This window comes from Cryptomeria japonica, chromosome 9 (genome assembly GCF_030272615.1).
Source record: "Cryptomeria japonica chromosome 9, Sugi_1.0, whole genome shotgun sequence".
Taxonomy (NCBI): Eukaryota; Viridiplantae; Streptophyta; class Pinopsida; order Cupressales; family Cupressaceae; genus Cryptomeria; species Cryptomeria japonica.
The window spans coordinates 275,509,861-275,654,039 of record NC_081413.1 but is presented as its reverse complement, the minus strand read 5'-3'; the positions used below and the strand labels follow the sequence as shown (position 1 = coordinate 275,654,039).

At 34.7% G+C, this 144,179-nt stretch overlaps 1 protein-coding gene across 4 annotated transcripts; it reads right to left on the bottom strand.

Moving 5' to 3' along the window:
* Window positions 1–43,888: 43,888 nt before the first annotated feature.
* LOC131032982 (uncharacterized WD repeat-containing protein C17D11.16) lies at window positions 43,889–111,200 on the bottom strand. Of its 4 annotated transcripts, none has more exons than XM_057964082.2 (17): window positions 111,052–111,200; window positions 110,602–110,790; window positions 108,069–108,292; window positions 107,795–107,874; window positions 107,563–107,658; window positions 107,333–107,459; window positions 76,271–76,329; window positions 75,978–76,076; window positions 66,340–66,407; window positions 66,127–66,223; window positions 62,870–62,944; window positions 54,589–54,687; window positions 54,238–54,381; window positions 47,483–47,512; window positions 44,579–44,641; window positions 44,408–44,485; window positions 43,889–44,230 (listed from the first exon to the last, which is right to left on the bottom strand). In XM_057964082.2, the coding sequence occupies exons 2-17, from the start codon at window positions 110,718–110,720 to the stop codon at window positions 44,165–44,167; spliced, it is 1,524 nt and encodes a 507-aa protein (XP_057820065.2). In that variant the 5' UTR covers window positions 110,721–110,790; window positions 111,052–111,200; the 3' UTR covers window positions 43,889–44,164. The 4 variants fall into 4 exon arrangements, with proteins under 4 accessions (XP_057820065.2, XP_057820064.2, XP_059066869.1 ...); XM_057964081.2 differs by having other exon boundaries at window positions 111,039–111,194; XM_059210886.1 differs by having other exon boundaries at window positions 107,795–107,876; window positions 108,074–108,292; window positions 111,039–111,194.
* Window positions 111,201–144,179: the final 32,979 nt, after the last annotated feature.

The window sequence follows — 144,179 nt, the reverse complement described above, 5'->3', positions numbered from 1 at the left end:
TAGAAAGAAGGAATTGATTACAAGGAGACTTTTTCTTTGGTGGCCAGACTTGAAGCTTTAGACTGTTGCCTGCATATGCTGCCTATAAAGATTTCAAGATATATCAGATGGATGTCAAATCTTCCTTTTTGAATGGTGATCTTGAGGAAGAAGTCTACATTGAGCAACCTGATGGATTTTTATTATCAGATGAAGGAGACATGGTATGTAAACTGAAGAAATCTCTTTATGGATTGAAACAAGCCCCTAGGGCCTAATATGCTAGATTGAATAAGTATTTGCTGAAATTAGGATTTAATAAAGGGACTGTTGATAGTAATCTATACTTTAAGATTGAAAATGATAACATCTTAATTGTTTAAGTCTTTATTGATGATATTATCTTTAGAGGTGATGATGACTTGATCATGAAGTTTGTCGGTGATATGCAGAAGAAATTTGAGAAGTCTATGATAGGTGAGATGAAATTTTTTTAGGTTTGCAGATTTCATAGACTGGAAAAGGTATCTTTATATCTCAAACTAAATATGTGAAGGAATTGTTGAAGAAGTTTGGGTTAGATGACAACAAACCGGTTGGAACTCCTATGGTGACTAGTTGAAAAATATCTAAGAATGATGAATCTTTGAAAGCTAATCAAAATTTGTACAGGTCTATGGTTGGTGGACCGCTATATCTTATTCAAACTAGGTCAAAAATTATGCATGTTGTGTGCATGGTTTCTAGATATCAAGATGATCCGAAAGAGAGTCATGTCACTATTGTTAAGAGAATATTTAGATACTTGAAGGGAACTGTGGATTATGGTTTGTGGTATCCGAGGAATGATGATATCATGTTATGTGCTTACACTTATGTTAATTGGGTTGGTGATGTTGATGACCAGAAGAGTACATCCGGTGGTGCTTTTCTTTTTGGGTAAGAAATTGGTTTCATGGGCTATGGTAGTCATGAAAATGACCTAGCTAAAATCTTCATGCCTCGGGCAAAATATTGGTCTTTTCTGGATAAATTTTGTTTTTTGTTATGTGCTTCAGGCTTAGGGTTTCAGGTTTTATGAATTATTGTTTAAGTCTTGGTTAAAACCCCTAAGCTTGTTATAATTTGGCATTACCTTCTTTCCACGTAAATTTGAGGGTTCTAGTATTGTGGGCAGGGCCTTTTTTATGTCCTAGGCATTAATTCATTCAGCGGTTTCTTATGTTTTCTTATGTCTACATTTTATTTCTCCTAGATGGGTCCCCTTTTAATTTTTCATCGACTGCATACATTTTCCTAAGTCCAACCTTAAGCATATTTGTCGATGTCTTTGTGATATCAATCGAGATACTAAATTTTCATATCATCTCCACATGTGTTAATGGACAGAGATCTTTTAATCTTGGTCAAAAAGATGCTCAGTCGTTAAATGGCTAGAGAAGATGGACACCATGGCCAACAGGATAAAGCCCGAATAGATCCGACGACTCTCATTACCCCGCAGTTGAACATGCTCGGAGGTTAATGATCGTGGTATCGTGAGATGATGTCATGTGTCTAGGGCGGGATGAGGTAAGCCAGAAGGTGGGGACCGCTGACTGAGGTAAAGCAGGGAATGAGTTGGAAGTCTTGTGTCATACTTTTTCTGAGCCCGCTTGCCACATGTGATGGTCAACATCAGATTAACCAATGTTGTTCGTGTGATTTGCCATTAGGTAATAAATCAGCAGTGGAGATTCAAACTTTGTTCAAATGCAATTTTGAGTTGTTTCTCCACTCACACGAGCAGTAATGGCGGATGATACGGTGACGCTTTGTTCCAAAACAGTGATTAAATGTATTTTCTCAACTATTTTGAACCACTGAAGCATTCAAAAGAGATTGAAGAGTGATTCCAGAGCCGAGGGAGTTTTCAACAATTTCTTGCAGTGTGGAATTGAGGTTCACCTGGTGCATACAAAGCAGTAAGTTGTTAAATTCCCCTTCTATGTTTTCAAAATTGTTAAAAGTGTGCATTGCATGAGATTGTGGTGAAAGGATTGTGAATTGTAATGGGGTTAAAATATTGGCATAAGAGGGGTGATAATTTTCATTTTTTTGTGTTGAGATTATTTAATCTCATGTTAAGCCCTAGTTTCCCTCCTCTATTTGTTGGTAATTGTTAAAAAGGCCCTAATCAAGTAAGATGGATCCCTTACAAAACCACTTAGGAGAGACAGAGTATCTAAAGAGGAACCTGTTTGGTGATTTTCTTGACCAATTGAAGCCCTCAACAAATGATAAATACCAGGGGCAAAGACTCGTACAAGGTAAAACCCTAGGAGAAGGGTTAACTTATAAGGCTTATAATATTGTGAATGCTAGGGCACCCATGATTGGGGTGGAAATGTTTAAATTATGGTATGGACAGAGGAATTTGCAATCCCTATTTTCAAGTGCCTGACAATATGACTTGGGAAATTTAGTTGTGCCCAATGTATTCATGGATATCGATCTCCTTAAGGCAGTTGCAAATAGATATGACCCTGTTTCAAGAGTAATAAGGGGAAATGAGGGAGAAGTTTTGTTGACAATCTAAAGGGAGGAATTCCAGGAGATTTTTTATTTGTATGAACCTTCTCCCATCCTGGTTTAGGTGGATTTGAATGAATTAAAGGCTGAATACTACAGAATGAAATTTTTCATCAGAGCCAATCTCCTCACATCCCATTTGGTGAAAGCAAGAGACACAACATACCATATTGGCCCAAGTTCAGTGGAGGCTTTTCCTATTGGTGCTTTCACCAAATATTTGTAGGCCACTTTCTTTTCTCTATGCCAGATTTTAGGTTTCAACCCTTTTACATTCATTCCACCGGATTTCATGTATATGGCCATACAAATTCAACATCATGATTTTACAGTGGTTTTTTACTTTGACCCGTATCTTGAAGAAAAGATTCATGAGGGATTGCTAGATATTAAGAACGATGTATTTAGCACTCATTTTTATTCGTATTCATTGTTAATGCATATGTTCTTATATAGAAATGCAGATTATTTTGAAGGTACCATGAATCTTACAAGAACAGTTGATAATATTGAGATATCGGTGCAGCTATGGAGTATTGATATGTCTTGGGACAGGCAGGAAGCTAGTTTTGTGAGGTTTGACAATGGTTTTGCTTCTAGATTAAGCCAGAGATTAACTGTAAATCCACCAAGGATTCCCACGCAGCTGCATGATTTGATGCCACTTATGAAAATTGAGCACAACTGGGGGGATATTATCCCTTATCCTTTTATTATAATTATCAGATTTTATGGTTTCCCTAGTCAACTGCATGTATTACCTTTTAATGTCCCTTTGAGATTAGGTTTTGCTAAAGTAATTTGGCAAATAGGTTGTATACATGATAAGGAGCTAAAGGGTAGACGCAAAGGGACCATTTTCCCAAATTATATTGCCATCCCATATTTTGTCATTATAAAAGGGGGATATGTGCATTTTGATAAGTTTTTTGCACCATATCATTTGGGGGTTAGCACAGGCAGACATAGTGACCCGGAGGGATTTTATGATATTTTTCAAGCAAAGAATAAAAGGAGGCCCATTACCTCATGAGCACAATTTTACTAAAGATATAATTAGAAATAAATTTGATTTCATGACTCAAGATTGGAGGAAGGAGAAACAGGTAGATTTTAGGAAGCTATGGAATATTGTATAGAAGATGGATCCCAGTTATAATCCATTAAGAAACTTCACTCCATTCCATGCCAAAGTTGATTTTGTCATGAACAATTTTGATGAGTTAATTCTTGTATTAAAGGAGAAGAGAGACAGAATTGAAGTTCACGACTATCAAGTTGAAAGAAGAAGAATGCAACAACCTACACCCATCACACCCGAAGAAGCTGTCCTGATTCATCATATGAGAATGAAACAACCAGGCTCACCTCCTCCTCCACCTCATAGGACAAATGGGATAGAAGAAAGTAGACCTAGATATGTGCCCCCTCCAAAGGGTGGTGTTGTAATAAAAAGGGTAAGGGAGGAGGTAAGTAGTGAAGAAGAGAGTGGCATCGGTAGTGACAGTGGAAAGTTGGTGAGAAGGAAAAGAAAGAAAATAATGAAGGTAGAGCCAACCCCAAAGCTGCAAGAAAGACCTTTTAAAGGGGTCAATATCATTGATCTTGAAGATTCAGATAGAATTTCCTCTTCACCAAGTGTGCCTCTTTCACCTCCTAGACAGAATGAAGAACAAAGAGAAGAGCATCACATGGAAGAACAACAAGAGAAGGATGCCATTGAAATTACAAATGCAGAGATGCAGATTGGTATTCCTCCTGTGCCGCCCACTTTGGAATTAGACCTTACTCCTTTGGATATTCAGGGCAGAGCCTTTAGAGATGCTAGGAAGGAGGCATGTGATAATTCTCTTGAATATGAAGGCTTCTTAAGAAGCTCGACCTTCCTACAATTTGTATGGAAAACAAAGATAGAAGAATACAAGAGGAGAAGCACTGAGAAAATGGCCCAAAGGCCAAATAAGTCTGACCAGGAAAATCAGGAAGAGGTCAAGATTGAAATAATGGAGGAATTCAAACGAATCACTACAGCAGAGGGCAGGATGATTGTAAATCAAGCTGGAGTCTTGAATTTTCCAGAATGGGATATAGCTGGTGCAGTAGCTTTTGATACAATCAAGAAATCAAAAGATCAACAATTGAGTACAAAGGAAGAAGCAAGGTTGGCACTGAAAGGGTCAGAATTTGTGGATGATTATGTAACCTTGGCAATATGGGCTCTAGAATAGGGGCCTAGGAGGCCTAATATCAATGATATAAACTCAAACTTGAGGGGAAGCCTCATTATAAAAAGAGCCTTTGATACGTCAAATGTTGAGGCCTCGAAGTTAGTTGTTGATGTAGCCAAATTGGCCCATGAAACTTCAAAGAGGGAGGCTAAATAAAAAGAGGAGTTAATGAAGAAGTTTGAAAAATGTTTCAGTGATTATAATGCAGTTCAACAGAAGTGTGTGGAACTGCAAACTAAGGTTCAACTTCTTGAACAAAGACAAATAGGAGCATCTTCTTCATCTCCTACAATTGCATCAGCCCCATCAACATCTATATCTCTACCTGTCCCACATGTAGATGTTGCAGTTCAATTTGACAATGAGACTAATTTTCCAATTGCACCATTGGTGCCATATGTGGATGAAGAGCCTGAACCTACTAGATCAACTGACCCAACAAGAGCTCAAATTTTGGAGAGAATAAATGAGTTGGAAAATAAGCTAAAGGAGTCAGATGATCGATCTTCCATTAAGAAAAACAAAATAGTTAGCTCAGTGCTAACTCATTTGAATGAAAAGGTGGATAGTAGACTAAATAGCATTAATTCTTTATATTCTTTAAATATTAATGCTATTCAAAGTTTTGACAGATATAAGGAAGTAGAAATCCCTTTGTTTACAAAGTGGTTACAAAAGGGAAATGAACTCAGAGTAATGTCAATGGCTTCCAAATACCATGCTGAGAATCCACCTACACTTCAACCAGCCTATTTGTTGGTGAAGTCAATGCAGGAAGCTTGGATGCTGCCAGAAAATATAGAAATAAAAATAAGAGAGTTGATGAGAAGCTTATGTGAGTTGAATGAAACACTTTTGCCAAGTATTGAAGATGGAAATGGGGCAATCAAGCCTTTACAATTTTGGAAAGAAGAGGCAGAAAGAGTCATCAACGCTCAAGTGGACTTGATTTGTGAGGATCTAGATACTGGCATGCTGGAGGACAACATGGACAAAATAATATATATGAGAACATTCTTTGAATCTTTTGAGAGAGAAGAAAATCAAGTTGAAGTTAAGTACACTCCATACAGAGAAAAAGCTGACAAAATTATGAATTTCAATTGGTCGCCAAATGAGGAATATGGTGAATGGAGTAATACTTACTTAAAAGAAGAGTAAGGACTAAAAACCATTAGTTAGTTAACTTCTTATCGTGGCAATCTAGCAGGCGGTCTTGTTCCTTTACAACAATTACTTTTTGGACGAGAGCAACAGTAGGGTGGGCCCATCACAGATCTTCATCTACAACAACAAAAAGGGAAAGGGTGCATAAAGTGTTATGATGAATCAATTGCAGATATTTTGGTCTTGGTTGTGACATTCCTTAAATGGAATGTTTTGTAACTGAATTATGAGTAACTGGTCACTTTTGAATGGCAAGTGTCTCCTATGGCCCGTAGCCTTTTTGCTCCCTTATTTCTATAAAAGGGAATTCAAGGCCAAGAGACAAGGTTCCAAATTTGATGTATGTATTGAGTCTTGCTAATTCAGAGTCATAAGTCCCATGTAGAAAATTCTAGATGAAAAAGAGAAAGTTGTAAAAACTTTGTAGAGCGAAATAGAATGAGTCTTGTGTCATATTTTATGCAAGTTTTGAATGACTGAATTGTACACTGTTTTATGACAGTTATAGCATTTGCATAAATGAAATAGAATCCAAGTTTATTTCTTTCCAATGTCTGATTCTGCTATCTTTTGAATGAAAGTGAATCAAGGATTTATTTCCTTCAGTACATTGTTGTGATGTATGTGATTTATGTTTATTTTTTGATCCAAGGGATCAATTAAATGCTTGAACAAAATTACAGAGTGGTAGAACTTGTGCAAGGATTTAGATAAGTAGTTTGGGCTTGGGTTGTAGTTCTGATTAATATGAAAGGCAATATAAGGCAATATATGGTTGTAGTTTGGGCTTGGGCTTTAGCTTGGGCTTGGGTTGTAGTTGAGATGCATTGTAAGGCAATATATTCTTACATCAATATGCTATCATATGAATTATGCTATAATTCACTTTATATTTCATGAATTTGACTCCCCAATAGAATAAGGCACTAGTCATAGCTCGTTTCAAATCTTTACTATCAGGTTGTGCTCATTTTGTTTGTATTTGTTACACATTGTTGATTATTAGAATACTTTTCATTTTATGTATGTTATTGTATGTTTTGTCCATCTCATGCTCCATTTAGGTTGAGGATCACTGGAGGATTTGCCATCCTTGAGCATTCTCCCATTTGTTGAGCCTATATATGAGATTATCTGCTTAATTTTGGTGTAATCTATGAGCAGGGTGTAGAGATCACATATTTACCAAGGGATCACACTCTCAAGTCTTGCAGAGCCCAAAGTGTAGAAGGATTAACATAATCCTTGTCATATGTTGGTCCAAGTTCTTGAATATATCGACAATTGGAGTTGGCTTCTCCATAGACAATCTGAAGAATCGACATGGTTTCTGCCTCTTGCAGTGTAAACCCCATTCTAGGGCACCAATAGGCTAGTAAGAAACAAGATTCAGTATCCTTATCTACTGCTGAAGATGAGTACATTGATGTTTCCGATAGTTGCACTCAGGTGGTTTGGATGAAGCAAATGTTGAAGGATATCAGAGTTATCTATGATGAGCCTACTCTCATATGTTGTGATAATTCCAGTGCTATCAACATGTCAAAAAATACGGTGCAACATTGAAAGGCTAAACACGTGTCAATCAAATATCATTACTTGAGGGAGAAAGTCAGCGAAGAAGTGAAGTTGGAGTTTGTGTCTACAAAGGAACAGATTGCTGATATTTTCACTAAGCCTTTGCATGCAGATACATTTGTCTATTTGAGAGACAAATTAGGGGTATCCACTCCTCCTAGTGAGAACTAGATGCATTGAGTTGCATCAATCCAGTGGCCTTCACAATATTATCTCTTTATCCGGATTAATGAGTTGGTGTTGCTCCTTTGGTGGAGTAGTTCAGTTATGTGTTTAAGGGGGAGAGATTCATGATTTGCTTATCTTTGGCATTGTTGTCAAAGGGGGAGAGATGCATGTGAAAAATTGTTTTATCTGCTTGATCTTAGGGGGAGTTTTTTGGAGATATTTATTTCTTTGCATTGATTGTTTTTCACATTCATATGTTGTCATGAATGCCAAAGGGGGAGATTGTTGGGCATTCCTGCTTCTAGGATATGTTGTTGTCATTGATGTCAACATATTCCTGCTTCGGTGATTGCAAATTGGTTCATTGTGATTATGGTTTGGTGTATGGAGTATCTTTAGTATCATTATAATATTTTGTTCTGGTGTTGGTGATTCAGGAAGCTTAACTGATCATATCATATGATCCAGTTTTGCAGTTTGTTTATCTGATCAATGCTTTGCAAAGTTCAGTATTTCTTCCACTATATTTCGGTGTGATCATATCTTGATCTTCATTTTTGGGATATTGTTTAGGATGGTCTTGTGCATCTTCATTTCAGATGGTTTGTGATTTGGTGCTCCGCAAGTTACCTTTTCTTTGTGACAGTTGTTTCTATTTGAGTGTTCTTGAGTTTCCGATGTTGATTGATGAAGATTTGATAAGTGGTGTTGGTGCAGTTGTTACTGATGACTCTAACATTCTTTGTGGTGTTTCCTAATTATGTCATATTTTTCCTAATGATCTGTATTGATCATTGTGTGATTTTTTGGTAATTTTTATGAACCGGTGTTGTTCTTCATGTTATGTGGTTTTCCTGGTGGTGTAGCGTGTTGCGGTTGACCTTGGCATGATTTCTGGTGGTGTTGCATGTTTGGAGATTTGGTTTAGGTCTATGTTATGTCATGTAAATCATTTATTCATTCGGTGGTTGATCTTTGTATCATGTGATGTAATTTTGTAAATGTGAGTTGAGGATTTAGCCAACCTTATTTTCAAGGTTAATGAATTGTATAAATAGGTGATATTGTCATATAATTTGAGTATTGAGGTTGTTTCCACATTATCAAAGAGTGGTGTATGTGTGATAAAGTGATTAATCCTTCAGCATTATGATTGAGAAGAGTTTGGTTTTGCAGAGCAGACACTGTGCTTAACCGAAACTGTCATCAGGCATATGGAGATGCTATTAGTGCAGTTCATTCCTTCTGGATTGTAGTCTGAATCTTGTTGTAAGTTAGTGAGACTTCCCTAAGGGTTGTAGCCTTCTGGGTCATTATCTTTTGAGCAGTGAGCTCTAGGAAGTGTTCCTGAATGCATGTGCATTCCCCATTATAATATTTTCACATACTACTGCAGAGTATCATATTATTGTGGTTAGGTTCCCACCGCGGTTTTTCCCTTAACCAAGTTTTTCACGTCGAATTCTTGGTGTTGTGTGTTGTGTTATCTATTTGCATATCTCTATTATTGTTGCAGTGTATCAAATCTATTTTTGTGGTTAGGTTTGTAGATCAGGTGAAAAATGATTCACCTCCCCTCTCAGTTTTCCTCCTTTGTTGTTGCTAACACCATCATCCCAAAAATTCCTACAATTCCCTTGTGCATTTATTTTGTAAGACAAAGTCAACATATCTTGATTACTATCTCATGTTGATTGATATCCTTTTAACTCCTTCCATGAGGGTAGCAAGGCATGATCTACTTTGGTTGAGGACTAACCGCTAATCCTTAAGTTGTGGGTTAGTTTCTCAAAAGTAATCATATCCACGTTAACATCATTTACATCATATTAACAACATATCAACCATATAAATATACATAACATATTTAGGTAATTGCATGTCATATATATCATTAACTAGGTAAAAGTATGGTTTAGGATGTACTTTAAACATATATAAATATAATAAAAGTAGCAATAAAGTAGGTGAAATATTAGAAATTGTAGGAGTCATTAACCACTCATGGGACTCAACTTGAATGTGATAAATTGGCAACAAAATAACTTCAATCACCTATTAACATGCATTTTCCCACACTAAAACTTCAACCTCTATATAAGGTGGACAACTTTATCAGTTTGGATCATCTTTGGTGAATTAATCAAGAAAACCTAACCCCGGTGCAATAACTTAAGTTCAAATATCATATCTAAGAATAAATTCCCTTAGGTTTTAGAGGATAATGAAAAAATAACTATTAGCTCTCTAGAGTTTTGAGAATAAGAAACATTTAGATTCCCCTAAGTAATTTCATATGGAGGTTGCATTTTGCACTTTTATAAGTTTGGAAGAATTCAATGTTTAGGTATTTTTAGTGTCTATTTTTAATTGTTGTATCTAAGTAAACCTAATCATTTGTAGGAAAAAATTATTTGAATGCAATATTCAATTCCATCCAATATTACATGTGCAAATCTATTATATGATTTCTGTTATAATCTATTGTGAAAATATATCAATGCGTATTTAATATCTAACCATTCAATATGAATATTTGGTCTAAGGGTCATTAAAATGGTAATAGATCTATGATCCTGCTATCTTGTGGGGTAAATAATTGATTAATACCAATAATTTAGTGAATAATGGGAGGATTCTTTAGATCTCTAATAGAATAAAGGAATAAAATTTATTTTATAGATAAAACATTGTAAATAATGAAGAGATAATATGATTGTAACAGCATAATTGAGTTATTGTGTGTAGGGTTGAAAAAATATAAATCTCAAAATAGTAGGACAAAATTATTTCTACCCAAAACATCATAGGAAGAGGAGATTGAAAACATATTTGAGGAGTATCAAAGGTAGTTTGATGCTTTCAAAGAGGCACTACCTTTTGATCAGTACTTGAAGTATTATATAAAGAGGTGTAAGAATAAAAATGCCAATATGACAATAGAAGAAAGAAATAATTGTATCTCAAATTAGCAATTAAAATCAAGGTTCAACTACAATATCATGAAAAGGAGATGAGAAGTTGATCTCTCCAATAATATAGTGCATAGAGTAAAAAGTTTAAGTTGATATATCTTTTAAAGACTTTTTACTTTGAAGTTAAATAAAAATCTTATTAAACCCATGTTTTTGGAGAAAGATATAGAGATTGAAGTTAAATAAAAAGCCTATTAAACCCATGTTCTTGGAGAAAGATCTAGAGATTGACCCCACAATAATGTGTTCCACTTGTGGGACATTTAGTTTGTCTAAAATTAAATAGTTTTTAGAAAAAATAATTATCTGAGCTTAAGTTACAGACTTAAGGAGGTTTTATTGAAAGTGATTAGATGAAAACCCCTTAGATAGAACCCCCAAGTTTAAATAAAACATTAGGTGAAGTCTTTTCCACATTTTATCAAAATGTTGATAAAAAAATTAAATTTTCTTCACTTTTTGGGAGATGAAATGAACCCATTTAGAAATTTCATTTTGCAATTATATAACCTTTAGTATTATATTTCTAGAATTATATACATTAAATATTATTACATTAGTAGGGAAAGGGCCCTAATCCAATAAGTTCAATACAAATATAGCTTAAAACATAACACTAAAAGATAAGAGATAGAAGATAGGTATGTATAGGAACCCAAAAAAAACACAAGAAGACCAAAAAATAGCAAACCAAATAGAAAATAAATCCAAAGAGATAGAAACAACACCAACAAATGAGGTTCTAATATTCTAATAGGGATTCAATGGATTCCTCCAAATAAACTTTCTCCTGATTAAGCACAACCTTCTTTTTGTTGTCACTCGCCACCTAGGTGTCCTTTTACTCCTTTTCTTATTTTGTTGTTCAATTTTGAATGGCGGGAGACAATTCTTATCAAAGTTTTATATATTATTATTTTAGTAAGAAGGATTATTTTTTTAGTTGAGTTTCCATCCTCTTCATTTTCTCTTAGTAGTTGTTAACTTCTATATTTTTCTCCATCTTCCCCATTTTGATCTACAGGTCATTCAAATGAACTTTGATGCTTCCCAAATTTTCCATGTTTTTATCATTTCCATCACCATTCTTAAAGAGATTAATCTTATTAAGGTTATCTCTATCAACAACTCTTTCCTCTTCACCATCTTTACCCAAAGAAAAAGTTAGAAAATCATTAACCTTTTGTCTTAGGTCTTTCTCCTCCTCTTTGTCTTCCTCACCTTCTTCAATATTATCTTCTTTTATTTTCTCCTTCCTCTTGTATTCTTCATGTTTCCCTTCCTCCTCCTCCTCCTCAAAATTCTCTCATCTTTCCCTTGTTCATTCTCATAATCAACCATCTCATTCTCCTTGAAATCCTCCTGGAAGAAGTCCTCTCTAGACACTTCCTCTTCTTATTGAGGTAGAAATGTTTGATCATCAATTTCCTCCTCATTATCAAACACAATTTTCTTACCTTTAATATCTTTTAAATTAACAACAACAAAGCCTTTCACAATCCTTGTTGATCTCATCCCTCACTAACTCCATATATTGTACTTGAACTCAATCCCTTCAATGTCATTGTCCTCCCATTCTACATTCAAAATGTCAATTGTCCCCCTCTCGCCTAAACTTTTAGGGTTTTTTGAGAAAATTTTCCTTTTTTTACTCATAGACTTGGTCTCATCATTGATAATATTAGAAGTCTTCTTATTTTTAGGTGGGATAAAGAGAGAAAATCCTCAGAAGGAGAAGAGTTTTTGTTATTGGTAGAATGCACATGAAAAAAGGCCTTTCCCTTTTTTTAGAGTGCTTTGTACTACAATTAGAGTTTTTATCAATGACACTAAGGATATCTTGAAGTGATTTAGAAAAAATTTTAGGGGTTATATTATTTTCCAATAGTTTTATTTGAACTTTGGTCTACCTATCAATAGGGTTAACCTTAAGAGAAACGATAAGGCTATGCTTATGATGATCCATAATTAATCACTAGTGCAGCACTAGTTGGGCAACATCAAAATATATTTTTCAAGAGAGGAAAGTAGTAAATGATTGATTGATCTTGTTTCCATGTCTAATATGATTTAGAAAATGAAAATGGCACCCATATATTGTTTTACATCTTCCCTTAAGAGTAAAATAGTTCACAACTATATGCAATCTTAGAAGGGCCCATGGTGTAAGAAGATTCTCATGATTGTAATTATTTTGAAATCTCTCCACATTCTCACCTTCCTTAAAAAAAGAATTAATGAGTATCTAGTATTTTCCCTTGTTTTTCCTACTCTTAACCCTTCACAATTTAAAACATTAGCTCTTAGAATTAAATCCTCAATTACTTTGAACTAGATCCTACCAATGGCCACCTCACCTTGTATCCAAGAATTCACAAACTTGGAGGTAAGTTGATCATTGTAGCCCTTCAAATCTAGGAAAAATTGTGCGCATCTCTCCCCAAAAATTTCCCAAAGATCAATATTTTGTCTCAATGCCTCATAGGAAATAGGCTATCTATGAAGTATCAGGCCCCCATATTATCCTTCGTACTATGACCTACACCAATATAATAGAGAAAACCCCTAGAGTAGTGTCACTCTCACCCTAATGCCAATTTTGAATTCTATTGAAAATAGAGATCCTACTCTCATAAAACCTTTTATATAATTACTACCTTTTTGCATATGACAAAATCTATACTTCTAATCATTCTCCAATTGATAGCGCAGAAGTAGACCATACCATCACTTCCATCATTATATAAAACTCCTTTCAACCTCACATAAACAAATTGAATCTTACTATACTATCACTAGTATACATATATTCTAAAGCAATATACATAGAATAATGTCAAGAGATATCACATAATTGTCTTGCATGTTTAGTAGTTGTCAAGAAGGACATGGAACTGAATAATATTGCACTCTTTCACTCTCATTAAAGATGTAAAAATTTTGTATGCTTAGAGACAAGTGGCAATGATTCTATTTTATTCAGAGTAATAAAATAATACTTATAGAGAAACTAAAACATGCATCCATTTACCTACCATCTACATGTCAAATTTATTCAAAATTGTTTTTTTGTTTACGAATATTTGTATGTCATTGTAGATGCCTCTCGGCTTAATAAATTGTTGATAGTTCTGATACTTAATGTTAAGTGCAGATGCCAAGCTAACAAGATGAGAGGGGGGGGTGATTCATACGAACTCAATCTTCCATAAAAACAACAGATTCAACCTCAGTAACATATACTTCAGCAATATAACCAAAACTGCTAAACATGCAAACTCATAAGCATATAAACATCATAACACTCATAACACCAGATTTAACATGGAAACCAAAATAGGGAAAAACCACTGTGGGATTTCAGACCCACTAAGAAATATACTCTTCTAGAGTATGCTCGGTTAAAAGCAAATCCTGTTAAAGATTACAAACACATTGCTAGATGTGACCCAGTTAAGGGATTTCCCTCAGATCTGTTAGGATCTTCACCTTGTTAGAAGTGACCTTGTTAAAGGATTTCAAACACTCAATCAGAATGTCACCTTGCTAGAGGGTTTTACAAATAAGACTGTTAAGTCCACTCGGTTAAGAGATTTTCTGTCACTTTACAAAATAACAGTTATAAAAATCTATCTGCAACTTCACATCTAAAAATGCTAAAGCAGATTCTTATTTGCTCAATACAATCTAGACATAGAACTAATCTTATCCATCTGTTGGGCTCTATACTCTATTATTCAAACAGGTCTTCAAGCTTTTGTGCTCAGTAATCACTATGTAGCATCCATGTGCATACACTTGCCCGCATACATTGTTTATCAACAGTTCCTTATTTATAAACAATTTGCCAACCGCTTAATCTGCTTGATCACATATCCCATGATCAATCATAGCCATCAGATCTTCAAACTTGACCAGGTTCAATGTATCCTTCAATCTGAAAATGTTTTACCCTGCCTTGGAACTTGCATACATTTCTTGGAACTTGTGCTAGGGTATTGCGGTTTAATCTGAGCTATAGATCTTCCTGCCAATTTTCCTTTGCCATAGATTCTTTAACAAACTTCATTCACAACATACCAATCATTTAATCATAACCAGTTCATCAGCTTCCTTCATTAAATAATGCTTTTATTCATTCAATGCATTCTGTTATTACTCAGTTGCAACTTGGTAAATACTGAACTTCACTCGGTAGACATACCGCCTTCATTAACCGATAGCGATAACCTTAGGGTTTACCGACTAGGTTCTTTGCTCGGTAACATAGTATAGTATTAACCTTGCAATCAATAACGTATGTAGGATATGGCAACATCATACTGAATTATTCATCACATTTGCTCATTTGAATAACTTATTCATCACATTATTTCTGTGTCTTTTACCGACATCCTTATACTCACCAATTCATACTTCTCAAGATATGGCAACATCATACTGAATTAGAAAATCAATTTCTTGACATCAATGACAAAATAATAATATTAAGACAGTAAACATCCTTAATCAATTATATCCATAACAACCTTCTCAATATCCTTATTGAAATGCCAACAATCTCCCTTGTCTGTTATAATGACAACAATTTCCCCCTTTGGCATTGATGGCAAAACCAATTGATATGACCTAATTGATTCGGATTGCTGTGAGATTCTGAAATGCTGAAATTCTCTCCTCCTGTCATCAGTCTTCTCTCTCATACATTAGTCTTCTCCCCTTTTCTTCAGTCTTCTCCCCCTTTGACAACAATGCCAAAAAGTAAAGAATTAAAACATAATTTCTTCCTGTATGAAGTGATTTCCTATTGTTATGTGTCAACTTAATCGCGGTTAGAGCATTTTGTCTTCAATTCATGTTCCCTGTATTTGTTTCCTACACACCTTTAGAAAACATCCTAAAGTGTTAATCAGCATCAACTCTTAAAAGATATTCTATAGAGTCATCGAATTGATGCTTTCACCGAACTCGATCAGTGAATGGAAGATAGGGGTAGGACCCCTAACTTACTTCTGAGATACTCAAAAGTGTCCCTTGGTAGTGGCTTGGTGAAGATATCTGCTATTTGTTCCTTTGTGCTAACATACTCCAACACCACTTTCTTCTCTTGAGCTTCTTCTCTAAGATAATGATATTTGATAGAGATGTACTTTGTCTTAGAGTGCATAACAGGATTCTTTGAAATGTTAATGGCACTAGTATTGTCACAGAATATAGTTACTGGCTCGGTAACTTGCTCATTTATACCTTCCAACAGTTGTTTGATCCATTCTATGTTGGTACAATTCAATGCTGCAGCAACCTATTCAGCTTTTGTTGTTGACTGTGAAACACATCCTTGTTTCTTGCTAAGCCAACTCAGTAGTCTTTCTCCTAAAAAGAAAGCTCCTCCACTTGTGCTTTTTCTGTCATCAATGTTGTCTGCCCAATCAGCATCAGTATAAACTTTTAAATCAAAAATATTTCATTTCTAATATACTAAGCCATAATCCTCAGTGCCTTTCAAGTATCTGAAAATTATCTTGATTGTTGTCATGTGTGTTTCCTTAGGATCTGCAGAAAATCTTGCAACTATACCTACTGCATGTGCTATATCTGGCTTGTTGTGAACAACATATTGTAGCTTTCCAAACATGGATCGGTAAAGTGTCTCATCAACAGATGCAGATTCATCATTCTTTGATAGTTTATAGTTAGTAGTCATAGGAGTACTTACTGGTTTTGAATCCTCCATTCCAAATTTCTTCAAGATTTCCTTTATGTACTTGGATTGAGTAGTGAAAATCTCATCTTTCATTTGCAGTATTTGTAAACCTATAAAATACTTTATCTCACCGATTAATGACATCTCAAATTTTTTGCTCATTTCATTTCAAAAGTTCTTGCATAGAGAATCATTTCCACAAAAGATAATATCATCAACAAATATGGCTGAGATCACTATTCCATTTTCATCATTCTTCATGTACATGTTACTGTTTTCACTTGTTCTCATAAAACCAATCTTAATTAAATAAGAGTACAATCTTTCATACCATGCTCTAGGTGCTTGTTTCAGACCATATAAAGCTTTGTTCAATTTACATACCTGATCTTTATTCTTATCTTCAACAAATCCTTCAGGTTGTTCAATAAAAACTTGTTCTTCTAATATACCATTCAGAAATGCAGATTTGACATCCATTTGATATACCTTGAAATTCTTGTAAGCAGCACATGCCAACAATGTTCTTACTCCTTCAAGTCTTGCCACAGGTGCAAAAGTCTTACCATAATCAATTCCTTCTTCTTGGGCATAACCTTTGCACACTAGTCTTGCTTTATTTCGAATGACCTCACCTTTTTCATTCAGCTTGTTTCTGAAAATCCACTTTGTACCGATTACATTTTTGTCCTTTAGTCTTGGGACCAGTGTCCATGTGTCATTCTTCTTGATTTGATCAATCTCTTCTATCATAGCATTTATCCAATCTTCACTATTAAATGCCTCTTTCACTATCATCGGTTCAAATTCACATATCAAACATGTGTTCTATCTCAGTTTGTTCCTTGTCATCACTGGATCATCCTTATCTCCTATAATCTGACTTGATGCATGATGTCTTCTGACATACTTGGCTAATACAAGCTCGGTAGGCTCTGTATGATCTTCTTCATCACTCGATAACTGGATATTCTCTTCATTTTCTTCTGCAGTTTTCTCGATAGGACCTGTTGGTTGAACATAGACAAATTCATCATAATCTTCTGGTTCTTTGGAGTTTCCTTCATCATTTCTTTCTGCAAATTCATCAATTTTCACATTTGCACTTTCTACTATTTTGTTAGATGATTTGATCAGACATTTAAATGCTTTACTTCTAGAAGAATAACCAAGAAATGTAACTTCTTCACTTTTCTGATCAAACTTGCCATTTCTATCATCTTTGTGTACATAGCATCTACTTCCAAAGATTTTGAAGTAACTTACATTAGGTTTCTTGTCATACCAGATCTCATATGGTGTCTGCAAAGTTCCTTTCTTCAGTTGTACTCAGTTCAGGGTGTAAACTGTTGTGCTTATTGCTTCTCTCCAAAATGTTTGTGGCACTTTCTTTTCAATCATCAGGGTTCTAGCACAATCCACAATAGATCTATTTCTTCTCTCAACTATCCCATTTTGTTGTGGAGTTCTTGGTGCAGAGACTTGTCTTTTTATACCATGATCATTGCAGAATAGGTTGAACTCGTCAGATGTGAACTCTCCTCTTCTGTCTAATCTAAGACATTTCAGTTGTCTTCTTGTTTCATTTTCAACTCTTGCCTTGTACCATTTAAACATTTGAAAAGCTTCTGATTTTTCTTTTAAAAACATTACTGACATCATCCTTGAGTAATCATCCACAAATAATATGAAATATTTATCACCATAATAACTTTGAACTGTCATAGGACCACAAAGATCAGTGTGCACAAGATCTAAAATTCCCTTAGAAGTGTAGGACTTACTTGTAAAGCTTGATCTTGTCATTTTACCCATCTGGCATCCTCGGCACATAGCATTCTCAGGTTTTTCAAGACTCGGTAGACCTCTTACTCGATGCTTCTTGCTTATTTTGATCAGATTATCAAAATTTAAATGAGAAAACCTTTTATGCCATAACCAGGTATCATCTATCTTTGCATACAGACACTTGTTCTGAGTTGAGTCAAGGTGAAATGTGTTACCTTTTGTTTGTGTCCCGGTAGCAGCTAACTTTCCATGCTTGTCATGAACTTTGACAATTCCTTTCTGAAATTCTATTCGGTAACCTATATTGTTTAGCTGTGCTACACTCAACAAATTGTATTTCAAACCTTCAACCCAATAAACATCATTGCATCTTGCATTGTCAAGAAGTGTTATAGATCCTTCACCTTTTACTGGACATGGTGCATCATTACCAAATCTTACATAGCCTCCATCATAATCTTCTAATGTAACAAATTTGTGTTTATCACCTGTCATGTGATGTGAGCATCCACTATCTATGATCCAAGAATCATTAGTATTTATGTGAGATATTAGGGCTTTTTCTTCATACCTTTCTTCATCTGATCCATCTTTGATAGCCACAAAAACTACTTCCTCTGTATCAGTTTCATCTGATTTATCATCATTAGATTCCTCATCAGCTATTAGGCATGACTTTCTATCTCTTCTTCTAAAGTCTCAATGTTTTCTGTAATGGTTATCTTTCTGTCTGTCATCTTGGTAATCTCTCTTTTCAGTAGAATTTTTGTCAGGACAGTTAGAAGCCATATGTCCTATCTTATCACAATTGAAACATTTCAAAGGTAGTTTTCCTTTATACTTACCTTTTCCTCTCGGTAACCTTCTGGCTAATAGTGCTTCAAACTCTTCTTGTTTTCTGATTTCCTCATACAGTTTGTGTACTTCTTCTATGTTCTTGTGAAATCTTTCACTTGCTCCACTGTGATCCCCTTTAGTGTACTTACTCATTCTATCATTGTAATCATCAGATTCACCAATATGAAAAGAACTAAATGCAAACTCAACTTTATTTACCGATGACCCACTCTTATCAAAATTACTTAACTCAAATGCATGTAGCTTACCAATAGTAGCATCTAAAGAAACTGGCATATTGGGTATAGACCTCAATTCATTGATTGCAGAGACTCGTATTGCATAAGTTGGTAGAAGGGTTCTTAACAACTTACTTGTTATATCATTTTCTTCAATAGTTCCACCTGCTCCTTTGATTTGATTGACAATCTCCTTTAGTCTTGTACTGTACTGGGTTATGTTCTCACCTTCATTCATCCTCATAGATTCAAGTTGTCCTCTTAGACTATCCACTTTTGCTCTTTGAACATGTTCATCTCCACCATACACAGATATGAGCTTGTCCCACATTGCCTTTGCATCATTGCAACCTTCTAGATCATTAAACTCTGAGTCGGACAATGCAGATGTTATTTCAATCATTGCTTGAATATGTTCTTGCTTTGCCTTTATCTCTTCCATTGTCAATGGATAGGTGCTCGGTGTAATGAAATCATTCTCCAGATAATATACAGCATATTCTCCAACTCCTGATAGGTACAACTTCATCCTTTTCTGCCATGTAGAGAAACTTGACTTGTTCAGCTTCGGTGCATCTCTCTTATACATCTTTGGATCTTTGCCTCAAGTACCTTTAAAATTTTCTTCCGGATTTCGAAAGCTCTGATACTAATTGATAGTTTTGATACTTAATGTTAAGTACAGATGCCAAGCTAACAAGATGAGAGGGGGCGGTGAATCTTCCATAAAAACAACATATTCAACTCGACAACATATACTTCAACAATATAACCAAAACTGCTAAATATGCAAACTCATAAGCATATAAACATCATAACACCATATTTAACGTGGAAACCCAAATAGGGAAAAACCACTATGGGATTTCGGACCCACTAAGAAATATACTCTTCTAGAGTATGCTCGGTTAAAAGCAAATCCTGTTAAAGATTACAAACACATTGCTAGATGTGACCCGGTTAAGGGATTTCCCTCAGATCTATTAGGATCTTCACCTTGTTAGAAGTGACCTTGTTAAAGGATTTCAAACACTCAATCCGAATGTCACCTTGCTAGAGGGTTTTACAAATAAGACTGTTAAGTCCACTCGGTTAAGAGATTTTCTGTCACTTTACAAAATAACAGTAATAAAAATCTATCTGCAACTTCACATCTAAAAATGCTAAAGCAGATTCTTATCTGCTCAATACAATCTAGACATAGAACTAATCTTGTCCATCTGTTGGGCTCTATACTCTGTTATTCAAACAGGTCTTCAAGCCTCTGTGTTCGGTAATCACTATGTAGCATCCCTGTGCATACACTTGTCCGCATACATTGTTTATCAACAATTCCTTATTTATAAACAATTTGCCAACCGCTTAATCTCCTTGATTACATATCCCATGATCAATCATAGCCATCAGATCTTCAAACTTGACCAGGTTCAATGTATCCTTCGATCTGAAAATGTTTTACCCCGCCTTGGAACTTGCATACATTTCTTGGAACTTGTGCTAGGGTATTGCAGTTTAATCTGAGCTGTAGATCTTCCTGCCGATTTTCCTTTGCCATAGATTCTTTAACAAACTTCATTCACGGCATACCAATAATTTAATCATAACCAGCTCATCAGCTTCATTAAATAATGTTTTTATTCATTCAATGCATTCTGTTATTACTCGGTTGCGACTCGGTAAATACTGAACTTCACTCGGTAGACATACTGCCTTCATTAACCGATAGTGATAACCTTAGGGTTTACCGACTAGGTTCTTTGCTCGGTAACATAGTATAGTATTAACCTTACAATCAATAACATATGTAGGATATAAAAACAATCTAAACATCATGATCTCATCATTGTCCAACTTGGTAATAGTTGCTCATTTGAATAACTTATTCCTCCCCTTATTCATCACATTCTTTCTGTGTCTTTTACCGACATCTTTATACTCACCAATTCATACTTCTCAAGATATGGCAACATCATACTAAATTAGAAAATCAATTTCTTAACATCAATGACAAAATAATAATATTAAGACAATAAACATCCTTAATCAGTTATATCCATAACAACCTTCTCAATATCCTTATTGAAATGCCAACAATCTCCCTTGTTTGTTATAATGCCAACAATTGTAATCCTTAAATGTGAGCCCAATTTCTCACTCTCGGCACAAACTTTAGTTTGCACTTCCCTAGATAATTTTATGACCATTTCTAGCCTTGAGTTTACTTCTTATGTCAAGGATATGTGTCTTATTCTATTTTCATTCTTCATTATTTAATAATTTATCTGATCATTGTCAAAAATTGAAATTAGAATTGGATCTAACACAACAAGCCTAAATTCTTGCATCTCCCTTTTAGAGATCCTATTTTGGTGGGACTTGGACGACCAACATACATGTCTCACCAAATTATTTTTAAGTTTCAAATATTTTGAATGTTGATGTTGACATAATAGAATAGGTCTTGATTTCTATTTATGATTGTTTTATGTTAGATTTTTATCGAAAAATAAACCTTGTGACTAATATTAAAGATAGCAGCTTTTCTCCTTCTAACTAATGATTGAAATGATAGCGAATCTCTACCAATTGATCACATGGGTCTACAAAAATTAAGTATAATATGAAACATAAATTTGTGAACATCTTTCACTCACCATTATTGCAAGATAATTGAAGCTTTAAGGAATGCTTGAGGATGATAGGGATTACTGATAGATAATCACATTATACCTCTCCTCAAGGGTTTTGTATGATCTTGTTATTCTCAAATTTTGGAATTTTAATCTTTAAATATAAAATTTATCATTTACTTATTGTCTTTATGCACTCTTGATTTGGTTTATACACCACCTTTGAGTGACTTATCTAGGGCTCTACTCTATCACACTTGGGTAAGGTTTCCTTTTTGTTTATGCATGTCACTATTTATCACAATCTTACACACTTAGGGTTTAGAGCACACACTTTATTTCAATATCCTTTTGGCTACTCATGTATATAGAAATAGTGAAATGGGTGCTTGATTAAGGCAAACTCCTATACAACCACAACCTTTTTTCCTCTATTTATGTTTATGCAAGTACAAATCTAGACCTTTATGATAATATAATTATATATAGGTATAGGAAGACTAATTTCATGAAAATAGAGTTTGTCACTTCAAATTTGAGAGAAAAATATTGGAAAAGGGTTCCCAATGCCCCTACTCCTACCTATTTTGGTTGTATTTTCAAGCGATAATAATTTGAGTCTTCAGATCCTAGATATGGACAATTTATGGAGTTTGTTGAAACTCAAGATAGAGGCACCTAGGACTTTAATCTGACATAGAAATGCTATATTTTCAGTCATAGGTACATCTTTGTACCTTTGTTCCAATTTTGTAGCTCTTTGTGGGTTATTGTGTCTAGAATTTTATTTTATTATTTTATGTTTTCATTTGCACATGCATTAAGACTTAATTATCCAACATCTAAATAATCAATCCATCTTCTTTGCAACAAAGGAATAGAACCTAGGTTGTTTAGCTCTTTTTAAGAAGAGTTAGCTAAACTAAACACCTTTTGTCAATTTGTGTTCCAATATTCTATGGAAGGGAGATTGGTTCTAGCTAGCTTAGTCCACCTTATTTACATATCAAATATTTTATTGAACCCAACAACTTTTACATATCTTCTAATTTGAATGTCCTTGGGTTTTCAACCACATGTAAGATATCTTAAAATTCATAATTACCCTTTATCACTATTTGAAAATCCTTCATGTAATTATTCATTTGAAAAAAAATTGACATGTCCCTATCCCTAATTTTCTAATTCTCATTTCATCATATCTTTTGCACACTTGATTGTATCCTCTATCATTTCCTCAAGTGAATGTCTAATCGAAAAATCACTTTTGGACATGTAATGTCACAATGATATTTTATCTCATATATACATCACATTTGTTAGATAAATTAATTTATTTAAATGTACCTAGAAGACCCAAAGTTTTAATATCTTTATTTATCAATTTAATGCACATTTGGATATCTTAGGCATTTTTAGCTCAAATGCATCATTATTATTTTGTTGATAACTTAATCATTCATGCTAACTAATTATAATTTCTAGATTCATCATTTTTGATACTTCATTAATATGTTTACTTTGTCTACTTTTGATATTGGTGAATATGAATTTTTTTCATGTTGTTCTTTCACCTTATCAACTTGGTTTTCCTTTTGCTAGAGGAGAAGTGTTGATAGTTGTGGATGGTAGGTTCCAGGGAGCAATGATGGTCATGATAGTCATCACCATGGTCATTATACTAAAGTTTTGGCTACCTATCATTGCATTGAGTTATCCTGGGAAAGGATTTGCAAATATTTGTATTGAAGGAGACACCTTAGACATTATCAATTTCCTACAAGGCTATCAAAGGGTGATTTGGACCATGGAGCCCTTCATTAACAATTCTATTCAAATGTACAAATATTTTGAGGTGGTCAAATTTTCCCACATTCTTCTAAAAGGTAATATGGTTGCTAATATGTTTGCAAATATTATGATCTTGAGTGATTGTTTAAATATCTACAAGGATTATACATCCATCCCTTTGCAAGATAAGAGCCTATTTTCCAATTATTACAATTGTTAGAAATGGTTCTTTGGATGAGACCCCATAATGTTGTGAATTACCCTACATTCTTAGTGGGTGGTTTATCTACTTATTAATGGAAGTCTTGGGATAGTTAAATGGTTGATTTAAAATAGATGACATAAATTAGAGAGAGCATCAACAATAATAGAGGTGGCGTCATAGGTAGGTTGTTGGTTATTTATCATTTTGTGATGGGTGGAGACTAGCTCAAGGATGGCAATGAGAATAATTTAGAGCAAGTTAGGATTAGTACTTACACTGGAGGTAGAAAAAATATGTTTGAAGAAGAAAAATAGGAAATATTCAAATTTTCCAACCTTCAGAAGAACTTTTGTCATCAAGGTATTTTTTCCATTAAAGTCGGTAAGACCCCACCTCACATGTGATTGATACAACCCTAGTTTGTTATATGCTTTCCTAAATAGATGGGCAGATAGATTATAGTGATGGAGATGTTATGATGGATTTTATGACAACTATAAGAGCTAAAAGAGGGTGAATCATTTTGGATGTGAAAATAAATTATTATGAAACATGTAATAGGATCCTTACATTTGTTAATAATAGTCTATGATGCATGTAAGACTATATGTTATATTTGGGGGATTCTTATGACAACTTGTAAGAAGGTATAATGTCATGTAAGACACTATGTTTGGCATATAGGGGTCGTATGGATTCCTACCATGGTTTTTCAGAACCCTATTTTGGCCCATGGTAATGTTTTATGATGGTATTTTGAGCCCCAAAGGGTCTATATATTGATGGCTTGATTTGGAGACAAGTATGAGTTTGTCCAAGTCTTGTTTTGCAAGGGTTATTCTATCGAAATGAATATTAAGTAGAGTTTGAGAGTTTTATTGTAATTCCATATTGTTGATAATACAAGTCTTTCATCTTTTCTTAGTGGAGCTTTTTCTTGTAAGCATTTATCCAGATAATTTATGTGTTCTGTGTTGATCTTTTATGGTGTTCTTGTTTTCATTGTTATAGATATATTATTTGCATTTAATAAACACAAATAAATCCTATTTATAGTTTGATTCGAAGCTACACATATTGTTGTTCACCTCTTCTTTTCTAACAATTTGAAACATCTCTCACTCATCTCTCCACAAGTTTTTATTTACAATTCTTCAAATTCAAGTGAGCAAGTAATCAAGCAACATTAGAGCAGTGAAGGAGAGGTCAAAAATTTTAATTTCAAGCATTCAAGATGGTATCCATGATCAAGTTCTTATGAAGACATCCATGAATTCATGACGTCAACCTTTTTATGACTTTAAGACAAAGAAGATTTGTTAATGTATAACATTTCAATCAAGCATTTAGATTTCACATCTAGCCTCTACCCTATAAGGGCATGCTTTCCTTTTCATTTTAATTTATCATAGGGTTAATTCCAAACCCAAGGTTTGACCTAGGGAAACCATTATAATCAAACAATATTTTTCCCTCTTGCATGTGCAAGTGACAGATTCTAGAAACAACGAATATAGATCTAGAAAAAGCACACTGAGACACACAAAACAAGATTTTGAAGAAGCAAAAAGACTAGGTCAAGGTCACTAGCATCAGTAATCAACGCTTTTCTGACAAAATTTCAAGGAGATACTTAGACCAAAATCCTAATTCTGAAACTATTTCTATTATCAGCATCCAACACTTTTGGGTCAAGGTCTCCTAACATCATTGACCCACATTTTCAAGCCCAAATTTCAGCCACAAGTTCCTCTTTGCTTCCCATTTCTAGATATGTACTTGATGTCTGCATATATGTTTTGAAACTATCTATGAATGTTGATTATTGTCAATTTTACTTCATCAACTCTAGTTCTTGCAATCAATTCATATTATTCCAAAATCACTTTCAACTAAAAAAAAGTAAGTGAATTCAAATTTGTGTTAACCCCTTTCCCAATAGGTTTTGAGGTTGAGCATATTGAATCTCATTTGGCTTAATGTGATTGTTGTGAAAAGGGCTTGATTTCCTAGTTTGCATTCCTAGACTAGTTAACCCCCATTTTCCACCAATTACATTTTCTGGTGAACCTAACTTTCCTTATGCTTGCAATAAATTCTCATTTTCAATTTTAGATACAATTTTTATGCATTTTTTTAATTCATTTTTGCAATTTTTTTAAAAATATATCATTTATGCACTTACATTACATACATTTAGAGGTCTAATTCACCAAAACCTAAAAAAAATTGATGAGTTTGACTTGTGCATTGTATAATTTATAATGTATATGCTCATATTTGATTGTTATTGCATATTATTCTTAGATTTAAAAGTGTTCATTGTTTAAATCTATCATTTTTATAGTGTATTATACTTAATTAAATGGTTGATTGATCATTCTATTAGAAAACTGCATTGTTGAATCACTACTTTTGCTTGCACTGTCAATTGTATGAGAGGCATTCTAAGTACAAATCTATTTCATTAGTTTTGCCCTCTATGTGTGAGTTTCATGACCATTCATCCCAAATCCAATATCCCGATGAGAAGAAGTCATAGACTTGTCACTTCTCAAAGTTTAAATACTATGGGTATTGAGCTTGAGTTGCCTAACCCATTCCATAGAAACTTGGGTGAATCCTTTATTCCTACACAAAACATACCTAACATTGTGGAGAATCATTCCCCTCATGGTTCTCATTATCAAAATGACTCTTCAAATTAAGTGACTATTGAACAATTGGGGGAATTTGAAAAGAAATTGAAAATGTTTCAACAATGTATGAGTCAAGACCACTTGGGTGAAGAGGTAGTCCCCTTAATTGAGAGTTTTAGGATAATGATTCAAAGTGATGAACATGGTTGAATGTAATGCATGGAATTGCTCATATTGTAGACAATAATATTATGCCACTAAGAATTTATGTCGAAGTGCCTCATTTCTCAAATCCTATAAATCTAATTGAGCATTTCATTCCTACATCATTTCCTAATGTGCCTACATATATATCTTCCATCAAGGGTACCTTTACACAAAATGTAATGCTACACATGTTAGTCATGGGAGAAATCCTACATACCACCTTCTGTTATCCTTCCATTTGTTTTCCTTGCCTTTTTCCCTCCTAGATTTCCCCTAGGGTTAGGGTTTTTCCAAATTTTTGGTAAGGTTTATCCCTTGGGTTTCTGCAAAAGGGTTTGGCCTTTATTTCTATTTTCTCGTTGAATTGCAATAGTGGGTAGTGGGTTGCCGGTTTTTAAGTTATGTTTCGGAAGGTCTTATTTCGTTTTCTCACAGGCCCCAAGTGTTAAGTGTCTAAAGTTTGTCGATTAAATATTTTATGGGGATCATAATTATTTTTTCCTAATTCCCCTAAAGTCTTTGTTTTCCTAGTCTTAATGCCACTTACGACCCCGTTTACCCTCATTATATGGCCACATGCTAAAAATCAAATTAAGTGAGGGTTTTAGTTCCCCATAAGACCACATTAGACAATATAAAAGTGATACAGGATGGCGGCCCGGTGGGGGCTTAGTTATGTGAGTATTTTGTATCTTCCCCATGACCCCCCAAGGTCCATCTAGCAGTTAAAATAGTGTTACAAGATAGCAGGATATGTGTATCATGCAGTAAAATAGGCTACCCCGGAGCCCCTAAGGGTTCAATCATAAGCGAAAGATATATTGTGGGCTAGTAGGATAGGTTATAATGAAAAGGTAAAGAGGTTACCCCATGCTTCTAAATCAAGGGTAAAGATGTCACCGTGGGATAGCAGGATAAGCCTAGCATAGAAGATGAAAAGGGTCACCCTGCGACCCCTCAAAGAAAAAATCAAAGAGGAAATCATCCCATGGGCTAGCAAGATGACAAAAAATGACCAAGAAAAGACTTATCCCTGCTACCCCGCAAGCCAAACTTAAAGGTATTGGTGATCCCACAAGCTAACGGGATAAAGAGAATAATGAAGCGAAAAGTGGTCCCCGCTACCCACGAGGAAGAAGCAAGGAGAAAAATGATCATGCAGGCTAGCATGATGAGTTGAAGCCAAACAAAGAATAGTCCCACTATCCCATATGCCAAAATTAGAAGGAGAAAAGGTGGTGAGTAATAGCGGGGCTAGACTATAAAGAATGAAAAAAAAAAGGGAGCGGAGACAAAAAAATTAAAGGGCACCACATCAGCAGTCAAAGAAGGTCAAGTATGATCGCGGTCATCCCATTTTAGATCAATAGTGGACTTCAAAGTTCGAAGCTACCAACTTGCAAACTTGCATGAGGGAATTAATGGCGAGTTCATTCCAACCCCCTTGCAAAGAATAAAAGAAAAGTTTGTAGCTTATTTATGTACCCTGCTTTCAAGAGATCAAGTGAATTGCAATCCCAAGCGACTCAAGATGACTTTGAGGAGTTCAATTGTGCCCTAGAGCCTTCAAAACCAAGTAAGTTATTGTAAAACCTGCATCTTTGTGTTTCTGCTAAGAATTTAGGAGGTTGTCGTATGTAGGGTTTGAAAATTCAGTAGAGATATAATTTTGAGCCCTAGGAGATAGTTATGGCACCCAAGAACAAGGATACTACTTCTCCAACCATTGAAAAGACTCCTGAGAAAGGAGAGGCCTCAAAATCAAAGAAAAGGAAAACTGTCACCTCGAAGATCGCTCACGCCGCCCCAATAGCAATAGTTACCCATCTCCGGCAATTTCTAATGAACCAATTACTGAGAAAAACACTCCTGCAGAGACAAAATCCTCTAAGCCCAAGAGGAAAAGGGCTCCCTTTGCCAAGAAACCCACAACCTCACCCAAATTTCAAACCCCACCAGCTGAAAAAAAAAAACCCTCCCCCAACTTAGGAGAAGCTACCAGCACAAAACCCTAATGAATCAGCTTCGGCTGCAACTGTTGAGTTGACCACTGAGCAAATTGAGAAGCAATTGGAAGAAATTTAGAAGAAGAAAAGGGAGGTTAGAGGCCTACACCAAGATTTATTAGAACTTTTTAGAGGTCTACAATACAGGATACTTTCAAGAATGTCTTCACCAATCATAATTCGAAGTGTAGAGATGCCACAACCATTGAAAGAGAGTGGGACTTTTTTTACTATTTTTATGGAAACGGGGTGAGGCATGCACCTGTATCGAACACATGGACACTAGACTTGGAAAAGCTAGTGGTCCCTAATGTTTATGTGGAACCTTCTCTCATTAGAGAATTAGGGAAACAATGTCATTCGGAGAGCATGACTGTGTGGACTACCAAAGCGAAGATCCTGGTGGATGTAGCAAAAGATGCAATTATCACCTATTTTGATCTAAGCAAAAATGTTTTGAAGCAAATTGATCTGAAGAGGCTAGAAACAGAATACAATATGAAGAAAGCAATGTTGAGGGATGAAGAAATACCCCCTTTTAGGAAAATAATGTATCAAATGGGCAAGAATTATATACTGAATATTGAAAAAGAGCCCTTTGACTTGATCGCCTTTGAAAATTATTTTATCAAAACATACTATGCTTTGTGTCAAGTCTTAGGAATTGATTGTGGGAGAAATAAGATGCCAATAGATCTTATGATGATGGCAATAAAATTCCAGCACATACAGTCTAATGAATTGTATGATTTTGCTTCTTACATACAAGAGAAACTACATGAGGGGTTGATAAGTGCAAAGGATGACAAGACCCCAATTGATTTCAAGTTTTATTCTCTTTTGTGTCACCTAATTTTATATCAAAATGGGACATATTGGGATGCAGCACTGAAGATAACCATGTTTGATCGCAATGGAGGTGACAGATGGTTTAGAGCATAAGTGGACCCAAGTTTGGGATAAAGGGTCCTGATATTCAAATTATATTGTAGTTTTTAACCATTTTGTCATAAAGGTATTGGGGTGGTGTGCATTCCAAACCCCCAAGATCCCTAAAGATTTTGTGAAGATATTAAGTATTAGGGATGTAAAGCCACTAAAAGTGCAGTTTCTAGAGGGTGCATTCACCCACAATTTTGGATATTTCTTTCTCTATTCAGATTGGACAATCATCAAGGCGTATGGATGCCACAGGATCCCCACAGGTTACCACTTTTTGTCTCCCCAAGATTAGCATTTATATAATTCATATGGCAACTACTGTGGATGGAGAAGAAGTGGATGACAGCATAGAGAAAAGGAACTCACTTGCCTAGATGCACCTTGTATGGAGATTTTGTTGTTAGGTGTGATGCTCTAGAGGAAGTACGGGATTTTTTGAATGATACATACCATCTCCAAAGTGGTAAGGTTCGGGAGTATGACCCTGAGGGATACCTCAATGATTTGAGGACGTGCAAGATGAAGGTGAGGGGAAATTTTCATGAGCATTATGAATATGAGGACTTGATCCGAAATCCCCTCCCCAAGGATGTCATCCAAAGAAGAAAGAAGTGGGATATACTAAACAGGATGGAGAGGGAAAGGAGACAAAGAGACCTAAGTTACAAAGATTTTGCTCAAAAATTCAAAATGATTATGCAAGAATGTTGTGCAAGCTAAGAAGTTTTGAAGAAATTATCACTCGGGCATAGGGAGAGCAACCAGCTGATCGAGCAGATGTGGAAAGGCACACATATGAACCTCCAAAGGTGACCCTAGCTAATAAGAAGGGGAAACAAATTTTGATACGAGAATCCTCAAGGCCAACTCCCCCTCAACAAGATCCACAAGTTGGCCCAACCCCTTTAGAGAAAATGAGAAAAATAGAAAAGGGGAAGGTAGTTTTGGATGATTTCATTGAGATTGTTGATGATGATGAAGAGGATGCAAATGTTCCTCCACCTTCTCCTCCCCAAGAAGAATTCAAATATCCTGACTTTGTAGAGGAATCAATGGATGTTGACAAGACAATTGTCTCGAGCATTATCCCTAAGAACCGAGTGATGAAAGGGTCCTTGTTGTAGCACAGTTTTTGTAAGATGTTGAATTCATCAAAACTACTAAGTTTAAAAGTTTTTGGCTTTAAAATAAATTGAAGAACATGACGAGCTAGCAAATTTTGATATGGAGAATATAGATTGCACTCTAGAAGAGGTCGAGAAAATGATTAAGGATAGTGGCAAAATGTTGGTCGCAGGATGGGACATGCAAAAAAAATTGTACTTGACCAGGTGATGAGGCAGGAGGACCCTATTTATGCACAAGAATTCGGCTCTCATGGCATTGGATTTAGCTCAAGCATTTTCACAGTGGATGAATGCCCCCAGTACAGGAAAGCCTAGGTTATCATTTGGGGTAGAAGAGAAGGTGGGAGATGCCATTGTCAAAACCCTTAAAGACACTTCAGCATTAGAGGTTGCCACCATTGCATTGCATGCCTCATTTTTTGCTAAGGGCGCTACTGAAGAGGAAGAAAGGAAACATGTGCCCAACTGAAAAAGGAGATAGTAAAACGAGATGCAGTTGCAACAGTAATAACAGAGCAATAGCCACAGAAGCAAGAGTAGGTTGGGGTGGGCAAATTGGAAGGGGTTCCCCATTCTTTAATTCATGATTTTAAGATGTTGACATTTCAAAATAAGGCATTGGCCACCATCATCAAGAGCAAGGACAAAAGGACTCTCCAAATGAAACAAGAAGAGGAGGATAAATGTCTTGCAATTAGGAGAAGCACAATTATGCAGATGACAAATAAGATGTTGAATAAATTGAATGAGGTCCATGCCTCATATTTGCATGTCTCTCGAGTCCACCAACAATTGCAGGACCAAGTCAAATTATTCCATTCGTTAAAGGCTACGTGGCATCCTAGGGCCACCATTTCGAAAGAGATATTATTGGCAACAAAAAACCTGCCTTCGACCCCCGAAGTTATAGGAGCAACTTGGAAAAATTACAGTTTGATGATTAAAGAAATTCCCCGTGTTGAAAACAGAGAATCAACCCTAAAGGAGAGAATGGCTTCCTTCAAGGGTCTACAAAAATGGGATATTTCAACAATTTTGAATGAGGGGGATCAAATTAAGGGTCTAGAAGAGTAGAAGGTTGATTTTAGAGAAGCAATTGCAATTGTACTAGACCAATTAAAATGGGAGGACCTCGCCCAAAAGGATATTTATTATTTAATTGTTGACAGCATTTTGGAAATTGATTCTTTTTATCCAAAATTTGTGTCAGACGCTAAAAATGTGTTGGATACAAGGACCATGAAAGTCGTGAATAAGTTGGAAGAGCTAAGGGATTTTGATTGGCCAACAACTAAGAAAATAGATGACTGGCACAAGCAGTATTGCATGCTTGAAGAAGATCAGCCAGAGGATGACTAGCAGCCACAGCCAGCCTTTTTGTCTATCACATTCTTTTTGCAGGTTCTATTTCAAGTGCACATACCTATGCTGCCATTCAACACATACCAATCATGGACCATTCCACTTTCAGCACCAAACTTTTGAATTTTGACAAGGATAGGAGATGCAGAGTGGAGACACATCAGCCACACTCCTTCAAGGCCAGCAGTGTTAGTCCCAAGAAGTTGTTATTCCAATCGCCTTCTCTCATTCTCCTCCAAGGATGATTTTGTACTATACCTAAAAGATGTCCGTTGGCATATTCTATTGTTATCAATCATTTTTTGACATGTGTCCTATTCGGCCTAAAGCTTGTTTTGCTCCCTTGTGCTATAAAAGGGAAATCAAGGCCGATAGGAAAAGATCCTAAATTTTTTCAGAAGTAGAATGTATTATGAGTTAGTTTGAAGATAATAGAGATAGAACATTTCCTTTCTACATATATCATGAACTACCATTGCAATGTATCAATTTCTTTTTCAGAATTAATGAAAGAAAATCAATTTCAGATTGTTCCTATCTTTTGTGTATATGTTGTATGAATCTTTGTGTTAATGACACATTGACTTGTCTTCTCCAATGGAGAATGTGTTTCCTTGGTGATAGGTCTCTTTTAAAGGAGTTAAATTTTCTTTGAAGATTACTGCAACATGTATATTGTTTTGGATTAAGGCAAAAACAGGTTTTGAAGGGACCCTGAAACCCTTTAAAATAGGTTTCTTAAAGATTTAGAATTAAGAAGCACTTTGCCAAAATAATTGTCGAAAGATAGAAGCATGGAAACAACAGACAACCAGGGACATTGGGTTTTATAAAAAAAGGTTCCCACAACCCAAACAATAACCTGAAACCAAAAATAAATCAGAGAAAACTCCAGCCTAAACTCTTAGAACCCAAAAGCATCAAGATTTACAGTTTGCATTACTCTTATGAGAACATACAAAGTCATATCAAAAGAGGGCTTCGAATGTTTTGCTTTCTTACCCTTAACTGTAATCCATCCCTCTTCCACCAACGCAGCCTTACCTTGCCAAACCACAGGATCACAACCAGCCTGAGAATGGAGGCCAGCAGAGTGACCATCCACCAAAACAGTAGCATCAACACCAATCCCAAAATCAAGCGAAGCAATGACACTGGAGCCACCAGGGTTGGTCATCAAGACATTATCACAAGGAGAGGTCGCCTAAGGAACAATCTGCACACTGGGCACAGCAAGCAAACTAACACCAGTGGCCCCACCATTTGGATCCAAAGCAACCAAGGAAGAAGCCAACCCGTCATTTGGAGCCTCAAACATCCGAAGAGGATACTACAAAACCTTCAACCTGAGAGTCATATTTCTTCACAACTGTATAGTGTTGTTCAGATGCACCTTTCCACCACGAGGTCCTCATTGTCTTTCTCTCTAACCCACATTGAGTTGCAACATGGCCCATTTTAAAGCATCTTCTACATCTAAAGGGAATCCCTTCATAGTCCAAAGTTTGAACCCAGTTGCCCAACGAAGATTTGAGTAAAATCTCAGCAGGCAACCCTTTTGAAACATCTATATCAACTAATATACGAGCATGAGTGGAATGAAAAATATCAGATGATTCCTCATCCACCATCAAAAAATCCCCAAGAGCATCTCTCACTTCCTCTAAAAGAGGTGCAACATGTATATTGTTGAATGTGATATAATTTATTCTAATTTTAGTTAACATAGAATGCAAGGCATGAAATGTTTGAACACTGTAATATGATAATATATTATGGGATTTAATAATTCATATGTGGATAGACTTTGTGCTCCATAGGATAAGCACTAGTCTTATCTTCTTGAATTGTTTCAAGGTCACTTCTTATCAAATATCATTTCCTTTTTGTTTGTAGGAGTAGGTGTAGAGTTGGTTTTTGTTCTCAGTAACTTGCATGGTAAATGGGATTATGCATGTAGTTGAGTCAAATATGAAACACCCATCATTATACACCTAAGAACCATCCACTTTAAAAGAGGTTTGTTGTTAAGTTTGTCAAGAGATCATCATTTTCAAACCTGCAATAAGATTACCCTCTTGAGTTTAGTGGAGCTCAAAGTGCAGGAAGCTTATATAGCCTTGTTCAGTTACGTTTTCTTTTCTTTGGTATGTTGATAATGTTGATTTCATGTTCTAGGCTATCAATCCCATAGTTTGGTATTATGTGTCTCCTTAGAATTGAAGGTAGCAAGAAAAATTTAGAATTGAAGGTAGCAAGAAAAATCGCTAACAACATCAATGACCAAAACTTTTTCGATGAAATTTCAGGGAGATACTCAAAGCAACATCCTGATTCTAAAACTATTTTTGTTATTTGCATTTGACACCTTTGGGTCAAGGTTGCTTAGCATCAATGATTCACATTTCTGAGCCCAAATTTCAATCATGGGTTCTCTATGCTTCCTATTTTTAAATCCATATTGTTGTGATATGGAGCCTAATTAGACTCAAAGGTTAAATTTTCCCTACTTCTATCAGCGCGGTTTCCCCCCATATTTTCTGATGGGGGTTTGGAAGCAGCGCCCACAAGATGGGGTCAAGGGGCATCGCCCCTTGCGAGGTCTAGGAGCAGCACCCTTGGCGTGCTCCCCTATTTTTCTATTAGTTGACATGTTGTAACCCTAATTTTGTAACCGACATAAGTCTTGATAAAAAGGCTAAGGGTTAGGGTTTTCGATAGAGAATTTTGTAACATTTTGCAGCGGTATTGAGTCGCAATGAATTGTTGGTTGTAATCGGTTTGATTTACTGGATAATTATATTGGACTCTCTGTTTGGTGGACGTGGCCTGAGTTTGGGTGAACCATGTTAAAATTGTCTCCTCTCTATTATTATTTTTGTGTTTTTCATTCCTCTGTTTAATCTTTATTTGCATATAATTGATATTTTTTGCATGCAATTTCTAACACATACTTGATGGTTGCATATATGTTTTAAAACTATTTGTACATGCTAATCATTGTCAATTTAACATCATCAACTCTAGTTCTTTCATTCAATTCATATCATTCCAAAATCACTTGCAACTAAAAACGAGTGAATTTCACTTTGTGGTTAGCCCCTTTCCCAATAGGTTTTGAGGTTGACACTATTGAATCCCATTTACCTTAATGTGATTGTAGACACCTAAAATTGTCCTAGCCTAATTAAATAAATATTTTTATTTATTTAATTATTTTATCCTAAGCCTTCTATTAATTAAATATTTTTATTTATTTAATTAATTCACTAAACCTTTTCTATCTTTTTCCCTCCATGACACTTGTCATTTATCTTTTCATTTATCCTAACTACCTCCTATTATTTTATTATTTTCTCCACCTACCCTTTAATCGTAGCCAACCATTTATCCTTTCACCTCTTAATCCTATCCCTTCATTTTCTAAGGTGTTCTCTATATAAGAGGATCCTTTTATCCTTTCACAACCTTAATCATTCGAGCAACTAAGACTTTTATGCATTCAAGCGATCAAGCAACTTCACAACCACAACTCGTTCTTTGTTGAGCTCTTGTGCACACGTAAAATCTAAGAGCAATCATATCAAACAAGATCAATGGAGATATGAAACAATTGGGATCAAACCCTACTAAACATGTGAATGGTATAATCTTTCTATTTTATTGTGATTTGCATGTTTTAGGTTCTTCATTGGTGTATGGTGGATTCTTGATTGTAGAACTAGGATTTATGTGGTTGGATCTTTGTTGGTTATACAATAGTTTTAATCTTCCGAAATTCACCATATACAATGATTGTTGTGAAATGGGCTTGATTTCCTAGTTTACATTTCTAGAGTAGTGAACCCCCATTTTCCACCAATTACAACATTCAACAATATTATTCTCTCATCCTAAGGAATCACACCCCGTGTAAGTATATTTGAATTTTGAAAAGGTTCGAGAGAAACTAGGCAAACATATGAGTTTTCTATATTAAGTTTTCCAATGTTTCTCTACTCTCCTATACCATTTTGCTTCAACATATCATGAGATATATCAAAAAAAAATCTATATTAAGAGGATTGTTCTTCTATATTAGCACTCTTTACATGCCTTTGGATATATAGGGAGGTGAGGTATATCAAACATTTTCGATTGAAAATATACGTATTTAAATGTCAATATTGATAAGGTTGGAACAATCAATGTTCATTTTAAGTGGTAGGAAAATTCTTCAAAATTGTCAACGCTTAAAACTTTTTATCTAGCAAATTTGGTCATCATGTTGCATTAGTCTCTGCATTGATTTAAAGTAAAATGGTCCCTAATTCAAACAAAGTGAAATGTAATTTTATCGCTTTGAAAGAAATGGATGTATTTATCACCTCCAAAAATATTTGTCAAAAGTTACAAGCCGCAATGTGAAGCGTGAAGCCTTGCAAAAAGTGACAATCACATGTCACCAATCAAACCAAATTGACTAAGTTGTGCTAAAATTGACTTTGATAAGAATGATCGGATTAGAAGAGTAAGATCAAGAGACCCAAAGTATAGTGTACTTTACAATAGAAAGAATCAATTGTTCACTATACTTTCTATTACTTCTAATTTATAGATTGTGCTTGTACATTGTATATTGTGATTGATGATTTTCAGTTTCAAACTTCTATGTCTAACTAATTCAAACTAATTCAGTTTCAAACTTCTACTGTGATTGATGATTTTCAGTTTCAAACTTCTATGTTTACACTAATTCATAGTGTAAACTCTTGTTTTCTTTAATCCTATCTCTATGCAATTAAAATGTCTTTCTATGTATAAAACAACAATTTTCAATTGTTTTTCTATTTTTTTAGGGTTTTTGATTTTTTTTCTCAATCAAATAAAATAAAAATCTCATCTTGCAATTCTTTTTTCAAAGAAGCAGAGCACCATTTTCAACCACAACAATTCTTCGAGTGTATCAATAACATTTTATTTGTGTACACAAGAAAAATCATCTTTAGTGACAAATGCACAATCTCTATTGGCTCAAGCTGAATCAGACAATGACCTCTTGCAAGATGGGTATATATGCAAATTGTATTATTTTATGCCTAAAAGTGAATATTGTGTATCTGGTTGCCCTACTAATATGAGATTCGTGAAAGATAATATCATTGTATATTTAGACACTCTCATGGTCACCTATGTGCCTTCATTGACTATGAAAACCAAAAATGTTTACCTTTGTTTATTCGTGAATCACTTTTAACTTCAATAAAGAACACTCAAATTGAAGTCTTCACATATTGATAACTATAGGACGACTAGTTCATACTTATCCTATGCCAAAAGGTGATGTTCAAAGCATTTTTATTAATAATTTGCAAAAAGATATTACAAGTAGGCTTTTGATATTTGATTATGCTTATTTCACACAATTATGCACGAGGCTTCATAATTATTATCTTCAAATAACTCAATTTGAATACTCTGCATCAATGGCTTTGGTTCATAGGAATGAACAATTTTATCACTCCTATCAAAAATTCCATAAACAAAAGAAGAATTTCATCAAGATCAATAATAATTCGTCCAATCATATTGATACACAGGTGGGAACTGCAACATCAGGTGTGGCCCCTATATCATCAATCTTTACACGTCTTAATTTTACTCCTCTTTTTGAATCATTGCATAGTAACATGCGTAAATTGATTAATGCTAATGTGATGAAGCTTCCTCTCATCAAACCCATAGATACCTCTAAGTCATTGCCAACTTCCTTTGATCAAAAATCCCCAATACCGTCATCAAGCTAGCTATGATACTAAAAAGTGTTATAAATTGAAACATGTGATTCAAGATCTTATTGATTCGAACACTATAACCATTAAGGGTCTGAATGATAAAGTAAATAAATTTGTGGCGCCTCCTAATCAAAACATGCAAATCTTTAACAATCCTTTGCCTTCTCATTTTACCAATGTTGGTGAGTCTAAATATTCAAACATTATAGATCTTGATGGCATGTGCCTAGAAACCAACAACTATGTTGTGAACCTTATTGAGCAACCTAAGCCTAAACCTAACCCTCGCATCACCTTTGACTCTGGAGAGATTATCGATGCACCTAATGGATTGTTATGCATTACTGCGTAAAATAAAGGAAACATCTCACGAGGAATGCTCATTGAGCCAATATGTATGGTGAATGTTATTATTGATGAACATCTTTATACACAACAATAGTGTCAAGACACATGATAAATCTAGTGTTATGATTAAGGTGCATGATTGTTTCACTTTTCCTCCTACTATAGGTTTTGTCACCCTTCCCGTAGATGTTGATACTAAGTGCTTAGATCATACCTTTAGCATTATCCCTACCTCTAGCAATTTTGTGTAGAGTTGGGAAACCCTTGGCTCAATTCTATGAAAGCTATCCCTTCTACAATCCATAAATAGTTGAAGTTCCCTCACAATGGGTGTATAATGATCAATCATAGTTTTTATCAGCCGTTAGCAAGAAATGGAAACATCACTCTTGATTGCTTTCGGCCTCAAAAACCCAAAACTTTCCAACCTTGTCAAGATGTCCTTTTCTTATCAAAAACTCAAACATGAAAGGATATCAGTCTAGAGTAAACTTGAGGATTCTTCACCTATGGATATGGATATCCCTTCTCTACATCATATAGCTGGACTTCTTCCTATCCCTCTTATTGCCCCTATATATGTTGCAATCCAACCTCCTCCATTTTATAAAAGTCAAAGAGAAAAGTGCCCAACATCATGTATTTATCAACCTAGTTAGGTTTCTTCATTTCCTCCTCCTACAAAGGAAGAAAAGAAGCCTCTGTTGATTGATTCTTATTCTTTGCAAGTTCTGAGTTGAACCAAGAGAAATCGTAGTGCAAGAGACCACCAACGGAGACATCGTGCCAAGGCTTGTGAGCTTGCTTCCAAACCATTTCCTACCTTGAGCTATTGTGTTAACTTGGTCCCACTTTCCCAACCTTCGCCTAACCCTAGGGAGGAGCTTTATCTTAATAAACCATGTCAAAAATTGAAGTTATCTATGCAAATGAGTGATCTTTTTCATCTCTTGTGTGCATTAAAGATCCTATCGTGATTAATTTGGATGATGATGTTGATACTAATAATGTAGATACTAATTATTTTAATGATTTGTATGATGTTATTGAAATTAATCATGAGCTATCTCCTTAATCCTAGCTCCTAGTGACAAACAAAGTGATTCATCATTGGAGAATGGTCCTTGTGTGGAACTTGCAATAGCTCCATCTATCGTGCTTGTTGTGGCTCCTCTTGCATCTTCTACACCATCCCTAAATGATGTTAAGCAAGAATCAGAGGAGGATGATTGGCTAGATTAGCTTCACTTGTTCAATGGACTCTTTTATGTATTTGTTTGTATGTAATGTGTTTCCCCCATGATGTGATGCTTGATGTGTGACTGTGTATTATGTTAAGCTCTCTTTGGATGACCCTTGTTGCTCCATTGGCACAACATAATTAAGGGACCAAACTTGTTGTGACATTCTTTTATTTGTATCTCAATTCTTCTATATGTCACATTCATGTTATGTAATAAATGTTCTATTGTTGTAAATGTGCTTTCATGTTGTCTGCTTGGGGACAATGCAAGGCATCGAGATCTCTCTCTTTTTGTCTCTTCTATGTTGATCCAAAAAGACTTTTGTTGCTCATCTTACGTGCTCGTAGTTCCACCACCTTTGGGGGATGAAGTCAATTCATTACAATCATACCTTATATACATCATTTATTTGATACACATTAGCCCAATTAATGGATACCTTGTGTGCTCTCTTTGTCTTGTGACCATCGCTTTCGATTTGCCTTTGCTTGGGGGCATTTCACTGTTGTGGCATGCTTGTCTTTTGGATGCATCTATACTACCTTAAGCAATTCCTCCCAATAAGACATACACAATGCCTTTAACATGGGCCCATACACTCCAATCTTTGTTACACTTTGTGCACACACCACAAGGTTTGGTTTGTACACTTTGATCAAACACCATGACATGTTCGGTGCACATTGTAGCACCCATTTTTTAGTCATTTTTTTTCTTTGTACCAACATGACTCGTAGTAAGCAGATCCTTACAAGGCTAGGAAATCATTTTCTTTCTTCTATCTTCTCTTCATGTGTTGCTCCTCTAATTTTGATATTAGACTGATAAGATCCTAAGTCCCTAGAGGCATGGTGTTTCTTGCATCTTTAATATCTTGATGATAATTTATCAATGGTATTTTGTACTTTACCAAGTGTATGCGTATAGGTTCATACTCCCAATAAAGTGTAGGCTAAATGTAACCTCGTAAATTGTATTTGTGTACAATTCCATACTCAATTGGACCTCACTTTGGCATTTCTACCTTTTATGCCTTGATTCTGCTTACACTGGCTCCAAATTTGCAATCCTCATCTTTTGCCCTGCTTCTTAGGCCTACGTTCGGCTTCGATGGATTGATCAAGGGCAACCTAGTCAAGGATGCCTAGCACCCTTGTTCAAACCAAAAGGGGCCCAATTTTTAACCCTCTAATGTTCGAGAAATTTTCGAGAGGAACCTATTTCTTGTGTCAATCTTCTTCATAATTTTCAATACATTTCATGAGGATGCGTATAAAAGCAAGTCTTATCTCCTCATTTGAAACATCTCTCAATCATCTTTCCACAAGTTTCCAATTACATTTCTTCAAATTCAACTGAGCAAGTAATCAAGCAACATTAAAGCAGTGAAAAAGAGGTCAATTATTCATATTTCAAGCATTCAAGATGGCATCCATGATCAACTTCTTATGAAGACATCAATGAGTTCATAACGACAGCATCCTTTTCATGAAGACTTCAAAACAAAGAAGATTCATTAAAGCATAATATTTCGATTTTTCAATTTCAAATCTATCCCTTGCCCTCTCATGGTAGGCTTTCCTTTTCATTTTAAATCATCATAGGGGTAATTCCAAACCTAGGGTTTGACCTACACAAACCCCTATCAATCCAACAACATTTTCCCCTCTTTTGTGTGCAAGTGATAGATTCTGGAAACAACAAATATAGATCCAAAAAGAGCAAACCAAGATGCTAATAACATGATTTTGAAGAATTGAAAAGATTGGGTTGAGGTCTCCTAGCATCAATGACCGATACTTTTTCCGACGAAATTTCAAGGAGATACTCATAGCGACATCTTGTATTTGTAATTGTTTTTGTTATTCGCATTCGATACTTTTGGGTCAAGGTCACCTAGCATCATTCACTCACATTTCTAAGCCCAAATTTCAGCCACAAGTTCCTCTTTGCTTCTTTCTAAAACCGCACTTGATGTCTACATATCTATTCTGAAATTATATGTGCATGCTCATCGTTGTCAATTTAACATCAACTCTAGTTCTTTTATTAAATTCATATCATTCCAAAATCACTTACAATTAAAAACAGGTTAAGTGAATTCCAATCTATGCTCATCCCCTTTCCTAATAGATTTTGAGACTGACTATTCAATCTCATTTACTTTAATGAGAATGTTGTGTAATTGGCTTGATTTCCTAGTTTGCATGCCTAGACTAGTGAACCCCCATTTTCCACCAATTACAACATTCAATATGATTATTCTCTTTCCTAAGGAATCATACCTCACAAGTGTATTTGAATTCTGGAGAGGTTAGAGAGATGAAGATATGCTTGTAAGTCCCATTGCCCATGAAAGTATGCATGTAATAGAATTCTTGATTGCATTATGTGATAAAGAGATTGCAAAAACTTTCTATAATTATGTTCTTCATATACTATTCGCTCTCCTCCCTTTTTTAGTGATATATGGATCAACTATAAATTGAATGAAATAAAATAGTGTCAAACTAGGTGATCATAGCATCATGCTCTAAACTACCTCCTATGAGCAAGTACACAATTAGACAACCCCAAGAGTTTTCTATATTAACTCTTCCAATGTCGCTCTACTCTCATATACCATTCTACTTCAATATATCATGAGATATATCAAAAGTTTTACTATATTGACAGGATTGTTCTTCCATATCACCATTGTTTGCATGCCTTTGGATATATTGGGAGATAGCATATATCAAACATTTGGGGTTGAAAATATTGGTATTTAAATGTCAATATTGATAAGGTTGGAACAATAAGTGTTCATTTTAAGTGGGAGGAAAAAAATATGGTCATCAATTTATATGAGTCTTTCAACGCTTAAAACAATTTCTATCTAACAAATATGGTCATCAATTTATATGAGTCTTTGCATTGATGTATAATACAATGGTCCATAATTCAAACAATGTGAAATATTATTTATCTCTTTGAAAGTAATTGATGCATTTATCACCTCAAAAAGTATGTGACATATTCCAATATTCATAACGTAAACTCTTGTTTTCTTTAATCCTATCTCTATGCAATTAAAATGTTTTTCCATGTATAAAACAACAAATTTTGAGTTTTTTTTCCTTATTTTTTAGGGTTTCTGACTTTTTCTCAATTAATTGAAAATAAATAAATAAAATTCTCACCTTGCAAAATTTTTGCTAGTATAGGACTTTCTAACTACCCCGAAAGCATACAAATATATTTTTTATTATCATTATTTTCAAGCACAACAATTCTTTGAGTGTATCACTATGAGTTTATTTGTTTACACAAGCAAAATCATTTTTAGGCTCAAGCTTAATCAGACAATGATCTCCCTCTAGATCATATCATCTTTATGCAAATTGTAACTTTTTTAAGCCTAAAAATGGATATTGTGCATTTGGGTGCCCTACTAATATGAGATTCCTGAAAGATCATATCATTGTTTATTTAGAGACTCCAATGGTCACCTATGGGCCTTCATTCAGTACAAGAACCAAATTGTTTACCTTTATTTATTCATGAATCACTTTTAACTTCAATAGAGAACACTCAAATTGAAGTTTTCACATGCTGATAATTACAGGACGACTAGTTCATACTTTCACTCAATGGGCTACCGGAACCACATGAGAATGTATGTACAAACAGCATGGTTCAGACCAACGTACATTTTATTGGTTTGAAGACCTATCGCCTACAAATCTCAAATACTTGTTTCTGATTGAATATTCTCATTTCTTTCTTTCCTTGTCTTTAGGAAATGCTTTGGTGTTCCTTTCATGTACTAGATTAAAATATTATCCACTGCAATCCCATTGCCATCCTTGGCCTTCAATGGACATTAATATCTAAATTAAATTAAATTGAAATTGCTTATATTTCTTATTATCTTAAGGTGTTTGAAAACGTGTTGGTGTAGTTTCTCTTTTGTTCTTCAATATGCAGCGAACGATTTTCATGCCTTTTTCTATAATTCTAAAATCCACTAATGATGCAGACCAGAGGCATTTAAAATTTGTTGAGTACCACATTGATTGGCAATGCATTTTAGTATCGTCATAATCTTAGTCATGTTAACAATTAATATCTTGAATCCATCCCAGGAAAGGTAGAAGCCAAACTCAAATGAAGATTGTCTAGTTTATCATTTAAAATAAGCTCACATTTCCAGTCAAACGTTTTTGTAGAAAGCAATTATTTGCAAAATCCTTGTGCACTTTGGTCCATAAGTTTGTCTAGTATTGTTTAAGAATGTACTGCAATATTTTTGTGTTTATTCTACAGTTACAGAAATTTGCAAGCTGGAATATCCTGCTATGGGGACACCAAGGACTATGTTTTTCAATCGGATGCACTGGAGCTTGCAACAAAGAATTATATTGATAAAGGTACCCATTTTTATATCCAAGGAACAACATGCCACAATACTGCTTAGAAACCATTTAACCTAACAAAACTTTGACCGCAAGCAATTTGATGCTTAGGCATATTCCACTAAAGAATAATAGAAACAAAAAAAGGCAAAAAGCAATGGCAAAAACTTTAAGCTTAATGCAAGCCATAATATACAACTATATCTGCAAATTTTGTAAGAAACATTCTAGAAAGAAAATTGGAGAGAAGCGTAAGGATTAATTCTGTGGTCTGAAGTTTCCAAATCTTCTGCTAACTTCAGAATTATCTAGGGTATCCCATACCTACAGTACCAGAAAACAAAACTAGGGTCAACTGCCAAACCAAAGCCCAATTCAAACTTTAAGAAGTTATTGAGTCTAACAGGATTCAGAAAACAATGCTAGAACTGAAGCACACGTTTAACATTCCAAGGACCATTGGGTGTAAATATTGTTCCAAGAAAAAATTAGAGTACTTACATGCAAATTTCCTTTTGAACCTCCAACGCCAAGCAAAAACGGACTATCTTTTGAAAAACAAGCTGAAAACACAGCTCCCTGCATGCATTTGTAGCGAAGTGTGAGACTCAAATAAGTTATGCAAATTGCTCCCAAAGTGTTGTATCAAACTTCAAGTCAACATGTACTCACAACTTTGGGATTGGTTGATGCAATGCATGTAGGCTGATTATTTGTCATATCCCACAATTTTACCTGCATTTCAAGCATTGATGAATCAAGCGTACACAATTCCAGGTGTTAATATAAATCAAACATGCGCTCTGACTTAATTTTGTCGTGTTAAAATTCTATGTTTGTGAGAGTTAAGCCAAACAGTAAAGACCTCACCAATAAAAACTCTTAATTATAAGGACCCAGAATAAAATGGATGCAGGAGCCCAATTAAGTGACAAGAGAAAACACCAAGCATGCAAAAGAAGCTAAAACCAGAAAAATGATAAGCACAAGATAAGGAAACCTAGCATCAGATTACCTTGCTGAGGTGTAAACTTGCACATGAATAAGGGATCTAGGATCATACCGTGTTCTAGTTTTCAAGGTATTCCAAAACTCATGTCACTCATATCTGAGTGCTTGGTGGTTTAGATGAGGTGGAGCTCTACAAAGCTTTTCTGGAGGATGCATGCTCTATTCTTGGAAGTATGCACCTGGTTTGTGTAATTTGTGGGTACATTTTCATGTTGCTTTCAGTTTTTTTATCTTCATGGATAATACTGACGATTTAGGGAAGGCAATGAGACTGGAAAGTCCTCCAGCAGGGAAAACAGTAGAAAGCTTACCACAAACCTGACAGCAGAAAATATTAAATGAGTGATGGAGAGGGGATGTCAAAAAAAAAAGAATGATAGTGATAATTGATGACATTCAAAATTCTTACTTTGAATTGGTATAAGACATCACATTTCATGTGTTACACGGGCACATCCGCACCCCTGAAACCTCCATCCTCGTCCCATGAGGCGTTTTATGAGAAAATCTAGAAACATTACAGAATGCGTCCCCAAAATCGAGGACATTAGGAAAAATGTTGGGGGCGCCTAGGCATCACCAAGGCAATCGGGGACATCTCAGACATCCCCTGACCGTTCCAGAGATGGCTAAGCGTCCCCTACAAAAAAGCAAAATGTTTTGAAAAAATAGTTCATAACAATTCAAAACAGACTGTCAAATTTGTCATGACAGCATTATAAAAGCAATATAACACAACAGCATTTATAACAACAGAAATAAATATCATCATGGCATCATAGCAGCAATTAAATTAAAAAAGACAACAGTGACAGCAATGACTGTTGTATCATAACAATAAATATATCATGAATCAAATTCATAAGATGATGATATAACAGTTAGCACTACCAGCTATAATTTGGATTTCTGATTTCATTGTTAAAAAAGTTGCAAACTTCAAAATCCTTAACATGGTATTGAAGGTCTATATTGTGGTATTGTGTGAGAAATACAAACAAATAATTTCTTTCAGAATGTGGTTGACATAAAAGATTCTGTACACATCATCCAACATCATTTTAAAATTGTTATGTTATATTGCCATTGATTGACTAAGAGAAATTTGACTCTCTCACTATATATATATATATATATTGTCCCCTTGCCATCCCCAAAAAATGGCCCTCGGACTGCTGTCCCCAAAATACATCCCCCTGCCCCCATCCCCGGCCATCCTCCCGTCCTCATCCCCCGTGGAACATAGCTTGACTTCATTGTACTTCATGAGGGTAGGGTTCTGTGGAAGAGAATACATTGCAGCTGAGGATGCCCTGAATTGCCAGGTCAATACTTTGAAACAGGGTTCAAGTGCCAGAACTTGTAAAATGTGTATAAGTACCAACTTATTAAGGCCCATTTGGGAGAGAGGATGGACACTACTACTGTTGCTTCTGCAGTCACTGCAGCGAAGGATCATCTGTGGGACTGTAGGCCGAGATTGAATATCATGAATGTAATCTCTACCAATTAAATTCCTACAATATGTTGCCATACATGAGGACATGATTTCAGATGAAAGGAGAAAACCTGCTGGAGATGGAGCAATTCAGAGCCTAACAGAAAGAAATGGCTGCTCACATCAAGCTACATGAAAAATTGTTGCAGGCCCTATGTGATCATGTTGCCTCCCATCGAAGACCTGAAAGTGGTTCCTAAATTGGGTGATATAATAAAAAATGTATACGAGGCACATGCTGCTGTTCCAGAACCAGTTTCTCCAAAACAGAGTAGGCCATATGTCTGTGTCACAGGCACTTGGCCTAGTGTCACTTGATAAAATTTCTATTTATGCATCTGTTGGGATAGAATCATAGTAAGGCTGGTGTTATGAAGACTCAATTTTAATATAAAAGGCGTCTTTTCTATGACAATTTCTGCTATAGGATTTTCAGAATATCCACAACAGGTGGTATCAAAAACGCCTTGTTTTACACAACTGCCTTCTCATATCAGACCTGATTTGGGCCCAAAACCAACCCATGTAATATCATCTACAGTGCATTGCTGCCCATTTTCTTATTCACCTTATCAAAAAAACAAATTGCATTTCTCTTGACCAATTCTCATTAGTATAAAAGAGTTTATTTATACAGAATCTCATCCCCACAATTATTCCAATCCATTCACACGCAATACCTCAGAGACTACCAGCACAAACTCAGTCTAATTTCTGTATCAATCATTAGAAGAAAGCTCAAGATTCAACACCTCCAAAACAAATTTAGAAACATAAAATGTTGAAACAATAAAAATATATACTTCAGCACAAGCTCTTAAGACAAAAACAGCAATGAAGATCACCCTTCCAACAAGAAACGGTTATTTGAGACTGGTAGAGCAGATTAGAAGGGTAACCTTATTGCAGTCTATTGTTTGCTTCCAACACCAGTAAAACAATAGAATCTCTACTCTTGAATGGATATGTGAAGAAGAGTTTTATGCATACATAGTAATCCAAGTATGAAGAAGAAAAGCATAATTGAAATGACCTGAGAAAGAAATTTGTATACTTAACAGGCTTACCATCTTATCAGTAGATCCTGTTGCAAGTAACTGCAAACGGAAGATCAAACAAGTCAGGCTTTCAATAATATCAAACACCAGCATTGCAACAGATGAATTAGAACTAACCAAAAAAATGCAAATCTCATCCCATCTAGTCTATATAAAAATATGCCACTTTTGTCTTAATATCAATTCAATTGAACACATTTTATGATTTATAATTTTATACTAAGCTATATCCTTTTACTAACAACTATAACAAGCACAAAGCAATTATATGATATCACGCATTGTTGAATGAGCTATTACGGAGTGTATCAGGTACACTCTTATACCATGAGAGGAAATGAAAACCTACAGTAAACACTGAACATCCAGATTGAGTTAAAAAATGTTGCAATGCTATAATAACCTTGCAGAAGGGTTCACATACCAAACATCATCAACATTTGATACCTGAAAATATATTGTATATTTGAGTTCTTGTTAAAAACAATTTATCTTAGAATCTAATTGTAAGAAACAAGGAGCAAGTTTTTTATAGGGTTTTAGAGCTCATTCAGATAACAATTTTTCTATTTAGTTAAAATCCTAGTCTTCTGAACAGTGCAATCTTATTTTAATAAGCAACCACATTTAAACAAATTTATGCTCCTCAGGTTTCCAGTGTGCAAAGATTTTCCTGACATTGGGGTTCTTCCACAAATACATATAAAAATTCAAAATATTAAATTAGAAAGTTTAGACAATACGTTTTTATTTAATAACTAATCATAGGTAGGGATCTTCCAAACAAATCATCCTAATTTTTTGAAGTTTTCTTAAAAATGAGATGTTTTCCAAAGGAAACAGCTCCTTTAGCGTGAAATTTTCTGGAAGATCTTTTATAAGTATCCAATTTTCCTCGCAGAAAAGTAGAGCACGTGTAAGATATTTGGGCATTTTAGGATTTTGGGTGGGGTGCAGGCTATTAAAAAAATAGCAAAACCAACCAGTTATGCTTCTTTATGTTTAGTGGGGATAACATCCAGAAGTACCTCAATGGTTTGGGAGAGTTTAGACATCACCATCCCCCATACAGGACAGTGGCCAAATTTACCTCAAAATTAGTCCCATTGGCTGACTATTCATAGACGTCAATAGCTGTTGAGGTAGCAAACAAGAGGTGCCTATTTGTAGCCTGAGAGATTTCTTGTGGAAAGCATTCTAAATTGCTTAACTTTAGCATACTATAGGAAGAAATAAGTTATAAATGGGAATTATCAATTCAGTAATAGATATAACAGTTAGAGATTATACATAAGCAAGATACATGATTGTAAAATAAATTAATCTGAATGTTTTATACATGACATTCTCTTGAAGGAGATGAATGACAATCTTCTCTAATGTCTTAGTATACTGCATGGTAATAGATACTTTACTTCAATCTTGAAACCACAGATTTGAATCTAATGGGCAAGAGGGTGTACACACCCTATAGTCTAAGAAAAGTCAGGTGTATGGGCAGTCCCACATGCATAATGCTACCCTATAGTCTAGGCACAGGTAGGTGCATGTGATGCAATCCTCCATGAATCTCTAAAATACCTTGCCTACCAATTTCTTTCTTTTTTGTATCCATGCAGATGTACGAAAATGTTACAGAGAGCAAAAGAAGAGTTATAGAATAAGATGAAACAGTGGTTGTCCAACATGTAACCCTTCATCTTCTGTCAGTTACAGATGAGTTGTGTCAACGAGGTACCAGTTGGTCTTGGTCTCTCACACGTTGCTTCATAGTACACAGCAAGGGACAAAGGAAGGGAATAAAGATGACATCAAGGAGATATAGTCCCTGTACCATCAAACACCAATGAAATCGTTGATGCCATACTGATGCAAGACTAAATACACCTTGATACGGCAGAAGATTAGTTTTAGAGTTGACATTGTATACATATAAGAGTGGTTTCTAATGGTTTTGATTGCCAAGTAGTTTGGTTTTGTATTGCACTTCCCAGTCACTGACATAATGTGTAATTCCCCACTCTGAAATAGAATTTAAAAATAAATAATAATAATAAAATTAAAATACAAAAGAATAAAATTAAAATTAAAATTAAAATATAAAAGAATATAACTAAATATAATTAAAAGTTTAATTAACTTAATGAATGGTCAAAGAACATGAAATGAAAGTTGTGTCTCCCCCAAATATGGGGTATAAAAGGGAGAAGAGAACTCATTCGAAGGGGCGATAATTTGGGAATCATAAGTGCAGATCTGATTTAAATAAGGAGGGCAGATCTGATTTTGAAAGGTTGTGCCCTTTTCAAAGGACAGAAATAATGAAGAGTTGCACTCTTCCCAAGGGTGCCAATAGTGAAATGGTGTGTCTCTTGCCAAAGGGCATACATGATGAAGAGGTGTGACCCCTCCCTCACATTGAGAGATATAAAAGAAAGGAATCAAAAGCATCTAGTGGTGTATCACCATCGATCAGATCAGATCAGATCAGAACTGTTATTAAGTTACAGGCAGTAACATCTTTCTTCTTGGTGGTATGCATGGGGATGTGCTTAAATATGTATGCTTAATATATAAAGCCTGATAATGTTCTTTGTCATATCCCCCTCATATTCTGATAGGAGGAATTTTGAATTAATTGATATTCATGTTTAATTATAAACAACCGATACTGATTGCCCCGATAAGCAATAACAGTAAAGGAAGTGCAGCGACCTTTCAAAGGGGTTGCTGCCACTAAAGGTTGCGACTGTTGTTGTGGCCTTCCACCACAGGTGAAGAGGGGTATATAGCCTTCGAGGTCTGAAGAGAAATTAAGTTGGCTGGATCTACATTTGGATCTGAATAAAAGAATAGAATCGAAGGTGGAATACATCAGCAGAACAGAAACAATATAGGGACGGCAAAAGCTGTAAGAACTTTCCATTATCTGCTTTAACAGACATAAGCCAATCTGACACATTTCCTTGTTATGCAGAGCATCTGATCTTTAGAGTAATCAACTATAGTTAGATAATTAATCACCGGATAATAGTTAAGCAGTGCATTGATATTAAAGATCAAAAATACATTTCTGTAATTATTAGAACATGGCTGCCAGTAATTGTAACGAGTAAAGATAGAAGGCTCTCTATAATTTATATATGTATCCAATTATGGTAAGAGAAGGGAGGAATCCTAAATAGGGGGAACGGTGTTGGGGTCACCCCCAAGCATGCCGCCTCATATGTATGGCCAGGTCCACATGGTGCCAAAGGGGGACGAAGATGCTCTGCCTTTGGGCTTAGGTTAGGGCACCCTATTGGGGTAAATCCTTATCCTCTCTACCATGGTGATGGATGAGATCATGTGAGTGGGAGATCATGGCTTGATTGAGGGGGAACGGTTGTAAAGACACCCTATCAAGTTACCCATCCTAGCTTGTTATGATTGGGGTTCCTTTAGTTAGTTAACCTTGTAATCAATTAGTAAGTTATGACCTATGATCTTGATCTCTACATTTACAGTTGTTTATAATTGTAAATTGCCTTATGTTTCATCATAATCAGTCATTCTTTACTTTATGTATCATCATAGTTAGTTGTTTGTAATTATTATTCACATATAATATAATTTGTAGGTTATTTTCTAACTTGTTTGTGGGTTTTCCCTTTTAAGGAGAGGAAGGTACTCCCCCTCTAACGCTCCCTTATTGGCTGAGAGTTGTAATCTAGGGCAAACTAGAGCATTTTCCAAAAGGGGACATTACATATTGGAGGATTGAATAGAATTAATCTCGAATTATTGGATTGGTTATTGCATTGTAAAGTGTAACCTACAGAAACACAGATTGACAATAAAGATTCACAGTTATGAAACTAGGCAGATTGACAATGATATCATTAAGTGTGTAGGAAAGATTAGACATAGAGCATAATATTTTTTTTATGTTTGATGATTAATATGCCAATTTTGACACTTAAAAACCTTACAAGCTTGACACAAAAGTATCACTCCTCAAGATCAAAATAATAAAACCCATGAAAATGGCCTCAGTGTATTCAGCCAACTTAGAGGCCTTCCAAACTTACAAACATGGACTATTAGGTACAATACTATTTGATGAGAACTATGTTATGTGAATCAATTTTTTCAATCATAAGAAGATGAATAAACATAACACACTTTTCAGTCTTTAGGAGGATTCACAAACCAGTATATTTGCAAGAAAATTATTGGAGCAGTCATGGTTCTTGTTATCACAAAAGCTTGCACCCTTGCTGAGCTATCAACTCAGCAACCTTGTGAAACATGGAAACAACCCCGAAGTGTGGGACCTTGCGCAAGGGGGTTGAATCTCCGGAGAAGGCCGGCTTCCTTCTCAATCCAAGTGCAGGTGTTGAACCAACTCAACACTTCAAATCTTACTTCTAAACCTATCCTAACAGCTTGCAGAGGAAAAGAGAAGAGAGAAATGCTAAAAATGAAAGGAGGTGATGCACCAAGATAAGAGATGTTTCTCTCCCCACCCAAAATGGCACAAAGAATCAACTGAAATACCCAGGAGATGCACAAACTTCAGTTGCATGAATGACCTTAACACACGTATGGAGGTTAGGACTTGCTGAATGTCAAGAGGGGAGAAGGTTTCCCACAAGTCACACCCAGAAATAGGTTAACACAGCATATATGTGAAAGAAAGCCACAAACATACACTTACAATGAAGGTAAGAACACATACACAACATACATAAGTTGAAGTAAGGCAAGAATGATGATTTCAATTCATTATAAGGCCAATGGCCAAACTTACAGTTGCAGAAATGCAAGATAAATACAAGTCTTTGAGAGAAGTGAAAAAGCATAGAATAGCTCAAGCCAGCAGGGAATAGCTCAAGCCAGTAGGGAGAGAACCCTTTACAATGAGGCATAACAGCCTTATATAGAAAACTGGTCGCATAGGAGAGACCATTGGTCAAGGGAGAGAAGCCTTGACCCTTGTGTGTGTAGGGAAATGTCAGTCAGGGAATGCAAGGAAGTGCATGCACCTGACATTGTGTACATGCAAGCAACCTGGCCATACCCTGAAAATGCAATCCCAAGAAGAAAGGTACTTCTAGAAGGTGGATTGACTGACATTTCAAAGTCAGAGCATGCAGTCATGACATAAATAACCACAAATAAGCATGGCCCTATACTTCTCTTGATGGAAATCCTACAAAAATCATTAAATGTGCCCCTGTAGCTCCACAAAAGGTATACAAGTCGCAAGAATTGTTGGAGCATTAAGAGCCTTGAGTGTCGATCACACCATCTGGAAGTATTGCAAGCCGGAAGGAAGTTAAGAAGACTTCGGAAACACAGGTTACCGAAATTGGGAAGACTTAGGCTTGGGATTTCGGGATTCTAGGATTCTGAAGTTTGGGGGTTGAGGACTTAGGAACTTGGGAACCTGGGGGTTTTGGAGTTTTGAGGTTGAGGAAGAGAAGACTTAGGAACTTGGGAACTTGGGGGTTCCAGAGTTCTGAGGTTGAGGAAGAGAAGACTTAGGAACTTGGAAACCTGGGGGTTCCGGAGTTCCGGGGTTGAAGAAGAGAAGACTTAGGAACTTGGGAACTTGGGGGTCCTAGAGTTCTGGAGTTCCGGAGTTGAGGACTTAGGAACTTGGGAACATGGGGGTTCCGGGGTTGAGGACTTGGGAACTTGGGGGTTCCGGAATTCTGAGGTTGAGGAAGAAAAGACCTAGGAACTTGGGAAACTAGGGGTTCCGGAGTTCCGGGGTTGAGGAAGAGAAGACTTAGGAACTTGGGAACCTAGGGGTTCCGGAGTTTCGGGGTTGACGAAGAGAAGACTTAGGAACTTGGGAACTTGAGGGTTCCGGAGTTCCGACAAGACAACACTTCATACTTCATGATTCCATTGTTTTCTCTTTGATCAACTGAGGCAGCGCTAGTCCATAGAACATATCTCTTATCGGTTCTCACTGATGGACCAAGGGTGTCATAAAATGACAACAGTTCTAATAACACCATTGCTCCATTTTTAATGAATCCGGCCAGGGCTTTGGCTATACATTCTAGCAAACTATCAGCAAACCTTGAAATTGGCTAACATGCAAGCCCTACTTGCTGCCCTGTTTCTTGGCTACCAATTGACAGCTTTTGGCCTGTCTGGGAGCAGACACCAGAATCAACTACAAATCCCATGCAGAGCAACATAAATGAATCTCCCTCCAGATGCATTCTTATTTCCTCTCTGTTTATCTATTTTTATGCATTTTTGTCAAAAAGATTCTGCAGGAAAGAAAGATCTTAAGTTCTAAAGAATCAAGTTTGCATTATGAATTTGCAGCAACATGTATACGCTGATAAACAGATTAAGGCATAGATCAAGGGTCAAAGAAGCGATTTGTAGGTTATGTCTTTGATTTTCTGTGTTAACTCTCATGGCTGTTTGGTATGGATAAGGGATAAGGCTCTAATAGGTATATTTGAGACACAGATGCTCAAAATATTTAGTAACACAGATATCTGCTGCAGATCCCTCTGAAAGGTGCAAGAATTGTACTGTACAGTTATTTTTCCAAAATTTATAAATAATTGAAAAAAATATAGCACACTCCAGCACCCAATTCATACCAACCATTCAATTCATTTTGCAGAGATGTGCACAAATACTCGCAAGAAAATAAATTGAATGATTAAAACAATTAAACTTGTTGGCAAGCATGATAATCTAAACAGTAAAATTTAAATATTAGCCATATCTGAGAAATTGGAGAGTACATTTGGGGCAGCAGGATTGTAGGTTATTGTGCAGACAGCCTTATCATGTGCATGAAGTGTGAACATTGGTTTGCCTTCAGAATCAACAGCTGATACTGCCACACGAATATCAAAACCCCGTACAGTGCCATCTTCAAGACTAACCTGTATGAAAATTAAATTCCACACAAAATACAAATATTCAGACCATAATTAGGGTCCTGAGAACTAAAGTGTTTATTTACAAAATAGACCCTGATATTTAAATACATTACATTGATTTGTTAAAAAACCCATAACAGATATTCACAAGGAAAAGATGGAAGTAGCCTTGGACTGACAGAAACAAAGCACCACCCCATTCATCCTTACCACAAATGAGTGATCGGTATGTGGATCCCATGCAAGGCTTTCCACATCTGCTGGAACCAGCCACCGTACTCCCGGATGTGTTGGAGCCCTCATGTCCATCTATAATATTTCAGAAAAAATTAGTTAGTGACCATAAATATCATTACTAACAACTATCAAGTAAACATAATTCTCATATGATGCTGCATGATATCATCAACTTACAAGAAAGGCAATATGATAATATATACTGGGAAATAATTTGATTGCCTCAAGTTCTTGAAAGAATTCTGTAAAATTAAAAAAATAAAATGTAGAAGGAAACACTGAAACCATTCTTTCTTCACCATTCAGTGTATTCTGCCCACCTGTCCCTGCTCATCCTCATGGCTTTTCAAGACACATTCACATTCCATGTCCTGATTATGTTTTCCTAAATCATTATAATTAAATAATATGACTGATATTTCATCCTTAAATGCTTCCATTTGAGTGAACATGAGAAAGTGGAACTCGGCACTTAACCCAACTGCACATATATAAAAAATTGGGAAAATCTCCAATAATAATTCTAATTTTACAAACGTACAGGTTTCAGGGATGGCAGAAGGCTGGTGGTTAAAATAATATAAAATACAAGTTACAATTATCTAGCAAACCTTGGAAACTCCTTGAGTCCATGCACGAGGGTAGGAAACTTTTAAAAATTATAAAATTGACTCTTAAAACTTTTTATCATTCCATTGAAGGAGACGAAAAAATAGTGAGTTATCTTGCCAAGGTGAAAAATTTACGAAAAAGAGTGATTACCAAGACATTCAATCAACTTCATGAAATACATGAAAGCATATCCATGGTTACCGAAGAATTATCTAATGTGGATAAGAATGACTAATATAGTAAAGCAAAAAGCAAAAAGCAATCTAAAGTCCAAACAACTTTATTAAAACCTACGCTAAAAGCTTATTGACCATTACAATATAATAATACTTTAATACCCTCCCTTGATGGTCAATCTACTAATTACACCAAAGCTTATCCCAAAAATTCGCAAATTTGTCAAGACTCAAAGACTTGGTAGGCATGTCTCTAGTTTGATTCTCAATTAGACAATAATACAACATAACAAATCCATCTTCAACAAGTTGTTTGATGAAGTGATAATGTAGTTCTGCACTTTAGTACACTCATGGAAGAAGATGCTTAGCAAGTTTGAGCACCTCTTGGTTGTCACAAAACAAGGGTGTAGGCTACAAAATTGTGGCATCTTCATGTCAGATACATCTTTCTAAGCCACGCTACTTGATACCATACTTCAACTGCTGCTCAATATTTTGCTTCAATCTAGAAAAGAGCTACTACATGTAGTCCATGTGATTGCACCCATGCTAAGGGACCAAAAACATGCCCACTAATGGATTTTCTTTCATCTACAAAACCTGCCAATTTGAATCTATAACCCACATAGCCTACATTCTTTGCTTTTGCTGTACAGAATGCCAAAGTCAACTATCCCTTTCACATATTTAAACACCCTCTTCATTGTAGTTCAATATTCCATCTTTGGTGTTGTCATGAATCTAGAAATAAAACTCACAACATAGGTCAAATAAGGTCTAGTGGTTGTAAGATATATTAGGCCCCACTAATTTTGGCTGAAAGCTTTATCCCTTTAGGCATAGAAGAGATTTTGCAGTCTGTCATTCTAAGTTTGTCAAGCAAACTCTTGGCACATTTGGATTGTGGGACAAAAATGCTAACACTTATTTTCCAAACTTCTACACTTAGGCAGTAATGTAGGAGGCCTAGATCAATCATGTCAAAAGCTTTACTTACATCAGATTTAATATGTTTGATAGTACTTGCCTCACTACTTATGATAATGATATCATCTACAAATGACATGTAGCAAGAGATCTTTACCTATGTTTTTGACGTGCAGATTTGAATCCAAAGGACTCCACTGGAATCCTTGTTCAACCAAATACCTATCAATTTTGATGTAGCATCCCCTAGGTGCCTATTTCAAGCCATGTAGAGATTTCCTCATTAAACAAACAAAATGTTCCTTCCCTGTATCCTGAAAACCTTGTAGTTGAAACATGTACACTTCTTTCTCGAAATCTCCGCCAAGGCACTCTTCACATCCATTTGATGGATTGTCTAGCCAAACTAAGCTACCATGACTAGGACTAGTTGGATGGTGCTCATCTTTGCTGTAAGAGCAAAGGTCTTTTCATAGTCAATCCCCTCTCTCTGTCAGATTCCTTTTGCTACCAAGCTTTGTACTTGTCTAGTGTACCATATGCCTTGTACTTGACCTTGCACACACATTTGCAACCAATGGGTTTCTTCCCTAGTGGAAGATTTGAGAGATCCCAAGTCTTTTTCATAGGACTCTCATGTTTGGTTGCCATTGTCTTTTCCCCTTCAACTTTTTCCCTTTTGCCTCATCAAATACATGTGGCTCATAAACTTGGTGAATATTGGTCATTAGAAAAAAGTTAACTATTTTCTTCTTGCTCTTACCTCTTGAGGATTATTCCTAAATCATTTCACTTACCAGAACATTGACAATGGTGCTTTCCCACCACTTTGGTCTCTAATTAATATTCTCTAAATCCAAATCAATTTTGTCACCATGACTTAGGATATTTATACTTGTATCATCTAAATGTTGTTGATCCAAGTTATTATCAATGGAATCTAGTTCCATTACTAGCCTAAGAGACTTTACGCACTCTAAATCCTCCCTTTAGGTGGAGTTACCTAAAGTTGATCTCCTAAAAACTTAGCCACAACAAGCTATTATTCAGCAATCTTAAACTCTAGAGAAGTTTCAAAAATCCTGCTTCTTCATCAATTGCAACATATCTACCAAAACTCAAGCAAACAGTGTCAACATCAATCAATTTGTAAGCCTTTTGATTGTCACTGTACCCTATAAGAATTAGCTTTTTACTCTTGGGATCTAACTTGATTCTCTTTTCATCTAGAATCCAAGCATACGCAATGGAAGCAAAGACCTTAAGATAACTTATTTTAGGTTTAATCCTGGACCATGCTTCCTTTGGGGTTATTTGCTTCAGCGCCTATGTTGGAGATCTGATTAAAAAATATAATATTGTATATACTGCTTCAACCAAAAAACATCCTGAGAACATCCCTATTCTCAATCATACATTGGGCCATATTTGTGATAGAATGTTCTACCTCTCAACTACTCCATTTTATTGTGGCATATGGAGTGTAGTACAATGCCTTTTAGGTCCTATTTAGTAGAAAAGTTATTGAATGCTTCTAAACAAAGTTCTCCTCCATTATCAAATCTAAAGTGATTGTCACAACCTAACTCTTTTTCTACTAATTCTTAAACTTTTAAATTTCATTAAACACGTCTAACTTTAATTTCAAAAAATGCATCCACATTTTTCTACTAAAATCATCAACAAACAAGAGAAAATATCCGGCACCAATGACAAATAACAGGTTAATTGGTTTGCAAATATCTACATGAACTAGCTAGCTATAGAACTCTTTTAGCTCTCTAAGCTTGTTCATCATCAAAAGGAGTTCTATGTTACTTCTCTACCTAGAAAGCTCTGTAAACACCCTATATGTGTTGCTAGATATCAAGAAGTCCATTTATCAAATTATCTTGAGCCAACTAAGAGAGAGATGCAATAATTTGAGGTGCCCATACCATCGATGCCCAAGTGTACTAATATCATATGCACCATTGGCTACCAATGCACGTTCATTGACGTTTCCAATGTCAACCTATCTATATAGTCCATAATCTTCTATACCAAGAGCAATAGTCTTCTTGGTCTCCTTGTCCATTACACAACATTTGTGTTTGCAGAAAATGAAATCTAGATAGGGCTATGTTGCATAATCTGACTTACTAAGAGTAGATTAAACTCCATTCCCAATACATAGCATACATTAAGAAAAAGTATTTTTTCCATCCAAAGGATATTTGCACATTCCCTCTACCAACAACCATGTACTCCACCACCGAAGATGGTTTAATTCGAGCAAGTGGTGTACTTTGTGAGCCAATATTCCCGTTGGTGAAGTGATGTGATCCTCTTACATCCATGTACCATGCAAATGAGTTGGAGTGATTTGTTGGTCTTGTGGCCATGAATGCAAAGAAGGTTGACTCCTCCAAATGTTGCCATGTGGACCTTCTACAAAGGCACTCCCTAGTTGGATTTTTGTTTAGCCAACTATTTTTTGCACTTCATATGATGCACCTAACAAACAATGACATGTGATGTTCTTCAAATTCCTTGATGCATCCACATTATTGCCTTGTGCTTTATTTCGGGACCATTTGCCTTTGTCCTCGTCCTTGGCTACAAATGCTAGTTCCACAACCTTTGTCCACTCCTACCCTTGTCATTGCCTACAAAACCTTTGTCTCACTCCTACTAGCAAACCATCCTTTCAATCTATCCTCTTGTAAGATCTTATTGCACAACTCTTCAAACTTCAGGTCAACATTCATAGAGGTGATAGTAAGTGTCTCAATAAATTGTTCAAATGTACATGATAAGCTTTTCAGCATGAATGACACCATATCCTCCTCTTCCATCTTCCAACCAATACCTAACAATTGGTTTCTAATGTCCTTGCTCTTGAGTAAATGCTCCTGCAAGGGCACTTTCTCATTCATCATAATCAAAAAATAGCATATTCTTCAAGAAGGCGGCGTTGCCCTTGACTACAATTTCATCCAACTCTCACAAATGCTTCCAAATTTCAATTGAAATTGTCCCTCTATAAAAACTACCATATGACATACATGTATTATATCTTAAACCCATTTTAAATTTTGTAATGAAAATGTTTATTTGTGGAATAGTTTATTTGTAGAAGTGCAAGGACAAGGAAAAACTATGATCCTAAATGAATTCAAGAGAGATTGCAATGTCCCATTTTGGGATTTCCTATATTTTGCCTTAGATTTCCCAAAAAGGTATGAAGTATATTTAAGAAATTCAAATTGCCAATCTTTAAATCTTGATTTAGATCCCAGCACTTGAAAATATATAAGCCTGCTGACTATTCTTATTAATTCTGAAACTGATCATTTCTTCCTTGACCATGTTTGATGCATGAGTACTTCTGCTCTTCTTCGATTGCCCGATTCCTTTTACACTTTCATACTATATTGAGGAGACACATCCCTTTGAAAAGAGACACCCATTTTAAGGGTCATATCTCCTTATTGCTTGCCTTATCATTCAAATCAGATCTGCACTTCTGATTATAGATTAAATGCTGCTTCCTCATATTCTCTTCCTCTTTTCTCCCCCTCCCTAATTGATTTTTGACTCCCTCTTATATCATCGAGTGAGGAGTCATGCCTCTTCATCATGTCTGCCCTTTGCAATGGTCACAACCTTCATAATTATCACCTTTTGAAAGAGTCACTATCCTTCATTATTTCTGCCCTTTTGAGATAATCACTTCTTTATTTCCTTCCCATTCCTTCTTCTTCCATTTACCTTTCCTTAATTCCTATGCTCCAGTCATTTTTTTCCTTTCCTCATTGCCCTCTTTCAAATGAGCTTTTCTCCCTTTTATATCTCATGTTTGAGGGAGTCACAACTCTTCATAGCATGCCCCTTGATTTTTCATTAAACTTAATTAACTTGTAATTATAGTATATTTTATTATTTATTTATTTATATTTTAATTTAATTATTATTATTTATTATTGAAACCTATTTCAGAAAAGGGACATTACAAAGATGTTCTATTTGTTCCTCAACTATGGACAAATCCCCTTTCATGCTCTCAACTCACTTAAGAAAATTTCAAAATCATTCTCCTTAAAGACAACTAAATTTTCAAAGATCGAAACAAATCCATACCAGCCCACAAGGAATTCAATTTCAATATAATGGTTTTTAGTTTTTGCATCTTCAATAGGTTTGCAAAAGAAAAAAAAAATCAATCCAATGAAAAGATGAAATCCAATTGTGACATGAAAGACTAATTAATTTCAATATTAGAAGTTTACATGATATGGTTTCTCATGATCTTGTGGTTGGTTTACCTAGAATTGAAATCAAAGTAAAAGCATGTGATGCATGCTTATTAGGTACAAAACACACTTTAACCTTCAATAAAAACTATGTCGATAATTCTTCTCACACTAGAATTGGTCCAGAGTGAAATAATAGAAGCTTTACAAGTCTCCTCTATGTGAATCTCTCATCTGCCCTAACATTTATTGATGATTATACAAGGACAATCTGGGGATACTATATCAAAAACAAAAATGAAGTCCTCTAGATTCAAGGAATTAAAAACCCTAATCAAAAAACAATCCAATCTGAAAATGAAAATCTTAAGGACAAATTAAAGAATTTGAGTAGTTTTGTACCTTATGTGTGATTCGAATAGAGCTCACAACTCCCTATTCCCCTCAAATGAATGGCTGGCAAGAAAGGAAAATGTGAACCATCATAGAAATGTTTAAATCAATGATGTATTTTACCAATGTTACTATTTTTTTAATGGGTGGAGACTAATGAATATAGCTATCCATATTTTAGATAGACGGCATTCAAAAGCGCTAAATCTTTCAACCCCCTTAAAAATGTGGGAGAAAAAGAAACTAAATGTCTTCCACATAAGAATTTTTGGAAGTCTTGTTTCTGTAATCATTCCAAAAATATAAGGAAGAAACTTCACTCAGCTTCCTTTAAATGCATCTTTGTAGGATATGGAGGAAATACAAAAGATCTTAAGCTATATGATCCCTCAAAAAGGGATGTCATATTAAGCTCAAATGTTAGCATTTTTTAAGAACTTCTATCTTCTATTCAACCTACTCCAATCGAGGATATTGTGGAATCATTTATCTTAAATAATGATAGTCAAATTGACAAATTTAAGGGGGATGAATTTAAACCTCAAATCAAAAGACCCAAATGGGGTCAGTCTCTAATTTAAGAAATAAATTTAGAGAATCCTCCCTCTTCCAAAATGACCAGAAGTTAGCACACATATTTTGTATTGATGACCTTCTATTTAAGTGAACCTCAAACCTTTGCAGAGGCTAACAAAGAACAGAAATGAAGAGATGCAATGTAATTAAATGTTTCTTTAGTTAGGAACAAAACTTGGGATCTTGTTCCTGCACCCTCAAATATACATTGTTGACTATCTTTGGTTGCATAACATTAAATATAACTCCAACAATGAAATAGACAAATATAAAGCAGCACTAGTCACATGAGATTTCGCTCAACAACATGATTTAGATTATGGATGGCCTGCCACTATGGAAAAAATAAGCACCATTCGGATGCTCCTTGCCTTAGCAGCCCGAAGTAGCTAAAAGATATAATACATCGATATAAAAATGCATTCCTAAATGTTGATCTATATAAGAAAATATATAACCCAACCAAAAGAGTTTGAACAACCAAACATATTCCCCTATAAACTTGGAAAAAAATTGTATGGTCTTAGATAAGCTCCTAGGGCTTGGTATACAAATATTAATAACTTCTTCCAATCTCTTGTATTCTCTATTTGTTACTCCAATAATGACTCATGAAGATTAGCATGGCTCATGTTTATATATAGATGCCATTTGCACTAGTAGATACAAATGAAGATTGGTTCTTATATTGAGCTTAGCTCAAAAGATTAAGGCAGCATTTGGCCTAACCAAAAAGCTGCCACTTTAAATTGTGGAATTATTTAATTTAGATCTACGTATTCTTCTATTTACATGTTGCCAGTTCCCACAAACTCTTTTGCTTTTCCATGAGCATTACATGAAACCTTTGGCTTCAATAGACGTCTTACCAGGAGTAGCTTTCCAAATATGCACTGCTTAGTTAACTCACTACCCTCAGGCTACCATCATTACTGAATCTGATGCAACTTGAGAAACATAACCTATAAAACATAAGGCATAATAAACAAACTATATTGGCTACCATTGGCTTTGAAGGACTTAAATTCTACAACCTGCTTGTACACTCTACTGAAATCATCTTTAAAGCTGTGAAAGAACCTTTAAAAATTATCAAGAAACAGACAAGGACCCTCCATTAGCATTGTTGTTAGTAAACTTCAACCACAGTCCACAATTTAGCAATTAGCTTAATAACAAGAAATACAATTTGAAGTACCAAACTGACCCAATGTCTGGGCAAATTGTAAATGTTTTGTGATAACTATGGACACTAATAACATCCAAAGTCAAAAAGGATAACTCTGTTTTGTGAACAAACGATAAAAATATAGCTAGGTTAGCATCCCTCACCATCACTATAGAACGATCAAACGATCCACTAAGAAGAACTGTTGCTTGATTGGAATTCCATGCTACAGCTTGAACCTGCAAATTCATTAGAAATTTTAATTTTCAAGAAACACTTGAAGAAGCTTAGCTCCTGAAAATTTAATTATATTTAATCCACCTAACCCTAGTTTACAAATCCCAACATGTATGTTTTCCATTAAAAACCTTAATTTTACAACTCTCTCAAAATTAAAAAGATGTACAAATAAATATTAAGGTTAGTGTTCAGAACTACAATATCAAAAGATTAAACTCGTTTCACACAAATTATAGTGCTTAAATAAACCCTCTAGAGAAGTGCTTCTTCCATAGAATCCAATCTATACATATAAAGAGTAAGATCAAGTGCAGCTCTGTATAAAATCCAAAATTCATACACCTTCCATGACCAAATATAATCAGTTTTATGTAGACTTCTCATTTTAGAGAGCATTAGATTAAGGATTCAACCGGATGCATACATTTGTCTTGATAAAACCAATAATTAGCTAAATTACTCAAGTGATTATGTTACTCATCCAAGCCACCCTATACTGGACAATTAGGGTGGAACCCATTTCTGGACAATCAAGAGTTTAAACCATGAAAGTCAACTCTCAATTATCAGAATACTAAACAATCATTATGTGCTTCTAATTGCACCTTTATAAGGTTATCCATTTGGCATGTCATCTGCTGTAACCTGGGCAGGTTTTATGTGACTAGTTCATCATTCTCGGAAGAGATTAAGCAGCATAATTTCAACCAAATACATAATCAGAAATGTTGTAATTAGAACTGAAGTCAGAACAAGATTTCTCATTCAAATTATCAACAAATATCACCAAACTAGCCTCTTTAAGAAAAGAGTGCAGTAAGCTGGTGTTACTCCTGTATGGAAACTGGAAAGGTAACCCCAGAGTATCTTAAAACTTATAAAACTGAGCAGAGGAAGGAAACCAGCTAAATTAGGAGAGCTGGTGTTGGGTGCTAGTGGTGGAAGTTGAAAGGTCATATGTGGAGATTGGCCACAACAAAACTGAACAATGATATTTTTTTTTAAAAAATTGTTATAGAAATCAGAATACAGTTTACTTGAACATTGCTTATAAAATCAGAAAATGCAGAGAAGATCTGATTCCTAACCTCAAACGCAGACTTGATATATAATATGAAATTGCACAATAAATTCACCATGCTTAGCCAAGATTGCTACCATAACAGAATATATACTTTGATGCCCTTACACAGATTTGAGGAGTCTTGCTCCTTGCAGCAATAATGTCCAATCAGAAATGCCTTCCTTGGAGTAAAAGGCAAACCACAGGAAGAAATCGATAGCCTTGCCTTGTCAATGATAAAGCTTCCTCCCACGTCCCAGTCTAAAATGGACTTTCTGTGTAATATACTATAAATCTGCAACAATTGTTCCAGCAATGGTGCAGACCACTTATATGAACCTCAGACTCAATCTTGCATGGAGTCAACCCAATACTCACACTAGACTCGCATGAGTCAAGCTTCAGCGGTCACCTCTAGACTCACATGACTTGCAATAATGCCCATGATTGTCCAAGACAGCAAAAATATGTATAGTACGTCTTCTCCGGTTGATGTCTAGGGGGAAGGAGTTCCACACATTGCTTAAACTGCTGGAAAATCTCACAGTTTAAAGGCTTTAACCCTTACGCTTTGTTGAGCATTAAAATCTTCAAGTAAATACCATTTCCTTAACACCCAGCATTTCCTTATAGATTGGCAGCCAATATAAAGAGCAGATAAAGTGCTTTAATCAAAATCTTCAATTAAATTGATTCACAAATAAACTGGCAAACATACTCAAGAATGGCATCCATGTTTTCATCACACAAATATTTAGCAATATATATTCAATTCCAGCAAGTTTGTCTCTAAAAGGGACTACACAAATTTGATACTTATCTGTAAAACGATAGTTCCAAGACTCAGACTCAGCAAGGCTGACCCGACTCGGGACTCGGCAAAAAATCGGCAAGACTCAGCAAAAACTCAGCAGGACTCAGCAAAAAACCAGTTTCTAGTGAGTCTTGCCTAGAGCGAGTTCCTGGAGAGTCCCGAGCCCCAGAGACTCGGCTATGGTCACTCGGCTCGGGACTCGCCAGGACTAAGAGAGTCCTGGCAAGTCCTAGAACCATAAAATCCCCTGTGAGATATCTGGATGAAACCTCCAACAACTTGCTAGGGCAAATAGTTACACTACCAAACCAACAATCCCTTAGGGTTTTTGTCCTAGGGTTTCAAGCTCCTCTATAAGCTCTCCAAATCGATGTCAGAAAATAACCAAGCATGCCTCAAATGACCTCTCAAATCTCCTTATATAGCCCTTCTAGAACTTTCTAGAAGATAGATTATAAAAATCACTATAATATTAAACTTCTCATAAGTGATTTTATAATATTTCTTTAATTTCTTTTTCCCCCTAATAAAGTGACTCTCTTGTAATTTTCTATTGATATAAAATAAGTCACTTTATTAAACAACACTAAATTAATTAAATATAAAAATTATCCCAAAAAGCTTAAGGACCATTCAATATTTAATTAAATGATTATTTTTATGACCTTTTTAAATAAATAGAATTAGTTGTCATTAAATTTACTTTATTTACGACAACTTGATTTTAATCATTTAATTATATTCTAAGGTCAAATAAAAGAGAACATTACAAGAGAGCATCAAATTTCTAAAATTTCAACCATCTCAGAGGGACATCAACAAATTTCTTGAAAGTTAAAAGAATTAGGTATGCACAGCCAAGAAGCAGCAATATCGCTTGATTGATATGGTCCTCCATAAGCTGTAAGCATGGCTTTATGTTGCTTTATCTTTTTCTCTGACTGTTCTCTAAGCAACTCCAGCCAAGTAAACTAAATAAAATGAACAAACATAATTGAAAATCAAAATACACATCTACCATATAGCATCTCAATATAAACAGAAAATAAAATGCAATGAGCCAATCAGTACGAAATTTCAAATGGAAATCAATATTCTGCAAATATGCAACTAAATGAGGAGGATTAATGTATGGACTGTTATATAACAAGAACGATATGTAACAATAATGTACTACGTTAGTACTCATTTATTCAACTGATAATGTGAAACAAATTCAATAAAGCAAACCAATGCTCATATATATATATATATATAGGAAAGGTAACTTGAATGTGCATTGAGCATATCTTGGAGGAGATCACCTTATCTGTATGAGGATGCATTGTGTGTTCACATTTCTCAGCAACAATATCCCATATCTTAACAGATTTGTCAGCACTTGCACTGGCCAAGACATTTCTGCAGTATTGATTGCAATGCATAGTAAAGAATTACTTCAACTCATTAAAGAGTCTTCTTAATGGTTTGAGTGAGTAATATAACTGAATCCTACAAAGGTAGAACTCAACACCCACCTGTACTCCGAATTCCATGCCAGACCAAGGACAGCATTTGTATGACTTCCATCTTTATAGGTGGCAGCCTGTAAAATAGGGTTTCCGTGTAAAAAAGTTTAGAATTTTAACTAACACATAAGCAAACGGTGACAATTTTTAAACTATTTAGGAAATGAAATTAAGGTATTTTGTTCTAGATTTCTCATGGCTGTTTTGGGCATATTTAGCGTGCAAGCACAAAAAAATATTAATCAGCAGAGGAAAAACATATCTACAGGTATCAATTAGCATGAAGACGAACATTTAGAAAACCCTTATTTAATAAATATGACGCAATTTGGGAAAAGGATGAAAACAAATATTAGAAGAGAAGCTGAATTATAATGAAACTTCCTATAAGTTACCATTAACATCTGAAAATTTTCAATTTCTTTCCACCCATCACCCATCAACAGTTGACACTGAAACATGAACATCCGTTGGCATTCCAGTTTATGTCTACTGTAATTGTTTACTAGTTATTCCAGTTAATTTTCTACCCATTTTCTTATTATGAAGAAAGTTGTGAGATGTCTTTTTTATATCACATAATATATTATATTTTATACGAATAAATCACAATTAAAGATGTTTTCTGGTCTCTTGCTCTTGTTGCAATCTTGTCCACACCCTATTCTATTTTCAGGTCTTGTACCATCATTTTGTACTTACCTTAGAAAGGCTTGAACACTTCCATGCAAAAATTGTATGTCTAAGTTTCATGAAGTATGGATGTGGAATTTGGTTGGAGATATGATGCTCATTCAGGGGTAGCAATTTTTTTTAAATAGAATTTCAGACGTGTTAAGATTAGACCTTGTTACAATAAATAGACAAAAGATGCATGATGATAGCCCAACTCTAATCCTGAGTATGTCCTAGGCGTTCCACTTTATTAAATGGCTCTGGAAACATTGTCATACTCATTATTATTTGAAACAATTTTCTGTTTGTGGTAGGTCTCTAGACAGTGTGTGTCATGCCTTTAGGTGATTGTATATGTTTGAACTTTGAATGGTTGTGTTAATACCTGTGAAACCAGCAGATGCATCTCCAAGGCATAGGATGTGTCTTGAAGAAGCAGAGACATTTGCAATGTGGACCATTAGTATAAAGATGTCTGCAGGGACATCCAAATTGAAGAAATATCTGATCTAACAGATTTACTTGTTCTGTTCATTGCACCATTTTCTGTAAGTAATTTTTCTTTTCTGTCAAAGAAAGGAATCATCACTGAAGATGCTGGACAATGTCTCCTGGTATTAGCACAAAGATGTCTGCTAATACCAGGAGACATTGTCCAGCATCGTTTGAGAGAACAAATAAAGATTAGTCCAGGAAAATGGTGCAATGAACAGAACAAGTAAATCTGTTAGATCAGATATTTCTTCAATTTGGATGTCCCCCATCACTTACCAAAAAAAAAAATCTCGAGTGCACCAGAGGTTGGCAGGCTTAATTTGATGAGGAAGCTAAAAACTATCCCATGTATTTCAGGAGCAAGAGTTATCATCAGAAAAAAGTTGGGAAATGTTTTATGCTTAGGAGCTACATTCATGACAGAGAATGCCAATAATTGGTCAGAATAGAAAGGTCTTGCCCTTGCATCAAGGATGATATTGGAGAATTCAGAATAGCATAGAAAACTTGGCGGTCAAGGCAGACTTGAAGTTGATCATCCATGGAGCAGCACAAGAAAACAATTTAAATTGTAGATTGCAAAAAATAGTTGACGATATTGAAGCTATCTGAGATCAATTTTATCAACTTTGATCATTGTTTCAGAGAATGCAAAATTGGAGATGCAACAACAATGTAATTTCTTCATCAATGATGGTTCTTATCTCAAGAATGATGTTAAATTTTATGATTATCTAAGACTAATTGTGAATAATAAAGCCTTCATTGGTCTTTCAGCCTATGTTTATCATTAAGTGTTCTTTATATCAAAATGAATTGATTGTTTTTTACCTTCCCTACATCTTCTCTTTTCTGCCTGTTCTATGTCTTCTTCATCTGAGCCTTGTCTCTACTAGACTTTTCCACTATTTTCTTTTCTTTTTCTTACCAGCCTCTAACCTCTTTGTTCATTATCACTTTTATCTTTATTAGAATAATATTAAATTATTAAAAGATAAAGCTTACAGTTGTAAAAAGCCACCTTACTGGTAGGTGTTTTATTTCTATTGTTTTAGTTCACTTATTAGTGAGTCATGTATTGTTTATCCATTTGGGTGGTTTCTTATCCAATCTCTATATAAGGAAATGACACTCTTGTAAATTAGTTGTAATAATAAAATCAGTTATTTAATTGAATATTCAAATATTGTGTTCTATTAATTTTTGCAATATGGTGACAGAGCAGGGAATTACGTGAAAGGATTTCTCATGAGGATTTCAACTGGGAGCTTCGCACCATTTGTTCCAACTAAAAATTGCAGCAGTGAGAAGTGGAAAATTACAGATAAATTTTTATTGTGAAAATCTCGGAAATATTTTTAGATTTCGTAAGTTTTAAGATGATGAAAATCAGAGAATCATGGGTTTAAATCACACCAATAAAATTCATGAGTTGCGACTTTTAGATATCGCCTAAACTTTTTCCCCAAAAATTGTGGAGCTATTCCTAGAAATCATGTTTATTTTTCTTTTGACAAAAAACATGTTTGCCCATGCAAGAGTATCACAGATTTATCAAAAAAATGTGACTAGCGAGGGCTCTTCATAAAAAGCCACAATTGGTAAAAAAAATTGCATCGAGCAAAAAGAAAAGGACGTGCTTTTTTTTTAATTGCAGAAAAATAATCGTGCCTCCCAGATAGAATCATGAGCCACGTAAGCTGTTTAAAGGTTCCTTTTACGGTTGCTACTGCAAGCCGCATTTTTTTAACAGCCTTAGGGCACATGGAATGTTCAACAAGTTTAATGAAAGTCATGATTAGGACATAGAGATCACTCTTTTTTTAAGTGTGAGAATTGCAGCTAGTGCAAGTAAAACCAACACCTGGGGTTTCGAAAGCAGATTTTTATCAATTCATCTTTGCATTTTTCTTAAATCCATGACTAGTTATTTTGTGAGAAGTTTTTCTACAGTTTGCAGCCAGATTGTCCTCAAAAGTGCTAGGGTTTGACAAGGGAATGAAGATATTTCTATTGGATTGGGCCACAATGGACTTGTGTTAAAAGGAGACCAAGATTTTGTTCTTGGGTCTTGACGATGCAGAGAAGACCACTTTTCTGAATATGGGTAAAATGCAGAATCAGTCTACATTGGCATAATGAGGCTAATGAAGTTAATATGAATGAAAAAAGGAGATGCATACATCAAAGGAGTTGTACTTTTGGCAATGAGGGTAGCAGCAGACTCGGAAGGTTAAACAACCTTGCACTTTGCTTGTGAATATCATAAAGTAAAATATGCTGCAATACTTCTTGAAGTTAAAAACAACACACTTTGTCGCCATGTTGAAGATCCTCTAAATGCATTTCCAAGAGAGTCTGGAAAGATTACTATGCCAAATCAATTACACATATTTTAAAAATCCCACACTTCGAAGACGGGAAAGAAGTCAGTATAGACAACTCAAAAAGGATAGCTGCCTAATTATCTTGGGAATTTGTGATCTTGCGAGCCATACCCTTACAAGGTCATGTGACAGCTTGATAGAGCTCAATGAGTGTATAGCTCAGTATGGATTGTTGTCCAATGGTTCAGGAGATCTATAATTTGGGAGTTTGAGGAGGTCGTAACCTGAGAACATGGGAATTCATCTCAGAAGCGACACCTTTACAAAGGTTCAAAGCAGCTTGATGGATCTCTACGAGGTGTATGGTCCATTTTCAAAGAAAACCTTCTAAAGAATGGCATATTCTTGGTTCAGGATGTTTTTAGCTTGTTTTGTTTTTAGTGAAGCCTTGCGTTGGGGGAGAGGGGCGTGTGGGGTATTAGAATAAAATTAAATTATTAAAAGATGAGATTCACAAGTAGTAATAAAGCCACCTTAGTGGCAAGTGTTTTCTTTTTATTTTTTTAATTCGTTTTTTAGTGATTCGCGTGAGGTACTAGAATAATATCAAATTATTAGAAGATAAGGTTCACAGTAGTAATAAAGCCACCTTAGTGGCAAGTGTTTTCTTTCTATTTTTTTAATTCGCTTTTTAGTGATTCGCATAATGTTTATCCGTTTTGGTAGTTTCTTTTCCAATCTCTATACAATGAGATGAAACTCTTTGTTATAATCAATCCAATTATTTAATAGAATATTGGAATGTTAGGTTCTACTAACTTTTGCAATAGTCTCTATTTTATCTTTGGTGTCCCTTGACATTCATTTATTTTTAACTTATTGAGTGCCACCTTTTCTTTTCTTAGTGACCTTTTCCTTTTACTATTATTCCACAACATTTTCATTTTCGAATTTGTATCCTTTCCCAAAGAAACCTTTCTCACTTTTCCTTGTTCCCTTCCAAGGTTTCATTACGCAAATTTAGCTCCTTACGCACTTAGTAGAACTTCAATTTGAAGGTAGCATGCAGAAAAAAGTAGTTCACGCTAATGCAAGTACCTAACATGCCACTGCTCCATTAGAAGCTTTCATCTCAACAAGAGTATATCATTTCTAGTTTGCTAATAATGACACTTTTAGACAAAATGTTTTCTTATATTCAATTATCTGGCTTTAAAAAGAATGGTTCTAAGAAAGCTCAATATTTTTCCTTAAATATGGGCAATGCATCTTCACAAGAAAAAGAAAAAGTGTATGCCGAATCATGGTTATTGTTGGTAGGATATGGGGCTGCGAGGTACCACAAATGTCATTTGGGTCATTTCTAGACCCATATATCCATTATGTACCCCTTAAATAGCCTTAAGCCAGCTCTAATATACATAAATAAGCTATAAAAGAGTAAAATATCATACAATAAACGGCAAATTCGTGGGAATAAGATAATTAAGAGTTATTATGAATGGATATGATGGAAAGGCATCATGACAAGGCATAAAGCGGCTATATAAAGATGGAAAACTGGGAGATAAGTATGTGGAAGAGTGTAAACATGTGTGGAATAATATGTATTAAATATATGTGAGAATAAGAAAGTGTAAAACATATATGTGATATATATATATGTGTGTGTGTGTGTGTGTGTGTGGTTTGTTATAAAATGATTTATACTTATTTAATACATAAGTTCTCCCTTTTTATTGCATCACACCAAAGTTTACTACATATAATAGAATCTTAAACCTTACACTTTGGTCAAGGTTTTCTGTCAATATTGGCTCCGTTGCGGGAACCTTGGTGGTTGTTGCATAAGGACGGAGAGTATAGCAAAAAAGAAATTATTGTTAAAATTTTGATTTGAAAATTTTGTACTTTTTTTAAGTAAATATGAAACAATGGGAAAGATTGAAGATAAAAAATGAGGGTTTAAGGAATGCAAGAGATATTTACGAAGAAGAATTAATGATAGATGACAGGTGTAATTTAAAAATTATAGCAAGGATAAATGAGCTAGAAAAGGAGAAATATGAATTATTATGTGAAAATAATAATATTGATCAAGAATTGAAGTTATATTAGAAAATGAAGAACTACAAGTAAAGTTGAATTTGATTATTGGGTTGGCTTAAAAAATATAAAAGAGGATAAAAGTTTTGAGAAGGATGTTATATTAAAATTGAAAGAAGAACATAATCAGTTGAAACAGTTGCTTACAGCATGTAAAAAGGAAAATCAGTACCTAAGGTCTAAGCCTACACTATGTAATGTCTCATGTGATACAAATGATTTGTGTTATTCATTTGATGAATCATGTGATAAAGGTGATAGAGCTAAAGATACTTCTGATGAAGAGAATAATGGTAAAGATAATGATGATTTTGAATCCACAAGTCTTGATAGTTGTGATGATGATGATGACAAAGGATATTCTCCCAAAAATGTTGGTCTTAAGATGACAGGAAGAATGGGATATATAAGAACAGTTTATAAAAATCCTATTGAACCAAGTGTGAGGAAACTAATGAAGTACCTATAAATGGAAAAGAGGATGATCTTACAATTATGGAAAGTACTAACAAATCACTTCAAGAAATACAATGTTCTCATTGTCATAGGAAAGGACATGGTAAAGAAATGTGTTGAGATCTTCCTCCTTCTAGACTTTGTGGACTAAAGAATCATTCTAAAAATGTATTGGAATAGAGAGTTGAAGAAAGCATCTATGTAAGATTGTATGGAAATGAATTGTGGATGGAATGATGGATATAATTGAAAAATAATCACATATATGTTTAAAGCATAAATATTCATATATAAAAAGTGATAGCAATCAAAAAAGTTTAAATATTTGAGTAGTGATACAATGCACCAAGGGGTGTGTTGTTGAAAAGAAGTAAAGAATAAGGGAAAAGACTACAATGGGAACATGTCACAAAAATAAAGAGGGTTGCTAATAGAAAAAAGAAAGATAATCATGAAGGATAAAAGTGATTTCATTAAGTTGTCTTGAGGACAAGACAATGTTTTAGGCCTGGCGAGAATGTTGGCAAGATATAGGACTGTGAAGCACCACAGATGTTATTTGGGTCATTTCTAGACCCATATATCGAGTATATACCCCTTAAATAGCCTCAAACCACCTCTAATATACATAAATAAGTTTTAAAAGAGTAAAATATTATAGAATAAAAGGCAAATTCTTGGGAATAAGACAATTAAGAGTTATTATAAAAGGATATGATGGAAAGGAACTATGAAAAGGCATAAAGGAATAGAGTGGAAGTGGAATAGTATGTATTAAATATATGTGAGAATAAGGAACTGTGAAGCATATATGTGATATATATATGGATGAATCATGATGAATGGATTATAAGACATCTAAGAAACTAAAGTATCAAGGATGTATATATATGTGAATGAATGTAATTTGTTATAAAATGATTTATACTTATTGCATATAAGTTCTTCCTTTTTATTGCATCACACCAAGGTTTACTACATGTAACAGAATATTAAACATTACACTTTAGTCAAGGTTTTTCTGTCAACAATCATGATTGTGTAGTTGGCAATCATCACCAATAGTATTTCGTACCCACCATTTGAACAGTTACAAACAACTATATTTACTTCATTGATAGCATCGGAATTCCTCGTTATCCCTTCATGGTCATTTTATCATGTAAGCTAATTTGTCAGAATTTTAAGCATAACTAAAACAGTAGAAGCATGAATTTTTTATTTAGCATTAGTTTTTTTATTTCTTAGAATATGATTAAGCAATTGATGTTGAACTTTGAACTGGAGTCTGAGAGGTGAATGGCAATAGAAGATCTGATTGGCAGAAAAGAAGACACAGGCTACCCAGAGATTGACATCAAGAGGAGAACGATAATAATCAGAGATTCACCGAAGTGCCTGCTAATTTCAATGTGAAACCAAACCACAGGGAAACTTCTCAGTTGCATGATCAAATAACAAATAGCAATCTTCAGAACTTATTACATGGTGCAGTTAAAAGATATTATACAGCAGGAAGGTGGCATAGGAGTCCAATTGCACTCCTCACCTCTGCACTGCCTCCCCTCTCCACTGCCTCCCCTCTCCACCCACCCCTGCTTCGATGGTCAGAGGGAAAAGGATAATAAAAAATCAGGAAATTTCATCTATATGATGACAATTATAGTAGCACGCAAACAAGAAGAATTTCCAATTTGAGGCATTAATTAACTTTCCATTCAGAATCCCATCATTGCAAATAAAGATAAAGCAGATCCCCAAGCACCGGAATGGAACAATGATTTCTATCGGAGGAAGCATATGCTATCTAACATTAGCATCCAGTTACCTAGCCAATCAAATAAGCAGAAATCTGCATGTCCTGACAATAAGCAGCCAAATTTAAGTCCATCCAAATAATCATAACTGAGATATCAATAGTAACCCATGCTATGGTTGGATCTCTAATGATAAGTTCACTGGGGATGCATTCCAGTCCAGAATAAATGATGCAGGGAATCCTCAAGACCAAATGATGAATATGTGGCTGTGGAATTCGACCAGACAAAGTATTGCCTCTTTCTGATGACAAAATGATAAGGTAAACCATCAAAAGTGAAATGCTAAGGGCTTGGTTCAGAGATTTTTTGAAAGTAACAATTTTGATATCTAAAGTACAGAAAGGAACATAAAGACGCTTAAAGGAGAAAACAATTCCTGCAATTTATGCCAAGGTATAATGGTGAATCGATTGAGTTTAAACTTAGTAAAGAAAAGTTTCAACTTTTAACCTATTCTTGAATAACAAAGTGTAATTCTTGCAGATTAGACCTGGTTATGATGATGAAATGACTCAATTTCCAGCTAAATAAAAAAAAAGTTATAACCATTCCTTAGATGAAAAAATGCCACAGTATTTTTGAGAACCAAACAACAAAATTCACTACAACAACTTAGATTAAAAATATTCCAAACTTGAGGTCCCTCAGGTATGTTCAAAGTTTTTATGGATAGCACCTAATAAAGTTCCAAATTTTAGCCAGCCAAGCACATAAGTGGTCAGATCACTAAACCCTTGTCACATCATTATTGTCACTTACATGGATATTAAGCACCAATATTTAAACCTAAATGTTTAGCGATAAACTATAGTGAGACATAAACAACAAAACAAAGGTCAGGGATAAACTTAATCATGAAGGCACGATTGAACCAGATTATTTTACATTTCAAACCAAGCAAAAAAAATTCTAATTATCTGTATGTTTGAGAAAACATTAAAGGATATGCAAGTCCAGGAGTTGCAAAGTTAAAGTTTTCAAGGTCTACAGATTTGTCAAATAAAGGTTTACAACATTACTGTATAAAAAAACATTAACAAACTAAAATAAAGAACACATGTCAATAAAATTAATATTTTGAAGCAGAAACCAAGAGATTGACCTCAATGCAATAGCCTTTTTAACCACTTTTCAAGTTTTATTTCTAGGTTTTGATACAAATTATATATTGTTTCATTTATTTCAAATCTTATTTTGTAGTTCTTTCAAACACTTAGATTGGGACATATTATAGAGCACATAATAGAATTCAGCATGTAATTCATCCTGGACCTATTTCTCCAACAGAGTCCACACAAGAATAGGATCATAAGAGGATAAAAATGAAGATTGCGGGAATGTGAACAGTATTTAGAATATATGGAAAAACTGGGAGAATGATCCCTGGTCACAACTACATTCACTTTCACTTGCCAGGTTTGTGAAAACTTATGACAAGATTTGTATATGAGAGTCATTTAATTGCAACATAGAAAGAGGGCTGATGGGTTCACAAACCTTTAAAAGAATAAAAGAAAACTAAAATGTTTAAATTGCAGTTTGGTAGACCTTGATTGGAATATTACCTGTGGAGAAATTTAGAAGATAATTCATACTCATAGATTGTCAGTTTTATAAACACCTATAATAAAAATTGTATACAAGAAGCACTCAAAATGTCATATGCTAAGGAAATTGCATGTTCTTGGACATTTACATAATTAAGAACCAAAGGATATATTTCAGTGCTGCAGCAAACAATTGATTCAGAGGTGAGACAGAAACAAACCTGTTTATTTTTTTTCTTCTTCTTGATTTTGGCTATGTTTCTCGATGTGTCACATTTGACAACACCTCCCAGCATTATACTAGGTTCAACTGCGTCAAGCTAAGGCAAGAAACAAGCGTAAATGGGTGAGACAGCATGGTACTTTAAAGTGAATTACCAGTACATATTACTTGAGAAAGAGAACAAAAGAGGTAATAATATCCACAGATTTTGTATCATTAAAAAAATTTCAGGGATTTTAAGGAAAAGAGACTAGAATATTTTGAATGAAAAGGGTAAATGATATCACATACAACATCAAGGTCCCAAATCTCAATCTCTGGTTGCATTGTTCCAACAGCAACAAAATTTCCTGAATGAATCAAATGCCACAAATGAGAAGTGAAATTCAATCCTACTCCAAAAGGCGGCTGTAAATTAGGTATCCAATATTTTTTTAGCTCGGTACATTAAAAAGCTGAAGAGAGCTATAATATAGATTTATAATATATATAAAAAAAAATCAAAATGTCAAAATGACATTTACCGAAGTTCAAACTATTACACATAGAATCATCATTAAACTCACTCAAAGGATTTACAAAGATGTTTCTAAATATGTAAATCAAATCATAAAATAATCAGGCCACCTGCTATCTCCCTAGCTTGGGGGAGAATTAGCAAGCTCTATGTGGGAACCACACTACAATGTAAAAGAGAGAATGGTGAACATACAGGAAGAGAATATTGCCACAAGTAATGTCACCACAGTTAAAAAATGATAGTTTAATGAAGATAGATAACTCCAGATCAAATGATGGCATCAATATATGGTGCTTATAATCTCCAATACAGTTAAATGAAGAAAGATGTTGCCAGATCAAAAGAAGACACCAAAATATGGGTACTTGGAATCTTCTTCATATGCTTATAAGAAAAAGGCAAAAAAAAGATGAGAACCTGAAACAGGAGAGACTAGCATCATATTCAGCCCAGCTGCATTGAAACAGGTGTTACAATGCAGCATCGTTTCTTTAATGGTCATCTAGTTGTCTAGTTTGCTTAGGTAGTTTCTACCAATGAAGCATTAATCATTTGGGGAATTAATTGGCAAATCAAAAGTATAAGATTTTTTGAAAAACTCATGAAAAAATGGGGAAAAAATCGGATTTACAAAAAGCCATAAAAAATTGAAGAAAAACAATCAAAAATTACTTTTTTTTAATATTTACAGACATTTCCATAGCATAGAGATATTGCAAGCAAACAAAAAATAGACTTCAACCACATGAATTGCAAAGTTGCATGGACAAGGATACGGGCCGATACGATATGGTTATTTTTCGAGACTCTCTAAGATGGATACAGCTGGTATACATACACACACACACACTACCAATGATTAATAGTTAAGAGTTAAAAATATATTTGAATTATATTTGATATTTTTATTTTTATTGTATATTTAGATTTAAATATTGGAATATTTAACAATTATTTATTGTTATTTTTTAATTATATTTAATATACATTCTTAACTATTAATTGTTGTTAAAATATTAAATATAATATTTAATTATATTAAAAATGATTAATATTTAAGAGTTACTTTTATATATATGGTTAATTTTTAATTATATTTAATAAAATTTTATTTTTATTTTATACTCAGATTTAAATATTGAAATATTTAACTATTATTCATTGTTAATAGTTGATTAGATTATATTTTATATATTTTAATTTTTAATTTAGATGCGTAATTTTATTTAACAATCTTAAAAATATTGAAATTTATATTTAATTTAATATTAAAATCACGCTAAATTATAATATATTTTAATAGTTTTATATTCAGATTTAAATATTGAATTATTTAACTATTATTTATTGTTAAGAGTTAATTATATTATATTTTATTTATTTAACTATTTTAAAAATATAAAATTTATATTCATTCTAATATTAAAATTGTTAAAACAATGGGTTCTCACTGTGGAGACCCAAGTTCAATTCCCAATAGGGACATCTAAAAAAATGAATTCTAAGTTGTGACTCTTGGCCTTCCATAAAAATGGGGAAGGTCTAGGGTCAATCTAATCAAACATAATAATAATAATAATAATTCATAATACTGCGGCTTCGGTCTATTACCTACCAAAAAAAAAAAAAATTAAAAATGTGCTAAATAAATTACATATTAATAAAATTAGAAATATTAACCAAAAAATTAAAAGGAAAAATTATAATTCTCATTGAAAATAAATCGAACTAATTCTTTCTCCCACTTTAAAAAAATAAAAATTAATAAATAATATCATATGGAACAATATGAAATATTTAAAAGACATTTTTATTTATCAATTTAAATGCCTATAATATGCAGTTTTATTGAATGAAATTGAAACGCAAAAATATTAAAAAACTGAGTTCAACAAAAATGGTTTTAATCGAATGATCTCAGCAATTTTCCCTTTACTCCCACACATCGCATGATATTGTCCTTCATCGCGCACTATTTTTATTGATTTTTGCAAGTGTTTATGTGTTTTTTTTTGGGCTTTTCGGGTATCTCCTAGGGTTTTGACGAGTTCGCCGATTTCTGGCCGATTATTCGCCGATTTCTAGCCAATTTAAACACGATTTAATCCGAGAAAAAGCATTGAAAATCGTTGACCAATAAATCGCAATTTTTTGGGGGTAAAAATCGGCTGCCTAGCTGATTCGTGATTAATCGCGTATAATCGTGTTTTTCTAAAGATGTTTTGCTTCTTTGGTTTCTATTTCTGGTTTCACTTCACGATTGTTTCTTTTAGAAACATCGTTTGTGTAAATCTATTTAAGAAGACTTTGTCTCCATTGTTTAATACAACATCGAATTATCATTACATGGTATTAGAGCAAGTCGATGGGACGTTTCAGAATTTGACGAATTTTTTACATTAAAATTCGTGGCCTCTTGCTTTTTGGCAATTTTTTTAATAAAAAAATTTGTGGGGTCATGTTTTCTAACATTTGAAGGTTTTTGGGAGTTGTTTTCAACCCGTGTTTTTTTTGTGATTGTTTAAGGTGACGTGTGACTTCTATCCTCGTGTTTTCTATTCGTGAGGGTTTTTCGCGTTGCTATTCGTGGGTGATGCATGTTTTTTGTGCCTTCTTTCTGTTTTTCTAGGTGGCGACGCACTTTACTAGGTGCCACATCGGTTTTTTCAGCAGTAGTGTTTTTCCTGAGTCGCAACCCTGGCTTCTGTGTTTATATTTGTTTTGCATTGGCCTAGCACGTGAAACTTTTTTTTGCGTTGTTTCTCTGTTACCCGAGACTAGGGCATCGTTCGATGCCGGATGTTGCGATTTTCTACTGGCGTCTGTGTTTTTTTTTGTTTGCGTGCGACAGCGAATTTTTGATGTGTTGTGTTTCGCCATTTTCATCCCATGATTTCTCTATGCGAAGGGTGTTTTGCAAATTCGTGGTTATCGTGATAGGGTTTTTTTGAAACACGGCTCTAAACCTACAGATTTTGTATTCTGGTGGCGGCTAGGATTTTTGTTGTTATATACTCACAGCTAGGGTATCATGTTTTCTCTGCAAGGAGAGGTTCAAGCATTTCGATGTTCTGGGTTTTTATACCTGATGGGGCTTTTAAATTTTTGTCCCTTAAAAAAATTAATCAAGGGATTTATATTTTTTATCCTTAAATATCTATGGGTTTTAATAATTTTTATCCTTAAAAAATTCTCTTGGGTTTTATCGTATTTCCTCAAAAACGAAATTTTGTGTATTGATCCATGTCTCTAATTTTGTGTCTTGGGTTTTGATAGATTTTCCTCCTCAAAAACCGTGTTTCATTTGTAATTCGCGATGTTCATGTGGGATTCTGGGTTTTGCATGATTTTGTCCTCAAAATCATGGGTACAAGTGTTCCCGTCTTAGGGTTTTTACCGTTTTTTCCAAAAAACGATGTTCTGTAAACTTCAGTTTTAGGGTTTGACAGTTTTTCCCTCAAAATTTGTGGCTTCTTGCAGTCTGTTTTGGGGCGTCGTGCTCATCTGCAAAAGTTTGTTGAGGTTTGTCGATTTTTCCTCAAAATCGTGGTTTTAGTTTCACCTTCATCTCAGTGTCTCTCTGGCTACAAGGAGTGATACCTTTGTTACCCAACATCAGGTTGGACGATTTGTGATGATTTGTGGTGATATCCAGAAGTTTTGCAAATTCTGGGAGGGTCACTGGCAGGCTCTTGTCGCAAAGTGTTCTCTCAGTTGGTAGAACGATGACCATTAAGGGAGGGTGTTAGAATAATGTATTGTTTCTTAAGTGGTCATCTAGTTGTCTAGTTTGCTTAGGTAGTTTCTATTTCTGGTTTCACTTCACGATTGTTTCTTTTAGAAACATCGTTTGTGTAAATCTATTTAAGGAGACTTCGTCTCCATTGTTTAATACAACATCAAATTATCATTACAACAGGGACTTGATCAAGAATTTCTCTACTCGAACTGGAAAAGTTGTATTATATATCATCTTGAATGTTAATAATAGTATATCTCGTATGTTATATATAGTATATCTCAGAAACAATGTTCAAACATGTACAAAAATTATACTTGAATGATGTAACAAGATGACCACACCCTTGCATCTCCTAGCATTTGCATTGACCTCTTAAGTATTATAGAATGGAGATACCTTTTTGCCGAAGAGATGTCACCTTATACTTATAGAGACGCCAACATGGCATAATTCACTAAACTCTTTCTTGATCTAGAAGTAAAGGACATAATCGTGGATGAATTTGGGCATTTTATCGCTTGGACAAGTCACAACCTTACTGTTCTTCAAGATAAGTACAAGGGCACTCATACGTGGTGGTACATCCATGACTAAAGATTCGTTTACCTACAGCCTTTTTCTATCAAACATATCACCAGTATGCACATTCCATTTTCCAGCTTTCATACTTTTCTTTGGCATAATTTTTACTGTTGTAATGACTATGTCTCAGATCTCAACAGGTTGTGACCAACTCTTCAGCTAAGAACTAGAATGCATGCACCTTTATCCAATTAGTTAAGTGCAAGTGGTTGGCTATGGAAAGGCAAAAGAAATGGTGAATGTGCATTCCAACTTGCAAATACTCTCACACAAGTAATTTGAGAACGAAGGGTCAATGAGACATTGGGGTGTAGCCCCAAAGAATCCTAAATTGATGCTTTTGTTGCACAACTTTCCTGCAAAGCTGCTACACAAGACTTGCATAATGGAGCTTGTGCGAGTGCCACTGAGGCTTCTTATTGTTCTAACCTATCTTAATCAACAGCTGACAATGAAGTTCTCAATTAAGAGCAATATGGTGACGACTGATTTGTATTAATTTTCTATCTGCAATTGCACTAGTATAATCTTTAAACCATTTTGATTTTCATTAATCTTTAACATTAGTAAGCTGACAATCAGAATTGAATTATCAATTATCAGCTGTGTTCTCAATTTAGTATTTAAAGTTGTACATTCTGTGCAACTTACAGTTATTTATATACATTTTTTATGTTTTACACACACACATACATATATTGTATAGCCAACTGCCAAACCTAAACATACTGAACCCAGGTAACAAAACTGACCAATTTCTGAATCCAAACCCACAACTTTTGTTTTAAATTATAGTCCAAAAAGTGTGACCTAGACTTTGAAGAAGGTGACACAACATCAAATATGCAACTTGAAAAAGAACTAGCGGTCACAACAAAACTTTATCTGTATTCTAAACTGACAGGAACATACTGTTACATAAGTCTTCCTATAATTTATTTGTGACAATAGATATATTGTGTATATGCCAGGGCTATGCACAAGATTGTGTGCAGCCAGAACCTTGAAAAAGGATGTCAAGCATATAAAACTTAAATAAGGCATGAGAATATACAATTTCAGACACATAATTTTATAGACAGCAATTAGATGACAGTTCAATTCCTGTGGCTAGTAATGTGTATCATTCCTTGTAATGTTAAGACGGTGTCATGTAGTGTGGTGTGAAGGGTTTCATAAATGAATTTTTGGTCTAGACACTAGGCATATGTTGATAGCATGAAGCATGTTGGATGTAGTAATTAGCAAAGTATTAATGGCAAATAAGGATATCGTTTTGAATGTATAACTACCTATCAGCTTTGTCATCAAAGATTTTTGTGTGAGACTTGCATGTTGTAAAAGCAAGAAATAAGGCCTAAACCTAATCATGCTTTCTCCCCCAGGAAAGCAGTGGAACTCCTTTCCTTCCTTAGCATGAAAAGACCAGTTAAATCTGATAAAGTTATACCACTTAGTCCAATGCAGGTGTGTCCTCCTTTCACAATTTAGAGCACAGGAAACTGAGTCCACCACGTGTCTTTTGACCAAGTCCTAATAATTTTATTTACAAAGATCAATGCCAGTTGATCAAGATACAGATCAATTAGGTGCACTAGCAGATATTAAAGCTTTAGAAGCCCATAATGAACCACAGAATGCATGCCAAGGTAAAGTAGTAAGCTGGGAAAATACAACATCATCTGCTGATTTCATTATAGTTTAAGAGTAATAGCAACTTCTCTCTATCATAAGGACCTCCAAATCTTTCCTTCTGCAAAGGAGACATACATAAGTCTCCAGACTAAAACTGGTGCACGATCCTTCATAGGTAATGACCTGGTTGTACTTTGTTTTGAACTCTGAAAATATATTGAATCTTATTTATCAAACATATATTATATCTTGCCCTTGTTAAAACTTTAGTGCAGCAAACTACAATGGTAACTTTAAAGACTAATATAAGTTGGCACACCCAGTTGGAAACTTAAAAAAGCTAAAAGAAACTACACAAATAGAATAGTGAAATATGCAGTGGTACCACATTTTAGAAAATCCAGTTTGGCCATCAATCTGTGCATGGAAAGTAATGGATCTCCTGATTTGCCATCAAGTATTGACCAATGAGATTTCCATAGATCCATAGATACAAACTTAAGCGTATGCAGACATCGGTAAAGGGCATCTTGGCAACTTCTGTAATAGCAATTGTAATCTAACAAAAAAGATCATTATAGGTTGAGAACTTGTCAAGCAATACATTTGACCATAAAACTACACATGTACCAGAGAAGCCTAAAAAGATAAAAATTTAATCCTTGTGGCCATTTAAAATAACTGATGAACAGACAAAAATAATCATTCGGATTATTATTTAAGAGCTCATGCACAAGGATATACACGTCTGCCTCCCAGTGGTACCAGAAAAGCTGAGTACAACCTTGGTTGCAATGGGGTACCCTGGCAACACTGAAAGTGTTACAAGAGCAAAGCATACTTCAACCTAAAAACAAATGTGGTTGTTAGGACCCTCAATGGTGCATATGATTTGTAAATCATCAAACTCTCTAATTAGAACAAGAGTATTTCACCCACATTGTGATGTCCCTTTCTAATTACAGAATACAGCCATGTTTGGCTGATTGAGGTCATAAGTAAAAACAATCAAAAAATAGATAAAATAACAAGATCCATATTGGCTTAACAGTAAAGAGATTAATTGAAAACAATAAATTCATATTTACTTTATTGCACAGCGGAATTTGACATAGATATTTGTAAGATTCCTTATTATTATACCAGTTACAGTTGCCTGGATTAGAGACCAGAATAAGTAAATCAGAAATAATTCAGAAATAAATAAATCAGATACACAGGTGAAAGATTAGCAGATAATCCATATACAAATTTTATCATAATGGTTTATTTAAGTTTAGTCGGACAGTAAGCTAATTCATTTGTATTGTAAGTTCCAGAAATATTGTACAGTTAGTTTTCTTTAATTAGTTCTTTATTTTCCCTAGAGAGACAGCGGATGGTAGGAGTGGTTCATCATGCCAGACCCAAACCCAGGAGCAGTCACTTGCCCTACTGGCCTACTGGTCCATCCTTACACAGTAGGTGGTATATTTGGGTGGGAAATCGACCCCCCTACAGATCCCCTCTCCCTGTAAAGGCAATTATATCAGTTCATAATTATTAGGTTTATTAGTGTAGTATCATTTAGTCCAGTTCCTTGTTTCAATGTTTGTTCAATTTATTTTTCAAGAATTAAGTATTAATTAGTTGTTCTAATTTATTTGATCTTGAGGGAAATCCTCAACAGTCTGAAACAACTTAATTTGGAACAAGAATAGATTGTAACTTAAGTTTATATAATTCCTCCACTAACCATACACATTCTGTATATCGTGAGGAATAAAAATATAGTTAAGGAATACTCTAACTATGGTATAGTTCACACTTCCAGCAAGTATATCATGTGAATACGATTAGAGACAGAATTTAATAATAACATAGCATATTGACAAATACGGAATATACTTTTAACACTTAGTTTGGAATTCAACGGTTACAGGTTCAATACTTAAAAAGAATCTAATCTCCTTATCGGTCCGAGTATGGATACATACGTCCTGATGTATTGAAGAAATGCTAAATATTATAATGCAGATTATTAACCAATTTATTAACAGAGGACCAATAATCAATACGTAATTTGTGCTGAGGCTGGAGTATTACTTATACCGATTTATACGATAATGATCATAAACCTTCTGAGGTGTTAGGCACTTACCTGGAGCGAATTCCTCCTTTACAAATCCAATGCACTGTAGACGATACTTTTCTTTCCTTCCCTGACTTCCCTTTTTCCTCCCACGTACCTTTAAATATCCATCGATTGGATATACGCCAAAGGTTGTGCTTCTTCCATAGGACGGGTTTCTCCAATAGCCACGTCCTTTACCTTGAGCGCTCCACTTGGATATATTCCTTTGCATTGTTTATTAGTTATAATTTGACTTATGTTTATTCTCACTTTGAGCGGACCCTTCACATTCATTTCATTCGATTAACTTTAATTATAACATGATTTCATCCTGATAAACGTTTAATGTACCCACTACTTCAGTTATTATAAATATCTTCTATGATCATAATCTATAGTTTTGTGAGGCCCCTAAGTCTTCCTAAACTTGACGTAACATCTTATTGTTTGGTGTAGTTTAAAGGGGACCAAATCTGATACTATTCTGACATGCTCTGTTGGTTGTCTGCTGAAGGCAGGGACTTAAGGAATGAAATTACCTTTAATGCTCCATAATATATTTCGTTGGTGAGCAATTACTAACAATCTGAAGCATTGTTTTAAGCTGGTGGGTCCCGGATGCACAGGGGACTGAAATATTAATACTTTATCTCTGATCTGATTATATTTAGTACTCTGTATTTTCTCTCGTGGTTCGATCTACTTCAAACAGACATTTACCTGGGTCGACCATCTAAGGATGTGCACCCCCAGCGCGATTTTGTAAAATTCATATATTGCATTAATATTAAAATACAGTGATATAGATATATCTGATATAATCATCATTGGGTCATGACACACATGTATAGGGAAGTGGAAGTGGTAGGTAGTTCATGAAATGGTAAATTGATATTAAACTAATGAAGCAAAGAAAATACGTATACGCAATTTACAATACGATGTTTCTAAATGAAACAATCGTCAATTGAGAACTAACTTAGAAACTATCTATTAAAACTAAAGATGACTTAATAAAATAAATGACCATTAAAGAACAATTAATTACTCTAATACCCTCCCTTAATGGTCATCCTATCAACTACACCAAGTTACCCCCTAAATTTTACAAACTTGTTCAAGCTCGGAGACTTGGTGAGAATGTCTACAATCTGGTCCACAGTTGGAACATACTGCAAGACCATAGTTCCATCCTCAACAAGCTGACGAATGAAATGACAATGAAGCTCAACATGTTTGGTTCACTCATGGACGACTAGATTCTGGCAAGTTTCAGCACCCCCTAATTATCACAGTACAAGGGTAAAAGCCTTGCTTGAGACATTTTCATGTCAGAAAGCATCCTTCGAAGCCAAACTGCCTCACATGTTGCCTTAACAGTTCCCCGATACTTTGCTTCTGTTGAGGAAAGAGATACTACCTACTACTTCTCACTAGTCCATGTGACTGCACCCTTGCCAAGACTGAAGACACACCCAAAAGTAGGCATCTTGTCATCAACATAACCTACCCAATCTGAGTCTATAAAACCAATCAGTTGAGGATCTTTGCTTCTGCTGTACAAAATGTCAAAGTTAGGTTTCCCTTTCACATATCTCAGTACAAGCTTCACTGCAACCCAATATTTTGCCTTAGGGGCTGTCAAGAAACAAGATATGTAGCTCACACCATAACTTAGATCAGGTCTAGTGGCTATAAGATAGATTAGGCTGCCCACTAGTTGCTTGAAAAATCACTCATTCACCACGGGTCAATCTGATTTGGCTGATAGTTTCAGCCCTTTCTCCATAGGTGTAGATGAAGGCTTGCAATCTTGCATCTTGAACTTAACCAACAAATTCCTGGCATACTTCAACTAAGAGATGAAAATGTTGTCACTTGCCTGCCAAACCTTTACACCAAGACAATAATGCAGAAGTCCCAAATCTTTCATATCAAATGCCTAACACAAGTTTTGTTTGATTTGCTCAAGCAAGTGTTCTCCACTACCAATAATGATGATATTATCAACATAGATGACAAGAAAAATAGTGTCATTATTAGCACACTTCCTAAGGACTTCTCTAAAAGCCCTATTCAACCAAGTACTAATCAATCTTTATGTACCATGCCCTATGGGTTTGTTTTAGGCCATAGAGAGCCTTCAGTAGTATGCATACCTGGTGCTCTTTGCCTACAACCTTGAAACCTTGAGGTTGCATCATGTAAACCTCTTCCTCCAACTCACCATTGAGAAAGGCACCCTTTGTGTCCATTTGATGGACTTTCCAGCCAGACTATGTTGCTATGGCTAGAACTAGTCGGATGGTGCTCATCTTTGTTGTGGGAGCAAAGGTTTCCTCATAATCAGCTCCTTTCTATGAAAAACCTTTAGCTAACAAGAGAGACTTATATTTATCAAGTGTCCCATCAGCTTTGTATTACACTTTGTACACCCATTTGCAGCCAATGGGTTTCATCCCAAGTGGAAGATCTAACAGAAACCAAGTGTTATTCTTCAGAAGACTATGATATTCAGCTTGCATAGCCTTCTCCCATTCAAGGATTACTTTTCTAAATAAGTTAGGGGCTCATAAACACTCTGAATGCTCACCATAAGAGCAAAGTTAACTATGTTCTTCTTCTTGCTCTTGGCTCTTGAAGATCTACCCTCAACAAGCTCACCATCTCACACATCACCAATAAGCTTTTCCCACCACTTGGGTTGGAGAGAAAAACCATCTACTTCCAAATCCAGTGTAGCAACATGACTTGGGCTGCCTGGAATAAAATCATTTTCATGCGGACCCAAGTTTTTCTGAGGGAACTCTGGTGGAACAATATCATGCCTTGGTGATTCCACAACTTCAAGTTCAAAATCATCACAATCCCTCCATTCAAATGAAGCAAATGCAAGCCTAACATCTCTATCTATTTTCTGCAGAGGCTGATCTTTAGGACATTAGATGATAGAAGTGAGCTGAAAGGGCCCACTATCTTCATCGAAAACCACATCTCGACTAAATGTGAGACGGTCAGTGTCCACGTCAATAAGCCGATAGGCCTTATGATTGTCATTGTAGCTTGTAAGCATCAACTTTTGACTCTTGGAATCCAACTATGTTCTCTTTGCATCAGGAATCCAAGTATATGCAGTTGAACCAAAAACCCTGAGGTGGCTGATTTTTGGTCTTCTCCTAGACCAAGTTTCTTCGAGAGTCGCCTTCTTAATGGTCTGTGTGGGAGACCGATTCAGAAGGTTTACAGCAGTATACACTACTTCAGCCCAAAATTTCTTAGGCACATTCTTGTTTTCAATAATACACTGATCCATCTATATTATGTTTCAATTCCTCCACTCAACAACACCATTTTGCTGAGGGTTATAGGGTGTGTTGAACTAACGCTTGATGCAAAGTTTAGCACAAAAGTTTGTGAATTTACTGGAACAGAATTCACCCCCATTATCTGACCTAAGAGTTACAATCTAATGACCTGACTATTTTTCAACTAATGCCTTAAACTTGTGAAATTCATTACAGACATTTGAGTTTGCTTTGAGAAAAAACACCCACATTTTTCTACTAAATTCATCGACAAACAGAAGAAAAAACTTGGCACCAATGACCAATGTCGTATTCATTGGTCCATAAACATCTACATGAACCAATTGCAAGACCTTGGATGTTCTCCAAGCTTGTCCACCTGAGAATGGAGTTTGATGTTGCTTCCTTGCTTGGCAAGCTCCACACACACCATGTGTCTGATGTTGGATCTCAGGTAAGCCTTCTACTAGATTCTCTCAAGCCGACTATGAGAGATGTGATATGTTGAGGTGCCCATACCGTTGATGCCAAAGAGTGCTGGTGGAAGAACTCTTCGCAGCCATTGCAACCTCCTGAGACTCTCCAGTACCAATCAACCTGTACAACCCATGATCTTCAAGGCCAATAGCAATTGTCTTCTTGGACTCCTTATCAATAATGTGGCACTTGTGTACACTAAAGACAACATCCAACTTCAGATAGTGTCGCATCATCTAAGTGACAAAAAGGAGATTCAGCGCCATGCCCAGAACATAGTATACATTGAGGAATATGAAATTCCTCCCACCAGATGTAATTTGAATGTTGTCCTTGCTGACAACCATATACTCTTCAACTCCTCCAAAGATCACTGAATCGGAGCAAGTTGTGTACTCCTTGAACCCAATCTCTTCTGTTTGTGAAATGTCAAGAAGCTCCAGAATCAATGTACTAGGCAGAGGACTTAACCTAGTCTGTTGGTCTTTTGGCCATAAAAGCATAAAAAGCAAACTCCTGCTCATTGTGCTCGACAACATGGGCCTTCCACTGAGACCCTCCCTAATTGGATTGCTCGTTAGCCAACCATTTGCAACACTGCTTCTTCATGTGGCCAAGCTTTCCACAGTAGTGACATGTTATAACCTTTTTGGAGCTTCTCTTCATTTTGATTTGTCCTTTTGGCTGAAAGGACTTGCATTTACTTTTGCCTGTCCTTGGCTTTGGCAATGAAAGCTTGTTCTACAGCCGATGATTCGCTGCTGGTCCCAAATTGTTGTTTCCACCTTTCTTGCTGCAAAAGTTAGTTGCACAGTTCAAGAAACTTGAGATCAACATTCGTGGAGGTAATGTTGAGCGTCTCAATAAAATGTTCATACGAGCGTTGTAAACTCTTGAGAGTGATCACCATCGTGTCTTCTTCCTCCATCTTGCATCCAATAGCTTCGAGTTGATCGCGTATATCTTGATTTCATAAGATGCTCCTACAGAGACATCTTATCGTCAATCATTATTGAAAAAAGCGTGTTCTTCAAAAAGAATGCTTAGCTCTTATCTGACGTTTCATGGAGATCCTTCACAAGCATCCAAATCTCCGAAGCTAACTTGCCACACAGCACTTGTGGAATATGTCATCAATGATTGACAATTTGATGAGCATAATTGCTTCCCAATTGTGCTCACCGTACTTGTCCTAGTCTTTTCCCGCCACCATTGGACGAGGAGTCATACCTAGAACAACTTGGTCTAGAAACTGATATTCAAAAATTGTAAGCATTCATTGTTTCCACATGTAATTTTTGCCATTGAAGCGTTGATTATTTTCCAACATGATGTTGGTCAATGACGCCATCCCTCCCACTTTCCGATGCAAGAAAAATGAGGTAAAAACTACAACAACAACAACAAACAGTTGATTTTTGTGGTCAAAAATCAATCGGAACCCTAGCATGAACTTTGAGGCACAAATTTCAAGGTACTGCTTAGAAAAAAAAGCCCCTGATTTTTATATAAAAATCAACCAAAAAACACTTGTAGAATAATCGCCAAAATATACTTGACAGGTGCTAAAAACCCTAGTTGTAGGTACAAAACACCCAAATTGTGGAAACAGAAAACCCTAGCTCGGAAAAAAACACGAGCTCAAAACCCACGACCAAAAACCCTATGTGAAGCTACTACCCACAAAAAAACTTCAATTCGAGCTAAAACCTTGGAATATAACACATTCTGTCACGAGTAGGAAAATGCTCAGATCACGAAGTAAAAATCACAATTTTTAAAAAAAGACAAACCAGGCTCCCATCTATCTAAAAAATTGTGTGCAAGAAGAACAGTAGCGTGATTTTATTCCGTCGTTTTTTTCTAGAAACCTACATGGATTTTCCATGCGAAGCAAAAAGAAGTCGCAACACGGAGGAAGCATTTAAAGGCATCGTGGAAGAACCAAAAGACATACATAGGAAACCCTTGCATGATTTAGAAGTAGCCAAAAGACCATTTGCACGGGTTGAGAATTGTCAAACAAGAAAAACGCAGCCCGACTACACTTCAAAAATACCTTCACAAACAAAAAAAGAACCCAGCCACACTTTGTGTTAATTTTAGATCAGACTGTAACATATAGATAGCAATAATAGAGAACGAAATCAATGCACACAAAGAACACCAAAAAATACCCTGGGAAAACCTCCCTCTTGGAGGTGAAAAACCCAGCAACTAATCTCAGATCCTTATTAGACAAATCAGTATGAGTCTTTACAACAGTACTTCAACACTTGAAGCACACAGAAGTATATTCACTGTGAATGCTGATCAATAAGACAATTTGCAGATCAAGAAGTATATTCACTGTCTTAGAGAACTTCGCAGCACTTTGATTCAGGTTCGCTGACCCTAGGATGAAGTCGCTTACTTTAGGGATGACTTCGCTGTCCTTAAGAGTACCTTCGCTGTCTTTAGAAGGTAATTCGCTGATGACTGGATGTATTCGCTGAGTGTAGAATGAATTCGCTGAATGTTGCTGAAGGAGATCGCTGTGTGTATTATATTGTCATAAGCATGAATGATGCTTTGTATATATATGTGACATAGCCTCCCAATTTACCTAGGTCGGCTTTCAAGGAGAGCTATTTAATTACAATACTTCAAGTTTGGTGCCCAATATAGGGTCAGCCCCATACGTTACAAGTTACATTATAGGGTTAGACTTATTTACAAGTTACATTAGACATTATAGGGTTAGACATTATAGGGTTAGACTTATTTACAAGTTACATTAGACATTATAGGGTTAGACTCATTTACTAGTTACATCGAATTTTGCCAATCTTGTGGCTAAGGCCGACAGGCCACTTAGCCATCAAACGAGCTAGGTCAACCCTAGAAGGATCCGACCTAGCTACACATCAACACTTCGCAACCCAAAAAACCCATGAAAAAACACACGACGGGATCAAAAACAAAAATTCTTTGATGCAATTTCCAAGTGAAGAAAACCCTTGATTTTCCTTCAGACAAGCTCGCGAATTTTCAAAACGAAACCCACAATTTTTTTGTTCTACAAAAAATTGAAAAAACTAGACCTACAAATTTTTTATTGAGAAAAAAGTTCGCCAAAAAGTTTCGGATCAAACCACAAATTTTATTGCTCAAAATATTTGCCAAAAAACTAACCGGCTCTAATACCATGAAATGGTAAATTTATATTAAACTAATAAAGCAAAGCAAATACATATAGGCAATTTACAATACAATGTTTCCAAATGAACTAACTTAGAACTAACTTAGAAACTATCTAAGAAAACTAAAGACGACTAAATAAAATAAATGACCATTAAATAACAATTAATTACTCTAAAAGTTTAGTGTTGTATAGTGTAGTCAAGAGAATTGTGTGATACATGAAGAGTATTGTATGTGTTTCAATCTCATTTGGAAAAATAGTGTGGAGTGGCCCTTACAATTACGAGAATTGTATGTGCCATGGGGTTGCCCAGCCTCAAGGATTTATTCTATTTCTAAACATAATGGGTTATTCTATTTCTGAGTTAAAATCTTATTTTTAGTATCTTTAAGTATTTCTATTATTTATGCAGGTTCATAACATCTGGTATCAGTGCGCTTCAAACCGGACAAAGTGGGAGGAAATTTGTTGGTGATTGTTAGGATTTTGCAGGTGAGGATCCTAAAGGTGGTGCCAAGAAGTATGTCAATAATCTGACAAGCTGTTTGTTAATGCTCTAGTGTCTAATCACTTTGGAATAGTAAAATGCCAAACAAGGTACTGATGCAGCTCACCCTGTACCACACAGAGGTGTTTGAGAATTGTGATAATATACAAAATAATCCTGCAAATGCTAAGCAATAAGCTACTTAGCCTATTTATTAACTCTGTTCAATAGCATTAAGTCTATGAAAGATTTGAGCAAAATTGTGACAGGTGACCAATCAAATCAATCTGCTACCTTTGTGCGCCCATCTTTCCAATGTTTGATATCCATGTGAAACTGTTGAAGATATGCATCCATGTCATGTACTGTGTATTTTCCAGTTGCTTTACATGTGTAGAAAAGGCAAAGGTTCATGATCTAAATGTATAACTTTTCAACAAAATCACTTGAATTTTTAGAGTAGGCAATGCATGGTCTTCTTCCATCGACATAACCTTTGCATGTAGTATGATGAAATATGAACAACAAAATATTCTGATTAGAGAAGTAATACAACTATATACACAATGTGGTAGGCTACTATTCAGAATAATAAGACAAAGTCATAAGCATAGAACGTTTGGAAAAAGCATTATTCACATTATCAACAACTTTAATGTACGAGTTCTCCATAGTACCCAGACAATACGGTCATTGCCACAATGGATATTGTTTAGCCACAACCATCCACCAAAGTTGCATGGGCACCAATATGGTACCAGATAGAGATATGGCCATTGTTTCAAGACCCCAATATGGATACCGCAAGATACAGCATTCATTAAAAATAAAAAATAAAAAAGAACAAACCCATATATATAACACAATTTGATCAAATATCAATTAAATCAATTTAATTCTAAACATATTTATTCATTTAAATCAACATATCTCTTCTCTATTTGACAATTTATTTACAACTAACTATAAATATTTATGCCATTCACTAACTATTTTACATTATATATTTATTCTTTTAAAAAATAGCCATATATATGATCTTTTTTATGATAGACTATTCTAATTATAGAAATCTATTTATTATTTTATTAAGTTTCTTAAAAAATTAAAATTGATAAATACTTATTAAACCTATATCATGTCTTTATGTCTTTATGGCATACTCCAATTAAAAATAAAGCTTCTAATCACTAAACCTCTTTCCCATACACTACAAACTAAATGAGATGACACCTACTATTATATATGTTATACAATAGTTGGTTGGTTTATAACACAAATCACATGACTCGAATGTACTATGATCAATCCCCTATAGACCTATCTGACCCTTGATCATGAATACAGTCACCCATATATAGATATAGATAGGGGCTTGTGTTGAGCTACCACCCAGCTATCCAACTCCATACATATATAGGGTTGGGATTGCTCTACTTTCACTTCCTTTGCCTGGCAAATGCAAGCACTATCAACCCATATCGCTACCATTCCAATATGCCAGAGCGCACATGAAATAAATGTTCAAGTGTAAGGGAAAACAGCCAGGGAAAAAGCATTAGACAAAAACCTAAAGGAAAATCCTACAAATTTTCAAACTGATAGCAGATTTTTGAAGATTTGGGGCAGTTATTTTAAAGCAACCAAATCCCTACAAATCCGGTGTGCTTGGAAAAACACAATTTCTTTGGAAACATGCAAGTAAGGTACTGTACCATATCTGTATCAATACCTGATACGGTGGTACACATACGAGGGGAGGGTGTGGTGTATCTTGCAACACTATTGTCCGCATATCTAGTGTTCGAATCATTAACATAAAGGTCATAAATTTAAGTTTTATGATTATCATAAATGTACATTGACATATGATATGAATCCACAATATTGAAAACATAACATTATGTTTTAGAAAAGTTAATAAAAGGAAGAGTGCAATTGATAACCTTGTAATTAAAGGTTAGTTAACCATTAGTTGCTCATCTCTCTCACTTTATTTATTACCCATTTCATTTTTTGATTGAATTGAAGAATGGAAAAGCAAACCTTTCTCTCTCCATTTTCAAAGTTTGTCTCCTACCTTTGTTTACTATCCTCAAATGGTATCAGAATTGTAGAGGGGTGCAAGGGTCCATGAATGATACAGAGAGTTGTAGGACTTGAATTCCCAATTCTACAATAAAGTTCTCAAGGAATAGAACTGTAATTAATATCTTATACCCTAAACGTACATTCAAGGAGAAAAAAAAGCAATTTTTTTGGGGGTTTAGAGGCAATATTCTGAGTTATTCAGCAGTGTATTGCTGGCATGGTTCCCAGGGACAAAGTTTTCACTGAATTTTATGCAGTCAAATATAAAGAAAAAAAATTCAAATCTTCAAATTTTCAAATATTCATATATTTTGATGTTTTAAGATTATTGGATCTTTGACATGAATTTAAACAATTTCTAGCTACATGAAACTATTAAAATATTGTAATGTTTTTTTAATGGTCATCTTAGTTAGTTTAGATTGTTTTTAAATTCGTCTTCAGTTAACGATTGTTTCATTAAGAAACATTGCCTTTGTAAATCTATTTAAGGAGACTTCGTCTCCATTGTTTAATACATCGATTTACCATAACATGGTATCCGAGCAGGTCGATGGGGCTTTTCAAAATTTGGCAAATTTTTTAATAAAATATTTGTCACCTCTTCTTATCTAGAATTTTTCCAAAAAATTGTTTTTCAATTTTTTATGAAAAAAAAAATCATTGGAGGTTTTCATGAAGTTTCATCTGAGTTTCTGAGGAAAAACCTGTCAGGGGTTTTCTATTTGTGATCGTGTGTTTCTGTCGTTCAAGGGTTTCAGTTCAAAGCTTTTTTATTTTTTAACGCCGGTTTGTGTTGTTCTCACATTTTATGTGGCTCTAAGTTGTTCTTGCATGCTCCAGTTCATGGACGAATTCTGGGCACAAAATCGGCGACAGTTTTATTTGTCTTCTTTGTTTGTGCTTTTTTTAAATCACGGATTATTTCTAGCAGTTTCTGTCTGTTGAAGGTCGCGATGCCGGTTTATTTTTATGTGCTTTCCGGCCCACGTTTCTTTGTTCGGGCCGTTTTTTTGTGCTATCTAGTTATGGGTCGCGATCTTTGGTGGCCACGCGATTTATTTTCTGTGGCTTATGGGCTTTGCGCGCGACCTATTTCTGAGGTCTGATTTCAATTTCTAGCACGATTTTTCCCCGATTTCTCAAGACTTTTTCACGTGGAGTTCTCCAAGCGGCACGATTTTGGTTACCTGCAACTTGCATTTGTTTGTGGGTAATTTTTTTTAACTTCTCTCACATGTTTGAAGTTCTGCTACCCAAGAGTTTTGGAATGAAGAGGGTTTTTTTTTTTAAATTCCACAAAAAAATTATTTCTGTTTTTTTTCCTTCAAAATAATCATCTGTAATTACTAATTTGCGAAGTTCGCATGGGATTTTGCCATTTTGGTTATATTGGTTTTCACGATTTTTTTCTGAAAAAAATTGTTTGTTGGGTTTTCTAATGTTTTGCCGCATGAAGTTGTTTTTCTGGTTTTATAATTTTTTCCCCCAGAAAAATTATTGTGGGTTTTGTATGATTTTTCCACAAAAATTGTTTTGTACAAGGGTTTCCTAAAAAACGAAGTTTTGTATGCTGATGTGTCTTGGATTTTGTGCCAACTACTCTCTGATGTTTCCGTTTCTAGGTTTTGTGCGATTTTTCTCCTTAAAAATCATTTTTGGGTTTTGATTGATTTTCCTCCTCAAAAATTGTCTGTTTTTTTTTAGTTTCTCCTCAAAAATCGTGTTTTCGGTTTTGTGCAATTTTCTCCCAAAAAATCGTAATTTTCTTAAAGAGGGTTTTACTCGATTTTTTTCAAAAAATTTGTGGTTTCTTGTAGCTATTTTGGATCGCACCTAGAGTTGCTAGAGCAACGCTCTACACAAGGGTTTGTCAATTTCTTGTAATGTCCCCACTGTGGAATAGAATTTTATGGTAAATAATAATAATAAAATTAAAATTAAAATATAAAAGAATATAATTAAATATATGTAATGTCCCCATTTGGGAATTTCCTTAATTTAATCCTGAAACAACAATTCTAAATTAAGGTGAGAACTGTAATACAAAAATTTACCCAAACTGAAGACATTTTATTCTGATATTTAACTTAAAATTTAAAAATAGTTCAAGGATAGGACTTATCTTGATAACTTTCTCTGATTTGTGTACTTGAGATATATGCCTTAATGTTAATAAATTGCTTCTGCTCAACTGAACCTCCAAATCAGAGCCATAATAAAATAGATTCTTGATAACTTGTGCAATAATTCTCCCTTTCAACTTGTTATTATTTAACCAAAAATCATCTTCATTTATTTACTCTATGTTTGTTGAAATTACAAATCTGCTATTTGGTCAGTTCCAAGTCTCTTATAACTCTTCATAAATATGTTTCAATCTTAACCATCACATCAGTCCCTGAATCCCTCATAATCTGCTTCGGGCAAGTATTCATAGATCTGCTGAAGACTCTTTCATATATCTGTTCATTGGTCCTTAATACAATTCTATTTTTTAATGTCACTACAAAAACTATCCTTTTATATTATATTATATTGAGGAATATCCATCCTCTAAAATATATAGTCTTTTATTTTACTCATACATATTTCTCTGCCTTTTTACCTAGTCTTTCAGGTGGGTCCCATCCTATATAGTGGAGCTGCTGCTAAAAACACAAAATAATTGTAGAATCTCCAAAATCTTTTCTAAATGATACAATCACCATTTGAGGATCCTTTTTCTATAAGAATCTGAATAATTATTAATTGGGGCCCACAAAGCACTTTTGGTAACTCATTCTAATATTAATACATCTGAATTCCTTTTGAAGTCCTCTTTCGTTAATTTTGATATCTGTGTCAGACAACAGACCCCTCCACGTGGTTCTCCTTCCTTTTAGTCTGCTTCAACATTGCCAGATAATAATAAAGGCTGCTCACTTAATATAAATATGTTTTCCTCCCTTCCTATATTATGATCGTGGTAGAATTGCTGAAGTGCTGCTTTATCTAAGTCCCGAACTTGTTTACTTGTGCAATCTATCTTCTCCTATGTCTCTCTCTTCTCCTTGGCACCCAATGACCCCTCTTAAACTCCTGATTGCCTGTAGTGCGGCTCCTTGAATGCTCCAATATAAAGTGATGAATGACTATCGTCCATGCTGCCCAATCAATATATTCATATATATGGCTTCTTGGCAAAGGTTTACTCTCTCTAATATATCAGTTCCTTATACCCACGTCTATGTATTTCTAACAGCGATATGTAACTTCTTTAGGAATGCTTACCTTCTTCTCTTTGCTGTCCTCTTTTGGCTTTACAACAATGGCAAACCCCACTCCTTCTCCCTCCTTGAGTGTGTTGATGAACTCTTTCTCACCAACTAGCAGCACATTGGAACCCTTGGATCTGCCCTCTACTTGGTCTCCTATGGACTGGATTTTGTAGGTGGTTCCATCCTTTTGGAAGGTATAAGCATTCTTCTCTCCATGGTGTATTGCTTTTCTATCAAACTGCCATGGCCTACCTAGGAGTAGGTGGCAAGCATCCATGGGCAAGATATCACACAAGATTTTGTCCTTGTACCCTCCTATAGTGAACTCCACCCAAGTTTGTTCATTTACAAGAACATGCTGCCCCTTGTTGAGCCATGTAACTCTATAGGGATCACTATGTGGTATTCTTGGCAAATTGAGCTTACTCACTGCTTCTTCTGACACTATGTTGTCTGTGGATCCTGAATCCACCACCACTCTACATACCTTTCCCATGATCTTGCATTTTATTCTAAACAAGGATCTCCTTTGGATAGGATCCTCCTTAACCGGTTCTTTAATCAAGACTCTTCTTATCATGAAGTTCTCTCCAACCTCTGAATCCAAACTTGCTTCTGATGCTTTCATGTTTGCTGCATCCTCTTGAGCATAATTTACTCTCCTCTCACCTCATTGGGATGAAGAAGACTTCTTAGGGCATCTATAGGCCGGGTGTCCAAGTTGATGGCAATTGTAGCACTTCATGGTGGCAAAATAGGACCCTCTTCCTGATCCACTAGACCTTCCTCTACTAGAGTTGTTAGATCCCCTTCCTCTATAGCTGCTCTTGCTATTGGAGTCCCCACTTTGCTCAACCAACTTGGACTCCCCTTGGGATCTTTGGTCTACACTTCTTCCACCAAAACTACCTCTCTAACCTCTACCATCTCTTCCCCTACCTCTGCCTTTGTTGCTTTGTTCTTGTTTCTTCTTGCTCTTTTCCTCCACTTTCAGTGCCAATTGATAGCACTTATGCACGATATTAGGGCATAACAAACTTAATTCCTCTTGAATATTCCATCTCAAGCCAATCAAGTATCTGGCTACCTTGATGCTCTCATCCTCTACCACCTTGGATCTCAGACACAACTTCTGAAATTCCTCAGTGTAGCTGCTCACATCCAAGTCTCTTTGTCTCAAATTTTGTCTCCTCTTGTGCAACTGGATCTCATAATCTTCACAGATGTATGCTTCTTTCACCTTGGCTAACATGCCCTTCCAAGTAGCTATGGGGTTCTTACCCTCTTTTTGCCTCTCTTCTTGGATAAATTTCCACCAAGTCAATGCTGCTCCTCTCAATCTAGACTTGGCCACCTTCACCTTTTGTGCCTCACTGATTCCATCACATTCAAAGTGATTCTCCAATCCCTCTATCCATTCCAGGACTACCTCAGGCTCCATTTTTCCACAAAAAAGTGGCACTCCTTCTAGGGATTTTCCTCCTAAGGCTTTGATTGCTTTAAGGAAAGGTTCTTTAGGTAGAATAGGGTCTGGTTCAGGTGTCCTATCCTCTTCTACAACTTCTTTGCCCTTCCCTTCATTGAACTTAATTGTCACTTTCTCAGTTTTGTCTTCAATTGCGTCTAGTTTGCTCTCCAGTTGTAGTAATCTTTCTCTGAGGAGCCTATTTTCTTCCTCTTGATCTTCTACCTTCTTGGTTAAATTTGCATTGGTCACCATCCTTAGACTATTCTCTCTTACTGATTCAGTGTTTGTCATGTACTGGCTTCTTCCCAAATCTTGGTAGCTCTGATACCACTATGATGGGGAGGTATACTCAAAGATAGTCAATCCTTTGTCAAAGGGCAGTCAAGTGTTGTCCTAGTGGGCTCCCTTCATTGTTCTCTAGTCTACCAATCCAATTAAACACCTAAACTCTCTAGGAGTGCTCCCAATCAGGATGTGCTCTTTGGTTGCTCAGGCATGGTTGAGATTCACAAGGGTAAATCCAACCTTACACTCTCAAACTCCTGACAAATGCTTGCAGAGGTTGTAGTAGGTGTTCATGACGTTTTCCAAGGCCAATCAACTAGTTTTGAGTTTGGGTTTGATCCATTTCCCCATCGCTCCTTCCTTTCCCTATTTTCTAGGCCTAGTAGCCCTAGAGCCCCAATTAGCCCTACCTAACCGGTTTTTGTGGATTTGCTCACAATTTCCCCAAAGACCCACACAAACTCTTTGGTGATCTGAGTACCCTTTTGGAAGTAATGTAAAATTTATGAAATGAGAAATCTTAGTCTGGCCGTACAGGTACGAAACCCGAGAATGGCTTGTTTTAAGGGGTTTTAGACTTGTTTTGGTCTTTTTCCAAGGGTTTGGTGTCTTCCCTAATCTGCCACACCTCCAAACTCTTACATATGCTCTGCCACACCCCACTTGTTCATGCCAAACACTCTGCAACTCCAACCCTGCTCATCCCTACAAGCATTTGTATAATTTCACTCATTTCCTAACCGGCCTAGGAAATGATGCTCATTGGCCTTTCAATGACCTCCAAATGAAAATAAAGACTATGTACACTGTACAAAGGTTCCATGGCTCGAGTCCCAAGGGTTATTGAGAAGAACTCAAAGGACTTCAAGCTGAAACCATGTTTGGGCCTCTCAAACCCTTACTCAGGCCGAGAGCTTACAAAATTAAGAACTGAATTCAAACCTGCAACAAAACTAATCAAAATGCTTCTTGAGCACTACAAGAACATGTACAAACCAATGATCAAAGAACAACAATGCAATCAATCCATTAAGTACAGACTGCTGCTCTAATTCTTAGAAAACACAAGGTAAAAACTCAAAAATGGTCTCCAAATTGTATTCAAATCTGCTCCAGGCGTTCACCAACCTCATTACATTCATGCTCAGGGCATTTATATGCCATTTTTGGCCTATAAAGATGACTAAAACCCACTACTTTAACATGTCCCAATGCCTAACAAGGCTATTCAAGACATTTTACATCAAAATGCAAGATTATGCCATTTTAGGCTTACAAGCCAAAATTGAGCAAATGCATTGTCCTATGGACATCCAACCTACCAAAGCATTTCAAAAACATATGAGGACCTATGAGAAGACTCTTATTCACCAACCCAAAACCAAGTTATGAACAAACACACCAAAATGAAGAAATTGCACTTAAAACTAGGTGCTCCTGCACCACCTAACCCGTCGAATAGCTACAATATACTCCCGTCTGCAATCATCGCAATTCCACTACGAATGGTGGGCACGGGAAGTGTTTGAATGGGTGTAAGACAATTTGCAGTCTTCCCGTGTATTGAAGACTACATTCTATGGTTCCTTGTTTCTTTTATACATGTATGCAAAGGCAGCCAAATCTGACATGTGTCAGATTTGTTCTGCCACTAGGTGTTTATTAATAGTTATTTAATAGTAATTAATATTGACTGCAAATTAATATTTTATTTAATAACTTATTATTATAAAGATAAATGGTTATTCATAATAGATTACTGTAGAAATTAAGGGATGATTATTCAGTACCAAATAAGTGTATTGATATTTAATTTAATTTAACTTTTATGTTTATTCTTATGTATTTATATTTCAACGTGGGGCCATCACAATATAATTAGACTTTAATTAACTTAATGAATGGTCAAAAGAGATGGAATGAAAAGTTGTGATTCCCTCAAACATGAGATAGAAAAGGGAGAAGAGAACCTCATTTTAGGAGGGCATAATTGGGAATCGGAAGTGCAGATCTGATTTAAAATAAGAAGTGCAGATCTGATGGTGAAAGGTTGTGTCCCTTTCAAAGGGCGGAAATAATGAAGAGTTGCACTCTTTCAAAGGGTGCTAATGGTGAAAGGGTGTGTCTCCTGCTAAAGGGCATATATGATGAAGAGGTATGGCCTCCCCCAAACATTGAGAGATATAAAAGAAAGGAATCCAAAGCATCTAGTGGAAGCACCATCAATTAGATCAGATCAGAATTATTATTAAGTTACAGGAATTGGCAGCCTCCTAGTAGGGGACATTACATTTCTCCTCAAAAACATGGTTTCAATTTGAGAAGCTGTTCTTGGTATCTCTGGCTACAGGGAGGGACAGTTTTGTTGGACAAATCTTAGTTTGTTTTAGTTTTCTTGGTCATTTCCAGAAGTTTTACAGAATCAGGAAGGTTCTCAGCAGCAGGCTCGTTTTGCAGAGCATTCTGAAGAGAAGGGGGCAGCTTTCTTTATGCATTCGTGACCAGAAGGGGGCAGCCTTCTATGCATTTGTGACCAGAAGACCTACAGATTATGTCTTCTGTAGGGTAGTTAGAACGATGACCATTAAGGGAGGGTATTAAAATATTGTAATGTTTCTTTAATGGTCATCTTAGTTAGTTTAGATTGTTTCTAAATTCGTCTTCAGTTAATGATTGTTTCATTAAGAAAAATTGTCTTTGTAAATCTATTTAAGGAGCCTTCGTCTCCTTTGTTTAATACATCGATTTACCATAACAAAATCATCATTCAATTTTGATTAACTAGCGCTTTTCATTTCACAAATAAAATTAAACAATTGAGATTTGATAAATTTCTAAAAAATGTAAAGGCTCAGATCAGATGTTTGATATTCTGTAAGACCTGATTTGGACTTATGAAGGTTCACTGATCAAAATTTTACCATTTGCAAAAATAGAATGATAGCATAGTCATACATATGGAGTTGGATGGGCATTAGTCTAAAAATCAAACAAAAGACCCAGTCATAGATTGAATGAGCATCAGTAAGGACTTGCCTAAAAATCGAACAGAAGACACTGCATAGAATCAAAATAAAGATTTTGTTCCAAAGAATAGGGACGCTTTGAACTTATCCTCTTTCTTTGCTACTGACAATATATTCGCTTAAGTAATCAGGTTATACATATGCCACACAGATATGAAAGAAACCAACATGTATTTGGTTTCTGAAATCTCAAGGGCAAGATACTTGGGAAACATGAAGCTTTCACTCAAGATGCACCAAGGGAATCTTCTACAACATTAGTTGGCTTCAGCAGTAGAACCAAATTTGGAGAGTTCTTTATTAAAGAATTACAAAGGATTCTAGTGATAGGTTGAGAAAAAGAAGAAAGAAAGGCAACATAATTTGATTGATGAAGGGAAGTGTACCTTGGCAGTTTCCCAATTGAATCATTCAAAAAGCAATGTTTACTTTCCCAGTATAACCATTAGTTATGTTATGCAAATCTAATGAAAATCTGATTTTGTCAAATAACATGAGTCAGCATTTGGAGGGTACAAACCTGACTTTTCTTTAGTACAACTAGTGCCTTGACAGTTGTGATCTAGCTGACACATTGCTTGGTTGACTAACCTATATGTAGAAGGATGAAGATTACAAAAGGCAGCTCTCATGTTGTCAAACTCTCCCTGTACCATGGCTAGTTCATGTACACTGCATAATATCACTAAATCTGCAGTTACCTCAACTATATGTGTGCAAACTTTGGTATATCTTTTTATTCTGTAATTACTGTATGTTCTTTATTGGTATAACAATTCTTGCGGTTCAGGGTTCAATCATTCTAAAGCTTAACCTCGTGTTAAGTTCATGTTTCTTTAGTCCTTAGTTTTTAGTTACTTTTTATGACCTGAGATCTTTTACCATAGTACTTTTCTATTGTAAGAATGTAATTCCTTAATCCTCTTGTTTTAAGTTCATTATTTGTGGACATTAAAATAATTCCATTCTTTATTCTTACTTTCTTCTGCCTGCTTCTTTAAATAATTGCCTATTTGCTAAGTTACTACACAACATATAAGTGAAAAATCGATTGCTCAAAATAATCGGATTAATTATTCAACGATATACAACCGTATATAAAGAGTTTACAAGACGACGTTCTAAATTAAGAACTAGTCATTTTAAGTGAAAACTAAAAAGTTAAAAGCTTAAGAAACTAAAAAATAAAAAATTAACTATGCGTCTTTAATAAAGAAGCAATAGTTACACTTAAAAGACTAAACATACTAAATAAGTCGACTAAAAAGATAAATAAGTCGACAACTAAGATGACCACTAAGAATCGAAGAAGACCATTATAGAATAGATATTAATATTATTTTAATACCCTCCCTAATGGTCATCGTACTCAATACCCTACAAAAGACACTACAAGTGTTTTGATCACAAATACAAAGAACACCCTATTGCCACGAAGACCCACCCAGGGTCTGCAGAATGTAGATGACCAAGAGTTCCAGAAGCTATCCAAGCCGATATCATCCTCACACGAATTAGAGATCTAGCACACACGAATTACTGATGCCCAAAACCAAGATTTTGAGGAAAAATCGGCAAACCCTTTTGCAAAAGAGTACTAAGCACTGATTGCTCCAGCAACTCCAAAATAGATTGCAAGATACCACGGATGCAGATGTTCACCCCAGCAGTGCAACCCAAAACTGACTGCAACAAAGCACGATTTTTGTGGAAAAAACCGTCAAACCCTGAAAACTTCACAAATCACAAAATCCCACGCGAACTTCGCATATTACAAATGATTTTTGAAGAAAAAATCGAAAAACCAACAAACAATTTTTGAGGAAAAAATCGTGAAAACCCTCAGACAATGTTTTAGGTAAAAATCGTGAAAACCTCCCAAACAGGAAATTTGCGGATCACAAAGCATAGAAGGCTGTTGAATGGACAATTTTTCAAGAAAAAATTGTGAAAACCCTGGGACCTATAGGACAAGAGGCCTTGCCCAAATAAATATGATCAAGGCAACGATATTCAAATATCGTGAACAGGTGTTGTTTCTGCAAACCCTAAATGGCAGAAAAATAATCAGCAAAAAAAGAGGAACAAAACCCAAGGCATGAAATGCTAGCACGGAACCCAAGGCACAAAATTCTAGAAAACCAGAAAAGAAAATTTCCTACAAACCTGAAACTTGGAATTTTTCTGAAAAAATCAGATGAATAATAATCTGCAGAAAATAATTACTTAGCGATTTTTTATTAAAAAACGTAAAAAAATTAGGGCACAACCCTAGGACGTCGCGGCAATGGAGAAACCACAAACCCTAGCCATCAAAAAAAACAATACTCCTGTTGCACCAGAGCTGAACGTTGCAGAAAGCACAGATGGAAAAGTTGTTGCTGGCACCCAGCCCAATCTAAACGCGAAATCTGAAAATCATGAAAAATCGGCGAAAGAAGAAAGTCGCGGCCAAAGAAAAACAGATGGGTTCCCAACACGAAAATTCCCGACACCAAAGACCAAAGGAAATCGCAAGCGCAGAAAAAAAAATCCGCAAAATGTCGCGCGAACCCTCTGCATGGCAAAACGTGACGTGAAAAAAAAATAAACTACCAAAACCCTTCAAAAAATACCGTGCGCCGCCTTAGAAAAGAAACCACAAAAAAAAATGCACCAAAAATCCAAAAATCCAAAAAATCGCGGAATAACAGAGCCAGAACACGCGCGTTGCTAGAAAAAATGCAAATCGTGCCCAATAGAAAGTGTATCCTGGAAAACATGCCGAAGAAACCCGCGGTTTTGGAAAAACGTCGCCCAACAAACAATGCCGAAAAAGCCCAAAAACCCTTCGAATTTAAAATCTGCAAAAAATCACCCAAAGAATAGTGTGCCCTAGCCACAAAACACGAACACAGCCAAAAATTCTAACGAAAACCCTAGCTTGCGATTCCCCCAGAAAAAGAAAAGCAATTACATTTTTTTCATTAAAAAAAATTTGGAAATAAATTCCAAGTAGGAAGGCCTACGAATTTTTATTAAAAAATTCACCAGATTTTAAAAAATCCCATTGACCCACTCTAATACCATGAAGAATTGACTGCTCAAAATAATCGGATTAATTATTCAACGATATACAACAGTATATAAAGAGTTTACAAGACGAGGTTCTAAATTAAGAACTAGTCGCTTAAGTGAAAACTAAAAAGCTAAAAGCTTTAAAAACTAAATAATAAAAAGCTAACTATGCATCTTTAATAAAGAAGCAATAGTTACACTTAAAAGACTCAACAAATTAAAGAAGTCGACTAAAAAGCTAAATAGCTAAAAAAGTCGACTGAAAAGATGGCCACTAAGAACAGAAGATGACCATTATAGAATAGATATTAATATTATTTTAATAATAAGAAGCATAGCACAAAACAATAATATTGTAAAAGGCATAAAAATTTTGGAAAATTATATAAAGTATCACTACAAAGGCTGATTTTCACAATTGAATTGAACTCCACTTCCATCCACTGTAAAACCAGAATGCTATAAATTAATTTCAAGCAAAAGCATATAGTATATTTTTCTATAAATTGTTTCTCATGAGCATTTGCAATACTTGGGTCCTAAGTCACAGAGTTCGCCGAATTTCGACCATGAAGTTCGAAATTTGGTGAACTTCAAGACATGACTTAAAGTTTGTTAAAATTCGTCTCATATTCAAACAAGTATAGGGCATAATTTTTTTCCAATAAAATGTATTAAAAAAACATTTTTTAACCACTCCGATTCAATGTTTTCCCCGTTTGGGCAGTTCCAAGCACGGACATAGAAATCCATGTGGCCAAGGATGAGAGGGGTCGAGACTAAAAAATTATTATCAGCCGTCATACTCGGGCAAAGACCAGGTCTGTACATAGATGGAGCTGTGGAGCACAAGCGAATGAAATTTTTCTGCGTCGAAGCGTACTTTGCAAGATTCCGATTCGTCATTTTTAATATATATGTTAAAATGTCTGATGCAAATTAAAGTCGTATTAGAGTTTTTCTATGATAAGAAAGTCGTATTAAAGTCGTATGTAGATTAATATATATGTTAAAAATGTCTAACATATGTTAAGATATGAGTTCAATATAGTTATTCAAATATATTTATTAAAGTTGTATATTTAATATATTTATGATTTATATAGTAATAATATTTAAATTAAAATTTTAAACTTATTTATATTATTATATTTTTAAATTTATTAAAATATATAATATATTCAAATTTAATATAATATCATTTATTAATTTTTTTTAATTTTTTTAAACTATGCCTGGGAAACTTTTTAATGTGACCAGTGACGCTGGCACGACACGCCCTCCGGCTCCACGTGAACACGTTTGACCCGGAGCTATGAACCGGTGAGGCCACAAACGGGGGACCTCATCCCCACACTTCACTTGTTCAAAATCGCGAGCACAATGACCCAACGAAGGCACAAGGCCTTGCGAGCACAATGGCCTAGGGAATTGAACCTTGGTGGCCGCTTCACCAACGAAGTGTTTAAATCGCGACACTACATGTCCAAAGACAAATGCAGACTTACAAACTTTTTTAATTTATTGTTTATGTTTAAAAAATTAAATTTATATAAGACAAACTTAATCCAATCTTTTTTTCGAGATTTTTTCCCCTCAAATTTCATTTGAATTTTTTTGTTGCCCAATTTGAACTCGAACTCGAACCTTGTGACATAGCTTGGGTCCAATGCTACATGTGCTCTTCTCACATCCACTACAAACCAAGATGTCACTGAAGTATGCAGCCACAAAACTGTGGGATGCTGATAAGATGTATCTCATTAGCCTCAGGGCATTGGTCAAACTAAAGGGAAAGACTTTCCCCTAACATGAAGTCTTTGAAAATGTGTTCAAGTTGATGGGAAGCCAATCTTAACTTTATTTGAGGTCTATCTTTCTGAAGAAATATATGCCTTAAAGCTGCTCTGTTATAGATAGTTATTCTTCACATTGATCTTTGAGGATGCAATAATCTAGATTCTATACAGAGGTGCCAAGACCCAACATTCACACGGACAAGGACAACCAAATTACCAAACAGGGGGAGATTTGTTGTATCATTCTTTCCCAATCAGTTTCTAAGGAAAAAAATGAAATATTGATATATTACAAATAAAAAGGAAAAATCAAATGACATACCTTTATCTCCACCTTTCAGGTTACAATCCAGCCAAGCAAGGGCAAGAGGAAAGGCTGGCAAGATGATATCATGATGAACATACATGTTAGAACCACCCTCTTCAGTTTGTTCCTCATATACCCAGATCTGCCAATCCCCAAACAACAAAACAATTGTCTCCTGAATATCAATAAGAGTAGCAAATGATTACAAGTTGATCAAAAGAAAATATATAGATATTTATACTTACCTCTAGATGGCTAACTTCATCTTCATTGCGAGCACATATTATAATTTGGTCGGAAGGTTTTATTGTCATGTCCTCAATCTCATCTTCATCATCATCCTACAATGTAATCAATGAAATGAAGCCGTTCAAGAGCTGTTCATGCAACCATTTATTATTTTGTATTAAATTCTGAATTGTTATTAGTTAGTATGAAATTCTGAATTGACCAACACTTTTAGATTAAAAGACTTACAACTGCAGAGGGATATTTGCCCATGTCACTGCTTGGGCAGTAAAATCCACCAACAGAACCATTCCCAAAAATATCAATGCCTGAAATTTTTTCCAACAACAGCCCTTAATATAATTGCTTTAAAAGCTGCATATTTCTCATGGAAATCAAACATACAAGTTATAAAAACGGTTCTTAAAAGTTAAAAATCAAGCAGCGTGTATGTGAGTATCTAGCAAAAATCCCTGGGCTTCATTGAATAGTTTTGTGTAAGAACTATGGTCAAACTATATACCTTCATCATCATCATCATCATAATGCTCCATGTCAAGTTCTTTAAGGCCATCAGCAATCTCGTCAACCTTCAGCTCCCTCGGAAATTCTACCGATTTATTTCCAATAGCATCTGCTGCTGCTAGTGCCATTGCTACTGCATCTTTACTCTTATTGGTTTCAACCACCATACCTTCATTTTCTTCCTCACTGTTATTGTCTTCCTCACTAGATTCATTGTCATCACTGCGTTCACAAAGGGTTTCAATAGAGTAAATCAGCAGCCAAACAGGGAAACTAATCAGAATTCTATGAACCTAAAGAATAGGAAAACAGACAACTTGCATGACATAGTAAGCCATTTAATAAAGATTTTGTAATCATCTATATTTGTGATGAGACCAAAAAATGATTTTGCTTAAATACACGGATCAATAGAGTAGCATACTCAATTACCTGAGAATTGATCAGCATTGACCCAATTGTGGTCCAGCTGGCACACCTCTCAATTAATCCTCTTATATGAACAATAATCTTGATCAAGGTAAATAGCTACAAGCCTACAAGCATTCACTGCTTTGATATATTCCATGTTGTGTCCACTTACTAGTACATGTTTATGTTCTATTCTTTTGTTATTATGTGTTAACATTCCTTTTACGAATTTGGATCAGTTAGAAAAGTTGTCAACAACATTAATTAACGTCATATCACAATAGAGATATATAATTAAGCATGAATGAGACAATCAGTTCAAGGGACTGTGGAATTCAACCAAGAAAGATAAGAGCAACTGCCATAAACTTAACATTCTTACAACAAGAGTCCCAAAAAAACCAAGTGCCTTAAGCTGCTGTCTTGGACAGCCTGATCATTATTACTCATGTTGACTCATTAATGATAAACTTATCTAGAATATTGTAAAGACACTACATTGTCCTTCATGATCTACATGCCAAGAGAGAAAAGCAGAACAACAAAAAAACTGACAATGATACAAGGACAGGGAAAAATGTCATGGTAAAGAAGAACAATCATTCAATGATAAACATCAAAATAAGCCCTTTGTCAAAAAAAAACACGAAAGAAGATACTACCAGGATGAGGAATATGAGCAAGAAATAAGAAGACTGAATCAGTTGTTGGAACAAGGAAAGCAAATGTGGAAGTTGTGACAGGCAGCCAATCGATTGCCATCAGAAAACCAAGAACAACCCTGCAGCTAAGCCCAAAGCAATAATTGGATAAGAAGAATCCAGAAAGGCCAGCAATTCCACCACTCACAAACAATTAGTGGGTTGCAATTGCATAAAAATGCCCCCTCTATACAAATGATGTTAGAACCTTGTTGACCATTTTTGAGTTAGAGGAGTCAACCGATAGTTTGCCTCTTGCGTAGAGGGGAGTCCTTGTCCCAAGATCGTACCTGAAAAAAAATTATAGGAGAGGAAAGAGACGCTTATGCTAAAGACATAAAGTGAATTGAGAATTTTCTAATCAGAAAGAAAGAGTAACATAAAACAATAGGGAAACTTAGAAGACAAAACAAAAATGTGAATTAGAGTGGGTCTAAAAATGGCAGAAGGGTCACAACACTAGGGAAACTTAGACGACAAAACAAAAATGTGAATTAGAGTGGGTCTAAAACTGGCCAAAGGGTCACAAGGATTATTCAAAGAAAACGAAGCGTTGTGAGTCAGGAAATGTCAAGAGCTGCTAAGAGATGGAACAAAACATGCAAGACCCTTGCACACTTCATTTCCCCTTGCTTGAATCCTCGGTAACCCATGCACCATTTTTCCTTGAATATACAATCTCTGAAAATTAAGATGTCCATACATTCAGTATCATAATAAAACTTGCATCCTCAATAGTAGCAATGAGCATAACAAAAATTTGCATCACTTGTTTTGATTCTCAATGGGAACATTCAGTTCTTTTGAGTACCCTAATAATGATAGTACTTAAACCCTTATTAGGGTTTGAAATTTTATCTATTCAAACGTAAACTTGAAGGCTGCCTAGTGTTTTGTACCAAACTCTTACTAGGATATAATTAAAATAAAAAGCCCTTATTAGGGTTTAAAATATATACTCAAAATTGAATCTATTCAAACTTAAACTTGAAAAGTTAAAATGTCCGAGCCTTGACTAAACTTAAACTTGAAAAGTTACAATGTCCAAGCCTTGACCCTATACTAAAAAATTTCTATCTTCCTATGTTTTTATTTTTCTTCTCCTAAATGTGAAAATGAGACAAGAAAAAAAGAAAGGTACACATTTAAGTAAAAAGAAAGAAAAAATCAGAACCACTTTTTGATAATCTTGGGAAACTGCACAGCAAATGAGATAGATGATGATTTCTCAGGGGTTATCGCAGGTTTCCTAAGTGTAATGCTACTATTGTCTAAAAATACAAAGAATTCAGAATTTATCATAAGACTGTTGCCTTGTATCAGAGTCTAAACAAAAGCTTTATTATTTTTTTTATTTTTTAAACTTAAGAAGAATCATCTTCTAAAATGGGAACAAAAGAATCAAAATGGCTACCCAACCTGCCACTTTCAACTGGCAACTTCAACAGTTCCTGGATTTCCTCCTGAGAAGGAGGCTCAACAGAATCTGGTAAAGGCTTCGCAATGCCCTTGGGAACCCAACAAACTGCTGAAATCATTTTAATGTCTTGTACAAGATATGTATTTGAAATAATCCCGTGATGTGGAGGTCAGCTGTAACTATAATGACTGCAAAACAATAAAGACAAGGATAAAGAAAATTAATGAGGAGAAATAATTCACATAGTCTGAACACATTTCCCTCTACTTTAATAAATAGCAATCAGTCAATCATTTCAATGAACACAAATCCTATTAACCCTCAAAGCCTGTCTATAACTTCTTATGGAGCACCAAGATGTTTTTCAGAAACATACAAAGAGCTTAAATGAAAAAAAGGATAATCTAAACGAAAATAAGAGATATAAGAACTTAACACTTAAAGTTTACCACACAAAAATCAGTATAACATCCAAAAACTTGAATTGCAGAGTCGTGGCAAAGAACTGTATGCCTTAGGGTTTGTTCATATATTCTATATTCCTTTTCTGAGTTGTCTAATGTAATAATGTTTTGCCTCTTGGTTATTAAATAGAAATAAAAAGTAACTACATAGTTTTTCCTCAGATCAGACTTCAAAAACGATGGAATTAAAAATATATAATTAAAATTGCACTTAGTAAAAGAAAACCATATAGTTTTTTTCAATTTTGAAAAAATTGTTTACAACAGTTTCAATCCAAAAAAGTGTTATTATGTCATTCTTACATTTTTGTTTTACATCACTTTTGGATTAAGTTACTGGTTCTAATATTCATCCAGTTCAATCAAAAGAAAAAAAAAAAGGTTAGGTTTGTTTAGTGTTCATCCATACAAAAACATATAAAAATTACATACACAAAACTTTTCTTTAATAAATGAAAAATAAATATAGTAAAATAAAAAATATTTCTGATATCCATTTATATAAATTTAGGGGATGAAAGAGGGTTCTATATTGCGAACAAAAAAATGTGGACCTCCATAAGGACTGTCCACCTACTTCCCATCCTTGAGCTATTTGATATTGATTTCAATCGGCATGGATAGGATTCAACCTGTTTTAACTTGCCAGATGGGAAGGGAAGAAGTGATCTACTAGCAATAAAGGATACAACTATGGATCCATTGTCTAGATTCATTCGAGATGAACCCCCAGTCATTTTTTGTCCCCTAAATGACCCCCCAAGCTCACTGAACCAAAATCTAAATCGAGTTTGGATCGAACCCAAAATTGGGGCTTGTGGCTAATGAATTGATAACATAGCTTTTGGGTTCTATTGTAAATGTATTGTTGTCGTGTTCAACTTATCTTGTTTGATGTGCAAACTAACACTAACCCCAAACCTATCATCTAAAATTAATATATTGCCCTATTCAAGACCGATCCAATTGTATAGCATTTGTGCTTCCATAGACCAGCTCACATACATGGTTCTAGCTCAAATTGGGTAGCATAGTGACCTAATCCACCAAATTCAAACTTTAAAATTCTCACTCTTGGAGCTAACTTTTTCAAAATTCGACCATTACCCCATCAACTTGCATACCAAATAGCTTGAATTAAGCAAGAAGGGTCAAGTGTTTATAGACAATCCTAGGTCATAAGTTATCATTGTATAGATGTAAAATCAGATATCACTGAACTAGAAACTCACATAGCAAAAGCATTGGCAATAGAGAATTTACATCAACAATCATATCATAAGCATTCCATTTTATTGTGTGCCTTCAGATATTGTACGTTGGCAAAGGGGCTTGAATATCATCAAGAAATTCAATAATATTCTCTTTTCTTTACTACAAAACCTATTGTGTTTTTAAGCAAACTCCGTATTCAATAATAGGCATTGAAGACAAGGGTGAGTACAGAAGAATGTATCAATCAACAAAGCATAGATCTACAGTAGAAAAACTAGATATTGTGATGAAAAACGCATCCCAAACTAAGACATGCATTTAGTCTAGTCCAACGCTAATATCAATCTCAATCGCAAGTCATAGATTGCAAATCCTACTTCAAATTCCCAATTTCTATCATCAATTACTATGAAATAGCACAAAAATCATGACTAAAATTGTAAAATCAATAACAATTAAACCATCTTCATCCTCTTTATAGTTTTTTATTACATTTTAGTCTCAACTACATTGATCTAAGATTTTGCGATATTTATTTATTAATCATTTGATTAAATTGACAACAAAGCATGGTTTTCATTAGAAATAATATTTTCCCTACATATCCTTGATTCGATTTTTATCTGATTTTCCCTATTTTCAAATCACTCTTGCTTTGATTCCCTTGCTTAGATAATGTTTAGGTGGATCTGGAACCAGCTAAGGTAAGAGATCTTTCATCAAAATAATTAGTGATATAGTAGCTACAAGACTTTGATGCCAGTCCATAGTTTATCTAGAAAATTACAAAATACAAAAGTTTCTACTCTAGCATCCAAATTTGGTGCTAGTGTTTACTTGAGCATCAAGATTTGTTGCTAGTGTATACTCTAGTGCCCAAATTCAATGTCAGTGTCTACTCTAGTACCCAAGTCCAAATAATTTATTTTGATTGAGAAATTATGAGGATCTCTAATGCCCAATTCCAACTCATTTGTCTATATTAGCACCTAAATGCAACTTTAGTGTATATAACAACACACAACTCTAACTCTAGTATCTACACCAACACCTCACTACAATTGCGTCTACACTATTAGAATATTTAATTATATTTTAGTCACCTATATTCAGTTCCTTGTTTAATGGTCATTTAGCTTTTTAGTTAATTAGCTTTTAAGCTTTATTTAGCATTTAGCTTTTTCTTTATAGTTAATTAGCTTTTAAGCTTTATTTAGCATTTAGCCTTTTAGTAGTTCACTTTAAACGACTTGCTCTTAATTTAGAACGTCGTCCTTGTAATCTCTTTATATACGCTTGTATATTGTTGAATAGATTATCCGATTATTGAATCATTCATTCAATTTATTTTTCATACACTAGCACCTAGATCCTTGAAATCATGCATGAATCATGTGAATTGAATTTTTCTAACACACTCCCCCATCCTTCCTTAGTCGTCTTGTCTAATCAAATTCAACATTCAAGCACTTTGAGGAAGCATATTCTCAATTCCTTTATATTTCCTTTATACATTACCATTTACAAACTCCTATACTTATAATCTATTTAAATTTAATATATATATTTGATATTTACTATTGTGTTTACTATTATTATTCAATATATGATTAGATTTAGACAAATTAGTGCAAATAAATAAAATTAATCCTGGGGTAATCTATCTCCATGTTCATTTAGCACGCTAATTTAACTTGGGGTTTCCAAATTAGTTTTTCATTTGGTGAACATGATTTTCCTACACTTCTACTCCTGATATTAACCAACTACTTAAACATGATAAAATACTCTCTCCTCTTTTTCCTTCACAAATCATGCCAAAAACTAAATCAAAAACAAAAATAACTCCCAATTTTCTTTCCAAGGTGTTGTCTCAAACCCAATCCCTCTTTATAAAGGAAAAATATACTAATCTTAAAACAACTAATTATCTTCTTCCCTTAACTCAATATTGACACCGTTATATTTCCCCTTCCCAACAACTTTTATATTCCTTACAATGTTAGGGTTTCTTTTTCCAATGCTTACTGCTATCATTCCTACACCTTCCTCCCCTTTTCTCTTCCATTTGCCTCCAAGTCCAACACCTAGTGATACTTAACTACATTTACTAAACATAACCCACTTTTCTTCTTCACTACACCTATTTCTCTATTCTTAACACATTTTCTCCCCATCAAAACACTTATTTTTTTCTTCCCAACACCTTGTTTTCTTATTTCAACATCGTTCTCTTCTATCTTTATCTTCACAGCATTCCTTGAACCCTTCACAAGATTACTTCTTATCTCAACAGCTATCTGAACTCTAGCAAAAATTTGCTAGATATTTGCACTCAATACAACACCTTGTTTATTAATAACTAGATGATTTATTGTTTGTCTCACATAGTTTGCCTACTCTAACACCCCTCCCTTCCTCCCCTACATTCACAACACACTTAAATTTTTGCAACATCCTTTTGTTTTCCCTATCTAACCTTTACCCAAAATCCACTTACCTTTTCCCAACCCCCTTCCTTACCCTCTTAATCATCTTAGCTTTCCATTCCCACCTTCACAAAAGCCAAGTAAGCTTTCACAACACTCCTCTAGAATTTACAAAAACTTGTTCCCAACTTCTCTATTCCTCATCCCCTATTCTCAACACCTAAAACTCACTTCCTCTTACTTTCACTTTTTTCTTCCCTCTCACCCCCCCTAACTATCCTTGCCCTATCCAATGTCCCTAAGACTCTATTGGTGCATATTTTCCTGATCACAATTTTTCTTATTAGTTTTCAACTTTTCTTTACCCATCCATTTCCCTTGATCGTATCATAATTGTCCTAGACTTAAAATCTTAGCATCTTTCTATTGATCAGATCTTGCATTGCTCTTCCCATTATACTACTTTTGCTTGTTTTCTTAGCCCATAACATTCAAATTTAGACACGCTCATCTCCTTCCATACCACTTTCTTTGTCAATGGCACTTCTTCGCCTCATCCTTATTTTATTACACCTCCTATAGATCCTCCAAATTTAGATGAATATTCTTGTCCCGCTATCCCAACCCACCCTCTCCTACTACTTTTTTTTGCATGCCCTGATGGTAATCCATGTTATCCCATTTCTCCTACCCTTATGCATATTTCAGATGCATGATTGATCTCTTCTCTTTGTTGTTGTTCTCTGTCCTCCTACCATCCTAACTCCTTACTCTTCATGAGCAACCACTACTCCACAATGTTTTATTTTTTAAAAATTCTATTATCTGCAATTTTGAAATGCAATGGGTTGCATATTAATGTATTTAAGATATTTATACTACTTATATTATTTGACTTCTTTCCATAAAATAATCAAATTAAATTATGAGCAGATCGCACCAGAAATTTTTTAAAGACTTAAAGGAGCAACTATGGTTCCTTCTTTAATTAATTATCAAATCATTTTAAATTATTTTTATTAAGTAGTAAATATTTATTGTTGTAAATAAGGCAACTTTATTTTCCACTCTTTATCAAGCGGATAGTTTGACATATAGAGCATAAATATAATTTTGTGACTAGGAAGGCAACGTGCTAATTCAAATCCTCATGCCATTTACAAGTAGTTTGTAACCCCCAACAAAATTTAAGGAACAAAAAAACTTATTGTGAGTATTCAAAGTTATTGTGATCGTATTGGAGCACAAACCTAAGTGTTTTGAGAGTTTATCCATGTAATCTATATTTCAAATCACTTATTTTCTAGAATAAAGTAAGAGCACAAAAGGGTTTTGTAGAGAGTAATCATTGGAGGTTTTGAGTCTTGAACTAAGGTGGCTGCTACTGCTACATGATTGATGACCATGGTGCAAAGTAAAAAGAGATTTGATAAGAGAGTAAAATGATTTGGCAAAGTTATAATGCTTGACAAAGTTTGGACTCGAGGGTTATGAGATTTTGTTGCATATACCAGCAGAATTGGTGAGCTCATTGTATTATAAAAACATCACCTACTTGATCATTGTATTATGATTTATACTTTATCATAATTTCTAAAATGTAAATCTAGGAGCCATCACACAACCACTGTTCTCTAACTTACACTTTGTGATGGCTACCATAGGCTAGCCAATAGAACAACTCCTACCTTGTTAACTTTAGTGATCAGAATTAAGTAAACTCAGAAATTAAATGAAAAGCATACACACACAGCACAAGAGACACCAAAATACCTTGGGAAAACCTCCCTCTTGGAGGAAAAACCCAGCATCAAGGATCCAGATCAAATCTTTAATTCATGAGCAACTTACAAGTATAGTTCAGATCAGATTACTTATCTGAATCAAACATCCAGTTAGTGCAGAACTTTGTCCAATTCAAATCATAGAAGTGCAGACTTATTGCTGATTGATCTTGTAGAGATTTGGCGCTACAATGAAGGAGAGTTCGCTGCTCTAATTCTTCCAGCAACACAACTCGCACAAAGATGACCAAGTTCGGATCTGACTGGAGTTCACTTAGGTAGACTGATTTGTCTAGCCACAAAATCAAATAAGAATGACAAATTCGCTAGAAGAAGATTGCTGAATGGCAGAGCAAATATTCGCTAAAGATGAATTCGCTTGATGATTGTGTATGATGCCTAGGATGAATCTTGTTTATATACAAGATTCATCCTCATAATTTGCTCAAGTTGGCTAATACATATTCAAATTATATTTTATAATCTGCCTTTAGCACCCAATTTGGGGCCTCTATTAATAAGCATGTTTCATGTGCTTTAGTATGATTACAAGTTATGTTATTTTTCAATTTGGACCCAGCCCAATATATTACAAGTAAATTGCTCATGATTACAATATGTGTTTATATTTTAATTGCCACATATAATCCTATTCTAGCTATCAAATTCCAACACTCCCTCTTAGGTAGGGAGGATTATAGCAAGACACATTAACACGTCATGGATCTTTTTCATTACATCCATCTTGCATTGCCTGTAGAGGATGGATCCACCTTGCATTGCCCGCAGAGGGTGGAGGAGGTCTTTCACCTCAATCTTCTCCCTGAGAAGGATCCAATGTCACCTTGCATCGCCCGTAGAGGGCGACTCCACCTTACATTGCCCGCAGAGGGGCTTGGTGAGAACATCTGCAATCTGCTCATCAGTGCTGACATATTTCGGCTGAATGGCACGTCTCTATACCATATCACGAATATAGTGATAATGAGTTTCCATATGTTTTGACCTGTCATGAAACACGGGATTAGTAGACATCTTAATGCAATTTTGATTGTCACAATGAATGACAATGGGTTCCCAAGGTTGTCTGAACAACCCAACAAAAAGCTTGCGAAGCCACACTGCTTCTCTTGACGCAATGTACTCAGCTTCTACAGTACTTAATGCAACTGAGGATTGTTTCCTGCTGGCCCAGGAGATAACAGCAGATCCCAAACTGAAACAAATTCCTAAAGTGCTCTTCCTATCGATTACACTTTCTACCCAATCAAAATCAGAGTAGCCTTCCAAGGTGATGACAGTGTTGATCGGATACTTCAACCCGTAGCCAACTGTGCCTCGCAAATATCTCAGAATACGCTTGGCTGCAACAAGATGAGCATGCTTCGATTTGTTCATGAAGTGGCTGAGGGCACTCACTACATAACAAATATCCGGTCTAGTGTTAACTAGATACATTAAAGATCCAATCAATTGGTCTATACTCCGATGGATCTGCAAAATTAGAGTTAGCTGCAAATAAACTTAATTTCTTCAAATTAGTTTCCATAGGAGTAGACATAGGTTTGCAGTCCATCATTCCAAACCTTTTCAATATATCAATAGTATATTTTCCTTGACTAAGGATGATTTCATTAGATCTTTGTCATACTTCTAAACCTAGAAAGTAATGCATTAGGCCTAGATCCTTCATTTCAAATTATGTAGCTAATATTTTCTTACATCTAATGATGAGACTATCTTCACCGGTTAGAAATAAGTCATCCACATACAAAACTAGAATTAGCATTTTAACATCAAATAATTTAAAGTAAAGGTTAGAATCAGCATCATTCTTACAAAATCCTCGACTAACCAAATACTTATCAATTCTTTCATACCAAGCTCGAGGAGCCTGCTTGAGGCCATAAAGAGCTTTCTTCAATTTGCATACATGAGATTCTCTATTATGAATCTCATATCCTTCTGGTTGCTCAATGTAGACTTCTTCCTCAATGACACCATTAAGGAAAGCAATCTTTACATCCATCTGATATAACTTCCAGCCTTTAGCTGCAACAATAGCTATTATAGTTCTAATAAAAGTATATCTAGCAACAGGTACAAATGTTTCCTCATAATCTATGCCTTCCTTTTGAGAGAAACCACGAGCTACAAATCTAGCTTTATATTTCTCAATACTTCCATCAGCAGTATGTTTAATTTTAAACAACCATTTAGAGGATACAACAGACTTACCTTTAGGTCTAGATACAATATCCCAGACATCATTCTTGATGATGGATTGATATTCTTCGTCCATGGCCAACTTCCACGCTTGTTGGTTCATGGCTTCTTCTACATTTGATGGTTTGGTCTCAATAATGTTGCACATCATTTCAACATAGTTGGAGAGCTTTTGAGGTCTATTGCTTTCTCTAAATGTTCCTTGGGGAGCAGCAAACTTTTCGACTTCTTGGATGGTGTTCCTCACCCAAAGTGGTCTCTTCTTACTAACTACAATGTCTATGGGTCCATCGGTTGGATCCGGAGGCTTAGAAGGATCACAAGGCTCAATACATTCAAAGGGCTCAATAGACTCCCTCTGAATCTCAGGATTAGTATCAACATCCATATCTTGATTTCCATTAAGTTCTTTATCATCATCAACCAAGGAACCTTTAGATTTCTTAAGAGCAATATTTTCTTCAAAAGTTACATCTCTACTTACCTCAATGTACCTTTGTCATGGGATGTAGACTTGGAATGCTTTGGAGGATTCACTGTATCCAACAAGGATGCCCTTCTTCCCGAATGGCTCTAGCTTAGTTCTCTTCTCCTTTGGTATATGAACATAGATAGGGCTTCCAAAGATCCTTAGGTGGCTGATATCAGGTTTGTCTCCAGTGAAGGCTTCTTCAAGAGTCATGTTCTTCAACACACGATGAGGGCATCTATTCTGAATATATATTGCAGTTTTAGATGCCTCAGCCCATAAGAAGGTTTGTAGATCCTGATCATGAATCATTGCTTTAGCTGTTTCAACAATGGATCTATTATTTCTTTCAAGCACCCCATTTTGCTGAGGATTGTAGGGGACACAAAACTCCCTCTTAATTTCTATCTCTACACAAAAGTCATGAAAGCTACTTGAAGTGTATTCACCTCCATTATCAGATCTTAACACTTTAATTCTTTTTCCAGATAGATTTTCAACTAAAGCCTTAAATTCTTTGAACCTACTTAATACTTCATCAAATTTTTTAGTTTTTAGAAAGTAAATCCAAGTCTTTCTAGAAAAATCATCTATGAATATAACATAGTATAGACATCCACTAGGTGAAGCAACAGACATAGGTCCACATAAATCAGAATGAACAAGTGCTAATTTTTCTTTAGCACTACTTACACTTTTATAAAATAGACTTTTAGTGTTCTTACCTAAAGAACATCCTTTGCAAGTATCATCAGGAAAATTGACTAAGTTTAGGCATACCTTTGACCATCTTCTCAAGTGAGGGAAGTGCTTGGAAGTGTAAATAACCAAGTCTCCTATGCCATAGTTCGCTGATCTCAGGAGCCTCATGAATGAGAGCTTGAACAGGTTTAGCTGAAAGTTTGTATAAGCTATCATATCTATTACCACTGACACGAGTAGATTTAAAACTAGATTTCTTAGACCATGCAAGTACTCTACCCTCAAAAAATGCTACTTGATAACCCTTATCTTCTAGTGCATAAATGGAGATAAGATTCCTTTTAATTCCAGGCACAAATAGAATATCACTAAGATGTAGAGAGATACCAGAATCTAAATTTAATGAAGTAGTACCGAAACCCCTTACTGAATATCAAGCATCATCACCAATTACCACATGAAGATTGGATTCTTTCTCTATCAAGTCTGAAAGATGATCTCGGTAGCCTGTGATGTGTCTAGATGCGCCGTTGTTGATCAACCATGTGTTGCAGTCAGTCAGCACATTGCTTGACAAGGCAGAGATGAAGAGGAAGTCTTCATTGTTCTTTTGTTCTGCAACTTCATTGAGATTCGCTTCTCCTTGCTTGAGTTGATTTTGACATTCCTTCGCATAGTGACCAAATTTGTCACATCTGAAGCAGCGAATGCGTGAGAGATCTCTTGGCTTTTTCCTTGAATCATGACTTGCAGAAGGTCTGAAATCTCTCTTCCTCTTGAAGTTGCCCTTCTTCCAATTTCCACCTTTCTTCTTGACCGATTGAGCTGCAAGCATGTGATGATCTCCTCCATGAGAGCTCCTAATTGCTCCCTTAGCAACTAGCTGAGATTCTTCTTGGATGCAATCTCCCCTCAGTCGTTCAAACTTGGGAAGCTCAATCCTCGCACTGATTCCTTGAATGAATGGTTCCCAAGTTGGAGGAAGACCATCGAGGGCAGTCAAGGTAAGATCGCTAACTTCAACTTCCTTCCCAACTGCTGAAAGTTGATCCTTTAGATCAGTCGTCCTCATGAAGTAGGAGGTGATGGATTCCCCTTTCTCCAATCGGATGTGAGTGAGCTGATTCCTCAAGGCAAGAATATAGCTGGTGTTGTTGACTTCATACATCTTCTCCAATGTGTTGAACATCTCTCTAGCGGACTTCATCTTGAAGATACATGACACAATATGATCTTTGACGGAATCAATGATCAACCTTCAAGCCTGAAAGTCCTTCTTGAGTCATTCTTATTTTTCCTTTTCATCGATAGGTTCTTTAGCATCCTTGCTGACATACTCAGCGAGATCATTTAATGCCATCATCATACGAACCTTCCAAGAGGTGTAATTCACAGAACCTTCCAACCTATCTTCAGCCCTAAGAGGAGAAGCTGTGTAGTCTAAACTTTGAACAGTAGGTTAGACTGAAAGATAATAGAAGATTTACAAATCTGATCACAACTATTTACGAACCAAACTCTGATACCATGTTAACTTTAGTGATCAGAATTAAGTAAACTCAAAAATTAAATGAAAAGCATACACACACAGCACAAGAGACACCAAAATACCCTGGGAAAACCTCCCTCTTGGAGGAAAAACCCAGCATCAAGGATCCAGATCAAATTTTTAATTCATGAGCAAATTACAAGTATAGTTCAGATCAGATTACTTATCTGATTCAAACATCCAGTTAGTGCAGAACTTTGTCCAATTCAAATCATAGAAGTGTAGACTTATTGCTGATTGATCTTGTAGAGATTTGGCGCTACAATGAAGGAGAGTTCGATGCTCTAAATCATCCAGCAACACAACTCGCACAAAGATGACCAAGTTCAGATCTGACTAGAGTTCTCTCAGGTAGACTGATTTGTCCAGCCACAAAATCAGATAAGAATGACAAATTCGCTAGAAGAAGATTGCTGAATGGCAAAGCAAATATTTGTTGAAGATGAATTCGCTTGATGATTGTGTATGATGCCTAGGATGAATCTTGTTTATATACAAGATTCATCCTCATAATTTGCTCAAGTCGGCTAATACATATTCAAATTATATTTTATAATCTGCCTTTAGCGCCCAATTTGGGGCCTCTATTAATAAGCACGTTTCATGTGCTTTAGTATGATTGCAAGTTATGTTATTTTTCAATTTGGGCCCAGCCCAATACATTACAAGTAATTTGCTCATGATTACAATATGTGTTTATATTTTAATTGCCACATATAACCCGATTCTAGCTATCGAATTCCAACGCCCGCCACCTAGGCCCTATGGTTTGCAATCTATGCTAGCTACCAATGGTATTTCGCAGCCATTGAAAACAACACTTCTACTCAAGATGTGATATTGCCTTCCTAAGTTCTTCAAGTGCAATGATTAAAAGATCTCATTAGAGTTGGCAAATTTCCACACCTAGAGGACAATTGGACAAGCATGCCAAACTAGAATGGAAGTACTTATTAAGAGTTTAGTTCTTTTCAAGGTTGTTGAGATAAAAGGAAAAATGCCTTCAAATTTGAGGATAGTCCATCATATCCAAACATATGTAAGGGTGGATAAGCTAATTTAGCTAGTTCTTGCAAGGTTACTCCTCCAAAGTGTTCATATAAAATGAAATAGAGTTTTAGGGCCTATTTAGAGAGACTTGAGATGGACTAATACTAATATTTCTTCTTTAATGCAACTAATGTTTTGTACAAGTATGGACATAAGTTTCATAATTTCTAACAATTGAATGATGAACAGAGGCCCAAGACCTGACAATTATAGGTTGCGGCGTATGTTCCAAAATATGGAAGACAAGAAAGTAAAAATGCCAAAAAAAAAGGAAATTACCGAGTTCATTACTTCTCCATTAGAGCTCATCATTCAAGATAAGACTGAAGAATTTAGGCCTTGCAAACATTACCTGCATTAAATGACACCAAGAAAAAACAATGTTGTTGACCTTTCTGTAGTGAAAAGCAGCTAAAACCTTTCATAGGTGCATAAAAAGCAGATTATAGGAGACTCTTTGTGCCTTGCAATGGAAAACAACACTATGAGAAGAAATCCGGCTGATTGAAGGTCACAAAAGACAAATGACAAACTCTGCTATTTTTTCACATACAAAAGAGTTGAATCAAATTTTTAAAGAGAGATTTTTTCTTTGCAGTTACAGAAACCTAATACTTTAAGGAAAGACCTATCAGACACAATCATTTCTAGCATTGCTTCTAAAAGGATGTTGGATCTCTATTTGTATGTGGAAAGATAATCTCTCAAATATAACTCCCCTGTTTTTGTTGAAGTAACATAGATACATATTTCTGAAAAGAATGTGATAATATGAAAAGCATGTTGGTACATAAGTGTATCACTGAGTCCTAACCAAGTAACCAACCATGTGAGAGAATGTAAACATCTGAAAACCCAAGCCGAGTGTCACTTATCAACGCAATCTTTTAAAAATTTAATCGTTTTGTGTCACTTCAGTCCCCAATCTTGTGACATTTGGTTTTTAGAGTACAAGAGCCAATATAATGGCATAAAACTATGAAGAAATATGTTGTACAATGCACAAGGTTTGTGCAAATAATGTAATAAGTTCTAACATATGAAGATGGTCCGATTTCTTCAAATCACTCTATATGAACATGGTTGTAACAACCATTGCGTTTACAACATCAGCAGTAGCTGATATCAATTCAATAGTGTAAATAATTCTGTCAGGAAAAATGTCACAAAAATAACTTGAATAACGATGAAAACAAAATAAACAAAAACTTAGAATCACAAAAAAAATGTAAAATTCTTTTCACAGTTCACAATATCTATACGTGAAGAAACAAATAGGGTTCTAACACTAGGTGTTACAGATTCCAAAAAGAACACTCACTGAACCATGACAACTTACCTCAAGATTCTGCACAGATTGTACCGTGTTGTCAACGATGCCGATGAGGAAAAGTGGACAGAGCTTGCGGTTAAAATACTGCCAAACCCTATCAAAGCAGAATTTATTTTTAAATGAGACGAACCGAAACTAATCTTCCTACAGCTGCTGCTTCAATCTATTCACAATATGCGAAAATGGAACTACAAATATCGGGGTTTTAGAGCTGGTAGATTTGTGCAGCCTTTTAAACGAAAATATAGACCGCAAGTTAAATTTTTCAGACGAAGGCGAGGAACGATTTGACGTCCTGAAAGTTGTTTTTCCCGGCGTGAGCAAAATATAGCCTAGGGACTTGTAAAAAAAATACTGATTGATTTTAATAAATATTTCTGCACAGAACAAAGTTTATCCTACTTATCTCATTAATAAAATAAAATCGTAGCGATTAAAATCGAAAATAGTCAAAACAAATTTATCCTCTCTATTTACGTTGCCACGCGTGAAAAAGATATCGAGCCGAGCCGCACAAGCCTCGGGACACGTTACATCTTTTAAAAACCCTAATAGGAATTAAAAGTCATTTTATATCAAGCTGCCGCAAACCTTCCTTGGACAAGAATTTAATAACATTTACATTTTTTTTCATTATTCTTTATAAAAAAATTCTTTAATATATTTTTTTCTACCCTTTTCTATATAGTTAAATTTAATTTTTAATAAAAAATTATAAATAAATTTTTTGCAATTACAGAAACCTAATACTTTAAGGATAGACCTATCAGACACAATCATTTCTAGCATTGCTTCTAAAAGGATGTTGAATCTCCATTTGCATGTGGAAAGATGATCTCTCAAATATAACTCCCCTGTTTTTGTTGAAGTAACATAGATACATATTTCTGAAAAGAATGTGATAATATGAAAAACATGTTGGTACATAAGCGTATCACTGGGTCCTAACCAAGTAACCAACCGTGTGAGAGAATGTAAACATCTGAAAACCCAAGCTGAATGTCACTTATCGACGCAATCTTTTAAAAATTTATTCGATTTGTGTCACTTCAGTCCCCAATCTTGTGACATTTGGTTTTTAGAGTACAAGAGCCAATATAATGGCATAAAGCTATGAAGAAATATGTCGTATAATGTAGAAGGTTTGTGCAAATAATGTAATAAGTTCTAACATATGAAGATGGTCCGATTTCTTCAAATCACTCTATGTGAACATGGTCGTAACAACCGTTGCGTTTACAACATCAGCAGTAGCTGATATCAATTCAATAGTGTAAATAATTCTGTCAGAAAAAATGTCACAAAAATAACCTGAATAACGATGAAAACAAAATAAACAAAAACTTAGAATCACAAAAAAAATGTAAAATTCTTTTCGCAGTTCACAATATCTATACGTGAAGAAACAAATAGGGCTCTAACACTAGGTGTTACAGTAATACAATATATGAAAATAGACACAAAATCACAGAAACGATATCTTCATTCGACAAATAACAACATAATTATTTAAAATGAAATTAAACACAATAGAAAATGATCCTGCCGCTTACAGATTCCAAAAAGAACACTCACTGAACCATGACAACTTACCTTAAGATTCTGCACAGATTGTACCGTGTTTTCAACGATGCCGATGAGGAAAAGTGGACAGAGCTTGCGGTTAAAATACTGCCAAACCCTATCAAAGCAGAATTTATTTTTAAATGAGACGAACCGAAACTAATCTCCCTACAACTGCTGCTTCAATCTATTCACAATATGCAAAAATGGAACTACAAATATCGGGGTTTTAGAGCTGGTAGATTTGTGCAACCTTTTAAACGAAAATATTGACCGCAGGTTAAATTTTTCAGACGAAGGCGAGGAACGATTTGACGACTTGAAAGTTGTTTTTCCCGGCGTGAGCAAAATATAGCCTAGGCACTTGTAAAAAAAATACTGATTGATTCTAATAAATATTTCTGCACAAAACAAAGTTTATCCTTTTTATCTCGTTAATAAAATAAAATCGTAGCGGTTAAAATCGAAAATAGTCAGAACAAATTTATCCTCTCTATTTACGCTGCCGCACGTGAAAAAGATATTGAGCCGAGCCGCACAAGCCTCGGGACACGTTACATCTTTTAAAAACCCTAATAGGAATTAAAAGTCATTTTATATCAAGCTGCCGCAAACCTTCCTTGGACAAGAATTTAATAACATTTACATTTTTTTTCATTATTCTTTATAAAAAATTCTTTAATATATATTTTTCTACCCTTTTCTATATAGTTAAATTTAATTTTTAATCAAAAATTATAAATAAATTCTTTGCAGTTACAGAAACCTAATACTTTAAGGATAGACCTATCAGACACAATCATTTCTAACATTGCTTCTAAAAGGATGTTGAATCTCTATTTGTATGTGGAAAGATGATCTCTCGAATATAACTCCCCTATTTTTGTTGAAGTAACATAGATACATATTTCTGAAAAGAATGTGATAATATGAAAAGCATGTTGGTACATAAGCGTATCACTGAGTCCTAACCAAGTAACCAACCGTGTGAGAGAATGTAAACATCTGAAAACCCAAGCTGAGTGTCACTTATCAACGGAATCTTTTGAAAATTTATTCGTTTTGTGTTACTTCAGTCTCCAGTCTTGTGACATTTGGTTTTTAAAGTACAAGAGCTAATATAATGGCATAAAGCTATGAAGAAACATGTTGTAAAATGCAAAAGGTTTGTGCAAATAATGTAATAAGTTGTAACATATGAAGATGGTCCGATTTCTTCAAATCACTCTATGTGAACATGGTTGTAACAACCGTTGCGTTTACAACATCAGCAGTAGCTGATATCAATTCAATAGTGTAAATAATTCTGTCAGTAAAAATGTCACAAAAATAACCTGAATAACGATGAAAACAAAATAAACAAAAAGTTAGAATCACAAAAAAAATGTAAAATTATTTTCGCAGTTCACAATATCTATACGTGAAGAAACAAATAGGGTTCTAACACTAGGTGTTACAGTAATACAATATATGAAAACAGACACAAAATCACAGAAACGATATCTTCATTCGACAAATAACAATAGAATTATTTAAAATGAAATTAAACACAACAGAAAATGATCCTGCCGCTTACAGATTCCAAAAAGAACACTCACTGAACCATGACAACTTACCTCAAGATTCTGCACAGATTGTACCGTGCTGTCAACGATGCCGATAAGGAAAAGTGGATAGAGCTTGCGGTTAAAATACTACCAAACCCTATCAAAGCAGAATTTATTTTTAAATGAGACGAACCGAAACTAATCTCCCTACAGCTGCTCCTTCAATCTATTCACAATATGCGAAAATGGAACTACAAATATCGGGGTTTTAGAGCTGGTAGATTTGTGCAACCTTTTAAACGAAAATATTGACCGTAGGTTAAATTTTTCAGACGAAGGCGAGGAACGATTTGACGGCCTGAAAGTTGTTTTTCTCGGCGTGAGTAAAATATAGCCTAGGGACTTGTAAAAAAAATACTGATTGATTTTAATAAATATTTCTGCACAACACAAAGTTTATCCTACTTATCTCGTTAATAAAATAAAATCGTAGCGGTTAAAATCGAAAATAGTCAAAACAAATTTATCCTCTCTATTTACGCTGCCGCACGTGAAAAAGATATTGAGCCGAGCCGCACAAGCCTCAGGACACGTTACATCTTTTAAAAACCCTAATAGGAATTAAAAGTCATTTTATATCAAGCTGTCGCAAACCTTCCTTGGACAAGAATTTAATAACATTTACATTTTTTTTCATTATTCTTTATTAAAAAATTCTTTAATATATTTTTTTCTACCCTTTTCTATATAGTTAAATTTAATTTTTAATCAAAAATTATAAATAAAATCTTTGCAGTTACAGAAACCTAATACTTTAAGGATAGACCTATCAGACACAATCATTTCTAGCATTGCTTCTAAAAGGATGTTGAATCTCTATTTGTATGTGGAAAGATGATCTCTCTTATATAACTCCCCTGTTTTTGTTGAAGTAACATAGATACATATTTCTGAAAAGAATGTGATAATATGAAAAGCATGTTGGTACATAAGCGTATCACTGGGTCCTAACCAAGTAACCAACCGTGTGAGAGAATGTAAACATCTGAAAACCCAAGCTGAGTGTCACTTATCAACGCAATCTTTTAAAAATTTATTCGTTTTGTGTTACTTCAGTCCCCAGTCTTGTGACATTTGGTTTTTAGAGTACAAGAGCCAATATAATGGCATAAAGCTATGAAGAAATATGTTGTACAATGCACAAGGTTTGTGCAAATAATGTAATAAGTTCTAACATATGAAGATGGTCCGATTTCTTCAAATCACTCTATGTGAACATGGTTGTAACAACCGTTGCGTTTACAACATCAGCAGTAGCTGATATCAATTCAATAGTGTAAATAATTCTGTCAGGAAAAATGTCACAAAAATAACCTGAATAACGATGAAAACAAAATAAACAAAAACTTAGAATCACAAAAAAAATGTAAAATTCTTTTCGTAGTTCACAATATCTATACGTGAAGAAACAAATAGGGTTCTAACACTAGGTGTTACAGTAATACAATATATGAAAACAGACACAAAATCACAGAAACGATATCTTCATTCGACAAATAACAAAAGAATTATTTAAAATGAAATTAAACACAACAGAAAATGATCCTGCCGCTTACAGATTCCAAAAAGAACACTCACTGAACCATGACAACTTACCTCAAGATTTTGCACAGATTTTACCATGCTGTCAACGATGCCGATGAGGAGAAGTGGACAGAGCTTACGGTTAAAATACTGCCAAACCCTATCCAAGCAGAATTTATTGTTAAATGAGACGAACTGAAACTAATCTCCCTACAACTGCTGCTTCAATCTATTCACAGTATGCGAAAATGGAACTACAAATATCGGTGTTTTAGAGCTGGTAGATTTGTGCAACCTTTTAAACGAAAATATTGACCGCAGGTGAAATTTTTCAGACGAAGGCGAGGAACGATTTGACGGCCTGAAAGTTGTTTTTCCCGGCATGAGCAAAATATAGCCTAGGGACTTGTAAAAAAAATACTGATTGATTTTAATAAATATTTTTGCACAAAACAAAGTTTATCCTACTTATCTCGTTAATAAAATAAAATCGTAGCGGTTAAAATGGAAAATAGTTAAAACAAATTTATCCTCTTTATTTACGCTGCCGCACGTGAAAAAGATATTCAGGCGAGCCGCACAAGCTTCGGGACACGTTATATCTTTAAAAAACCCTAATAGGAATTAAAAGTCATTTTATATCAAGCTGCCGCAAACCTTTCTTGGACAAGAATTTAATAACATTTACATTTTTTTCATTATTCTTTAAAAAAAAATTCTTTAATATATTTTTTTCTACCCTTTTCTATATAGTTAAGTTTAATTTTTAATAAAAAATTATAAATAAATTCTTTGCAGTTACAGAAACCTAATACTTTAAGGATAGACCTATCAGACACAATCATTTCTAGCATTGCTTCTAAAAGGATGTTGAATCTCTATTTGTATGTGGAAAGATGATCTCTCAAATATAACTCCCCTGTTTTTGTTGAAGTAACATAGATACCTATTTTTGAAAAGAATGTGATAATATGAAAAACATGTTGGTACATAAGTGTATCACTGAGTCCTAACCAAGTAACCAACTGTGTGAGAGAATGTAAACATCTGAAAACCCAAGCTGAGTGTCACTTATCAACGCAATCTTTTAAAAATTTATCCATTTTGTGTCACTTCAGTCCCTAGTCTTGTGACATTTGGTTTTTAAAGTACAAGAGCCAATATAATGGCATAAAGCTATGAAGAAATATGTTGTACAATGCACAAGGTTTGTACAAATAATGTAATAAGTTCTAACATATGAAGATGGTCCGATTTCTTCAAATCACTTTATGTGAACATGGTTGTAACAACCGTTGCGTTTACAACATCAGCAGTAGCAGATATCAATTCAATAGTGTAAGTAATACTGTCAGGAAAAATGTCACAAAAATAACTTGAATAACGATGAAAACAAAAGAAACAAAAAGTTAGAATCACAAAAAAAATGTAAAATTCTTTTCGTAGTTCACAATATCTATACGTGAAGAAACAAATAGGGTTCTAACACTAGGTGTTACAGTAATACAATATATGAAAATAGACACAAAATCACAGAAACGATATCTTCATTCGATAAATAACAACAGAATTATTTAAAATGAAATTAAACACAACAAAAAATGATCCTGCCGCTTACGGATTCCAAAAAGAACACTCACTGAACCATGACAACTTACCTCAAGATTCTGCACAGATTGTACCGTGCTGTCAACGATGCCGATGAGGAAAAGTGGATAGAGCTTGCGGTTAAAATACCGCCAAACCCTATCGAAGCAGAATTTATTTTTAAATGAGACGAACCGAAACTAATCTCCCTACAGCTGCTGCTTCAATCTATTCACAAAATGCGAAAATGAAACTACAAATATCAGGGTTTTAGAGCTGGTAGATTTGTGCAGCCTTTTAAACGAAAATATTGACCGCAGGTTAAATTTTTCAGACGAAGGCGAGGAACGATTTGACGGCCTGAAAGTTGTTTTTCCCGGCGTGAGCAAAATATAGCCTAGGGACTTGTAAAAAAATTACTGATTCATTTTAATAAATATTTCTGCACAAAATAAAGTTTATCCTACTTCTCTCGTTAATAAAATAAAATCGTAGCGGTTAAAATCGAAAATAGTCAAAACAAATTTATCCTCTCTATTTACGCTGCCGCGCATGAAAAAGATATTGAGCTGAGCCGCACAAGCCTCGGGACACGTTACATCTTTTAAAAACCCTAATAGGAATTAAAAGTCATTTTATATCAAGCTGTCGCAAACCTTCCTTGGACAAGAATTTAATAACATTTACATTTTTTTTCATTATTCTTTATAAAAAAATTCTTTAATATATTTTTTTCTGCCCTTTTCTATATAGTTAAATTTAATTTTTAATAAAAAATTATAAATAAATTCTTTGCAGTTACAGAAACCTAATACTTTAAGGATAGACCTATCAGACACAATCATTTCTAGCATTGCTTCTAAAAGGATGTTGAATCTCTATTTGTATGTGGAAAGATGATCTCTCAAATATAACTCCCCTGTTTTTATTGAAGTAACATAGATACATATTTCTGAAAAGAATGTGATAGTATGAAAAGCATGTTGGTACATAAACGTATCACTGAGTCCTAACCAAGTAACCAACCATGTGAGAGAATGTAAACATCTGAAAACCCAAGCTGAGTGTCACTTATCAACGCAATCTTTTAAAAATTTAATCATTTTGTGTCACTTTAGTCCCCAGTCTTGTGACATTTGGTTTTTAAAGTACAAGAGCCAATATAATGGCATAAAGCTATGAAGAAATATGTTGTATAATGCACAAGGTTTGTGCAAATAATGTAATAAGTTCTAACATATGAAGATGGTCCGATTTCTTCAAATCACTCTATGTGAACATGGTTGTAACAACCGTTGCGTTTACAACATCAGCAGTAGCTGATATCAATTCAATAGTGTAAATAATTCTATCAGGAAAGATGTCACAAAAATAACCTGAATAACGATGAAAACAAAATAAACAAAAAGTTAGAATCACAAAAAAAATGTAAAATTCTTTTCGCAGTTCACAATATCTATACGTGAAGAAACAAATAGGGTTCTAACACTAAGTGTTACAATAATACAATATATGAAAACAGACACAAAATCACAGAAACGATATCTTCATTCGACAAATAACAACAGAATTATTTAAAATGAAATTAAACACAACAGAAAATGATCCTGCCGCTTACAGATTCCAAAAAGAACACTTACCGAACCATGACAACTTACCTCAAGATTCTGCACAGATTGTACCGTGTTGTCAACGATGCCGATGAGGAAAAGTGGACAGAGCTTGCGGTTAAAATACTACCAAACCCTATCGAAGCAGAATTTATTTTTAAATGAGACGAACCGAAACTAATCTCCCTATAGTTGCTGCTTCAATCTATTCACAATATGTGAAAATGGAACTACAAATATCAGGGTTTTAGAGCTGGTAGATTTGTGCAGCCTTTTAAACGAAAATATTGACCGCAGGTTAAATTTTTCATACGAAGGTGAGGAACGATTGGACGGCCTGAAAGTTGTTTTTCCCGGCGTGAGCAATATATAGCCTAGGGACTTGTAAAAAAAATACTGATTGATTTTAATAAATATTTCTGCACACAAAAGAAAGTTTATCCTACTTATCTCGTTAATAAAATAAAATCGTAGCCGTTAAAATTGAAAATAGTCAAAACAAATTTATCCTCTCTATTTACGCTGCCGCGCGTGAAAAAGATATTGAGCCGAGCCGCACAAGCCTCGGAACACGTTACATCTTTTAAAAACCCTAATAGGAATTAAAAGTCATTTTATATCAAGCTGTCACAAACCTTCGTTGGACAAGAATTTAATAACATTTACATTTTTTTTCATTATTCTTTATAAAAAAATCTTTAATATATTTTTTTCTACCCTTTTCTAAATAGTTAAATTTAATTTTTAATAAAAAATTATAAATAAATTTTTTGCAGTTACAGAAACCTAATTCTTTAAGGATAGACCTATCAGACATAATCATTTCGAGCATTGCTTCTAAAAGGATGTTGAATATCTATTTGTATGTGGAAAGATGATCTCTCAAATATAACTCCCTTGTTTTTGTTGAAGTAACATAGAGACATATTTCTGAAAAGAATGTGATAATATGAAAAACATGCTGGTACATAAGTGTATCACTGAATCCTAACCAAGTAACCAACCCTATGAGAGAATGTAAACATCTGAAAACCTAAGCTTAGTGTCACTTATCAACGTAATCTTTTAAAAATTTAATCATTTTGTGTCACTTCAGTCCCCAGTCTTGTGACATTTGGTTTTTAAAGTACAAGAGCCAATATAATGGCATAAAGCTATGAAGAAATATGTTGTACAATGCACAAGGTTTGTGCAAATAATGTAATAAGTTCTAACATATGAAGATGGTCCGATTTTTTCAAATCACTCTATGTGAACATGGTTGTAACAACCGTTGCGTTTACAACATCAGCAGTAGCTGATATCAATTCAATAGTGTAAGTAATTCTGTCAGGAAAGATGTCACAAAAATAACCGGAATAACAATGAAAAACAAAATAAACAAAAAATTAGAATTACAAAAAAAAAATGTAAAATTCTTTTCGCAGTTCACAATATCTATACGTGAAGAAACAAATAGGGTTCTAACACTAGGTGTTACAGTAATACAATATATGAAAACAGACACAAAATCACAGAAACGATATCTTCATTCGACAAATAACAATAGAATTATTTAAAATGAAATTAAACACAACAGAAAATGATACTGCCGCTTACAGATTCCAAAAAGAACACTCACTGAACCGTGACAACTTACCTCAAGACTCTGCATAGATTGTACCGTGCTGTCAACGATGCCAACGAGGAAAAGTGGACAGAGCTTGCGGTTAAAACACTGCCAAACCCTATCGAAGCAGAATTTATTTTTAAATGAGACGAACCGAAAATAATCTCCCTACAGTTGCTGCTTCAATCTATTCACAATATGCGAAAATGGGACTACAAATATCGGGGTTTTAGAGCTGGTAGATTTGTGCAGCCTTTTAAACGAAAATATTGACCGCAAGTTAAATTTTTCAGACGAAGGCAAGGAATGATTTGACGTCTTGAAAGTTTTTTTTCCCGGCGTGAGCAAAATATAGCTTAGGGACTTGTAAAAAAAATACTGATTGATTTTAATAAATATTTCTACACAAAACAAAGTTTATCCTACTTATCTCGTTAATAAAATAAAATCGTAGCGGTTAAAATGGAAAATAGTCAAAACAAATTTATCCTCTCTATTTATGCTGCCGCGCGTGAAAAAGATATCGAGTCGAGCCGCACAAGCCTCGGGACACGTTACATCTTTTAAAAACCCTAATAGGAATTAAAAGTCATTTTATATCAAGCTGCCGCAAACCTTCCTTAGACAAGAATTTAATAACATTTACATTTTTTTTCATTATTCTTTATAAAAAAATTCTTTAATATATTTTTTTCTACCATTTTCTATATATTTAAATTTAATTTTTAATAAAAAATTATAAATAAATTCTTTGCAGTTACAGAAACCTAATACTTTAAGGATAGACCTATCAGACACAATCATTTCTAGCATTGCTTCTAAAAGGATGTTGAATCTCTATTTGTATGTGGAAAGATGATCTCTCAAATATAACTCCCCTGTTTTTGTTGAAGTAACATAGATACATATTTCTGAAAAGAATGTGATAATATGAAAAGCATGTTGGTACATAAGTGTATCACTGAGTCCTAACCAAGTAACCAACCCTGTGAGAGAATGTAAACATCTAAAAACCCAAACTGAGTGTCACTTATCAACGCAATCTTTTAAAAATTTAATCATTTTGTGTCACTTCAGTCCCCAGTCTTGTGACATTTGGTTTTTAAAGTACAAGAGCCAATATAATGACATAAAGCTATGAAGAAATATGTTGTACAATGCACAAGGTTTGTGCAAATAATGTAATAAGTTCTAACATATGAAGATGGTCCGATTTTTTCAAATCACTCTATGTGAACATGGTTGTAACAACTTTTGCATTTACAACATTAGCAGTAGCTGATATCAATTCAATAGTGTAAATAATTTTGTCAGGAAAGATGTCACAAAAATAACCTGAATAACGATGAAAACAAAACAAACAAAAAGTTAGAATCACAAAAAAAATGTAAAATTCTTTTCGCAGTTCACAATATCTATACGTGAAGAAACAAATAGGGTTCTAACACTAGGTGTTACAGTAATACAATATATGAAAACAGACACAAAATCACAGAAACGATATCTTCATTCGACAAATAACAACAGAATTATTTAAAATGAAATTAAACACAACAGAAAATGATCCTGCCGCTTACAGAATCCAAAAAGAACACTCACTGAACCATGACAACTTAGCTCAAGATTCTACAAAGATTGTACTGTGCTGTCAACGATGCCACTGACGAAAAGTGGGCAGAGCTTGCGGTTAAAACACTGCCAAACCTTATCGAAGCAAAATTTATTTTTAAATGAGACGAACCGAAACTAATCTCCTACAGCTGTTGCTTCAATCTATTCACAATATGCGAAAATGGAACTACAAATATCAGGGTTTTAGAGCTGGTAGATTTGTGCAGCCTTTTAAACGAAAATATTGACCGTAGGTTAAATTTTTCAGACGAAGGCGAGGAACGATTTGACGGCCTGAAAGTCGTTTTTCCCGGCGTGAGCAAAATATAGCCTAGGGACTTGTAAAAAAAATACTGATTCATTTTAATAAATATTTCTGCACAAAACAAAGTTTATCTTACTTATCTCATTAATAAAATAAAATCGTAGCGGTTAAAATTGAAAATAGTCAAAACAAATTTATCCTCTCTATTTATGCTGCTGCGCGTGAAAAAGATATTGAGCCGAGTCGCACAAGCCTCGGGACACGTTACATCTTTTAAAAACCCTAATAAGAATTAAAAGTCATTTTATATCAAGCTGCCGCAAACCTTCCTTGGACAAGAATTTAATAACATTTACATTTTTTTTCATTAATCTTTATAAAAAAATTCTTTAATATATTTTTTTCTACCCTTTTCTATATAGTTAAATTTAATTTTTAATAAAAAATTATAAATAAATTCTTTGCAGTTACAGTAACCTAATACTTGAAGGATAGACCTATCAGACACAATCATTTCTAGCATTGCTTCTAAAAGGATGTTGAATCTCTATTTGTATGTGGAAAGATGATCTCTCAAATGTAACTCCCCTGTTTTTGTTGAAGTAACATAGATACATATTTCTGAAAAGAATGTGATAATATGAAAAACATGTTGGTACATAAGTGTATCACTGAGTCCTAACCAAGTAACCAACCGTGTGAGAGAATGTAAACATCTGAAAACCCAAGCTGGATTGTCACTTATCAACGCAATCTTTTAAAAATTTAATCATTTTGTGTCACTTCAGTCTCCAGTCTTGTGACATTTGGTTTTTAAAGTACAAGAGCCAATATAATGGCATAAATCTATGAAGAAACATGTTGTACAATGCACAAGGTTTGTGCAAATAATGTAATAAGTTCTAACATATGAAAATGGTCCGATTTCTTCAAATCACTATATGTGAACATGGTTGTAACAACTGTTGCGTTTACAAAATCAGCAGTAGCTGATATCAATTCAATAGTGTATGTAATTTTGTCAGGAAAAATGTCACAAAAATAACCTAAATAACGATGAAAACAAAACAAACAAAAAGTTAGAATCACAAAAAAAATGTAAAATTCTTTTCGCAGTTCACAATATCTATACGTGAAGAAACAAATAGGGTTCTAACACTAGGTGTTACAGTAATACAATATATGAAAACAGACGCAAAATCACAGAAACGATATCTTCATTCGACAAATAACAACATAATTATTTAAAATGAAATTAAACACAACAGAAAATGATCCTACCGCTTACAGATTCCAAAAAGAACACTCACTGAACCATGACAACTTACCTCAAGATTTTGCACAGATTGTACCGTGCTGTCAACGATGCCAACGAGGAAAAGTGGACAGAGCTTGCAGTTAAAACACTGCCAAACATTATCGAAGCAGAATTTATTTTTAAATGAGACGAATCGAAACTAATCTCCCTACAGCTGCTGCTTCAATCTATTCACAATATGCGAAAATGGAACTACAAATATCAGGGTTTTAGAGTTGGTAGATTTGTGCAGCCTTTTAAAAGAAAATATTGACCGCAGGTTAAATATTTCAGACGAAGGCGATGAACAATTTGACGGCCTGAAAGTTGTTTTTCCCGGCGTGAGCAAAATATAGCCTAGGGACTTGTAAAAAAAATACTGATTGATTTTAATAAATATTTCTGCACAAAACAAAGTTTATCCTACTTATCTCGTTAATAAAATAAAATCGTAGCAGTTAAAATGGAAAATAGTCAAAACAAATTTATCCTCTGTATTAACGCTGCCGCGCGTGAAAAAGATATTGAGCCGAGCCGCACAAGCTTCGGGACACGTTATATCTTTAAAAAACCCTAATAGGAATTAAAAGTCATTTTATATCAAGCTGCCGCAAACCTTTCTTGGACAAGAATTTAATAACATTTACATTTTTTTCATTATTCTTTAAAAAAAAATTCTTTAATATATTTTTTTCTACCCTTTTCTATATAGTTAAATTTAATTTTTAATAAAAAATTATAAATAAATTCTTTGCAGTTACAGAAACCTAATACTTTAAGGATAGACCTATCAGACACAATCATTTCTAGCATTGCTTCTAAAAGGATGTTGAATCTCTATTTGTATGTGGAAAGATGATCTCTCAAATATAACTCCCCTGTTTTTGTTGAAGTAACATAGATACATATTTCTGAAAAGAATGTGATAATATGAAAAGCATGTTGGTACATAAGTGTATCACTGAGTCCTAACCAAGTAACCAACCCTGTGAGAGAATGTAAACATCTGAAAACCCAAGCTGAGTGTCACTTATCAACGCAATCTTTTAAAAATTTAATCATTTTGTGTCACTTCAGTCCCCAGTCTTGTGACATTTGGTTTTTAAAGTACAAGAGCCAATATAATGGCATAAAGCTATGAAGAAATATGTTGTACAATGCACAAGGTTTGTGCAAATAATGTAATAAGTTCTAACATATGAAGATGGTCCGATTTCTTCAAATCACTCTATGTGAACATGGTTGTAACAACCATTGCGTTTACAACATCAGCAGTAGCTGATATCAATTCAATAGTGTAAATAATTCTGTTAGGAAAAATGTCACAAAAATAACCTAAATAACGATGAAAACAAAAGAAACAAAAAGTTAGAATCACAAAAAAAATGTAAAATTCTTTTCGTAGTTCACAATATCTATACGTGAAGAAACAAATAGGGTTCTAACACTAGGTGTTACAGTAATAGAATATATGAAAACAGACACAAAATCACAGAAACGATATCTTCATTCGACAAATAACAACAAAATTATTTAAAATGAAATTAAACACAACAGAAAATGATCCTGCCGCTTACAGATTCCAAAAAGAACACTCACTGAACCATGACAACTTACCTCAAGATTCTGCACAGATTGTACCGTGCTGTCAACGATGCCGACGAGAAAAAGTGGACAGAGCTTGTGGTTAAAACACTGCCAAACCCTATCGAAGCAGAATTTATTTTTAAATGAGACGAACCGAAACTAATCTCCCTACAGCCGCTGCTTCAATCTATTTACAATATGCGAAAATGGAACTACAAATATCAGGGTTTTAGAGCTGGTAGATTTGTGCAGCCTTTTAAACGAAAATATTGACCACAGGTTAAATTTTTCAGAGGAAGGCGAGGAACGATTTGACGGCCTGAAAGTTGTTTTTCCCGGCGTGAGCAAAATATAGCCTAGGGATTTGTAAAAAAAATACTGATTGATTTTAATAAATATTTCTACACAAAACAAAGTTTATCCTACTTATCTCTTTAATAAAATAAAATCGTAAATGTTAAAATTGAAAATAGTCAAAACAAATTTATCCTCTTTATTTACGCTGCCGCGCGTGAAAAAGATATTGAGCCGAGCCGCACACGCCTCGGGACACGTTACATTTTTTAAAAACCCTAAAATGAATTAAAAGTCATTTTATATCAAGCTGCCGCAAACCTTCCTTGGACAAGAATTTAATAACATTTATATTTTTTTTCATTATTCTTTATAAAAAATTCATTAATATATTTTTTTCTAGCCTTTTCTATATAGTTAAATTTAATTTGTAATAAAAAATTATAAATAAATACTTTGCAGTTACAGAAACCTAATACACTAAGGATAGATCTATCAGACACAATCATTTCTAGCATTGCTTTTAAAAGGATGTTGAATCTCTATTTGTATGTGGAAAGATGATCTCTCAAATACAACTCCCCTGTTTTTGTTGAAGTAACATAGATACATATTTCTGAAAAGAATGTGATAATATGAAAAGCATGTTGGTACATAAGTGTATCACTGAGTCCTAACCAAGTAACCAACCCTGTGAAAGAATGTAAACATCTAAAAACCCAAACTGACTGTCACTTATCAACGCAATCTTTTAAAAATTTAATTTTTTTGTGTCACTTCAGTCCCCTGTCTTGTGACATTTGTTTTTTAAAGTACAAGAGCCATTATAATGGCATAAAGCTATGAAGAAATATGTTGTACAATGCACAAGGTTTGTGTAAATAATGTAATAAGTTCTAACATATGAAGATGGTCCGATTTCTTCAAATTACTCTATGTGAACATGGTTGTAACAACCGTTGCGTTTACAACATCAGCAGTAGCTGATATCAAGTCAATAGTGTAAATAATTCTGTCATGAAAAATGTCACAAAAATAACCTGAATAACGATGAAAACAAAATAAACAAAAAGTTAGAATCAGAAAAAAAATGTAAAATACTTTTCACAGTTCACAATATCTATACGTGAAGAAACAAATAGGGTTCTAACACTAGGTGTTACAGTAATAGAATATATGAAAACAGACACAAAATCACAGAAACGATATCTTCATTCGACAAATAACAACAAAATTATTTAAAATGAAATTAAACACAACATAAAATGATCCTGCCGCTTACAGATTCCAAAAAGAACACTCACTGAACCATGACAACTTACCTCAAGATTCTGCACAGATTGTACCATGCTGTCAACGATGCCGACGAGGAAAAGTGGACAGAGCTTGCGGTTAAAACACTGCCAAACTCTATCGAAGCAGAATTTATTTCTAAATGAGACGAACCGGAACTAATCTCCCTACAGCTGATGCTTCAATCTATTCATAATATGCGAAAATGGAACTACAAATATCAGGGTTTTAGAGCTAGTAGATTTGTGCGGCCTTTTAAACGAAAATATTGACCACAGGTAAAAATTTTCAGACGAAGTCGAGGGACGATTTGACGACCTGAAAGTTGTTTTTCCCGGCGTGAGCAAAATATAGCGTAGGGACTTGTAAAAAAAATACTGATTGATTTTAATAAATATTTCTGCACAAAACAAAGTTTATCCTACTGATCTCGTTAATAAAACAAAATCGTAGCGGTTAAAATTGAAAATAGTCAAAACAAATTTATCCTCTCTATTTACGCTGCCGTGCGTGAAAAAGATATTGAGCCGAGCCGCACAAGCCTCGGGACACGTTACATCTTTTAAAAACCCTAATAGGAATTAAAAGTCATTTTATATCCAGCTGCCGCAAACCTTCCTTGGACAAGAATTTAATAACATTTACATTTTTTTTCATTATTTTTTATAAAAAAATTCTTTAATATATTTTCTTCTACCCTTTTCTATATAGTTAAATTTAATTTTTAATAAAAAATTATAAATAAATTCTTTGCAGTTACAGAAACCTAATACTTTAAGGATAGACCTATCAGACACAATCATTTCTAGCATTGCTTCTAAAAGGATGTTGAATCTTTATTTGTATGTGGAAAGATGATCTCTCAAATATAACTCCCCTATTTTTGTTGAAGTAACATAGATACATATTTCTAAAAATAATGTGATAATATGAAAAGCATGTTGGTACATAAGCGTATCACTGAGTCCTAACCAAGTAACCAACCGTGTGAGAGAATGTAAACATCTGAAAAGCCAAGCGGAGTGTCACTTATCAACGCAATCTTTTAAAAATTTAATCATTTTGTGTCACTTCAGTCCCCAGTCTTGTGACATTTGGTTTTTAAAGTATAAGAGCCAATATAATGGCATAAAGCTATGAAGAAATATGTTGTACAATGCACAAGGTTTGTGTAAATAATGTAATAAGTTGTAACATATGAAGATGGTCTGATTTCTTCAAATTACTCTATGTGAACATGGTTGTAACAACCGTTGCGTTTACAACATCAGCAGTAGTTGATATCAATTCAATAGTGTAAATAATTATGTCAAGAAAAATGTCACAAAAATAACCTGAATAACGATGAAAACAAAATAAACAAAAAGTTAGAATCACAAAAAAAATGTAAAATTCTTTTCGCAGTTCACAATATCTATACATGAAGAAACAAATAGGGTTCTAACACTAGGTGTTACAGTAATACAATATATGAAAATAGACACAAAATCACAGAAACGATATCTTCATTCGACAAATAACAATAGAATTATTTAAAATGAAATTAAACACAACAGAAAATGATCCTGCCGCTTACAGATTCCAAAAAGAACACTCACTGAATCATGACAACTTACCTCAAGATTCTGCACAGATTGTACCGTGCTGTCAACGATGCCGATGAGGAAAAATGGACAGAGCTTGCGGTTAAAATACTGCCAAACCCTATCGAAGCAGAATTTATTTTTAAATGAGACGAACCGAAACTAATCTCCCTACAGCTGCTGCTTCAATCTATTCACAATATGCGAAAATGGAACTACAAATATCAGGGTTTTAGAGCTGGTAGATTTGTGCAGCCTTTTAAACGAAAATATTGACCACAGGTTAAATTTTTCAGAGGAAGGCGAGGAACGATTTGACGGCCTGAAAGTTGTTTTTCCCGGCGTGAGCAAAATATAGCCTAGGGATTTGTAAAAAAAATACTGATTGATTTTAATAAATATTTCTACACAAAACAAAGTTTATCCTACTTATCTCTTTAATAAAATAAAATCGTAAATGTTAAAATTGAAAATAGTCAAAACAAATTTATCCTCTTTATTTACGCTGCCGCGCGTGAAAAAGATATTGAGCCGAGCCGCACACGCCTCGGGACACGTTACATTTTTTAAAAACCCTAAAATGAATTAAAAGTCATTTTATATCAAGCTGCCGCAAACCTTCCTTGGACAAGAATTTAATAACATTTATATTTTTTTTCATTATTCTTTATAAAAAATTCATTAACATATTTTTTTCTACCCTTTTCTATATAGTTAAATTTAATTTGTAATAAAAAATTATAAATAAATACTTTGCAGTTACAGAAACCTAATACTTTAAGGATAGATCTATCAGACACAATCATTTCTAGCATTGCTTTTAAAAGGATGTTGAATCTCTATTTGTATGTGGAAAGATGATCTCTCAAATATAACTCCCCTGTTTTTGTTGAAGTAACATAGATACATATTTCTGAAAAGAATGTGATAATATGAAAAGCATGTTGGTACATAAGTGTATCACTGAGTCCTAACCAAGTAACCAACCCTGTGAGAGAATGTAAACATCTAAAAACCCAAACTGAGTGTCACTTATCAACGCAATCTTTTAAAAATTTAATCATTTTGTGTCACTTCAGTCCCCAGTCTTGTGACATTTGGTTTTTAAAGTAAAAGAGCCAATATAATGGCATAAAGCTATGAAGAAATATGTTGTACAATGCACAAGGTTTGTGCAAATAATGTAATAAGTTGTAACATATGAAGATGGTCCGATTTCTTCAAATCACTCTATGTGAACATGGTTGTAACAATCGTTGCGTTTACAACATCAGCAGTAGCTGATATCAATTCAATAGTGTAAATAATTCTGTCAAGAAAAATGTCACAAAAATAACCTGAATAACGATGAAAACAAAATAAACAAAAAGTTAGAATCACAAAAAAAATGTAAAATTCTTTTCGCAGTTCACAATATCTATACGTGAAGAAACAAATAGGGTTCTAACACTAGGTGTTACAGTAATAGAATATATGAAAACAAACACAAAATCAAAGAAACGATATCTTCATTCGACAAATAACAACAGAATTATTTAAAATGAAATTAAACACAACAGAAAATGATCCTGCCGCTTACAGATTCCAAAAAGAACACTTCCTGAACCATGACAACTTACCTCAAGATTCTGCACAGATTGTACCGTGCTGTCAATGATGCCAATGAGGAAAAGTGGAATACTGCCAAACCCTATCGAAGCAAAATTTATTTTTAAATGAGACGAACCGAAACTAATCTCCCTACAGCTGCTGCTTCAATCTATTCACAATATGCGAAAATGGAACTACAAATATCAGGGTTTTAGAGCTGGTAGATTTGTGCAGCCTTTTAAACGAAAATATTGACCGCAGGTTAAATTTTTCAGACGAAGGCGAGGAACGATTTGACGGCCTGAAAGTTGTTTTTTTTCCGACGTGAGCAAAATATAGTCTAGGGACTTGTAAAAAAAATACTGATTGATTTTAATAAATATTTCTGCACAAAACAAAGTTTATCCTACTTATCTCGTTAATAAAATAAAATCGTAGCCGTTAAAATTTAAAATAGTCAAAACAAATTTATCCTCTGTATTTACGCTACCGCGCGTGAAAAAGATATTGAGCTGAGCCGCACAAGCCTCGGGACACGTTACATCTTCTAAAAACCCCAATATGAATTAAAAGTCATTTTATATCAAGCTGCCGCAAACCTTCCTTGGACAAGAATTTAATAACATTTACATTTTTTTTCATTATTCTTTATAAAAATATTCTTTAATATATTTTTTTCTACCCTTTTCTATATAGTTAAATTTAATTTTTAATAAAAAATTATAAATAAATTCTTTGCAGTTACAGAAACCTAATACTTTAAGGATAGACCTATCAGACACAATCATTTCTAGCATTGCTTCTAAAAGGATGTTGAATCTCTATTTGTATGTGGAAAGATGATCTCTCAAATATAACTCCCTTGTTTTTGTTGAAGTAACATAGATACATATTTCTTAAAAGAATGTGATAATATGAAAAGCATGTTGGTGCATAAGTGTATCACTGAGTCCTAACCAAGTAACCAACCATGTGAGAGAATGTAAACATCTGAAAACCCAAGCCGAGTGTCACTTATCAACGCAATCTTTTAAAAATTTAATCATTTTGTGTCACTTCAGTCCCCAGTCTTGTGACATTTGGTTTTTAAAGTACAAGAGCCAATATAATGGCATAAAGCTATGGAGAAATATGTTGTACAATGCACAAGGTTTGTGCAAATAATGTAATAAGTTCTAACATATGAAGATGGTCCGATTTCTTCAAATCACTCTATGTGAACATGGTTGTAACAACCGTTGCGTTTACAACATCAGCAGTAGCTGATATCAATTCAATAGTGTAAATAATTCTGTAGGGAAAAATGTCACAAAAATAACCTGAATAACGATGAAAA

Excerpts from the sequence above, each read along its gene's own strand:
- LOC131032982 (XM_057964082.2), bottom strand. The coding sequence starts at position 110,720 with ATGATTTCAGCAGTTTGTTGGGTTCCCAAGGGCATTGCGAAGCCTTTA. Across the intron at positions 54,688-62,869 it reads TTGATCGTTCTATAGTGATG|ATGGACATGAGGGCTCCAAC; the intron begins GTGAGGGATGCT and ends GAAATATTATAG. Across the intron at positions 44,231-44,407 it reads GTTCAAAAGGAAATTTGCAT|GTATGGGATACCCTAGATAA; the intron begins GTAAGTACTCTA and ends CTGGTACTGTAG.